The sequence below is a fragment of the Tiliqua scincoides genome, chromosome 12 (assembly GCF_035046505.1).
Source record: "Tiliqua scincoides isolate rTilSci1 chromosome 12, rTilSci1.hap2, whole genome shotgun sequence".
Classification (NCBI taxonomy): Eukaryota; Metazoa; Chordata; class Lepidosauria; order Squamata; family Scincidae; genus Tiliqua; species Tiliqua scincoides.
This window is the reverse complement of record NC_089832.1, coordinates 7,894,436-8,038,614: the sequence shown is the minus strand read 5'-3', so window position 1 is coordinate 8,038,614 and position 144,179 is coordinate 7,894,436. Positions and strand designations below refer to the sequence as shown.

The window sequence follows — 144,179 nt, the reverse complement described above, 5'->3', positions numbered from 1 at the left end:
CTGCACTTGCTCCTGGTGTAGAAGGGATTGTCACTCCCGGATTGGCCTTTTCAGCCACACTAGATGCTGTGCCAGAACCACCTTTCAGAGCGCGATACCATAGTCTTTGGAGACTGAAGGTTGCCAATACAATACCCTTAAAGGGGCCACTGCTGACACCACATCTAGCTCCTCACCAGATCTTCCAGGATTCCAGTACATATGGCGGTTATGACATCTGCTTATCTTACATGGATACTAAAGAACTCCCCCCACCTTCCAGAGGCACCCTGCTAGAAGGAAAAAAGGACACAGACTCCAGAGGTGGGGAAGAGAAGAGGGGGAGGGCAGCCACAGGCCAGCTTCTGCCCTGCCTGCCTGCCTGCCTGCCTGCCTTCCCTCACTCAGGTTGCAACCCTCTCCACACTATCCTGGGAGTAAGCCCCATTGGCTTAAAGGTCAAACAGACCTGCGCGGGCGGGCGGAGGGGGAAGGGGGGGAACCACAGGCCAGCTTCTGCCCTGCCTGCCTGCCTGCCTGCCCTCATTCAGGCTGCAACCTTCTCCACACTATCCTGGGAGTAAGCCCCATTGACTACAATGGGACTTCTGAGCAGACAAGTTGGTTGGAGCTCTCAGGCTGCAGTTCTCTCCACACTTTCCTGGGAGGAAGCCTCACTGACTACTTGTGAGTAGACCTGCACAGGAGGGGGCTGAGGCTACAGCCCTCCACACCTTCCTGGGAGTAGCCAGGGACTACAGCGGGGCTTGCTCTCGAACAGACCTGCCGGGCGCGGGCTCCCACTCACCCGTCCTTGTGCTTGGCCTTGAGCAGGCTCCAAGGCTGCAATCCCAGGCACCCTTTCCTGGGAGTAAGCTTCATCCACTGTAATGGGGCTTCTAACTGAGTAGACACGCATGAGAGCAGGCTTTAAGGGTGCAATCCCAGGCATCCTTTCCTGGGAGTAAGCTTCATCCGCTGTAATGGGGCTTACAGCCGAGTAGACACACATAGAAGCAGGCTCCAAGGCTGCCATCCCAGGCACCCTTTCCTGGGAGTAAGTTTCATCCGCTGTAATGGGGCTTACAACTGAGTAGACACGCATAGGAGCAGGCTCCAAGGCTGCAATCCCAGGCACCCTTTCCTGGGAGTAAGTTTCATCCGCTGTAATGGGGCTTACAACTGAGTAGACACGCATAGGAGCAGGCTCCAAGGCTGCAATCCCAGGCACCCTTTCCTGGGAGTAAGCTTCATCCGCTGTAATGGGGCTTACTACTGAGTAGACACACAGGATGTCTCCTCTGCTGTGGAGGAAAAGCCTCTCCTTGCACTGAGTGGGGACCTGCTCAGGGAAAGGCAGGCTGCAAGGGCTCAAAATGGCTGAGGAGGAGGGTGTCCTGCTGGAGAGTTGGGGAAGGGAAAGACAGGGAGCTTAACCCTGCAGAGCGGGCAAAATTAAAAAGGGAAACCAATGTGGAGCAGGTGGGGATGAAGGGAGAGGAGAGCAGTGAGCTCAGGGGGCGGAGGGAAGCAGCCTGCCCTCCCAACACAGGTGCCTCCTGTTAACCCCTTTGCCACTTTCACCCGGAGGAGCCGCAGCAGACAGCTGAAAGAGCCGCATGCGGCTCCAAAGCTGTGGGTTGCCGACCCCTGCCCCAACTGGTTTTGTTGATATCTAGCCCATCAGTGAGCTCAGTCACTGACTGAAGGCAGAATTTCTCAACCAGTGGTATTTCTAGGACCCCCTGACCCCTGGCAGCGAGACCAGCAAATATATTTCTATAAGAAGAGTGAAATTTCTCAGGGAGTTTCTTTCAGCAAATCCCATGGGCCGGTCCCAGATGTGCTGAGGGAGACTGTCCCCACACTTTGACACATACATCTCTATTGGGCAAAGATTACGATGTGTTTTGAGAGCTGAATTAAGTTTCAGCAACGGAATGTAAATTCCAGTACTTTTTTTTTAATCACAAAATCTCATTACAAGAGATAAACAGTGGGTATTAATAGCAAGCCCACTGATTTCATTGCCAATGTATTATTCCATACATAGCTGAGTGTTTTCATTTCCAGATTCTAGGAGAAGTAATTAAAATTCAGAAAATAATTACCCTTCTGTAACGCATATTTTGATAGCACATGGTAGGATTGGAGTGGAGGGGGCTCACCTCTTCAAACCCAGGGCACAATCCTATGCATGTCTACTCAGAAGAAAGTTCCATTGTGTTCAATAAGTCTTACTCCCCAGGGTTTATGGCAATCTAATGTAATCTTTAGAGCCAAACCAAATTGTTCTAGCAGTTTAGGTTGTCGTCCCACTATACTCTGCAGCCTTGGATAAGATGGCCTGTTCAGGGTAAGTTGTGAACAGATAATCATAATTTCAGCAGTAAGGTCTCTGGGGAGGTGTAATGGCCACATATCTAACAGTAGGACAACTTTCTTCCAATGATCTGGTTTGAGAAACTTGTTCTTCTAGCTGAAAGCAAAAACTAGATGTTAACCGGGCTGATGCTGTGCTCTTAAGACATGGGAAACATGTCCATGTGGGGGAAATGGACTAGTGTGGTATAGTGTAGTTGTGGCTTATGGCAAACTTGATTCACTGACATGAAATGAAAAGAGAAGCAAAGATACTGGTGCAACCTTTCTTGTGGAGATAACAATGATAGGAACGGGAATCAAAAAGAGAATGCAATGCAGTATTCACACACACACACACACACACACACACACACACACACACACACACACACACACACACTCATTACTACAACTAAGCCCTATGGTTCAGCAGTTTCTAGGCAGGTGAAAAGAAAGAAATAACGTATTTCAAAAACCCCATTGAATTTCAAAAACCCATTAGACTAGCCTGCCCATGTAAACCTTGAATGCTGTCTAAACAATGGAGAAAGGTGGTATATAAATACTAAAATAAAATTAATGGGGGGACTCTTTGGTCCAGAGAGTGAGAATAGTGCCAAAACATTAGGACACAGAACAGGCATCACATTGCCATCCAAATGACAGACAGAACAGAAATTTATTATTACATCAAATAATTATTATTATTCTTTTCAGTGTGATATATTTAAAAGAACCTAGATTTGTGACAGCATATGAATAATAAAAAAATAGCTCCGCTTAATTCATTTTTTGGCTCCAGACCGGCTCTATCAATCCTCATTTTTCATTTTTCTGCCTGGCCTATAGCAAAGTAATAAGTGAAGGCTGAGCACTGTTTCATGAATTGCAAATTTGCTATATCAGAACATTGCTTGCATTTTTCCCATTGTCAATTGTATGAGGATTCCCACTATTGAAGGTAAATTGCTCAGACAAAGTAATTATGCATTGTGAGGGTCGGGGATGGGGGTGGTGGTGATTTTTTCTGAATACTTCTCCCCCTCCCCCCCCCAAAAAAAAATTAGAGTGGAAGGAAATGGCAGTTAGCACCATTTTTTAAAAAAAATTTAAACCTCTTTTTTGACTCCATTATTCTCAACATTGTTTGAAATGGAGGCACTTCCATTTCCTTCCTTCCTCTTCACCTGTAATTTGGTGACCCTCTGTGATCTCCACAAATCGCTGCAGCAGTGGGAAGAGGCAGTCGATGAGGAAGAGGCTTGAAAAATAATCCAAAAAAGAGCTGCAAGAAAAGGGGTTGGCTCATTAGTATATTGACCTCCTTTTTCTAATTCCATTCTTGCTGTTGTGGTGTGCGCTGGAGGTAATGCACAGGCATTGAAATCTTATTTCAAGACAGTGATGGCTTTCTTTGTTCCAGGAACCCTCAGAAAAATGCCATCCGTGAGCCCCCTCCAACTCTGTTCCACCACTGTTCCACCAGCATCACAGAAATGCCCTGGCACACAGATGCCGTTACATGGATCATCAGTGAGCTCTTCTGGGAGCTCTGGGAAGCTGCCCAAGGATGCCAACCCCTCCTATCTGCTTACCTGGGTTGAAATTCAACATTTTTACAATCAGCCAGCCCAAGTCCATCCTGCAGTTAATTCTGCTCCATCCATCTAAAGCAGGGGTGTCCAAAGATTTTGGCTGGAGGGCCACATCATCTCTCTGACACTGTGTTGGGGGCTGGGGGAAAAAAGAATTAATTTACATTTAAAATTTGAATAAATTTGCATAAGCTTACATAAATGAATATATTAAAGATTAACTTATATGAGTGAATGAAGGTCTTGCAATAGCTCAAGGTCTATAAAAGGCCTTGCACAAAGCAAGGCTGGCCTTTCCTTTGCTGCCTCTGCTGCATCACAGACGTGAAACAGCAAGCATTGGAGGAAGCCCTCATCCCACAGTTCACACAAGAGGTCAAACAGTCGCTCTCACGCTGAGAGCAGTCATGTTGGGCTAGTGCGGGCTCCAACAAATCTCCAGAGGGCCAGAGGCTCATTGGAGACTGGGGGCTCCCTGAGGGCCACATTGAGAAGCCTCGAGGGCCACATGTGGCCCCAGGGCCGGGGTTTGGGCACCCCTGATCTAAAGCAACAGTCTCAAAACCGTGGACTGCTACATCACAAATGCCATCTGGGCGTGGCACTTTCCGTACCGAACTGCAGCCACCTTTCTTCGAACACAACCATCTCCCAAACTCATACCAGGCAGCAACTTCATATGCCTGTTGCCACAGATGCCTCCCGGCCCCAATTTCTCGTTGAGGCAGCAGCCAACAGGCACAAGGCTGGGAGATGATTAGGTGCAAAGAAAGGTGGGAGAGACATGGAATGGAAAGCGCAATGTCCAGATGACTTTCTTGTGACACCAGATTTGGCTCACGGGCTACAGTTTGGAGGTCCCTGCTCTAAAGCACGCAAGGGCAAACCACAGCTCGTGAGCCACATGTGCCTATTTGACATATAATGTGCAGCTTCTGGAAATATGTTGGCTGCACTCCTTTTTGCATCACAATTAATATAAAAGGTAAATAAGAAATTTTCAAGCTTTGTAATTATTTACCAAGTACACATTGAGAGTCCACCAGATTCAAACCTAAGTTTAATGTTCATGGTGAGTAAATATATTTAAGAATCTAGATGCTTCTTAAATATTGTGGCTCTTGCTCTCTCTTGTGGCTCTAAAACATCTGAAGTTTATTATATGTGGATCATGATAAGCAAGGAAATTCCTCTTATATAAGGATTACAAAGGTATGGAGGCAAGGAAAACCTGGAATGAATTGCAAGTTTCCAAGGGCTGAAGACACTTCCCACCTGCCCACGCATCCCCAAGATATTGCTTGTTATATTTTGCCTGATTGTGGATTATACCTGTAAGCCACTTAGGCAGTCAATCTTGCCTGAAAAAAAAAGAGTTTTAATATGATATAATTAAATATGAATGTCTTTGAGATAGGGGATATATGAATATTGTAATAAATCACAAGCCTGCGATTATCACAGGCCTGAAAAACTGAGCAAAAGAAAAGGTGTTTTTCAAAATTTATGATGGTTTTATATGAATTTGGGGTGCCGATTCCAAAAATGGCATCGGTTTGGCCCAATCACTTCTAGTTCCAAAGATTCGGCATAGCCTTCTTAGTGAATGGTTCAAGCTTCTTTCTCATGAGGAAGTCGGGTGTAGGCTCCCTCACAAGGGAGCTACTTGAGCGCCCAATCCTGGGCTCAGCGCCGCAACTTCATGCCTCACCGCCAGGCTACCACCTGTGCTAGCCCACGCTGGCCGGTGCTGGGCTAGCACAAGGCTAGTACAGGGCAGGCACCCAGCCTCCGCTGCTTGGCGGTCTCAAGCAGGGGCAGGGATGGGGCGGGGAGGAGGCATTCCAGGGAGGGGGGAGACTAGGGGGTGGAGAGAGTGTGGGGGAGGCGTGATGGGGAGACAGGGAGGGCAGAGGGCGGGAGGTGTGCCGGGGGGAGGGAGGGAGGGGGGTCTGTAGAGCTCTGCTCCACCAGATTCAAGGCGTTTGTGTGGGGATCGAAGCCCTACACGAACGCCTTTACTTTAATGTAAAGTGAGTAGCCCCATTGCAGGGCTGCTTCCCTTACCCGGGAGAAGGGAATGAAAGTCCCCTTCTCCCAAGGTGCTGCTTGCGGGAGCCGAAGGCATGCAGGATCTGGCGGCAGCTGTTCTCTGTGCCACCGAGACTGGGCGCCCTGGGCAGCTCAGGACTGGGCTGTCAACCATTCACCAATGAGGCCAGGCCACAGCTCTGAAACCAGACATGATAGGGCAAAACTGGTGCCATTTTCTGAACCAGCACCCCAAATATAACCAGGAATCTTAATTTTTACGAGAGTAAAATGTGTGCTGGTCTGAGATATAACTAAGATGACGTAGTTACATTTTAAATTACTAGTTGAACATAGTTTATATAGTATTTTGTGCGTATTCAAATTTCAAATAACAAAATCATATTTTAGAAACATGGAGAGCTGCCTTCAACAGAGTGAGGACATTTGTCCACCTAGCTCAGTATTGTCTACGCCAGTGCTTCTCAAACATTTTAGCACCAGGACCCACTTTTAAAAATGACATTCTGTTGGGGCCCACCTAGTTTATGAGACTTTTAAAAAAGGTGCTCCAGAAAGGAATAATACTTTTATGTATTTATGTACAAGTAATATTTTATTTATTTGCAAGAAACTCAATCTATTTCTCATAATGAGGCAGGCCTAATGAATAGCCTCAAGGCTTGAGGGGCGGACAGCCCAATCCTGAGCTGCCCAGAGCGCGCGGCTGCAGCGGGACCGAGAACGGCTGCCGCTGGATCCTATGCGCCTCAGCCTGCTGCGGGCGGCGCCTTGGGAGACTTTCATCCCCTTCTCCCACGTAAGGGAAGCAAACCCGCAATGGGGCTACTCACTTTGCCGCTGACCAAATGTTCGGCGGTAAGGTAAAGCCGTAGGGCGCTAAGCCCTACACGAACAGACAGGATCTGGTGGAGTGGAGCTCCACAGGACCCGCCTCTCTGCCTCCCCGTTCCCTCCCCCCAGGCATGCTTCCTGTCCGTCCGCTCTCCGCCCTCCGCCCGCCTCCCCCCTCCCCGGAATGCCTCTTCCCCGCCCTCGCTTACCTCGCTTACCTTTTGAGACCGCTGAGTAGCAGAGGCCAGGTGCCCACCCAGTGGGCCACCACTGGGTTAGCACAGGCAGTAGCGCGGCGGTAGGACTTGCAGATATGCCTCATGGCACATTTGCAAAAGTGCATGGTGGCACGAAGCCGCTGTGCCAAGCTCAGGATTGGGCTCTTAGTTGTTTGACCCAGCATTCACCTGCTCCCACTACCTGCCATTGACAGACTTGGGCGAAAAAAAACACCAGAAAAAAGACCTTCAAGCATTTATCTCCCTATATTTACACAAGCTTGCAAACTGCAGGAGCTCAGCTCTTGAGGCAATTAGTTATCTGATTTTTCCATCACCCATGTTTTCATTGGATACTCTGTGGGGACCCACCACAAATCGGGTCATAGCCTGCCAAGTGAGTCCCAACCCACAGTCTGAAAAAATGCTGGTCCATACTGACTAGCTGTGGCTGTCCAAGGTTTCAGAGAGAGGTCTTTTCCTATCCCAACCTGAAGATTTCACGGCCTGAACCCAGTGTAGTGGAAATGCAGATTTCCCTTGAGGAGACAGTGTGTGGTGTCAGCAGTGGCCCCTTGTGTGGACAGGTCTGGGAAGTATGGAGTTAACCCCAGAGCCTTTGGCTTGCAATGGGTGTGGCTCACAGCTGCAACTTAGTAGGGATCAGGAGGACCTTGGAGATAAAGGTGAGAGAATCACTGCCAGAGGGTGTAGGAGGAGAAAGGAAGCAGAAGGAAAGAGGGGCTGGCTGGAGACATGTGGTTGGCTGCTATGTCCAGGAGCTGCTGAGAGCCCAGGTGCTGCTGGCAGGAGTGGAGAGGAAGGGGGAGGACCTCTGCATTTTGACCCGGGAAGAGGGGGTCGGTCGGTTGGTCAGTGGTGCTCTGCATGTAACTAGGGTTGGCAATCTTTTGGATGTGGGAAACTAATTAGCCTACAGTGTGCATTTGGTTTCTCAAGATTGAAAAGCGGAATTTGATGGGGCACCCAGAACCTCCTACCTGCAAGGCAGGTACTCCATCACTGAGCTACAGTCCTTCTCAGTCGTATTCCAACCAAGTTCTGAAGCAAACACACTTCTCCAAACATCCTGTCCTTATGCATCCCTTGCTTAAAATAGATGTACCATGTCTGTTTAGAACAGTTAGTTCTCGTAGTTGAATAAGCTGCTGCTGAATGATTGAACTCAATGGCTAGATGATGAAACTGGGCAAGTACCCTTGCAATATTCAGAGCATGGCAGTGGTGACCCACGAGGTGATTTGCTACCTTAAATGGTTACCAGGAGCAGTACAATAGTTCAGTGGGAAAACGGATATCCAAAGCAACCTTTGGAGGCTTGGAGATGGTAGATTGGGAGTACTGCAGCCAGTTAGCACTGAGGGCGCATTTGTCCCAGCTGACACCATTGTCCTGCAGGGTGTCATCACTTCCAATGAAGTGACAACAAATGCAACTCTATGGGGCTGGCTCAAGCATGTTCAAAACACCTCTGCTCTCTCCCAGCTTTAAAAACTTGTGGGAAGAAAATATTGTAAATTGCTCTGAGTCCCGCAAAGAGAGAGGGATATGAATCAAACCAATAAATAACTGTAGAATAAAGCAGCATTTCTCAAACTGTGGGACAGGACTGCCTAGGTGGGTGATGAGCCAATTTGGGGTGGGACCCATTCATTTCAATGTGTATTTTATTTTTAAAATATTAGATTTGATGCCACCATGGTATGTGATTGCATTGGGGAAATGATACAGATCTGTACCTTTAACAGGCTACTGTGTATATACTTATAACAATGATGGTCAATGGGGCTTACTCCCAGGTAAGTGTGGATAGGATTGCAGCCTTCAGAACTTTATTTATGCCCTGCCTTTCTACCAGAAGGGACCCAAGGTGGCTTGGATTTTTTTTAAACAAATCAACTGCTTGGAAGGGTTCTTTATTTTAAATAATTTTTTTTAACTTTCAAATTTTCTTAATTTGCTTTGATTTTGTCATGGGAGTGTTAAAATTGTTCCTGCTTGATGATGTCACTTCTGGCCATGACATAACTTCCAGGTTAACTACATCACTTTTGGTGGATCCTGACAGATTGTCATGCTAAAAAGTGGGTCCTAGTGCTAAAAATTCTGGGAACCACTGGAATAAAGTGATGAACAGTTTGGATTTTTGGTGACCCAGATCTGCCATCAAACGCCCTCTTTGGTCATCTGATCCAGTCTTTGCGACTCGTTCTGAAAACCCAGCAACCGAAGCAAGATGCTTTGGTCTAAGCCTGGACTCAAACTTGGCTTCTTGTCGACCCAGCCTGCTTGCGGCCCCTAGAAAGCTGTTCCTGCTTCCTGCCAGCTTGTTTTTTCGGCACTTTTCCCCACTTCCTCTCCTTTCTTTCTCAGGACCTTGCTAGCACTATTGTGCATGGCAACACAATGAGATTTCACCCTACGGAGCACATTCATCGCACTTCCATTGTACAAATAAGCAGGTCTGAAATCAACAGGTACTTTGCTGACACATCTATAACCGAGCCAGGTTTTTTCTTTCTTTCTTCCCTTTTCAGCTAGTGGATGCTTCTTTTTTCCAAATGAAGAATAATAATAATTTGCTTGCTGAAATCTACTGCTGTGAGCAATTGTGATCCAAAATCCCATAGGTACAACACAACATTGTACACCTACCATTCTCATGTGCATAAGTGCGCTCAGTCGATTCTAGGCTTCTGATTTTCTTTCTTGCACAGCAGAGGTCTAGCATGTGTGTGGCAGCCGTCACAGAGTACACTATGAAAAATGACATCCAGAGCTATGGCTGTGTTGGACTGTTGCAGCAAAAAAAAAGAGCCTTGTCACATCTTAAAGATAGACCGATTCATTTTGGCATAAACTTTCAATGAAATTGTTGCATCCAACTTAAGTGGATTGCTGTCCATGGAAGTTTGTGCTTGAGACAAATGGATGTGACTTTATGGTGCTGCAAGGCTCTTTTTGAACAAAGTTAGCATTCTGCATTAATAAAACAGATTTGCATCCTGGCTCACCCACCCACTACCCACTCCCTTGGTTTTCTAGCCAGGCACCCAATGGGGAGGCTTCCTGAGAGGCAGTGGAGAGCAGATGGCAGCAGCAAGCCATCTCCTTCCTTCACCTGGTGCTATTGAACAATTCTCAGATGCCCTGGTCCCTGAAACAGTATTGGCAGATGGGGCACACAGGGATTGTTAAATAGTACTGGGGAAAGAAGATGGCCCATTTCTATGGTTGGTCCTCCACCTGTCACATGGTAAGAATCTTCATGGGGCCTGGGCTACCAGGTGACAATGGGTTGGGAGCGGCAGTTGACCCTCTCTGGCTTGGGCACCAGTGTGAAACTTTGCCTGGGCCCTTGATGTACCCCACAAGGCTCCCATCTGCACAACCCCTAAAGGGGTCCCAAAGTACCTTGTGACATTGAAGGGTGTTGCCGCACCAGCACTATGGACTCACTAATGCACCACTGAGCAGGCTATAAACCAACTGGCCAGTTTCCTGTATGCCATCCTAACTAGACGTAGATCCAGCTCTCTAACATATTCCAACAATTTTATTTTTTAGAAAATGAGTCTGTTTGCATTGTTTTTTGTGTGTGTATATACTTTCACTGCTGAAACAGAGACGCCTGCGTTGGCTTGGTCATGTCGTGAGAATGGATGATGGCCGGATCCCAAAGGATCTCCTCTATGGAGAACTCGTGCAAGGAAAGCGCCCTACAGGTAGACCACAGCTGCGATACAAGGACATCTGCAAGAGGGATCTGAAGGCCTTAGGGATGGACCTCAACAAGTGGGAAACCCCGGCCTCTGAGCGGCCCGCTTGGAGGCAGGCTGTGCAGCATGGCCTTTCCCAGTTTGAAGAGACACTTGGCCAACAGTCTGAGACAAAGAGGCAAAGAAGGAAGGCCCATAGCCAGGGAGACAGACCAGGGACAGACTGCACTTGCTCCCGGTGTGGAAGGGATTGTCACTCCCGGATTGGCCTTTTCAGCCACACTAGACGCTGTGCCAGAACCACCTTTCAGAGCGCGATACCATAGTCTTTCGAGACTGAAGGTTGCCAATACAAATATGCTCTTTGTCTGTATGCTTAATAATGCCTAATAAAGGTGTCTGAATCGGACTAATGCACCACTGATAACATATAGTTTTGCACTGATATAATGGTGTTGGTGCATGACTCTGTTTCTGGTTTCTTTGCAATAGACCAGTGATTTTTCAACCTCTTTAATCTCACAACACTGACTGATGCTAAAATTTTCAGGGCACACCATCAGTTTTTAAGACAGTTGACAAGACACACAGCACAGTGCTTGGGGCCAAATCCTATCCAACTTTCCAAGTTGGTGCAGCTGCAATGCAGCCTCAAGGTAAGGGAACAAACATTCCCTTACCTTGAGCAGACCTCTGTGACTGCCTCCCTCCTACAGATTGGAGCACATGCTCCATTGGTATGGCTGCATCAGTGCTGGGAAGTGGGATAGGATTGGTCCCTCGCATGCCCCAATGGCCCTGCTAATGAATGACCCTCCCCCAAAATCCTGCAGCACATCTGTGGACCATTTGTGGCACACCATTGTGCTGCAGCACACTGGCTGAAAATGGCTGCAATAGACCATAGAATTCTGTCATGAAGCCATGAATCAGGAACTTTAGTCCCACTGGTTTCAAGGTAGATTTAGGGGCAGGCCTGGATGTTTGTATTTGTATTCATTTTCATTTCCAGAATGAATGTGCCTGAAAATGTGCTGCCATTCTTTTTAGTTTTGTTTGTCAAACTAGGAGTACAAAGTGTGGTGTTTGCATTTGACAAGCAGTTCCTTGCATGAGCTCCACTGCACAGCCATTTCCTTGCAGTGTCCCTAAGGCTTTGGCCCATGTGCCATAAGAACATAAGAACAGCCCCACTGGATCAGGCCATAGGCCCATCTAGTCCAGCTTCCTGTATCTCACAGCAGCCCACCAAATGCCCCAGGGAGCACACCTGATAACAAGAGACCTGCAAGGCTTCCTGGGAATTGTAGTTAAGAACATAAGAACAGCCCCACTGGATCAGGCCATAGGCCCATCTAGCCCAGCTTCCTGTATCTCACAGCGGCCCACCAAATGCCCCAGGGAGCACACCAGAGAACAAGAGACCTGCATCCTGGTGCCCTCGCTTGCATCTGGACAATCTGAGGACCAGGAAAGGCGGTATAGAAATACCTGTATTATTATTATTATATTATCTGCCCCAATCTGCAATCTGCTGCAGCATTGTCAGGAGGCAGTGTGGGTAAAAAAAACACACCAAAATGTGGTTATAGAATGATGCTTCAGCCAGAAGCTGTGTGTTAAGACCAAGAAAGAAACATTGTCTATATCAGGGATGGCCAAACTTGCTTAAGGTATGAGCCACATTCAGATATTTGAGAGCTGCAATATTTAAGAAGCATTTAAATTCTTTACTTACCATGAGCATTAAATGTAAGTTTTAATCCAGTGGACTCTCAGTTTATACCTGGTAAATAATTATGCAGCTTGAAAATCTCTTATTTACCTGTTATTGTGATGGTTATTGTAATTGTGATGGTAAAAGGATCGTCACCAACATTTCCACAAGCCGTGCACTAGATGTCAAAGTGGCTCACCAGCCACAATTTGGCCACCCCTGGTTTGTATGTTTATTTTTAAAAGTAAAACAAACACACATCCCAGCAAAGTGTGGAAGGCAGCAGGGAAAAGACTGAGCATCCTCTTCCACCTGAAAGGCTACGGTGTTTAGGGCTCTTCAGTCTAGAAAAAGGGCACCTGAAGGGGGACAAGATTGAGACATACAAAATTATGCAGGGGACAGAGTGGATAGAGGGATGTTCTTTTCCCTCACACACAGCACCAGAACCAGGGGACACCCACTGAAACTGAGTCTCAGGAAAGAACAGGCAAAAGGAAATATTTCTTTACTCAGCACGTAATTACCCGTAGTTGGTGGAACTCCTTGCCACAGGAAGTGATGATGGGATCTAGCCTGGATGCCTTTAAAAGAGACCTGGACAGAATTCTGAAGGAAAAGTCTATCATGGGTTTCAAGCCATGATGTGTCTGTGCAACCTCCTGATTTTAGAAGTAGGCTACCTCAGAATGCCAGGTGCAAAGAAGGGGCACCAGGATGCAGGTCTCTTGTGCTCCTGGAGGCATCTGATGGGCCACTGTGAGATACAGGAAGCCAGGCAAGATCCAGCAGGGCTCTTCCTATGATATTTTGTTCAGTTTGTATTGAAAATTGCACCCTCCTCCTTGCTATATTTTTTTAACTAGTGATTCAACAGAGAACCAGGAACCCAGTCCTGGTTCTGCCACCAAATACACAGTTAGCTCTTAAGCAAGTCCATTTTTCTCCAACTGGCTGTATCAGAGAAACTGTCTTCTGCCCCAGTTGTTTCAAGTCAAGTCAACAGATGATTTCACTGCATGCGGCCTCAGGACAACACAGCAGTGTAAGGATTTTTTTTATGTTCTGGAAAATCTCACTCCACTGTTCTGTTTCCACTGTCAACAAAAGATTGCCAGCCCCCATTGTTTGCTGGTGTTGTTTCAGGGAGATGATCAACAAAGCACCACTCCCAAGCCCCTGTCCTCAGGGTCCTATTATGGCCAGTGACCCTTCAGGGCCTGGTTGTGGTGTTTGTAAATCATTCCACCCAGAGTGGTGGAGGATCTGGAGAGGGGCAGCTACTCACAGATGCAGGTTCCCCTCCATGCAAAATGGTGTAACTACCAATTTCTGCACAGAGGAGTGTTGGCTCAGTCAGAGAGCATGAGTTTTGTTTGCAGAAGACCTCAGGAATTCCCATGTATGGTGTTCTTGCCAGAACCCCAATCCAAGCTGTGCTTAGAGAATTATGCCCACTTTAAGCTAATTAGCTCTCCTTTCCCCAACAATGGCCCTATTTCTGCCCTACAGCACTGCTGGATGCCACCTCCAGGGTAGCTCACCTGTTCAACCTGCAGAGGTCCTCCTTCCTCCCTCTCCTGCCAGCAACTCCTCCCACCACTACAGCAGCACCTTGGTCCTCAGCAGGTCTTGGGCAAGGCAGCCACACGCCAATTTCAGCATCTCCAGCAGTCTCCAAAGTCCAGTTGTCCATCATCAAGTCTAGTACTCCATTAGTTCCTCAGTCCATTAATCTAGTCTCCAAACTTTCCTTCTACCCACACCAAATGCTCCCTTCATCAGGTACTTTTATGCTTGAGGGCCCGTTGCCTTCAAATGGCTGCAGCTGTGCAGCACACTCTCTGCTGAATGCCCAGGCCTTAACCCTTAAAGGGGCCACTGCTGACACCACATCCTACCTCCTTGCCAGATCTTCCGCAATTCCAATACACAAGGATGAAAAAATCCTCTGCTTTGCCCCGCTGGGAGCAAGCATAGACAATACTGAGCTAAATGGGAGTACAGTGACACCAACTGTATTGCTAGGGCGGTGTGGGTCTTACCGGATGATGCGTACAGGTGGGGGGGATGACACCACTATTGGGCAAATACCATCATGTTATATATCAGGGGTGCTCACACTTTTTTGGCTCGAGAGCTACTTTGAAATCCAGCAAGGCCCGGAGATCTACCAGAGGGGAAGGAAGCGTCTGACAGACACCCCCTTTAATGTATGGAGCCCCTGCTGGAGTCTAGTCAGTTTCGTCAGTTTTGTTGCTGCATGCCTGAAGAGCAGCTAAAGTGTCAGTTTCAGTGTCAGTTTAGCTAAATGTGTCAGTTTCGTCTCGTCACTAGACGAAACTGACATATTAACAGTTTGGAGAGACAGGGCTCCGCGATCTACTCATTTTGCCTCGCGATCTACCGGTAGATCACGATCCACCTATTGAGCACCCCTGTTATATATCATTCTATGTGTGATTTTATGCAGAAAGCAATGAAACAAACCACATTGAAATAGCTCTATTCTATCAAATATTATAACCAAAAAACCAGCCAAGGCAGAGTGATGGTACATCACCATGCCCACTGCCCAGGGCACTGCCTCGCTTGTGCATGGGAGGAGGTCCATCATAGGGGTGACACACGGGTATCCTGTACTGGTGGTGCAGACCCTAGTGATGCCACTGTAGCAATACAGTCGGCCCTTGATATCTGCAGGGGATCCATTCCCAGATACCAATTTCAGTGGATAATGATATTCGTGGAAAGCCCTCAAAGGACCTTGACTTGACTTTCATCCACTTGACTTTCATCGCTTTGTTCTTTCAGCCATTTTCAGTTATTACCACTTTTCATATTTTGTCCATGTGCTTTCCTCTTGCATCTGATTTCACTCAATCCCCCACGACATTTGTCAGCATTCTTATGCTTATTTTTCTTTTCTTTCTGACTTTCTTCCATGCTCTGGTCCCTAACTAGACAAAAGTGCAAAGTAGTGCTGTAAAGGAACATAGAAAATACCTTGCACCCTTCGTCCATCTATCTCAGTGATTTTCAACCTTTTTCATCTCATGGCACACTGGAACGGCACTGAAATGGTCAAGGCACACCATCAGCTTTTTGATATTTGACAAGGCACACTGTGCTGTCAATGGGGGCTCACATCCCCTAACGGTCCTATTGATAAATGACCCTCTCCTAAATTCCCACCGCACACCTGGGGACCATTTGCGGCACACAGTGGTTGAAAATGGCTGATCTATCTTAACATTGTCCAAAGCCTTGCACAGCTGCATTGAAGCAAAGGTCTTTCCCAGCCCTAACTAGAGACATCAGGGATTGAAGCCAGACCTTCTGCACAGAAAGCAGGGATTCTAGCACTGAGCTATGACTCCAGACTCCTGCTAAGGCAGCTTCACATCCTGACCTTTAGTCTCATCCATCAGGCTCTTCCGATGTTCTCATTCTACTGTTGGCTCCAGTTACCTTATCTCCTCCCCTAACTCAATGAATTCCATTTTCTTTTCTCCAGCTAGAGGCTCTTTCCCCCTCTTTAAAAGAGTTTTAGAAGTTGGACTCGCATAAAAACACATTACACAAAGCCACTGGCAGCATTTTTTAAATCAAAGTAATGTTTCCAGAGAGCAGAGAAAGGAAAAGTGAAATGATTTGAAAACCTTCAGGGGGTTGTCAGGTTATACTTACAACTCAACACTGAATATCAGGAACTACAAAGTCCATCTCTTCATGCTTTTGATGGAAGAGGTTGATCCTTTTAAAGTTGCAATATACGTATTTTATTGATCGTTTTAGCCCCATTTTTTTTCTACCTTCAGGAAAGGCTTTCAATGTTTGTCTTGCAAGGAAGCCCTGCTTGTGTGCCACAGAACAATGGCAGGTTGCAAAGGATTCTGGGACATGTTCTAAGGCACAGGGTTGGTTCATAATGATAGGCACTGATATTGATACACTCACATGAACTGAAATTGTGCCCTGCAACAGAAACAACATTGTAGTTAATGCCAATGCTGGGTTGTGGGAAGGGGGCATGGAGCAAATTTCTGAAATTCTGGGTCCCTGCACTTCCCCCCAAGCTTACCAGCAGGGCCGACAGGTGGCAAGTCCTCTCTCCCTCTTCACTGGCAATTGAGAACATTTTCTAAATACCTGCAATGATACTTGTTGGAGTTGATGCAACTCCATCTGCTGTCCAGAGGGGGCAGGATGCTGTCCAGAAGGGGTCAAGCTATGACCCAGTGACTCTGACCTTTCTACCTGTTCTCTCTGTGATCCTTGTGGGGTGTGGCCCTAACCCTTTATCCTTCCCTTCTCCTCTGAGCACTTTCTTTTGTCCTCTGACCACCGACCTGTTAAGATGTGCACACCTGGGCTCTGATGCCCAGCCCATCTTGAGCACAAGGCATGCAGGGTGAGGCAGCTCTAGGGCCTTGCTATCTCTAAGTGTTAGCTGAACCTCTGATCCTAATCAGATGCTGTAAATGGAACTGTAAGTAAATAACTTCTTTTTGCAACTTTAACAAGCCATTGCCTCTTTGTCTTTTTTTTAATTGATTAGCAGTCAGCCGGGTGAGGGAGGTTCCCTGGGGTGATACCCAAAGGGGAGGGGTCTGCTGCTTAAGCTACTCTGCTTCCCCCCAAAGAGGAAACTATTTTTAATTTCTTCCAACAATACTGGCATATGTGAGAGATGCTCACATTTGAAAGTGGGAATGTAGATTGCAGCAGTGGCATGAATGTCTCAGCTGACCCATGCAATGGCGTCACTAGGGTTCGCATCACCCGGTGTGGGATGCCAGTGTGTCACCTCACATGCAGTGGGGGGGGGCAACACCCCAGGTGGTGGGCATGGTAATGTACCATCACTCCGCCCCCACTGGTTTTTTGTCTTTACCTTTTGACAGAACAAAGATCAAACACATTATGCATGAAATTACACATTGATTGATATATAACATGCTGGTATTATTCCTCCAAACTGTGATTTTGGTTGCTAGTGGTATAACACACACACACCCCAGGATGTCAACTAACTAACACCTTATTGCAGCAGTTCTCAAACTTTTAGCACTGGGACCCACTTTTTAGAATGACAGTCTGTCCAAGACCCACCAGAAGTGATGTCATGGTGGAAGTGACATTGTCAGGCAAATTAAAATAAGTATAAATAATTAAAGTAAAACAAATAATTAAATAAGCAGAAGCCAACCCTGGTCCACCAAGTGAATTTCCTCCGTAGCCTGCCTGCAATAACACCCCCCCCCCTCCAAAATCAGTAAGGTTTTGAGCCCTACCCAGTGCCCAGTTCAATTTAAGAACTTCTGTTTAAACCAGATCACTGTCAGGATCCACCTGGCTTTGCAAGTCTCAAAAAGGTTCACCTTATCAGCTGAAGCCTCTGTTTTGATCCTTTTTAGTGGTGGTGGGGGGAGGCTGCCTTCTGGAGCATTTGTTGAGCTCCAGTTCCATCAGATCAGGACCATTCTGGTGGCTTCACATTCCCCTTTGCCTGGTCTGACCACCAGCCAAGGCACGTTTGTTTACTCATGAGTAAATGTGACCATAAGGCTTAGTTTCGCTTTCCATAGGGCTCAATACATTCGTCTGCTTGGAGGGAGGGACTTCCTTATCAGGTGTTTTTGGGGGCTGGATTCATTGGATCAGGACCATTCTGGTGTCGTTGGATTTCTCTCAGCCTGCCCTTTCTGACTGACTAAGGCAAGGTCACCTACTCGCAAGTAAATGTGCGAAAAAGCTCAGTTTCACTTTCCATAGGGCTCCATGCATTATTGTTCTCTGGTTTTTTGGCCATAACATTTGGTAGAAAGGGGATATTTCACTCTAGGTTTTTGCATTGCATTCTGCTGGAAATTCCACATCCAACGGTATATAACATGATGGTATTACTCCTAACCACCATAATTTTAGCACATCCCCCCGTGTGTGTCACCCGGTGTGTCCCGCACCCCCCTAGCGACGCCACTGGGCCCATGCCACTGCTACCACCAGTGCAAGCCAACCACCAGTTGGTTTGGCTGGGTGATTTTCTGATGGGTGTCAACACTTGGCCAGTGACCATCCCGGCCAACTCCTGATGTTGCCCCTGGCTATACCATGCAGGGTTAGAAGATCAGTGTGGGTTGGGTCACACCCAACCCACACACTTCAGTCAACCCCATACTGAATCTTACCATGAGAATCCTGTGATAACGTTGCGGTTCCTTGATCATACACACTGCTGGGAGGTTGCTGTTTTAGCTTATAAGGTGTGTCCCTTATACAAATGGACACAATCGTATTCAGATGGAGACAATCCACCAGCAGTTAGTTCCTTTTAAGCCCCCCTTTAAATACTCTGAAGGCATGTCATGCATAAGGTTGCCAGGTTGGGGGACAGCCTCATACCTGAAATCCAAGAGTATGGGAGAGATGGGAGTCAGAAGGTGAGGTCCAGTGATGTTCCATGGTTGCCAACTACAGCAACACCTTGCACTTTTGTCTGGTTAGGGGCCTGAGCATAGATGAATGTCAAAGCAGAGCCTTATTTGTCTTGAAAATTTATTTTGGCTGGTGAAAAACATAAATTACTAACTATAGAACATGTGAATTTATGCAAAACCTAAGCAATCAGAAATTAGGAAATAAACATAAGAGTTGAAAGTTGATGAATGTTGGATGAGAGAATAAAGCACTTGAACAAAGTTTGAAATGTGGTTATAATTTAAAATGACTGAAAGGCAATGAAAGTCAAGTGGATGGACATCAAGGTAATGCTGTATAACCAAGTAAAATTCACTGCCCTTTTGGGTCAATTGGAGGAAGCACAGTGGTGCTGTGAATGCAGAAGGGGGAAGGCCCCCTCCAGAATGGGAGATTGTGTACAGCTGGAGATGGGCTCTCGCACCAGGAGGGATGAAGACAATTAGATTCTTGGGCTGAAACCTTGAGATCTGGCTATGATTGAGGTATGTTGCTAAAGCTCAGGCGGTCTAGATCAGTGGTTTTCAACCAGTGTGCTACAAATGGTCTGCCATAGGACTTTGGGGGAAGGTCATATATTAGTAGGGCAACTGTGGATGTGAACCCCGGCAGTGTGTTGTGCCTTGACCATTGTTAAACAAAAAACTGATGATGTGCCTTGACAATTTTAGGACCTGGGCAGTGTGCTGTGGGATGAAAAAGGCTGAAAAATGCAGGTCTTAATCTTGTCAGTGCCTGGGCAGAAGATCTTTTGGAAAAACTACTTTTTCCACAGGATGTGGTGCTGGCGTCTAGCCTAGACGCCTTTAAAAGGGGATTGGACGAGTTTCTGGAGGAAAAATCCATTACGGGGTACAAGCCATGATGTGTCTGCACAACCTCCTGATTTTAGAAATGGGCTATGTCAGAATGCCAGATGCAAGGGAGGGCACCAGGATGCAGGTCTCTTGTTATCAGGTGTGCTCCCTGGGGCATTTGGTGGGCTGCTGTGAGATACAGGAAGCTGGACTAGATGGGCCTATGGCCTGATCCAGTGGGGCTGTTCTTATGTTCTTATGTACTTACAACCTCCTGAGCAAAATCCAGTCATTTGTATGGAAATCAAGGGAACAGATGCCCTTAGTGTAGGCTGGATTGCGCATAGCTCACAATAAGAAAAATATCATGACTGTCTCCCATGAGTGTTGGATGTGGGATTCTTTTTCTCCCGTTCACAAAATATGATGCTTTCCCATACGAGTCATGCTTTCTCATTCCTGTGGCACAAAGATGATCACAGTTCTTAAACGTTCTTATTTGCTGATAAGCAAATGTGTGTTCTCACACTCCTGCGTGACAGATTTCGTTGGAGCTTTCTCTAACCAGCTTCCTGTTTCCTTTCCCCTCTGTCTTCAGAGCAGTATTTGCATTTTTCCTTAAAACAACATATCTTCCACTCAGGGTGGAAATTCCTGTTGAACTTCCCTTCCAATCTACATTAAACAATCATTTCCTGAGGGGCTTTTTTTTCCTTCCTTTCTTTTGTTTTTAGTAACATACAGTATCATTAAAAGGCCATCATGCCTACTTAGTGCTATCATTCTGGTACTGTAAGTCTTTAAACCTTTATTCTGGTTATGCCATTAATTGCTAACCATATCAGGAGGTTCAGATAAATGGAATTTTTCAATGTTACCTACCTGAATAGCGCTATTTATTTTTGTACTTAGATTACAACAACATATACTAGAGCAGTGTTTCTCAGACTGTGGGTTGGGACCCACTAGTTGGGTCATGAGCCCATTTCAGGTGGGTTCCCATTCATTTCAATGTGTATTTTATTTTTCATATATTGATGCTACCATTTAGGGAAATGTTACAGATCTGTACTTTGAACAGGCTGGTATGCATATGCTTTTAACAGATATAGTCAATGGGACTTACTCCTGGGTAAGTGTGGATAGGATTGCAGCCTGTGGGATGTTTGGGGAATTTTTACAGCTCAGTAACTGCTTGGAAGGGTTAGGAGGGTTCCTTATTTTGAACTTATACTTAATGTAAACTTTTAATTAATTGATTTAATTTGATTTTGTCATATGGGTGTTAAAAAAGTTCCTACCTGATGATGTCACTTCTGGCCTTGACATCATTTCCAGGTTAATGACATCACTTCTGGTGGGTCCCAACAGATTGTCTTTCTAAAAAGTGGGTCCTGGTGCTAAAAAGTTTGAGAATCCCTGTACTAAAGGAAGATTCAAAAATGTTAGGGCTGCCATATTAGGGCAAAAAAGCCTAATTTCACATCTATTCTGATGAGGACTGAGCTGTCTTGTATCTAGCCTTGAAGGAGTCTTTTGGGTCATGGTAGATAATCAAAATGTCAACCAAATGTGAAGCTGTGTGAAGAAGGCAAACTCCATGCTAGGAGTCATAAGGAAAAAGAAAGAGACATCAGATTACACATGGTGTGTTGTGATATGCACCCTGAATCACCATGTGTGATCATGGGTATGCATGAAATTCTTGCACAATCAAGGACTGTCATGGTTATACTTTCTCCATCAAAATCTATGAAGAAAGTCTTTGGTAAGGAGCTGAAGAATGTGTGAGTGTATGTGTGAAATGTTTCATATTTGAGTGTAAATAGTGGAACTGGATGTGTGTTTTTTTCTCTCTTTTTTTGGTTGGAGATCTTTGGTGATAACAGAATGTATTTCATTAGCTCCAATTGTACACCCCCAAAAAATGTACAATAATTATGCAACATTAACCACTAACGAGGCTTGGAGGCAGAATGCCCATGAATATCCGATAAGGGATTATTTTTCAGGATGTCCTGGCAGTAGCTTTCCAAGATTTCAGACAAGAATTTTTCTGCCTTACCTGGAGATACCAGAGATTGAACCTGAGACTTTCTGCATACAAATCAGGTACTCTGGCACAGATCTATAGCTCATACTTGGCGTACTTACAAATATACAAGTGTGAGCATAAGCAGATAGGAGGCATTTCTACAAGACAGAGCTGCTATCCTGTATCAGAGCCCCAGAGAAAAAATATTTCTGCATTCTATGGTGGACTCAGCCAGCTCTTGATGCTTCTGTCTCAATTTCTTCTCTTAAACTGGCAAAATGCTCTTTTTCTCAAGCAAACACCTGCCCCCTCTCTTTTGCTGGAAGGGAAGAGGGATGTATCATTTGTCCTAAAATCTTGTGCCTTTCCTGTTCCGAACACTGTAGATCAACATTTCTCAATGTTTGTCCGCTGCCTTATCACTAGTCCCCCACCACATTGCACAGTCCACCTATTGGAAGTACCTGTTATCACCAGTTACTTCTGGCATGATTAGGATTGGCACTTTAGGCAACACTTCTGGCTTGGGAGACCAGGCATGATGCAACAAGCAATGGTAAGAGGCTGAAGGTGGATGGGAGTGCTTTTTGGGTGTGCGAAAAACACACACTGGAGCTCTGTCCACCGTGCCAAGCCTCCTACTGTTTGTCATATTGCACTGCTGGTCTTGCTGCCAGGCAGCAGGGGTCTGGGGGTCCCACACATACCACTGGGCACCAACTTGTACCACCAGTACCACTGGGCAAGAAACACTACTGTAGAAAGATGTGCATGTCATGAACTATCTCCCGACAATTAGCTTCCTTGAACTAGGGACCTCCAAACTTTCATCAGCTAGGGCAGAACTGAAGTACCCCCCCCCCCCATTTTCTTCAGCTCATTTCTCAAGCATCAAAAACGCAAAAGGAATTTTGGTGATTTGAGAGGTAGGCTGAGAAATTGAGAAATTTGTACCGTCAGCTGCCATTTCCCCTCACAAACCACCTTGGAATGATACCATATCATGATATCCTGTCATTTACTAGGTATTGGGGTTGGGGCAAGGAACTCATGTCAGTCAATGGGAGTTATCTGCCAAGAAGACCTCCATCCTGCCCTACCCTGTCCCTACCACTACAGAAGGAAAAATTGGGTAGCTAGTCCCAAAACTTCCACTGAATTTTGCCCACCTCCCCAAAGTTGAGCTCAACATTCTTCAGTGAGAACTTTGCACGCCATACCATTGTCGCCAAACGGTCCATGGAAATTAATAAATTATCTCCCTTCCAAAGAAATGACTGGCCAGAGTAATATCTTCATTTATCTAATATCTTTTGGGATTGTGGCAGCATGATACTTTTGAGCTCAGATTTACCAAGCAATGCTTGTAACAATCAATAGAGCGCTGTAGATCTCCTAAATTGTCAGTCTGCCAGCTATTCAAAAGGATTGTTTTGTCAATAGTATGTTGGAGTGTGAGGCTGAAGCAGCTTTAATTGCCTTCTTTATTCCACTCTGGAAAGATATTGATTTCTGTGCATCATTTTCCAGTGTGATGCAAGAATGCCAAATATAAACACAAAGATTACGTGCTTGTTTTATTGACTTATAAATCAATTTCTGGGTACATAGTGTAACACTGAGATGGCTGGGTTGAAAGTAATGGATGTCCCTAATAAATATTGTTCTTAAACAGGGAAATTTTTGAACCTGTTGAATTGGACAGGGGTGTGTAAATCAGCTGTCAGTCCTGAGCTCAGGGCTAAACTAGACTAACAGCCCAATCCTAACTAACTTTCCACACTGCAGTGCAGTGGCACAGAAACAGACTCCACTTCATCCAGGGATGGAGTCTGCTGGAGATAAGGGTATATTTGTCCCCTTCCCCTGGGGTAAGCTCTGCAGCTGTTATGGAGTATCATTGCAGGTAAAACTGAGCTAGATGATTAATCTCACCCTCCTCCAGATTTCTCAGGGTGGCACATGGGAATATGCTTCAGGGAAGTTTTTCCCCTGCTGCAGTATTGTAATCTGGATCTTGCCCCCCCCCATGTGCTATTTTAATGAAGGAAAGAGAAAGCTTCTGTCAGCTTTCAGTGGTAACTTTGTTTTCATTAAAAATAGCACAGGGGTGATGGAGAAGAGGCTGTGATTGGGATCCGACCACAGAAGGGGGGAACTACCTAAGCCCACTGCCCTGTCACAATTTGGAGCTGTTCAATCAATCCTCCTGCACTGTGTTTAAAATACACACACACACACACACACACACACACACACACACACCACACACACACACACACACACCATGAAGTAACAAGGCTCAGTTGCATCTAATTTGACCTTAGTCATTACACTGTCAAACAAATATAAAAAAGTTCTAGCCAATCCCTTTGTCTGCTCTGTTGGCTTTCTGTTTTCTTTCCTTTCAAATGCGATTTCTTCCACTTGTAGTTGTGGTTCCCCTCTGCTCCATAAGTCAAGTGAAATCTGCACACACGCTTGAACTTCAGGGTAAGAACACAAAACAGCAACGCCAGATGCAGGCATCCGGTGTGCACTAAGGGTTCTACAGTCAGTCTCCACACCAGGAAACAAAGAGGATCGCGACAGAGCCCACGCAACAGCCCCACAAGGTTTCGCAGACCCCATTACATGACGCTTTCTGAACTATACAAGAGAGCACACACTGATTTCTCTTGTGGGCTCCCCCTTCTTTCAAATAGCAGCCATGGAGAGGGTAAGCCAGATTGGGGGTGGTTGTGTCCATAACCATTTATCTAACACAATTTTTGACAGGAAGTCCCCACCCAAAATGGCTTTTTGTGTCAAAGGTGCCATTCAGAGTTAACTCGGAAAAGTTACAGCATTTGGTAATGCTCTCATTTTCACTTATTCACAGCCTTGCCCACAGCTTTTCTAGGACTAGTTTCTTGGACCCTTGGAGGTCACATTCCATGCCTGCTTCAGCATGCAGATACACCCCATTATCTTAACAGTTTCTGTTGTGTTACACATTCATTTTCCTTTGACTGAATCAATAGTAACTGTATAAGTGTAGTTTTCTCCTACACCGAACCCTAAATGCTTAGACTAGTGTTTCTCAAACTGTGGTTCAGGACCCACTAGGTGGGTGACAAACCAATTTCAGGTGGGTCCCCTTTCATTTCAGTATTTTATTTTTAATATATTAGACTTGATGCTACCCTGGTAAGTGATTGCATTTGGGGAATCACTATGTCACAATCAGTATGTTTAACAGGTTACTGTGAAGATGCTTTAACAATGATAGTCAATGGGACTTCCTCCTGGGTAAGTGCGGGTAGGATTGCAGCCTAGGATTGTTAAAAATTTTTCCTGCTTGATGATGTTACTTCTGGTCATGACATCACTTCTGGTGGATCCTGACAGATCCTCATTCTAAAAAGTAGGTCCTGGTGCTAAAGGAATGAGAACCGCTGGCTTAGACAAATAACTAAAGCCTAGATCAGTGGTTCTCAAACTTTTTTTATCAGCAGGACCCACTTTTTAGAGGACTCACTTTTTAGAATGAGAATCTGTCAGGATAAACCAGAAGTAATGTCATTAAACTGGAAGTGATGTCATGGCCAGAAGTGACATCATCAATTTAGACTTCAAACCTAAGCCACAATCAGCCAGAGGTCCCATTACACCTCACACCCGTGCTTTTGCCTAGCTCAGAATTCAAACATTCCAGCTTGGAAGTCAAAACAGAATGCAGACTTGGATCCTTCTCCAACCACACAGCCCAACCCCCTTTCCAGTGTCCCATTTTCCCACCACTTCAGGGCAAAGCACAAGGGCTCTCTTCCACCAGAAGTCCATCCTGCCCAGCAGCTCTGTATCCTGTATTTTTAGCTCTGTTATTGAGCTAGGCAACTGAGCTAGGTGCTATGCAGCCCACCAGAAATTGGCTTGTGACCCACCTAGTGGGTTCCAACCCACAGTTTGAGAAATGCTGGTCTGCTAGATGAATGCACACATGAACAAACTCTTCTCTATGTTTGTGCCAGTAGGACTGCCCCCACCACCCTGGGCATGGGGGGGAGAGAGAGAAAATCAAATTTTGTGTGTGACTTCGACTGGGCAAAGACTTAAATACCCTCTTCCCTTGCCATGGCCCTAATCTGGATCAGGGCTCCTGAGTATTGCATTGAAACAATACTATAATGGTTTCTCCTGGATGGTGACATGTTTTGGCCTTGCATTTGATGAGTCGATTAAAATTCCTGTATCATATTTACTGTAACAATTCTGTATAATATACAGTGTATATTATTCTACTGGTTCTTGAAGGGGTTTTTCCTCTTTGCAGTTCCTGGCTGGTCTGAGAGCCCGCCTTTTGGCCTCTCAGCAGAAACTGTGACGGTGTATAAATGCTGTCCTTGTCTTCATTGAGGTGCCTTCTCCACACCTTGAACTGCAGAAAAACAGGTTTGTTCCAGGTGCTGCATTGAAAAGTGGCCCATATCCTTGGCTCAAGGCTGCCCTCTGGCGGTTGCATTGCATAAAGAGTCCCCTTGTATTTATTCTTATTTTTTCTTTCCATTTGTACTAATGACGCTTCCTCAGGAACAGACAAGTCAAAATATTAGATACCCAGGAAATGGGAGGTGTGCTGGTTGTTGTTTTGCTTTAGATATTCCATGGGAAAGGCATTATTTATTGTATTTTAAAAATAATTATGTTCTGCTTGTCTGTTTCAAAAGGAGACACAGAAACCTTTCAGAACTTGGAGATCAACCTACTTACATCCTACAGAATGCCATGGTACTTGATGACAGAAGTTCCCTGACCCCAGGAAGCTGCAATCTAAGAGCAGATAGAAAGAAGACAACAGATACAACAGGCATTGGGGCAAATGGCGAAGATGTGGTTTCTTCTAAAGCACACATTCAGTTGCAGTGTAGCAGGGGTGTAGTATTGCATTTGCTCGGTTCTCTATATACGTGAATTCATGATCCACAAGGGACAGAGTTGTGACCTACTTCTCGTTATCCATGACTCTGTCCTCATTATCCATGAATACCGTGGCTGGGGCAAGCCCATGAAGGGGCCAAGAGACAAGGGGCGGAGGAGAGCGTATGAAGCACTGCTGAATTCTGAGGCCTTACTAAGCAACCTTCAACAAGTTGAGTTCAGCACAGAGGAGGAAGCATCAGATGTAGGAGATGGTGATGAGCCCTCGCTGTCACCAAAGCAAAGATTCAGGTCTCCAAAGCAAGATTCAGGTCCATAAAGTTCATAGAGTGTATGTTAAAGAGGGTCCCCTGAACCTAACCCATTTCCCCATAGACTCAATTATTCAATATCCCCTAATTTGGTATCCACTAGGTTTTCCAGGAACCTAACCGTAGTGCATAACGAGAACTGACTGTACTTAGGGATTTTGACAGAATGTCTAGGTATTCTATAGTATACACAGTGTTTTGGGGCATGGTACAAAATAAGCTTATCTGAACTGACCTTGTATACTTTACCTGAGTACTCTATAGAATGTCTACCATGTTTTTGGCAAAGTATTCCACACAATACCTTAGTTTCACACTAAGGTAACCTATACAATGCCTGAGAAATGTGTGCAGATGGTTTTATTTTATACAATGTCTTGAAGTTTTAGGTATGCTATATGTTAATTTCACACAATGGCACTAGCGTGGAGAAGCACACATTAAACCCTCCAGTATGCCCCCTACAGATGAAAATGCGGGTATGCTTCTAACACCCCAAATCCCTATGCCAAGGATCATTTTGTGAGCCCAATTCCATCCATTATTAATTTTTATTCTGAATTTTTAACCCCACGTTTCCCTGTTAAACCAAAAACACAAAGCAGTTTACACTAGTCAAACAGGCAAAGAATAAAATGTATAACATACAGTAAAAACTAAGTCCCAGAAAGCTGGACTAGATGGGCCTTTGGCCAGATCCTGCAGGGCTCTTCTTATGCTCGTCACTTCCTGATTTGTCCTTTGGCCAAGCCAGTTGCCCTCTGCCATTTTTAAGACAAGAGGACACTTGGTGAGAGTTGGGCTTGAGAAGTTATAAATCTGTTCTATGATTTTCCAGAGGGAATTTAAGGTGCCACAAGTCTGTTGATCAGCACAATTGATACTCTCCATTATCGGTTCTTCCAAATCTAGGTTTGTATCTGCAGAGGGTAAAACAGCAAGTGTTGGGCACTACATAATTGGTGGGCATTAGAGGCAGCACATTGATGGATGCTTAGTGTGCCTGGGAAGGGAGCTGTAGCCTGATGATTGCAGGTGTATTGGCCTTCTTGCCTGCTGCCTGCATGAGGCAAGAGACACAAGGCCTCAGTAATGGGGAGGGAGACATCCCTCCCTCAGCACTTTCCCTCACATCTTTATGCTGAGTTGGCCAGTCAGAGCTCAGGCAACTTTGCAGGGTGATCTTTGGTACACTGACTCCAGGTTCAGCTTACCTCTGCCTTGTGTGCCCTCCATCATCCATTACATATATTCAGAGCTGTTGGAACTCAGGCACCTTCTTCCACCCTAGCTATGTTGATGGGGCTAGCAGCTTTTCTTGCTTATCATTAAAGCTGCTCCTCCTGGGACTGCCTCATAGTAACTGTAAAGTACCACCCAAAGTTATTGTTTTGTGGTGAGATTTAGTGACTTAATTAGGAAATTTAGGACCAAATCCTATCCAACGTTCCAGCGCTGATGCAGCCACAATGAAGCCCCCAAATAAGAGAACATTCCACTACCTTGAGGAGGCCTCCCATGAGTGCTCTCCCCCACACAGGATACTGCACAACAGGTACACCCTGTTGGCACAACTGCATCAGCACATCAGCGCTCAGTGGAACTTCATTCTACCTCTGCATGGCTCCTCTCCTGGGTAAATCTGGGCTCTGGGATGCCCTGGGCAGTTGCATCTGGGAGGCCGGGCAGCAGCTGCAACTGCCCAGAATGTTCTAGAGACCAGATCTAGCCAGGAGAGGAGCCAGTCATGACTTTAGGTGCTGCTGGACTAAACAAAAGCAGGCTCAGCACCTTTCAACTAATGAAGCTTTAAGAATGTGTGTTGTGGGTGGAGGGGGTGTAAGCAAGAAAGAAAATTGATGCATTGTTTCATTTAAAAGTTAAGGACTTCCATTGTTACAGCTTCGAGCATCAACCTTCACTACTGCTGTATTTTAGCTTCCCGTGAACATCATGAAGTTCTGATTTGTCTATTATCGTTTTTATTAAGGCTGAGGCCAAGATGGAGCCCCAAAGGCAGAATTTTTAAAAAATCTAAATGATTAATTATGCCAAAATATCAACTCTGCCTTCTGGAAGTGTTTGTGCTCTTGCTTATACGAAGCTTTGGGAACAATTCAGCGCCTGCTCTAATGGCTGTAAGCTGGTGGTCCTTCCTTCCTTTTAGATTGTGACTGCTTTTTGGACAGGGAACAAATTTAGCTATGCAAACTACTTTGAACTTGAGGATTGCAAAGCAGTATATAAATAGTCTTAATACTACTACTGTACAGCAATAATGTAGTCAGTCCATTTTAAAACCAGACCCTGCACAGCACAATTGCTGTATATGGATATTCTGAAGTAAACCGCACTATGTTCCAGGGGCTTGTTCCCAGGAAAGTGTACAAAACATATTTCTGCTCAAGCAGACTTATGGAAACAGCAGCCAAACTTGGACCCTTCATTTGCCACAAGCTCAACATCCACAAGTGCACTATAGATTTAGTCATACCTTAGATAACGACACTTCCTTTGGTGTTGAATTGTTCCAGTGCTCTGTGTCCCAGGATGATTTGCAACCATTCTAGTGAATGGGAGCAGTGCAGTTATCTGATTCCTTTAGATTTCCAGACACACTCTTAATAAGCTTGCATTTTCCCTCTATAAATACATTTGCCCGTCTTTCTCCAGCTGAAGAAATATTTAGACCAATCATGACTGCATAACATCTCTACTTTAAATTATTAACCCAATTAGTGCTTTATTCACATTTTAAAAACTTGTACAATTTATTACAAATATAAAACAGTGCAGTTTTCCATACATTATCCCAATTCTGAGACAAACACTTAAAAGACATGGAAAAAGCTTTTAATTTTTCTTATAAACGTAACATTTGCACCTTTCACGCTCTTTATTCTTCCTCTACCCTTGATTCAAAAAGATCAAACTTACAACATACTGCAGGTTTATTTTTATTCAAAAAGTTACTTGTCTCAAGACATAAATACAAATCAGAAAACAGTACAATTAGGACAATAGAATGTGGAGGACAACAGGTTAAGGTAAATATATAAAACATTTTTTTTAGTTGTTTGAAAACAAAGCTGTAAGAACTGCTTTCACAAAGAAACACTCCTTGGAGAGTAAGGAAAAAAATCAACTTAAGTTTAAAATCATATATACAGTCCTCTCAGCAGTTCTATTTAAATGCAGTGGTAAGAAGTAGAAGAAATAAAAGATAATATAGGCAGGTACTTTGTAGACATGAAAAATGAAGCTAGGCAGACCTGGTCTGGTCGTGTTAACCCATGACAACAACTCAAAGTAATTATGTGAGCCTGACCTCATGGCTTTTGGCTATCACAGCCCAACATCTGATTTGTTTTTTTTTCCTGAATGAATAATGAAAGCCTGTTTATATTTGATCATCTGGGGAAAGTTATTGTATTGCAAGCGTTATTAAGGCGCATGGAATGATTAGAAATAATATACCTCAAGAACTGAGAGACAACTGACAAAAAATATACATATGTAATATAAGTTAACATTTCCTTTAAATGATGTCTAGCTGCCTAAGCCTTGCAGGGTGAGTCAATGTCAAAATGGCGTAGATCCAGGTGTGGTTCGTTTTAAAATGGTTTAATTTAAAATGGTGACAAGTAGGTGGCAAACAAAGTTTTAAAGCTTAGCTTTCAAAGGATATTATGGGGGTATTTATGAATTTCTATTATTCAATTTAATTTACATACAGAGCAAATGTACTGTAACCTGTTAGAAGTATCATTAACCTGAAGACTGCTTGCAAAGACAGATAGATAAAACAATATAAAATACAAATTTAAAAATCATTTTTAAAGCATGAATTCTCATGCTCATCTATTTTTAAACATTGTTAAACTTTCAATATATTTCTGAAACCTCATAATTTTTAAGTTGGAATTTAAAAGTAAGAAAAAACTAAACAAACTGCGCAATTATAAAATCAGCACCAATTTATATATATATATATTTTATTTAAAATTTAGACCCCTATTCCCACACTCTAATAAGCTGTATATTTTTTGTTTAGAATTTTTCTGCAAACATACTACAATAAGCTTCTTTATTTGGAGACAAAATACAGTGGCACTACTGGAAGGAATTTCACAACATTACATTTTTTCTTAAAGGACAAGCAAACTCTCAGGGTCATTAATGGGTAAGCAGGATTGATCTCAGTGCTTTCTGGCAGTCCGTGGTTCCTGGATAGTTCATGATTATGCAATATAAGGAAGTGTTGGGATGTTTCTTTTTTTAAAAAAATCTAAGAGAGCTTTTGGGTAAAATAATCAGTGTGCATCTAAATTCTTTTTCTATGATTATCCTAACTGTTTACCAGAATGGAAGCATTTTGCTGAAATGCTTCTGCTTTCTCTTCTGGTTCTACAAATGCCAGTGATTGAAATCAAGCCAGCTATCATTTCAGCTAATGGATTTCAACACCGATGTAGCAGAATTATTTCAATGCATCCAACAGATTCTAACAAGGAGGGAACTTTAAAAAAAAATGTACCAAGCACCTCCCCAACAGCTAGGAATTTCAAAAAGGGGATGTTTAACTATGATTTGAAAGTAAAGTAATAGTACATAAATAAAATACTGGTTTTTCCAACAGAAACTGTAGCTTATCCTCAAGTTGTTTACTTGTCCTTTATGTTTCAGGCAAACAAAACTGCCCCTTCAATGCACTTGATCTTGTAAGCACATCATTCTCCTTAGAGAAAAAACTTGTTCAGAATATCACTGTATCTACCACAATTTTATAAATCTCCTCTTCCACATTAGAAAATGACTTCACCACGGAGTTATTTGCTGTAATGTTAATTAAAACATTGATACTCCAAGAACCTAGAAGAGAGAAAAGTTGCATAAATTTAGAAGATGCAATATGTTTTTCATCAATGTCTAAACTAAAAGAGTATATTCTTACCATATATACACACTATACAGAAATGTATCCATTTTCAATGCCCAGAAGCTATAACAAAATCCAAATTCTTTTCTTTAACACAAAGTGGGCAAAAAGTGCAGCTGTAAGGAGCTGTAAATGTATACACTTCTTCAACTTGATGCTACAACAGGTTGCAGCTACGTGTGAAGCAAATTAGTAATGTGAATAATCTTGGTCCGTTGACACAGAACTAAAACTCTAGGACAAACTCATGGACAGGGTCACTAGAAAATAAGGTTTCTCTATAATCACAGCTGCATTAGACATTAGTGATGCAATTTTCTCTAAACAATGTCCTGTGAAATCAGACACCAAGAACAACCTGGGAACTTACAGTTCAGTGAGTTATGTTACAAAACAATGTACAGTTTGTTTTTCTGCAGCAGCCAAAGTCAATACATTTCTAACAAGCATGTATTTACAGCAACTACTGTAAAAGGTCACTGAATGTAGAATGTGCTGCCCTCTTGTGCTGCCACTTGCCAACTGCATCCACCTTTCCAATTAAAACAAAAATGATTTGGAATGAGTTTCTGTGGGTAATAGTTTGTCAAGATACAGGAAAGCACAGTGCAAGAGAAAGAAAAGGGGATTATGGTTAAGATTGTACTGGAAGTGCATGGTAATGTATTGTGTTCATCAGAAATATTTGATCCAAAATCTTTCAGCAACAAACAACTAGTAAGAGCTAAAAATGATGGGGAAACTGTAAACGTTCAAGGAGTATTAAGTGTATTACAAATTACTTGTAAGTAAACCGAACACACACACTCCACTGAATTTTTAAATAAATAGCAATGAAGCTATAAAAATTTGTCTTTTCACCCTGAAAAAAAAAGTCTGGTAGAAGACTATTTCAGAGGTCTCAAATCTTATTTCATAAACTGTAAGGTCAGGTTGCTTACCAGGAACTAAAGTTCTTGGAGTGGTAATCTGGGCAGGCACACCTAGTGGGTACAAAGCCGACCTCCGAAAGTGCCAGAGCTCTGTCAAGTGTCTGTCTCTGCTCTTAGATGAGAGAAACCCCCTGAGCACCTTGTGCCTTGAAGGCAGAAAGAAAGCACAATCTCCCCATTACTTTGAGAACCGCTCCCTGGTTCAAATTACACAGGCCTACAAAACTGAGGGTCAGAAAAGTTTTCCCCAAACTTTATGGTGGTTTGATATGAATTTGGGGTGCCGATTCCAAAAATGGCATCTGTTTTGCCCTATCGCGTCTAGTTTTGGACACAGAGCATAGCCTCTTTAGTGAATGGTTCAAGCAGCTTTCTCATGAGGAAGCCATGGTGTAGGCTTCCTCATGAGGAACCTGCTTGAACCATTCACTAAAGAGGCTATGCCGGGTCTCCAAAACTAGATGCGATGGGGCAAATCGGATGCCATTTTTGGAATCGGCACCCCAAAAATACCCAGGAATTGGTGTAACGTTTAAGGAAGCAAAATGTGTGCTGGTCTGTGTTGTCTAAAGAGAGCGCCATTCTTGGAGTCAGGCATTAGAAAAAAAGACCTGCAGAGGGGGACAGCGGGATGGGGGGTTGTATATCTACACAGAAGACCACTTAAAGAACTATAGTTGCATGTAAGCAACCTGCTGCCCTTCACGGTTTCTGTACAGTCACACATAGTTAGCTTACCAAGAGGCAAGTCAAGGTTGATCACATGGTGATGCTCTATACAAAACAAATAGGGCATCTGCTCCTGGTCTCATGTCCGGGATGCAATGTATGATGAAGTTTGGAAAGTGCCAATCGTGGCTGCCTTGCAGAGTTTTGGGGCCTGAATACCTCTCAAATTGGCAGCAGTGGAGGAAACTGCTCCAGTGGATTGTGATCACTTGTGGCTCCTTTGTAGCCAACCAAAAAACCTTGGAAATAAATTGGTCACCCACAAAATCAGGCATTGGGTGGAAACAAACAACAGGTAGGAAGAGGAAGAAATAAGCACGCTGCCCTGAGCATCTTTGGAGGAAGGATCTCTCTTTTTAAGACCAATGCTTATTCAAGACCCTTAAACAACCTTCAAACCAGCTGCGGAGAGAAAATAACAGCACTATCTATTCCTGGATGGAAGGAAAATATGGCTGAAGAATGAAACCCAAGGGAAGAGTTTGTCAGGCCTGAGATGAATGCCATGTTGTAGGATGGAGGCATCCCTTGGCTGAAAATAGTTTAGTTCAGTGTAATTTCCACTTTGCTGCATCAAGGATTTCCTGGAAAAAGCCAAGATGTTCTTCAGCTCCTCCTCACTGCAGAATTGGCAGAAAGGACCCTCCATACCATCAGTGTCAGGATCTTGAGGTTGTAGAATAGTAATTTGATTTCAGTTCTGAGACTGGAGGTTTGGTCGCTGAGTAGGTGGAAGTAACTGACCTCTTGCCAACCCAAGCAGGGATGCAAACCAGAACTGCCTTGACCATCACAAGGTCAGGTTGTATTAAGGTGCAGGTTGTATTGAAGGCGAGTTATGTTGTTGTTAATCATTGTTGCATTCCACAATGTTATGGGTATTAGAAGAGGCATAAACATCACAAACAGGGATGAAAGGAGAGCGGCATAGTCAAAGCTTGGCTTACAGCTTCTGTGCTTTTCTGGTTTTGCTTCCATTGTCAATGTTCTGGTTTTTATCCTATTGTCCCAAGAACCATTTGCAACACGATCTTTCTGAACATGGTCTTGTATAGCTGAAATCTCTGGTATCGGCAGTACACTACTTTTCAGTTCATCAGGTGGGGTGAAGATTAGCTCAAATGTCTTTCACATCACATAGCTGGTCACTCCGTGTTGTCCTTCCTCAGTCAAATGGTAAATCCTCAATTTGGGACAAAGGAGGCCACTCTTAGCCAGGCATGCTTTCTTAATGCGACAAAGTCTGCCATTCTCTTAAAGAAGAACTGTACTAAGGCTTCCACAGAGTTGATCTGTTGCTTTGCTATCTTAGAAGCTTCAGATTGGCACGTAGCAATGATTTTTGGGTTGTCTTCTAAAAGTTGCTCCATAATATTATTATTAATTATTATTAACAGTATTTATATACCGCTTTTCAACAAAAAGTTCACAAAGCGGTTTACAGAGAAAAATCAAACAACTAATGGCTCCCTGTCCCAATAGGGCTCACGATCTAAAAAGATGCAAAAGAACACCAGCAGGCAGCCACTAGAAAAAACACTGCTGGGGTGAGGAGGGCCAGTTACTCTCCCCCTGCTAAAAAAAAAAAAGGAGCACCCACTTGAAAAAGTGCCTCTTACTCAGTTAGCAGAGTGCTTTTCCCAAAGCACATGTGGCCATGCAGGACAGGAAATAGCTATCCTCACGTTCATGGTGGAGATGGCACACAATTTTCTTGCTATATTGTCCAGTGTCTTGCTTTCAAAGTCAGCTGAATTTTCTTTTTGCAAGGAGACACCTGCTTTTCAGTAGTTTGGTGTATGTAAATAAAAATGAATTTCTCTCACCTTATACTTTGGTATACAAATTTGGTTCCAACCTGCAAGATGCTGATGGCACCAAAAATGGTTTCTCTTAAGCTTCCTTGGCTGCTTTTAGGAGAACAAGCAAAACATATAAGGTTACTGGTGTATGTGCATCCTCTGCACAAAATTATATACACAATCAGTCTCCATCTGGTGGACTTAGGAGGGCTCCTCAGAGAGCTGTTTCTGACACCAAGTTTGGTTGTGCCACTGACATTAAAGACAAGAAAACTAGGGAGTTGTCACTGTCAGCAGAAGCAAAGGCTGAGTTGATATGAACTGACCGACTTTGCTGCTTGAGTTTGAAACAACGTCAAATTGAATTACGAATGTTCTTGTTTTCACAGGTGGCACTGACATCATGGTCAAGAGATGCTCCCTTGATCCCCAGGGTGTTGAGTGAGGATGATGGTTGGTTTGGCAACAGGGTTGGCCTCTTTCCCCATCTTGAGCACAGCTAGTTCATGGCATCCATAACTGGAATAGAGCTAGAGAGTGTATGTACTCCAAACATCTTCACGGCAGAAGACCTCGGGCAGATACCGCTGCCCGAACGGCCCCTCCTAACCGAGGAGTTAAGTCAGATAGAGGTTAAAAGAGAAGATGTTTCAGACCTCATTGATAAATTAAAGATCAATAAGTCACCGGGCCCTGATGGCATCCACCCAAGGGTTATTAAGGAATTGAAGAATGAAGTTGCAGATCTCTTGACTAAGGTATACAACTTGTCCCTCAAAATGGCCACGGTGCCAGAAGATTGGAGGATAACAAATGTCACGCCTATTTTTAAAAAGGGAAAGAGGGGGGACCCGGGAAACTATAGGCCGGTCAGCCTAACATCCGTACCGGGTAAGATGGTGGAATGCCTCATCAAAGATAGGATCTCAAAACACATAGAGGAACAGGCCTTGCTGAGGGAGAGTCAGCATGGCTTCTGTAAGGGTAAGTCTTGCCTCACAAACCTTATAGAATTCTTTGAAAAGGTCAACAGGCACGTGGATGCGGGAGAACCTGTGGACATTATATATCTGGACTTTCAGAAGGCATTTGACACGGTCCCTCACCAAAGGCTACTGAAAAAACTCCACAATCAGGGAATTAGAGGACAGGTCCTCTCGTGGATTGAGAACTGGTTGGAGGCCAGGAAGCAGAGAGTGGGTGTCAATGGGCAATTTTCACAATGGAGAGAGGTGAAAAGCGGTGTGCCCCAAGGATCTGTCCTGGGACCGGTGCTTTTCAACCTCTTCATAAATGACCTGGAGACAGGGTTGAGCAGTGAAGTGGCTAAGTTTGCAGACGACACCAAACTTTTCCGAGTGGTAAAGACCAGAAGTGATTGTGAGGAGCTCCAGAAGGATCTCTCCAGACTGGCAGAATGGGCAGCAAAATGGCAGATGCGCTTCAATGTCAGTAAGTGTAAAGTCATGCACATTGGGGCAAAAAATCAAAACTTTAGATATAGGCTGATGGGTTCTGAGCTGTCTGTGACAGATCAGGAGAGAGATCTTGGGGTGGTGGTGGACAGGTCGATGAAAGTGTCGACCCAATGTGCAGCGGCAGTGAAGAAGGCCAATTCTATGCTTGGGATCATTAGGAAGGGTATTGAGAACAAAACGGCTAGTATTATAATGCCGTTGTACAAATCTATGGTAAGGCCACACCTGGAGTATTGTGTCCAGTTCTGGTCGCCGCATCTCAAAAAAGTCATAGTGGAAATGGAAAAGGTGCAAAAGAGAGCGACTAAGATGATTACGGGGCTGGGGCACCTTCCTTATGAGGAAAGGCTACGGCGTTTGGCCTCTTCAGCCTAGAAAAGAGACGCTTGAGGGGGGACATGATTGAGACATACAAAATTATGCAGGGAATGGACAGAGTGGATAGGGAGATGCTCTTTACACTCTCACATAATACCAGAACCAGGTATCTAAAATTGAGTCCACTAAAATTGACATCCACTAAAATTGAGTGTTGGGCGGGTTAGGACAGACAAAAGAAAATATTTCTTTACTCAGCGTGTGGTCGGTCTGTGGAACTCCTTGCCACAGGATGTGGTGCTGGCGTCTAGCCTAGATGCCTTTAAAAGGGGATTGGACAAGTTTCTGGAGGAAAAATCCATTAGGGGGTACAAGCCATGATGTGTATGTGCAACCTCCTGATTTTAGAAATGGGTTAAGTCAGAATGCCAGATGCAGGGGAGGGCACCAGGATGAGGTCTCTTGTTATCTGGTGTGCTCCCTGGGGCGTTTGGTGGGCCGCTGTGAGATACAGGAAGCTGGACTAGATGGGCCTATGGCCTGATCCAGTGGGGCTGTTCTTATGTTCTTATGTTAACATTTGGAGCTTATCTCCCAGTCCAAGAAACATGGTAGCCTATGACGGATACAGTCATCTGTGTGATGATGCACATGGTCAGTGGTGGTGCACTGGGCTTTGGCTCCAAGATCTCTTGATCCCTTTGTTGTCATCTGTTGGGGTCTGTAGCATGACAGGACGGGAGATTGTCTCAATGTTTCCACATTCTCAGAAATGGAACTGACTTTGGCCACTGAGATCTTTCCCGAGCCTGTTCACTGGTCGCAACCGACCCAGAGAAAACACTGGTGTTAACTGCCTTGTCTCCGAGGTTGGTCTGTGTCAACATTAGTGCCCCAGATGGTCTGTCCTGTGTCTTACACATCATCTTCTCTTTAATGGTATTCCCAGTCCTGGCATGACAACTACAGAGTTTGCTACATGCCTTGTTAACCATCCTTCGGTCTCAACAGTCCCGCCAATGAGGATTTTTATACTGTCTTGCCTACTTCAAGAAAGTTGCTTATAGTGGCAGAGTATGTGTGATGACAGATTGCTTCCACACAGCCTTTGCACAAGTAAGGAGCGAATCCCACAAGGTGGACTTCAAATGCAGGTCTTGATTCTTCCTCATCTGCCTACAAAACCTTTGACAGGAGGCACAGACGTCCACAAGATTACTCTCTCCAGAGAGGACCACTGCCATGGCCAGCAACGGAGGGGTGTTTTGCTTACCCTAGCACCACTTTTAAAGTGACCCTGATCACCATAATACAAGTCAGCATTAACTGTCCTCTGCATATAATTTTATATGCATATGCATATACTACTCTGCATATAATTCTATTTGTTAAATATTTTTCACAGTAACAAACTACTAACACTATTACTCGTATAACAAACAAACTTAAAAATTTGAGTTATCTTTCTATGGGTACAATCCTAACTGCTAATCTGAATCCTAACTATGGGCACAATCCCCTCCTCAGGAGGAAGCCAGGCCGGCACTCCAAGAAACACCAGCCTGCGGAGGCTGACGGAAGCCTCCACGCCGGCTTCTTCCCAGCTCCTTGCATCGGCTCATCTGAGCCGACGCAAGGATGAAAGGTAGGTAGGTCTGGAGGGGCGGGGAGGAGGAAAGGCGGTGGAGGGCCCCGGGGGCAGTCGGAGTGGGAGGCGGGGCTGGGATCCAGCAGTTATGCCAGATCCCAACCCACATTCCCTGGGAGAACAGTGTGGCTTGAAGGCGCTTGAAGCTCCAGAGGTGGTATGAGGAGATCCAGCAGCCCTTTCCAGGGGTAAGAAGAAATGTTTCCCCTTACCTCTTGCTGAGCTGCTTATGGCCACAATCCTACACTGGATGCAGTGCAAGCCTCCTGACATACCTGTTCCAGTGCAGGATAGGATTGTGCCCTACATTGCTAAAGCTTTACTAAACAATTCAGAAGGTTTCCCAATTCAAACATGGGCAAGACACTCAGCAATGCTCTGGAACCTTCCAAGGTTGGCTCTGCACATAACTCCACTATGTGTGACTATACAAAGACAACAGTGAAAAGACTTTGCTGCTTCAGTGTTATCCTGGGTTCACAAATTTTAGCTGGAGTATTCCTCAACATTCGGATACCATGAAAAGCAAAGTTTTGTGCCCAAGGTCGCTCTATCAATTTGAGAGGCACTGCGACAAAGATGATCCCAGTTCACCAAACTCAAGGAAGAAGGCAAAGGCTCATCTTCCTAAAGTTCACAATGACCATGCACAGTCAATACCTCACCCTCCTTCCTGGCTTCAACCTCAGAAAAAATAGGGTCTTGTCAAGCCGCCAGACTGGGGTGGAATGAATGAATGACTGGGGTGGAACTCACCAGCCCTGGTGAGTGAATCTGCGCAAACTGATTATCATATAATTAAAATACTTTATTCCAGTGGTTCCCAAAGTGGTGGGTCACGACCCACCAGTTCGTATAACGCTTCCACCGTTCCCTTTCAGGGGTGGGGGGAGGGTAGGGGCGAGGGGGGTGCTTTGCACATACTTTCAGAAAGCAGGGCTGCAGGAGGCTGCAGGAGCCCTGCACAGCACTCCCGGAGGCTTGGAACTTTCACTAAAAGCAGGCACAAACCACTTCTGTTTTGCAGCAGGTGCTTTGCGCCTGCTTTTAGTGAAAGTTCCAAGCCTCGGGGAGCGCTGTGCAGGGCTACCTGCACCTCCTGTAGCCTGCTGCAGCCCTGCCTTCTGAAAGTAAGTGCAAAGCACCCCCTCGCCCTCCTTAGCGACATGATCCTGGGGATCACATCGCTGCCCTAGCCCCTCCCCCACAAGACCTTACTGACGGAGTAAGGCTCCCTCAAAGTTTGAGAACCACTGCTTTATTCAATTATCTCATATTGCACTTACAGATTCATCCATGATTGAAGCAGGATCGAAGAAATCTGGTTTTAGCTCTGTTCTTTCTCTTCTGTTCTTCGACGGTGGCTAAATTAAGCAAACCAGATATCATCATTTTGGAAATGACAGAACATAACAGTATCCAGAGCCTTAACAACATTCTTTGCCACTCTTGTTTTAAAAACTAAACCAGTGACCACTTGCTCATATTCATTTTCTTGGGACAGATGACCCCAAGAGCTAATTAAGGGAATTAGAGCTAATTAACTTTAGCTAGTATACAATCAAGGTTTATAGCTGAAACCAAAACCTGCAATGGCAGAATTATGCTACTACAGTCATCTTACACCAGTAGATAAAATATCTGAGCTGGTGTCAGATTAGCGCAGAAAAGCAGGGATGTGCTGGAGTCATAGCACCAAGTCACAAGTCTCCGCCCCCTTTGGACTTGACTCACTCACAACAGTGGTGGTTGCAACTTGTCCTGAGCATTTTTAGAGTCATTCTGACTTGAATCTGAGTCTTTGAAAAGCGAATCAAGTCATGAATCAGGCGCAGCTCTGCAGAAAACATCGGAGGTGCAAGTGGGGGTGCTGGAATTCTCATTTAACAGTGCTTTGATGCTCCCATCCCTTCTGCCGTCAACTATGTGTTGGTCCTTCACTTCAAATGACCCATGAGTTTGGAAAGAACAAACTCAAGGAAATGCCTCTCCTCTGCTTTGCTCACCTCCTTAGCCCTACCCCTGGATTATCTAGCATCTTCCTATCACAAGAACCCCCTCCACAGGGGGTCATCACAATCAGGTCATCATCTGGTCAACTGATTGTCCATTTCTTCTGAAATGGATGAGAGAGCCCAGTCCTCCACTGGTGTCCTGGCTGTTCCTGTCATTTTGGGTTCCTTCCCACAGTCTCATGCAGCCACTCTCCTCCCCTCCAGCCCCTGCCTCCCAGAGCCAACCTATCCTTCTCCCTCCAAGTCTGCTGCTCACACTGGTTTGAATGCCAGCTTCCAGATCGCCCACAAGATCTTTCAGGGCAACGTGGAAGTGACGAAAAAATATTAAGTGCACGCATGCACAAAGCTGAGTTGCCAACACAAAACGACAAGTCTTCGTGACTCATGTTTATGAGTCATGACTTTTTTCGGATCAGAGCCAGGCAGTCAGTGGAGCTCATGACTGAAGTTCCTAGGAGTCTTGGAAAACGCATGTTTTCACAACTCAAGTTGAGTCTGCTAGTCACGAGTGCCCATCCCTGCAGAAGTTACTAATTTTTCTTACTAGATCAATGTCCATGGTATCAAAGTCCATGCCTTCGTTGAGATCCTCAATGCGCCCTTCTGATGACATCATCACGTCTTCAACAATTGGCTCTTCATCATCCTCCATTAGGCTTGTGCCACGCCGACTGGAGGAAGATTTAAAAAATAGAGATGTTCACTTTGGCTGGAATCCACTAAACTCGTTTATGTCTGAATATACACTATGTAGACATGTCAGGCCGGAAAACCTCTGGCATATGCAATCAAACTAGATTCAATTCTAGTAATAAAAACTTACACTCAACAAGAGGATGTTGCGCTTGGTAAGTGTATCTCAGAATAAATGTGAACACTTTTAAGGCCTGACTTAATATGAACGTTTGCAACAAAACAATCTCATTCAGGGATGAGAGCCAGTGGCTTCCCCTAGCTCCACTCTAGCTTCCAGATCAATTCAGCATCCAAGTCATCCAGAGATTACACAGTAGTATTTTCAAGAAACTGCAAGGAGGAATGTTTCAGGGCACCTGTTGCATGCACATAAAGGTGCAACAATTATGCTCAACAGAGGGGATTGCAAGCATGTGTGTGCATGTTTTGCTTTGAACAATCAACTTATGCCACTGGATTAGACATGACCAAATGATACTCCAACCGAAGGCAGATGTGCTTGAACACTGTTTATGCATCCAGGCTGCTTTGGAGCTGGAACTGTAACAACTGACCTTTCTGCATGCCTCCCTACACCACTAGCAAAAGTTAAGCCATTTCTGCCTGCCAATGCATATGTACAACAGGGATCAAATGTGTGCACTTGTGGGCTGGGCAAAAATGGTTTCAATAGCATTTTTTATTATGAAGTTGTGCCCAGTGTTGCAGAGTTGCACAAGTTGCTCATTCTCTTCCAAAATCTCAAGCTGAAAAGCACTTTGCCACATGGCTCTGGGGGTAAGTAAAAGGGATCCAACTGTATTTGAGAAAGGGGGGGGGGGAGCTCTCAGGAACCAGTTTCACGTTTTTGCCTCTTGGTCTGTGTATCCAGATACCCGGTACTTAGAAGCAGTGCAAATGCAAATACTGTATAAAGAAGGTCAAAAATGTCAATGGAGAAGGAGCAGCACTGATCTCCTTTCTGGCAATCTCCACTCCTTCCACTTACATGGCATGCTGCAGGTTAGTTCTCAGCTTCACATAGTTCATCGCCGCTCTCTCCTGCTGCTGCCTGGCTGCTTCTTCTTGCTGCCTTTGAGCCAACATCCATGTTACCTGCGTACTTGAAAGGAAAAAATATATATATTTTGTTTTCCCTTTAACACACAGACTGAACAAACATCCGAGTGGTGGCAGCACAGCACAGATTAAAAACAAATATATACATACTTATAGTCAATGGGAGGTTGATGGTGTTCAGCCTGCATTGGATATACACCCATATAACTCTCCTCAGGCCGCAATCTTTTGGGCTCCCTCATGATGGTGGAGGTGAGCTGTGGCGTCTGCATCATGACCGGCGTGTGCATTGTCTGCTCCCTGTTCATCCACATGCTGTCACTACTGCTGCTTTCCTCAGCTAGAGAGAAAAATACAACTGCTTCAGAACAACTCAGAACCCAAGTGCTTTGACAGCACTTGAGAAAATGGCAGCAACAGTTTGTTATTTAATATCTGTAAAAATGCAGTGCACTAAGATGACGCAGCTGGCAGTTATATTCTTTTATATAACTAAGTAAGAGCTTCATCGCCAGGCACATTAAAATCTTATTTTAATATATTTTTTATGCTCCTGCAATCTTGAGGGCTGTTGCCCATTTTTTTGAAATCAAGTCCTATTCTGACAAAGGCTGTATCCTACTCTTCTGAGTAGCACTGCTCTATTGCTAAAAGCTCCATCTTTCCAGACACAGAGGGAAGCTGTGCTCACACAAGGGAACCTTGCATGAGTGCGACACTCCTTTCATTTCCAGATGGAGACACCCTCTACAAAAGGTTAGGATACAACCCAAAGTAAGCAATGTACAGGCTCAATTCAGGGGTTAGGTTTCCCAATCTCAAAACCATGATTTGGAACATGCTGTAAGCATGTAAACTTCCAGTCCTCTCCCATTCCTGGTTTGCAGTAAGCACAGGCTAAGAGCTCCACCAGACTTAAGGCAAAATATGGTTAGGATAATCAGCACTGCCTTTTAAAACCATATTTTCAAAACAGGGCCTCGTGTAGTGCAGAATGGTAGGTCACAGTATTGCAAACAGTAACTCTCCCCGCAACCTGAGATCAATTCCAGTGGAAGCTGGGATCTTGGGTAGATGGCTTAAGGTCAACTCAGCCTCCCATCCTTCCAAGGTCAGTAAAATGAATACCCAGTTTGCTAGGGGAAACATGACTGGGGAAGGAAATGGCAAACCACCCCGCTTATAGTCTGCCATGAAAGCATTACAGAAGTGGCAACATCCCAAAAGTCAGTAATGACTTGGTGCTTGCAGAGGGGACCTTTCTTCTTCTTCTTCTTCTTTCAAAATACAGTTTGGAAGCAAATCTAGGACAGTGCCAATAAACTTTTGCCTAAAGTTAGTCAGGTGTCATAGTAAATTAAGGTTTCTAAGAAAACAAAGGAGGGGAATTTACACATGAGAGGGGGCAGGAAGGAGCATTATGGTTTGCAGTCTGGAGAATGGGAAACATGTCAACCTAGCTACAGCAGAACTGAATGCTTTGATGTTTTATGTACTGCTGGGACAATCATTGGAACGTGAAAGATATGAACTGACAGAACAGTCATGAGAAGGAGGCCTTTATATAAAGTGAGGCACAGTTTACTCTGATGTCCCCAACACAAAACATTTATGCTTCCCAGTAAGAAAGAGTCAAACCTTCAGGTAGTTTCCGTTTCCCTGTGGCTGGTTTTGTTTTCTTGTTCCTTACTGTAGACCCTCGACTACTGATTCCACTAATGACTGACATAGTATCATCATCACCCCCAGCTAGCAAAGAGTTCCTGTAAGACATGAGCGGAAGCCACACGTCTTCTCTTCGCAGAGACATCTGAAAGGTCATGAACTTCTCCAGGTAGGCATATCTTTAAAAAGAGACAAGCAAGTATTAAAACACTTTGTTGATGTTTTCAAAGCACACAAAGAAAACACTAATAGGCATTACATCTGGAAGCTTTTTGTTTCAATACTCTAAAAGACAGAAATGATAATTAACTAGCACTTGGGTGGCTTTTCTTCTTCAGTCACTGCTGTCAGTCATAGTTCTTTCTTCAGAACCACATATATATATAGGCAAAGTCAAAGCTGCTCATATGGAGCATGACATATACTGTATGAAATTAACCATTGCAGTTCTATGTATATTTGCTCAGAAACAAGTTTCACTGTGTTCCATGGGAGCTTACTCCTAAGTAAGCGAGCACAAGACCGCAGCCCCAGCTTTCCAACATCCTCTTAGGTATTCTTACATATGTCTTTGTCCACCTCACTGGCAAAACTGCACAAAACTAGATAGCCAAATAGCTCCAAAGCAGAAATGCAATAGGAACAGAAGACACCAATGGACTCTAAGGCTAGAACATGAGGGTGCTTCTAGAATCAGCTCCCAAGTTCTACAGAGCTCAGGAGAAGGGACTATTCATGTTCCATCTCTGAGTCATGACCAACCCACTTGCCCATCCATATTCTAAAATAATCTTGACTCTCAGTGCTAAAGTCTATTTCACCACAACTCTGTGAAAGAATTCTCCAAAAATGTTCTGCGCATTGTGATAGTATTTATATTTTTAAGACCATTGCTTATTCAAGTGCCTAGTGCAGAAGATAGATACGAAGCAATTAGTTACTAAGTAAACACAAGATATTCAAGATCTTCTGAAGCAAGTTTACTCAAGTTGCTTCCACATTAGGCAATAATGGATTCTTGATAATCTAAAAGAACATGATATTTAAACAAGGAATTCCAAATACCAAGAAATCTGCACAAAATACTTACACTGTTTTTTTGTCTTGCCTGAGAAGCTTAGAAGAGAACTCGCTCAATATATCAAGAAATGCCAAATTTAAAGGTGGATGGCTTTCACCTTGCGGATTAGGCTCTTTGAAAGCAAACTCTATGCCGTCTCTGAAAAACAATCAGGAAACAGAGTGAGCCTTTCTAAATGAAAGTCTTTAGCAAGACTAAAACAAAAAACAGGTAACAGACTTTATTTTTCTGACATGAATTGTGTGCACAATTCTACAGATACAGTGACTTACAATATGCTAAGTATAAAAAAAAAAAAAAACACTGAAGAAATGCAATACTGTTTTCCTTTGTGAAGTACCCACTTCACAGAAGCTGATGCATGGAGTTAATTCTCCAATTCAACTGAAAAACTTTAAATGTACCTAGTATCATCTGAAGGGTTTTCTCCCCATCCCCAATATCTGAATTCTCATATTAGTATCCTTCTAGTATGACACATCCATTTTTGGTTCTGTGTGATTGCACCATTAGAGATATAAACTTCAGACTAGATCAGTTCATGCCAACCTGACCTACCTAGAATGGCCATCTACTCTGTACTAATTTAGAAAACCATGTGCCTATAATCATTAACACTTGCACTTAGCAGTCATTTAAATCAGTAACAGGTACTTGAATACCAGAAGTGTGGCTACAATGCCACAGCTGAACTAATTATTTCAAGTTACTTGTCAATCTAGCTGCTCATTTTGAATCTCCTTTCTCTAGCTGCAAATTGTAAAAGTGGGGAATTGCTGATTATATCAATTAAGTTCACAAAAAGCTACAGAATCAATGGAGGATGAACTTCTGTTGGATCAAGTAAAGAACACTTAAGTAGTTACTTGTGCAACATAGCAATGGCTTCTCTTGTTTTCAGCTGATCAAGTCCAAATGTTAAAGCAAAGCGTCGAGCTAACTCTTTAATGCCGCTGAACGTAGGCGATGATCTGTCAAAATTATAACCATTTTCTTGGATCATCTCGTTGAAAAGCTGCATGAAGAAAAGATTTTTCAGTCTTAATACAAACACTTTTGATTTTATATTTTCCAGAAAATGTTCATTCACATTCTATTAGTTGTCAAATGTCATGAGGCAACTGACTTCTGAAAACTTTAATCAAAACAGTCTAAATAAGAGCTTGTCAAAATAACTGGTTTATAAATTCTGAAGTTCAGTACACATACATTATAAAACTTAATTAGGACTTGCCATTTTCAGTCACTCAACAAATTCAGAACTAGAATACTGTTTCAATTCATGAAGGTAAGACTCAATTTTTAAAAGTTCTATCACAAAAATTATGTACTTGTATACGTCTGTAAATATCCTATACATCAGTTATTTCAATACCAGCATCATAAGGCTATAACTAGAGGTGGGTGAAAACTGTTTTATTTTTCATGTATTTTGGTATTTTCCAAAATACCAAGCGCAGAAAGCGGTTATGTGTTTTTATTCCAAGGGCTCACTTATGTAAACTATAAATAATAATCACTTTAAAAAGTGTACTAGGTAGGTGATACAGTCACATGAATGCAGAGGTATTAGAAAATGGTTTTATTTTTTTACAGATTTTGGTTTTTTAGTTTTGTTTTTATAAAAATGTTCATTGCAGAAAGCTGTGTTATGTGTTTTCATTTTGTCATCACCAAAAAAAACCTCCCTCTTCCTATTATACCATATTTTTCGCTCCATAAGATGCACTTCCCCCCCCCCCCCAAAAGTGGGGGGAAAAGTGTGTGCGTCTTATGGAGCGAATACTGCAAAAAAAAAAAAAAAGCTGTCCCCGGCCCCGCCCCCTGCCCGCTCTGCTCTGCTCGCCTTCCCAGGAAAGCGTGGGTGGGATGGCAGTCTTGCTGAGCAAGCCCTCCTGTCTACTCAGAAGTAAGTCTCAGCGTCACTGGGGCTCACTCCCAGGAAAGCGTGGGTGGGGTGGCAGTCTTGCTGAGCAAGCCCCTAGAGCGGCGGTGCTCATTATGTCGATTGAGAGCTACCAGTCGATCTCCAGGCGAAATGAGTCAATCGCAGGCTTCTCTCCCGTCCAAGCATCCCTAGGAGTGAGCCCCTGGCAGGCTTGTGAGCCCAGGGAGGGAGCCTAGGGAGTGAGTCCAGGGAGCCCAGGGAGTGAGCACCTGATGGTTCTGTGTGGTTCTGTGTGCAAGGGGTTTTGCACTGGTCTTGCTGTGATGTCTATACAGAGATCTTCCCTCCCCCACACCTTTCCCCTGTTTTTGCACTGGTCTGTATAGAGATCTGCTTCCCCCCCCCCCCGTATTGGAATCCAGGAAGATCTGGTGAGGAGGTAGATGTGGTGTCAGCAGTGGCCCCTTTAAGGGTAAGGCCTGGGCATCCAGCAGAGAGTGCTGCACAGCTGCAGCCACTGGAAGGCAATAGGGCCCTCAGGGATATAAGGAGTACCAGAGGCAAAAAGGGTTTGTGGGTTTTGAAGGAGTGCAGGTTGGAGGTAGGAGAGGAGACTGACTGGGTTTATTGAATTTGGAATCTGACTGTGGATTGTGACTGGACTTGGATACCCTGATGGATTTGACTGACCTACCTGGAACCCTACCTTGGACTGTAATTTGGCTTATTGGCTCTGGACTCTGATTTGGTAACTCTGATTGATGGGACTGATTTACTTGGCATCTGTGGACTGGAACTGGACTCACTTTTGCTTGCTGCACTGGTGAGTTGCACAAGGGGGACTGATCAGCCTTAAGCGGGCACGAGGCCCAGTGGTTTGGAATTTGGCAGAACATCATTGTAGCAGAAAGATAATGTGATCCCCTATTTGTGTGCACCTGCTTTTGTGAGCTTCATAAATTCTGACTCTAGCGATGATGAGTTCTTGGGATTTCCAGAAAACTAGAGTACTCAAACCTTTAAGTCTCTCCATTTGTTAATGACAGTGATAATGGTTCTTAATGCCACTGACTGCTGTTCACTTTACATGGTTCAAATGTTATTCTGTTATAGTTTATTAAATATTTTATTACACTATTTGGTTCAGAATATTTTTCCTTGTTTTCCTCCTCTAAAAACTAGGTGCGTCTTATGGTCAGGTGCGTCTTATGGAGCGAAAAATACGGTAGGTATTGGGCGCTCTTTGTATTAAATGGCAGTTTTTTTCAGATCCTTTTGTTCCCAGATGATCTTTACAAATCATATTAATTCTTTATTTGTGTATGAAGCATGATCAAGGAAATTTCTCAAATTACTTCTCAAACACACACTACTTAATTTCTTTTTGAAAAGAAAACCCAATTTAAAAAACAAACAATTTATCATGCATAGTGAGACTGACCTAAACTGCCTATGCTGAAGTTAAGACTGAATGTCACATAAGTATAAAGATAAGCTCAGATAATAGTGGAATGATAACGTATCCCACAGCTTCAGAGCTACATTAAATTTGAAGATTTTTTTTTTAGCCACAGTTCTTATCTTTATCCAGCATCAGAGCAGGTAACTGAGAAAACACTTACCTGTTGTAAACTGAGAATGAGAGTCTTTGCACATTGGATCTTGTCTATTTGCCTTGTTTTACTCATTGTCTCTTTGATAATATCCCCGTAGTCGTTGTAATACTAAACAGGAACAAAACACAAAACAATTAGCATTCAATTTACAGAAGTACATTCATTTGCTAAGAAACACACTTTTAATTAATTAATTAACCCGCCCCCTTTCGAGTTGAGGGTTCCCAAACTGGTATACATATAATTAAATGCAACAAACTAATCAGAGTTTCTCCTGTATTAGACCACAGATCTTGATGTGGACTGGGCTGGAGCCTCCTCTTCCTTGCAACAGCTCTAAGTAGAAGAACTCACGGCCGGGGGAACGGGGGACAACACAGCACCAGACCTTGCCCTAACCCTGGTGTTCTGGTAGCTGCAGTCTTGGTGCAAGAAGGTGAAAGAAACATTTTAAAAATGGAGGGGGATGCAAGGGGATGCTCATACTTCAAGCACACTGTCACTTAAGCAGCACTCAGGGGCTCTCAATCCAGCCCACGGGGAGTCTCCAGTCTCCAATGAGCCTCTGGCCCTCCGGAGACTTGCTGGAGCCCATGCTGGCCTGACGCAACTGCTCTCAGCATGATGGTGACTGTTCGACCTCTCACCTGAGCTGTGGGATGAGTGCTTCCTCCACTGCTTGCTGTTTCACATCTGTGATGCAGCAGCGGCAGCAAAGGAAAGGCTGGCTTTATTCAAATTTTAAATGTAAGTTAATTCTTTTTTCCCAGCTCCCAACAAAGAGAAAAATGCGGTCCTCCTGCCAAAATGTTTGGACACCCCTGCACTAAGGGAATGACAAGAGACACATGTGGCCCATATGTGTCCTGTATTAAGTCCTCGACAGATTACTGTAAACTGCATAGTTAAGCAAAACAACTTATAATGAAACCAATCTTACTGTAGGCAGGCTCAATAACGCTCCCTCAAGAGGCAGGCTCACTGAAAGCTTTCCTATTGTGCCACAAAGCATTGTTGAGCCCCAGAATGCCTTGCGGAGGCATTCCGGGGAGCGGCAAGGCCAAGGAAGTAGGTTGTGGGCCTGGAGTGACCCAGAAGTAGCTTCCAATAGTGCAAAGTGCAGTCGTGGAGGATGCAGGTCAGAAGATTGAGAACCACTAACCAAAATTAAAACGAAACCATGTTGAATGAAAACTTTAAGCGAGGACCTGCTGTACTGCTGATGGAAGTGAGAAGGAAATCTACTTGATTTGATACAACTGTCACTCAAAAATTTTACATGGAAAAAATAGGAAACAACCTAATTGACTGCCAAGAGTTTATATAAAAAAGGTAGATATTTCTTCTTCACATGTATTCAGAAAATCTGGGAGCCTGATGATCACCTTCATATATTGCTTGAAAATATCTGCAGCAGTATTCATTTCCACCACAGTATATACAATAAGTTTACAAAAAGCTGCGAGTAAATTTCTTCTTTTGTGCAAAGCCTCAATCTTACTGGCTTCATCATCTTGCTGTCCATCTGAAAAACAGAAGAGGGTGCATGGCATTTAAGAATTGGTATGTATACATGGTTTCTTTAATCCTCAGGCTCTCTTATTACTTCTTTTGGCCCTGCAGAGCTATTTAAAGTAACACACTGTAGCAAAAAAACTAGAGTAAGAATCAGGTGTCCTGCTATTTATTCACTTATTTCATTGAACACTTTATGCCACAATTCTCCTTGGTAAAATATCTGACTATTTACAACCATGTTGTTCAGATCCTATATCTTAAACTCACAGTTGAGCTTAAGCACTAAATGGTCTGAAACAAAAGCCAAGACTTGCATACATAAACATGGCATACAATCTCAGCTCTGGTACCAGCATAACTGGTCCCTTTCCATAATTATTTATGGCTACAACTCTGTTTAAAAAGCTTGCTTTGGAGATTCTTTTAAAGGAGACAACAGTAGTTTGTGCCAGAAAATTATACATGTTACACAGGACACCCTCAAAACAAAACTTGTAACCTGATAAAGGTGAAAAGTAGAGCCTGTTGTACTGAAATGGTCACAACATCAGTCTGGACAGGACCACTCTGGACTGCAGCCCAAAGTTCATATAATGGAATGCTCCCTCATTTAAAATATAGGAGAGGGAAGATGTCAAGGAACAGGAAACTGGTTTTCTTAACAGCAATTGTTCTACTGGAGGAATGTGGCATCTTGAAGACTAGCAAATTTATTTCAGATTAAGCTTATGTGGAGTAAAGCCCACTTCATCAGATATACTGAATGAAATCTTGACAGAAAAGGCATATATGCATCAAGAAAGAGAAAAATAAGTTGTAAAAGATGAGATCAGAGGGCTATGAGATAGGTGCAATCAGTGACCAAGGAAATACAATACTTTGACCACAGTACAAACTCTCATTATGGTAGTGCCAAGTACTGAAACAAGAACAATGCTTTGTACTAGCTGCTGGTCCAAATGAACACCATGCCCGGTTAATGCATTTCTCACATTCCACAGTGGGCTTTAGGTCCTTTTGTTCACAGGTAGGAAGCCATGTTCCCTGCCTTAATACTTCACTAAGTCAGGACAACCAGGGAGGTTGTTTAAACTGTTACTAAACAAATGAGTTAAGACTTTAAGATTCTATAAGACTCTGCTGCAACATATGCACATTACACACATGGCTACCCCATTTTTTTTTTTTAAAGGGGGGCACTCTGAGGAAGGAATCAAAGTTGAGAGTAGAGCAGATATTCATACCACTCGAAGAAGATTGACAGCAAGCCCCACTGATGCAAACACAACTCCTTTTTGGTGGAGACCTCTCCGGATTTGAACCCAAGATCTCTAGCTACAGATCCCCATCCTAAAGGTCTATGAAAGTGGATACTGTCTTTGTTTTGCCACAGCACCACTGTCACTAGCATTCAAAGGGAGAACTCAAGCAGAGAACAGTGTTGTGGTCACCAAGGGGACCAGAGGATGGGTTTGTTTTTCACATATTCCCATACCTGCACTGTTGTTGTCATCATCCTGGTCAATGAAGACATGATCAAGAATAAAGCTGAGCAGCTCAGACTGCAAAGAAGAGTCAGGAGTGTAAACTAGTGGCTCTAACATGTCACGTCCTCCTGACATAATCTGATGGCTGAAGATCATTAATACGTCACACAAAATAGTGAAGGCCTGCAAAAAGGACAAGTATTTTCAAAATGAAATGCAAAGCTTAACACAAATCAAATGTAATTGCAAAAAAAATCAAACACAATGACTTTCGAAATGGTCTATTCCAGAAGTTTATGGAGTGTTGCTGTATAGGTAAAAATAAAGGTCCCCCCCCCCCCCGGCATTAAGCCTAGTCGTGTCCAATTCTAGGTGCAGTACTCATCTCCGTTTCTAAGCCGAAGAGCCGGTGTTCGTAGACGCTTTCCATGGTCAAGTGGCCAGCATGACTAGATGTCTAAGCCAGCCATTTTCAACCATTTTCAGCTTAAGGCACTAAAATTGTCAAGGCACACTCCCAGTTTTTTACTTACATTAAATTACTATATTACAATTAATTTTTAATATAATTAATACAATTAAATCATTACATGACAAAGGGCACAATCCTAACCAGGTCTACTCAGAATTAAGTCTATGGGGCTTACTCTCAGGAAAGTGTGGTTAGGATTGCAGCCAAAGACTGGGGGGGGGGGGATGTGCCTGTGGGACTTGTATACTCAGTATACATGCCTAGGACTGGGCTTTTGGTTGCACTCTTTTTTTCTCAAATACACGAGCAGGCAATTGGCACTTCTCTCTCCTCCTCTCCCCCACCCACCCCCTCCCACAGGGACATTCCCCCCATATCTCATAATTGCAGTTAGCACCTCTCCTACTGTCCCTCCCCTCACTGGTCCACACCTTCCAAAGGTCCAGAATCACTTGCCTCACATTGCCCCCCACCCAATTGCCTGCTCCTGTATTTCAGAAAAAAGTGTGTCCAAAAGCCCAATCCTAGGCATGTCTACTCAGAAATAAATCCCATTATAGTCAATGGGGCTTACTCCCAGGAAAGTGGGGTTGGATAGGAACCTGAGAGCCCAGCCCAGCTCAGGCAAGTCTACTCAGAAGTACGTCCCATTATAGTCAATGGGGCTTACTCCCAGGAAAGTGTGGATAGGATTGTGGCCCAACACCCCTCCTCTGAAAGGCAAAGGCAAGGCAGGGAGGGTCGCTCTGGGGAGCTGCAGGCAACTGTGCCAAGGAAAAGGGGCTTTCATGGACCCTCAGCCAGCCCATTCTTAGGCTGGTGGCCTCAGCAAACTTGCTGGCTTCCTACCTGCTTGCCTGCCCCCAGCCCCCTCACTCTGCCCAGACCTCCTCCAGGCTTTTCTGGTTGCCCAATCAGTAAGCAGGACAGACAAGAGACTTGATACCCAATCCTAGGCATGACTACTCAGAAGTAAGCCCCATAAAAGTCAATGGGGCTTACTCTCAGGTAAAGGAGAATTGGGTTGCAGCCTTCCTCTTGCTCACAGCAGGAGATGCAAAGCAGCTGCTCCTTTTTCACCATGGCTGCACACTAGGGGGTGCGGGCCACACCGGGCGACACGCGCTGGGGTGTACGTGTGTAACATGCCCTGGGGAGGACGTGCTAACATCGCGGCTTCAGGAGCTATCCCATCATGCCATACACTATTGGATGCAGAATGCCCAGCGGAGTGCAATGCAAAACACAGAATTGAAATAGCTCCATTCCTTCAAAAGTTATGGCCAAAAAAACGGAAAGAAAAAATGAATGGATCCCCATGAAAAGTGAAAGTGAGCCGTATCACACGTTTACCCGTGAGTAGGCGAACTTGCCATAGTCCATCAGAAAGGGCAGGCTGAGAGGAATTCAAAGACACCAGAACGGTCCCGATCCAATGAATGCAGCCCCCCAGAAACACCCGATAAGGTCCCTCCCTCCCAGCTGCGAGTCTGAGTCGGAAACAAAGCCACTTGGTTGCGTTTACTCATGAGTAAACACAAAACTATTTTGTGGTCCCTCCCTCGCAGCTGCAGTCTATTGAGCCCTATGGAAAGCAAAGCAGCCTCATGTCATGTTTACTCGCAAGTAGGCTGGTGGTCAGGCCAGGCAAAGGGGAATGTGAGGACACCAGAATGGTCCCAATCCGATGGAGCTGGAGTGCAACAAATGCTCCAGAAGGCAGCCCTCTCCCCCCCCCCACTAAAAAGGACAAAAAAGAGGCTTCAACTGGTAAGGGGAAGTTTTCTATTTTACACTTGCAAAGCCAGGAGGGTCTTTATCTTGATATTCCTGAAATAGAAGCACTTTAAACTGGGCACTGGGGAGGGCTGGAAATATCACTGATTCTTTTTTTTTGGGGGGGGGCTATTGCAGGCAGCCTACAGAGTAAGCTCCATTGACCACCATGGGACTTACTTCTGAGTAGACATGCATAGGCTTGGGCTCACATGCTGCAATCCTGCCCACACTTTCCTGAGAGTGAGCCCCATTGACCACAATAGGACTTACTTCAGAGTAGATTCACTTGGTGGAACAGGACTGACTCCCCCTTATTTAACTAACTTTGGCAAACACTAGAACACCGATCTTTCCCCTCTTTTTATTTCCAATTTTTAAGATGAGTATTCAACCAACATATCTCCTAATCCATCAGGAGATACATTCTATTAGCAAAGTAAGGATATAATAATGTTTCTCATTTCACCACATAGGAATGTTTCAAGTCAGCAAATAAATGACAGCTAAAAGAAAACCTAGGCTTGCTCCAATCCAGCTGTGCAATCCAGGTCTTAAATGCTTGTGCTCCCTCTTATTACGGGTAGAGACTATTGAATGCAGCAAAGCCTATTTAAAAAGTAATAACAGAAGGCTTATTCTGAGGAAAGGTGAACAGAAATACCCCTTCCCCCCTTCCATCTTTTGCCTGAGGAGCCATCAGCTATAAAGCCCTGTCTGTTTTTCAAATTCATTTCATATATTGAGATTTTCAGGATGCACTGCTTTCCCCTATATTCTAATAAACATGCTCTCAGACCTCCATACACAAATGTTGAAAATGAAGAGTTGTTTCTTGCTTCAGATGATTAAAGTTATGATGCTCCAATAACTTGCATACAAAACAAAGCCACAAATGGCAAGCAGCAACTAACCTGTTCTTTAACAGCAGTATTTACATTGGTAAGGTAGTGCTGGCAGATTTGACAGAACACCCTCATCTGCTTCTTTAAGCGTAGAAGGTCCTCCTTTAAAAGAAAAAACAAGCAAGTTGTTTTTAAATTGTGCTCCTTATAGAAGCATATGCTTTCTAAAGAGGTGGACAACTTGCCATAAAAGACAAAGTATTTTTCAAAGAAAATTCTGCTCAAATTGTCTCATTACACCAGCCTATTTCCTGCCAAGTGGGCAAAGAAGCCCCTTTCAAAGTTATGCCTCATATTTAGCAAAGTAACAAACGCATTCCTATTCACCCCAACAGACATGTCCCTCCAAGTGGCTGTCTGCCAGTGCTTCTTCTGCAGCTGTTTTAGACTGTGAGTCCCTTTGGGAACAGGAAACCATTTTCTTAGCTATGCAATCCACTTTGTGAACTTGTTTTGTTGAAAAAAGGATATAAATATGTACTCATTATTTGACCCCTGGAATTGTTCTTGATGAGCCTTAGAAGGAAGCCAGATGGCTTGAGTTTTAGAAGGAAGCCAGGGTATTCCCTCCTTTGTTCTCCGTGTAAAGAGATGTTAAAAACTGTTCAGAGATTCCTACTTATCTGATCTGAATGTGGGATTTCCTGATCCAGTGTAACAGATTCTCCCCTCCTTCAGAGGTCTGGAGGGCTACAAGCCCTTCCTCACCCATCACATGCATGGTGGCACACATTTTTCTAATGTGAAACTATAAAATTACCAGTAATATCTCACAAGGCTTACCTTTGTAGAGCTGCTTTCAGTGATCTTTGCTAGCTGCCAAAGGATTACATAGTGAGTACACTGCAGTGCATGAATAACAATCTGTGTATTAAAAAACAAACGAGAAAAATGGTTAACACTAAAAAGTGTAGTAGACGCTTTATGTCAATATACGTTAAAAACCACACACAAACCTGTTCAGGCATGTCTCCATTTTCAATGCCTGTTTTTAATAACTTGTAGTTGCAACTAAACAAGTCCCATCTTGACAGATCATGAGCACTGAAAAAAGAGAAATTATGACATCATTAATCATCATCATCATCATTTATAACCCGCCCTTCTCCCTAAAGGGACCCAGGGCAGCTTTATAGGCCCATCAACACAACAGTTTTACCCCACTTTAAAATTTATTCATCACTGTAGCTCTTTAACACAGTGCAAACAACAACTTAGGCCGGGTGACACCCGGGTGATCACTCCCTACAGCAGAGGGATGCCACCTGCCTCCATAGCTCTTCACTGTGCTTAGCTTAGCACAGCACTGGCTACAAAAACTGCAATGTGTCTGACTGACTTTTCCTCTTTATAATCACCCCAGATTAATTTTTTAAAAAGGACAGAGGAACAGACACATATCAGGTACAGCTTCCTTGGATAAACTAGAATTGAGGTTGCCTGGGTGACAGGCAAGCTCTCCCTTTCCAACATTTAAGAGCCAGCAGACCCTTAATTCAAAATGTGACGGAATTCATGATGGGGGACAGGAGTAATAGTAGCTGGATGGGTAGTGCAGAGAGTAGGTAAATACGCCTTCTGTACTAATGTTGCTGCTGACTTGAATTGCTACAGCTCAAAGATTCAATGTTGCTTATAACTAAAACAGCAGCTTGCACATTTTAATTACAGTTGTCCTAGTAGTAATTTCACATGTATACTATGTAAATTTACCAAAAAAAAATACACAGATAAAAGTTGTAGTTGTAGGCAGGTGGTTCTTCTACTTACTTGTGAAAAGCAGTGATTCGCTTCAGTGTTGATAAGACCTGATATGCATCATCTTCATCCGGTTCTTCACCCTGTGTTTAAAAAATAATAATTATACCACTGCAATAAAACAAAGTATTTCCTAGCAGGAAGCCAAGCCATCAAAGGTCTCCTAGCCAAATGTGAAATTTTCTGCCTATATGGCATACATGAGACTGGAACTGCTCTGTTACAAGAAACAATTGCATGAAGGGGGGGGGGGAGAAAAATTCCAATATCAGAGATGTACAATTTTCTTTTTGCACTTTACAAGAAGGTTTTGTTGGCATGTGGTGGTAAATGGAACTATCCTCCAACTTGGTACTTGGTACTAACAATAATCTAAGGCTGGAACAAGGCAAACATGTGCATACCTCTTGAAGAAAATCTTCAAGAAGCCTGTTAAATTTGTCTGCTAATTCATCTATCAGCTGACTTCTTGCAATGTCAACTCTATTGAAGATTGTGAATTCTTCATTACAGAGCGCATGGTAGGTTTTAGAGCAAGCTTCTAAAACATCTGTATCCGTGTGCTTTTCTACAATATCCCGGATCTGTCGCAATAAGGCATCCAAATGCTGCAAAAGGGAGAACACAAAGATGTTAATAAAACAAGATGAAGCAATGGTTTTCAGGAACATTTGATCAAGTTGCCAAAACAGAAAAAGGCAATAAATTAAGACTCTTCCAAAGACGAAGCTTTAAAATGATATGATGTTAATGGAGCCTCATTACTGTAGTGGTTGTACACTCCTGTGAAACCATTTCATAGTTGAGCCTATATGAGCGCCCTACAGTGGAACAGGAACCTGCTGGGGGACACAATTAGAAGTGTAGGAGAATTCATTTGCTTACATTTCATGATGTCCAATTCAACTGTGCCTGTTAAGTTTGCTTACCTTTTCTAATCTCCCTGTTGTGTAGATTTCCAGATCAAAATATTGTGGCAACTGTAACAAGTTGGTGACTTTCTCTGCATCTATAGAATACTGTGGAAAATTAAAATACAGACTAATTTTTTTTCCAGTAAAAATCAAAACATGTCCCGTAATTCACAATTTCAAAATAAGAGTTTGATTAAAAGACCAGGAATGTCAAGCATTCAACAGACTGTAACAAACTACCTCCCCGCAATCTTTTTTTTTTTTTTTTTTTAAGATTTTAAACTTTGCTGCTTCAAATGAAGAGAACAGTGGAGACCTGGGACCTAAAAATGCTAACTGTAAATATGTATGCAATCATACGTACTTTTGCTAATAGCTGAGGAAGTGCCACAGCAAAAAGTTCTGTGATCCTTGTCCTGTCGTCCAACTGTGTTTTCTTCTCTTTTGCAGTAAGCACCTAAGTAACAGCATAGCAATCATTTGTCACAACTACAATACAGCAACACATTTAGGAACAAAAAGCTGTATGACTTATAGCACTCAGATTAGTGCAAGCAAAATAACTGAACATTTTTCAAAAGCAAGGATCTCTTGAAAATAAAGAATCTGGGCAGGTTCAGACATGCTACTTTGGTTTCCAATTGCCTTCATGAGATTGTCCTCCATCTCGCACAAGCCTGGCAACCCTACAGGAGGTATTCTATTGAGATGGTGCATGTCTGAACCAACTCAGGCACAAAAGGGGCAGCAAGCTTACTTTAATAAAAGTCCAACATTTAGCACTAAGAGTTGCATCAAGTTTTCAACCCTTGTAGAATTTACACCACATAAAGTTCTTGCCTAAAACAATGGTGATTGTTCTGGACTGAAAAACATCTCAGAAAGATGATAGTGTATCTTAAGCATATATGCTGCTTATACACGTGCAGTACATACATTAGCTTCATAAATTAGAATTACATATGTTATTCTATGTTAGAATTTCGTTACATACATTAGAATTATACAACAGTAAATAAAAAGTTAAGAATGCAAAGTTAGCTGTGCAAGTACTGTTTTGTATTATGGAGCTCTCCGGTATGTATCTGAGCAAAGTAACAATACTAGCATTGTGATACTCCTTTAAGTAACTGACCCAAGTATGCTGAAGAAAAAACACCATTAGGGACCCTTGCGCCACCCCCCCCCCCAATAAAATACTCATTAAAGTTTTAGAGAAAAAATATTAACTCTACTGTCCACAATGCAGACTGCCAAAGAAACCGTACCCGTTTTCCTGTGCCTCGTCCTACTGGAGGATGACATTCAGCTGCTTGTCTAATTGTACACAGCATTATTTCAATTAGTGCACTTTCCTGTTTGTCTGTTAAAGCTGAAATTATAACAAAAGAAAAAATCCAAATTATTTTCAACTCATTTCTTCCTAACACTGCACCTACATAAGAAGGCTCAAGTCAAAAGATACTCCCACTATGATAATAGCACAATAAGATACTAAGCTTGCAACAAGCACCTCAACCTTCATCACTCACATTACAACAGGATGAAGCAGGATGAAATGGGCAGGAGGGGAAGCAGTCTTAAATGCAGGCTTGGAAGTTCCTTTAATTCAAGTTTTCTGAGTTTTGTACATAACAAAAGTGGTATCACTTTAAACAATTTGGTTGGTTGGCTGGCAACCTTCAGTCTTGAAAGACTATGGTATAAGTCTACAGTACCCGGTATTGCCAGGCGGTCTCCCATCCAAGTACTAACCAGGCCTGACCCTGCTTAGCTTCCGAGATCAGACGAGATCCAGCATGCGCAGGGTAACAGTTGCTGCAATTTATTTTGAAAAAAACTGAGACTACATAAAGCTTTATACAGGATCAGATATATTTGGCAGTAAGGGTGTTCTTCAGAATTAAACACAAACATCTACTAATTCTATTACATACTCATGAATTCTCAATTTACGGACTAACAAGGAATGTCTCTTCAAGCCAAAAGTTCACTGAATTTGAATGGCATTTAAGTCAATGGAGACATATGTGAAAAAAGTATACAGCTAGTTTTTACTGATGCAGAAAATAGTCACTATTTTCAAAGTCTGTTAAATCAAGATCCATTAAAACTAGGGCTCACTGTGCTGCTTTAGCATGAAAATTATTGCAGATATTTTAGGAAAACTCCAGAAAGCACATTTCATTACATCCGTACAAGACAATACAATCCTGAAAACTGTAATACCAGTACAGGAAAATGGATCTAAAGACGAAAACAAAGAAATTGAACAGACGTAAGGTGCAAACCTATGCATGGAAGCAAGCCCCATTCAAACATAGTGGAACTTACATTCAAGTAAATATGCAATGAATCAGACTGTTGTAGATACAATGTATGTCACAATGTAGACACACCCTATGGCTGTGATCAGAGCAGTGTCCACAGAAGGGATACTCCATTGTCTCCCATGAGAAAAACATCCCTTCTCTGATAATCCATACAACTTTCATACTTAAAAAATCTTGTGCTAAAAAATACAGTGAAATCTTACGCTCTTCTCCATTGAGTGGTTCCTCCAACAGAAGACTATTCATACATTCCCAGTCCTTCAAGAGGTCAGTTGCACAATCCCACATGCTGTCTACCAAGTAAGCAGCATGCTCATGTAACTAAAAAAAGAAAAAATGGCTGTATTTAAACATTTAGTTCCATGAAAACTAATTTCTGAAGCCTGTTAGCTTAGAAACGATTTAACACTGTAGATGCTGTGACACAGGCAAACCACACCCACTTCTACAATTTATAATTTTAAAAAAGAAAAAATGTATCAGGAAGTCCAGTCCATCATTTTATTACATGTCTCCCTTCAGTTACTAAGTATTACCATTTTAAATAGTGTATGAAAGAACCCTGAACTTCTGGTTTTCCTACCAGTGTGTTTTCTGCTAGTCATTTGCTAGTGCGCTGTCCCAAATAAATTCATTCACTCAGCACTGCAAGCCAAATAAGTATCTGACTGCTGCCTACATCGTTCATCTTTCCTTCCTGCATGCTGCTTATATCAAAATCATCACTGTAGGGAATAACCATCAGGAGAGACTTGGGGGCCCCTATGAATAGGACCTTATTCTGGTTTCTTAATTATGATTTGTACAAATCATAGATTCCCAAAGTTGGTCTTAACATGAATATGTTACAAACCATGAATGGAAGTTCCTAACTGTGGAAGACAGAAGGGGAAGAACACAAGAACGCGAGGCTTGAGGTAACTCATACAAACAACCCATGGTGTGCCATTATGTCTGAACCTAGCCTAAACCTTTATAGACTTTGCTTAAAAGTTTGAAGTGTCTTTCATAAACTAGAAGTAGTATGCAAAAATCCATACCAAATATGGATGCAGTTTTTTCACTATCTGGGTAGATGTAATCACATCAACATAATAGAGAGGTTCAATAGAGAGGTTTTCCCTTTAAAAGTGTGTGATTGAAAATGTGCATTATCATGGGTTTACTTGTCATTAGTAAGACATTTCTTACTGAATGCAAACCACAGATACTTGAGAATAATTATCACAGGTAAATCAAGGGTAAAACTAGGCATGTATGAAATTATTTGAAAACAACTTACCAGGAATTGTTCTGAGGTTGCAGCAAAAAAGAAAAAAAGGAGCCATTTTAGCTTCTTCTTCAAACAGGGAGGGAGATGAAGGTGCTTGCGCAAGTTGTAGGTTTTGTGAATATAGTGCTGTACTTCCATAGCAGCAGACCTCATACAGAACACAATTCCTGCAAGCACCTTCACTTCTCTTTTTGTTTGGAGGAAGAAGTTAAAATGGCTGGTGGTGGTGGTGGTGGTGGTTTTGTTGCTGCTGCTGCTGCTTTCTGTTGCTGCCTCAGAACAATTACTGGTAAGTAAAATTGCTCCTTTTCCCCAAACCCTCCTGCACCTTGCTTTTCAACCCAGCCTCAACCCCACTTCACCAGGCTGCTGCTCTCAGAAATTTTATTTACCATATTGACCCATGTATAAGTCAACCCATGTTTTCAGGACAATTTTAAAGCATAAATTTTTGACGTATGTATGAATATATATGGTGATATTTTGTGAAAATGTAACAAAGCAGATAGCTGAAGCATCAAGTCAAAAGGGTGTTTCTGTTCACGAGAAACACTTGTCAGGATGTACTATATGTGTAAGGAAAAAACCTCATGCAAAAAACTGGTGCCATTTGCACTATTAAGCAGATTTGTATACATTGAGCATTCTATGCAAGGAAAATGAAACTTAAGTAAATTCTTTTGCTATCACTTAAATAAGTCACAACCAACTTATCTCACTGAATTCAGTGCTGCTTAAGTCACGATTCATGCTTTTTAGATACAACCTATGGACAGTCCTTCGCAAGCAGAGTCTAGAATTTGCCTGGGTATCCATTTGGGAAAGCAAGCATCATAAAAAAAAATTCTGTTTTTATTATAGCAATATAAAATGAATAAGATACTAAAAACAACTCAAGGCCTTATAAGGGCTGTTTTATAAATTAATGTTTTTACTGCGTGTTTTTTATCGCTGATTGCTCTGTATTCTTTAATCTTGTTTTTAACTGTCTTTATTTTTAATGTTTATTTGTTTTTATTCTGTATTTTAATGTATTTTAATCTTTTTATTGTTAGCCACCTTGGGTGCCCTTCGGGGAGAAAGGCGGAATACAAATCAAATAAATAAATAACTTACCTCACTTTCCAAAAAGAAAAATACTAATGTCTTGACAAGGTTAGCATTCGGGCCTTGCCTCCCTCTTCTTTTAAGAATTCCATCTTCTTCAGGATCTTTGCGACTGAAAAGCCTTTCAAAGCAAAAAGCACACATGAATTCAGTCAAGCCTTAGACAACAACTGACAGTTAAAGGAAACTGCATTATTTTTAATTATCCAGTTATCAACATGGAATCTCCAACCATGAGCCCAGAACGTATGTTGTAAATGCCTCAGTATCAACATTAGGGAAGGGCATTAGTGGCAGTGCACCTGACCTGCAAGCAGAAGGTCCCAGGTTCAATCTCTGTCAGCATCTCCAGGCATGGCAGAGAAAATTTCCAGGCTGAAACCCTAGAGAGCCACTCTCAGTATCAGTAATACTGAGAGAGATATTCTGAGTCAGTATTAGGCTGCTTTCTATGTTCCCATCTTAATATTATCCTTGATCAAATGTTTAAGTCTTCATAACTCCCTTGTCTACAGGAAGCACCATTTATTCAAGACACAGAGCCCGATTCTACAATCGGGCAGTGTTGGTGCTGAGGTTCAACTACTGGCACAGGTTGTCATAAAAGCACCATACTTTCCAACACCTGGTGAATAAGTGGCACCCATGGGAAGGCCTGCACCATGCCATGGGCATTGCATCCTACTCAATAGCTGCCAGGGCAGATAAGTATTGCACTAGGCAATGGAGGGGCAGTTGGTTGGTGTTCCAGAGGTAGCAAGGGGTGTTTTGGGGCAGGGGAGGGGACAGAAAAGGCACATCAGGCCTCCACCGCATCTTAAATCCCATTCTGGGTCTGAAAGCCTTACACAGGGTTACTAGGTTCTATGCCAGCTAAACAGCTGGTGCAGATCCGAGAAGCCACACTGAGTAGGCTGGGGTGCATTTGTCCCCTTACCTAAAGAGACCTCCTGCCTGCTCAACTCCAATACTGGATATGGGCCTAGTGACCTTGCTGTACCTGCCTTGGATAGGATTGGGCTAACAAATGGCTTTCAATCATTATGGCTTGGACCCCACGCCAGAAATATAAACCATAGTTTAGGACTGTTTATCTTCTTCTGTCTGATCAGCCTTCCATTCTTTAGGTACTGTGGTCTCCAAAGGCTAACCAATGACCATAATTGTTTGTTAATTCAAACATCACACTAAACCATAGTAGTGCAAATTGTGATATACAAACCCAATTTAAAACCGAGTTTCCAATTCCAGTTTGCTATTCGACTGCAAACCATTTTGTAAAATGACCACTGGAAGCTTCTGTGAGTGGTGAGACCCAGAGAACTGACAAGTCGAGCTGAGTCCTATTGGGTGAGAACTCTTTCTGTGAGTGGGAAAGAGAGCTATCTGTTGGCATGGGAGGCAGCATGCAGCCAGATTGTTTACCAGACCATGATGAGATCCATCCGGAATGTAGTATTATTATTAACAGTATTTATATACCGCTTTTCAACAAAAAGTTCACAAAGCGGTTTACAGAGAAAAATCAAGAATGTATATCGTTCTTGAAAGACAGAACTTATTTGTCATTGTAAAAAAAACCCTCAGGAGTTTAGAAAAAGCCTGCCTGTGTAAACCGCCTTGAATAAAGCCAAAGGACTAATCCAATGGCAAGAAAGGTGGTATATAAAAACCAGTTATTAAATTGAGAATTTATAGTGAAACAATGTTAAATTCCTGGCGTAATTATCGTGGTGTACTGGTTCAAGAACTGGACTTACATCCAGGGTCAAATTCCCCCTCAACAATGAAACTTCCTGGATGACCTTGGGGCAATCATTATCTCTCAACTTCACCTACCTCACAGGGTTGTTTTGAGGACAAAGAGAGAAGAGGAATCATACATAGCACCCCCAAGCTCTTTGGAAGAAGGGGGGTATAAAAATGTGGAAAATGTTATCTGCATAATCTTTGAACTGAGCTACAGAGAAGAAGGTACATCTAGGATGTGCCCATTCCTCTCATGCTAGGGCTATAAGAAATTGAAAACAGGACGCAATTGCCATCTACTTCCATGCTAGAAGGAACAAGAATTGGAGAAGATAAGGAAGTAGTATTGTCAAAGCACTGCTTGTGGGGCAGCTAAAGTCCCTTTAAGGCAGCATTCACCAAACTATGGCCCGTGGACTAGACCTGGTGCAACACTGCAGCCCTCCCTACTGTGGGCAGTCATTCCGCCACGCTGCTCACAAGCTGCCCAGCCAATCTGCAGAATGACCCTTTGAGCAGTCATGTCTTCCCAGAAATCTGGGTGTAAAGCCTGCTGGGGCAAAGGGCTACAGGTGCAACTGCCCAGAGCATTACTCTATAGAGATCAGGTGGGCTGCTTGTGAGCAGTGCAGCACAACATTAAATGCTGCTCCAAACGGGACAGCTTTTTCTGGACGCAATGGTTGCAGATTTGGCAACCACTGCTTTAAGTTATTAAAGCCCAATCCTGTTAGAGCTTACACAGACCTGAGCCTCCCTGTACAGGTGTGACTGGTAGGAACAGCACAAAGAAATAAAGGGGGAGGGAGAGAAGGGAAGAAAATTGACATCGCAATCGCCTGACCTGCTGTTACCATTTCAGATGGTAGACAACACTAAGACCCTGTATTTATTGGTTTTCCAATTACAAGTCTTAGGCATTTTAAAAAGTTTTGTTACAAAATCTTATTCCTTCTTACTTTTTGTAAAGAAATTCTCCTGCTGCTACAGCTACTGGTCGATGAGCTGAGTAAACCAGATGATAGACATTTTCACAGTCTTCTGCAGTCAGAACTTCTTCACTACTCCTACAAACAGAAGCAGAATTGTATCCAGAATACCCCAACAATGCACTTCCGTTAGCAGACTCATGGATGCTAAAAAACAGAACTGCACGGAACAACTAAAAAAGAAATATGATTCTCAAATACATGAAAATTGAGTAAACACATGTCATAATAATCAGAAATGGACTAACTGGTATCCCTCAATCAAGGATAGCCATTCAAAAGTAAACAGTGCTGGTGGTAAGTGGAGAGCCTGCTTCCTTGGACCCTTCTTCTGCTGATAGCTGATTTTTGCCACAGTTGGCATCAGCGATGGGCAAATGGAGGACTGGCCGAGTATTTTAAGGGGTGACACTACTTATACTTTGGAAGGTGGGCCAAGTCCACGCAGTTATGGATTTGTTTTTAAATAAAAATGTCATAGTGAAATATTTGCAGCAAAAGTCACCTTTGAGGGACAGCTGACGTGCAAGAATGAGATTACTGTGAACTAATGCATTTAGTTGTTGCAGTGGCTCAGAAATAGGGTCAGCAGTAAACTTGACACAACTAGAGAGTACAGATGACCGAAGTTAATGGTCATCTGAGGGAACCATTCTGAAAGGCTTCATGACCTCATTATGGAAATATGTCTAGCAGGCAGTGGAAGCGGGATCTGAGACAGAACTTCAACAGTCATTTTGGAAAAAAAGATTCCTGGACTTTGTGGCTGTGAAGAAGATACTTCAAAACCTACTCAAGCAGTCAGGCATCTCAGAAGTCCCTTACTGCAACTAGGAAAAAGTTAGGGTAACTGAAATAAGAGCATATTCCATTATGTATAAAGTGAAGGGCTGGGAGCTGCCCTTTTTTACTTTGTAGTGGCACAAATATCAACTGTAGAATGTTAGTAAAATAAGGGTGCAATCGCTGCGATCTTTAACTTACTTAAATAAATGACAATTCAGCAATATATGAAGTGTAAAATCTCACTCAATTTACATTTCAATCTACTTTACTATATCAAAATATAGTTGAGACTTAACACCACGAGACAAAATCATCACGTCCAAGGTGTTGTAAAAATTATGCGTAAATAAGATGAAATACTTACTGTAAAACAAGAGTAAGTAGTTTTATTGCTTGCACTGCAACATCGTATTCTTTGTCAAGAGTCATAGACACAATTCGATCCTAATGGGAGTAAAAAGGTAGTTTGTAACACAATAATTGTCTGGAATGCTGAATTTGAGGGGAGGCACTTAGAAGATACCAAACAGTACTAACCTTGAACCGACTGGTGAAGAGTTCCAATTTGGAATTAAGCTCTTTGTTATAGTAAAGCCCTTGCAGAGCTGTAAGACATTTGAGTCTTACCTCCCCTTGCTAGAACAGAAGAAAACAAAATCAAACATTAAGTACAAACTTTGAAAGGTATCATTTTAATTATCATTCATGAATTAAATTAGACCAAGCAGCTCAAGGTAACCAATATTCCAGAGTAAGGGAGATTAACCTGGTTCAATCTAAAAGTTGCTGGGATTAAACGAGCTACTTTGAAAATGTTCCATTGGATTTTCCACTTTTGTCTTTTGAACATGCCATACTGCAAATTGATTTCACAAGTCCTCTTTGTGTTTCAAAAACAACAGGAGTCTTGCAGCACTTTAAAGCATAAGATTTCATTAATTAGAGTTTACTTCATCAGTTATCTTCAGTTGGCAGGTATAGCTATCAAAAGTTGACAAGGTACAAGTTGCTAAAATTGACAAGGTACACCATCAGGTTTAAGTACACCCGAGGCCCACAGGTAGGTTCCAACCCACAGTCTGGGACCTACTGAAATGTAAAACCAGATATCTAACTCATTATTTCCCAAAGAGTTCAAATACAGGATATTTAAACAGATATTAATTGTAATTGGTTTTGTTTTCTCTACTCAATAATTAAATTATTATTATTAACAGTATTTATATACTGCTTTTCAACAAAAAGTTCACAAAGCTGTTTACAGAGAAAAATCAAATAACGTAAAACAAATCCTATTCACTTCTAAATGGGCAATGTAAAATCAATTCAGATATTTATGGAAGAATAAGAATTACTTTTTTGAGAGCTAGGAAAGCACTCAACAATAAGGCGCACCACTGTACTGACCTAGCCTTCAGTTCTAGTCATACTCACATGGTAGTAAATTTCACTGAAAACCGCAGAGCTTACTTTTGAGTCAACGTGCAACAGAATGCACTTAGTTTTGTACAACATCCAATTAGAATTTGGATGTATATGTCCTGTGAGGACAATGCTATTACCTTTATCTTTGAGTTTCAATTCTACAGGACACATTAAATGAAGATAAACACCAAATCTGCTCTGAATGATTTGGGCAATAAAAAATGTTATGCCCAAACACAGGTGAAACTGTGGCATGCCCAACACCTTACCTTGTCATGCATTGTCCACCCAACGTATTTTAAATAGCTGTCATTGAGAAAGGCATCACTATACATTTTCATCCAAATCCCTATTTCTTCAATACAGATTGCTCTTATTTCAGCTATTGCATCTCTGGAAGGGAGTGAAAAATAGATGAAATCAACAGCATGGCAAATAAAATACAAACTATTCACAAGCATAGTTTAGACCAGGGGTGTCAAATTCATTTCATAAGTTTGCATTCGTGGTGTGTGCTGCGGGCCGGATGTGAGATCATTAAGCAGATGATGGCCAGAAATCAGCACTTTGATCTCACATAGAAACTCATTAGCTGCAAATGTCAGAAGAGCAAATGCGTAAATCTTGAGATAGCCTAATTATCATGCTGGGAAAGCCCAATTATAACAGGGCCAGATAAATTGTTTCAGAATTCGACCCATGGGCCTTATCTTTGACACTCCTGGTTTAGACAGTTATAGCGTACAAAACAATTACACTTACCGGTATCTATGAACAAATACACCTTTAAAAATAGCATTCATCATATTTTCGATTTCATCTTGATTTTCTTGAAGCTGAAAAATAGATCAAGTGGTTAATGAACCAGAAGCAGTTTTTCAAATAGAAGTTAAGTAATTAACCTATATAAAATGGATGATTCTGAAAAAACTTTCAGAAATGGTCAGTATACAGATCCATTAAACATTTGACAGTTGACCATTTTCTTCACACTGAAATGCATTAACAGTCTTACAGTGCAAGCCTATGCATGTCTACTCAGAGGAAAGCCCAACTGAGTTCAGGTGCCAGGTAAGTGTGTATAGGATTATAGCCCAAGTCTTCAATAAATCATATTAAGCAACACTGCTTTCCATATAGCATAAAGCAGACATGAGTCAAGCATCAAGACCTGTGTCCTAAACATACATAAATATGATTGGGAATAGCTGCTTAAATATTTAAAGTAGCTACAAAAATACTTGCAAACAATTAATGTTCACAATTGCAATGATTAATACAGAAAAACTAGTGTGCACATTTACAAGGGTGTACTTATTGGACAGTATATGTCATCAAGACAATCCTCAAAACTTGTACTCAGTATGCTCAATTTTTGCATATATACTGGGGTCTATTCTTTATAATCCAGATATATGCAAGTGCAATAGAAAATTAGCAAGTAGAAGAGAAAGCCTTAATTGTAGATGCCATACTATCCAGGGAAGGAAGGGCTTCTCCACAATGCAACTGAAAGTAATGGGCAGCCCAAACTTATCAAAAGCAGCACCCAAGAGGAATAACAACACCAAAATGGTGACCACTGTATCCTGTGTGACAAACTGACAAATATTCTAACCTCCTTCCTTTTCTGTAGCAACAGTTCCAGTCTATCATTGGCTCGTTTTCCAATTATTTTATTTCGTTCTGCTTCATACTGTCGTTGTGTATTGTCCATGTTAATGCTCAGGTTTAATGCCACATTCACTAATGCAGTCATCAGTTTCATAGCTTAAAAAGACAGAGACAGTTAAATTGGGAGATTAAAATATATTGCAATGAAGTTGGCAAATGATAGGGAGGTTAAATACTATAACACATTGGAGCCATTGGAACACATTGGAACTCTCTGCAGAAGTGCGCGTGGCCTCTGGGACACCCAGTGCCTCTGGGAACAAAGTGCCAGGTAAGGCACCACAAGTTTAGCATCTGGGTGAGGAGAAGGCAAGTGGACCTCTGAGTTTTGGAGAAGGAGAGGAGGACGACGAGAAGGAGAAGGTAAGTATACTCTTTCTAACTCTTTGTCTTTCTAACTCCGTGTCTTCTAACTTTAACTTTAAATCAACACTGACATTTAGGTCTACCCTGAGCAGGAGCAGAGTCCTACTCGTGAGTAAGAGCCCAAGGGTCGGGTACTTGGGAAAATAAATAAAACAGAGGAGGATAAAGTGGAAAGCAAGCCCCATTAGGCTAATCCAAGCAACCCATTCAGGGGCCTGCAGAGTGGATTAAGCCCATCAACACCCTTTTGTCTTCCTGAGCTTTTGTAATCTCACCTGGGAAGACCAGCCCCCCTTTCAATCAGCAAGGAGGGAGGGAGGAGGAGCTAGCTAGGGATATAAAGCTAGGGCCTGCCACCCTGTGAGCCTCTCTGCAGAAGCTCGTGTGGCCTCTGGGACGCCAAGTGCCTCTGGGAACAAAGTGCCACACAAGGCACCGCGAGTTTAGCATCTGGGCGAGGAAGCCAGGGCCCCAGATACCACCCTTTCTCTTCCCTTGAGAAGAAGGCTGCTAACCAGTGTAGGGCTTTTAAGTAGCCCTAAACAAAAACAAACAAAAAAGCTATGCAGTCAGACAGCCAGCAGCAGGGTGGGGGGTATCCAGTGTTTTGCGTCAAGTGCCACATGTATTATATGCCTCTGAGGCATAAGTCATGGGTGTGTCCTCGGTGCAAGGAGCTCCAGGGCCTCAGAGAATGCGTCCGCTCCCTTGAAGCCTTGGTGGCCGACCTGGAGAAGCAGAGGAAGGTAGAGAAGGACCGTGGGGAGACTTCTGGGGACGATCAAGCTTCGTCCCAACCTCAGGCGTGCAGCTTCTCAGCTGCCCAGGTGGGAAGTCTCAGAGCTAGAGGACGTCATCCTGGAGAGGGGGAAAACAATCCCCTAGGGGGGACCCCTTCTCCAGGGGATGGGCCTGTATCTGAACACACTCAGGATACTCCTCAGCGGGAGGGGGGTCGGGGGCTTCCTGTAGGGGGGGATTCGATTATAAGAAACATAGGGCAGGTTTGTGACGGATGTGAGGACCGCCTGGCGACTTGCCTGCCTGGTGCGAAGGTTGCGGACATCACTTCTCGTCTAGACAGGCTGGTAGACAGTGCTGGGGAGGAGGTAGCGGTTGTGGTGCATGTCGGCACCAACGACGTGGGCAAGTGTAGCCGGGAGGTCCTGGAGGCCAAATTTAGGCTTTTAGGTAGGAAGCTGAAAGCCAGGACCTCAAAGGTAGCATTCTCTGAAGTGCTACCTGTTCCACGCGCAGGGCCAGCTAGGCAGGCAGAGATCAGGGGTCTCAATGCATGGATGAGACGGTGGTGTAGGGAGGAGGGGTTTAGATTCGTTAGGCACTGGGGAACGTTTTGGGACAAGCGGAACCTGTACAAGAGGGAAAGGCTTCACTTGAACCAGAATGGAACCAGACTGCTGGTGCATAACATTAAAAAGGTGGCAGAGCAGCTTTTAAACTGATTCCTGGGGGAAGGCCAACAGGAGATGAGGGGCATCCGGTTCGGGACTCCTCATCCCTATGGGACGAGGATGGGGAGGTTAGAGAACAACAAGACAAAGGCAGAGTAGGAGAAGACATTGGGAATGGTAGCGTGATGGGATGTGATAGACGGTTTGGCACAGTGAGAGGATGCGGAGACAAAGGAACTAATAAGTAGCCCATCCTGGGGCATTCCATGTACAAATTCTTTTATGCGAATGCCTGAAGTCTCCAAGCAAATATGGGAGAACTGGAATGTCTGGTGACAAGGGAAAACATTGACATAGTGGGCATAACGGAAACCTGGTGGAATGTGGAGAATCAGTGGGATACTGCAACCCCGGGCTATAAACTCTACAGGAGGGACAGGGAGGGGCGTGTTGGAGATGGGGTGACCGTTTATGTTAAGGAAGGGATAGAATCCAGCAAAGTAGAGATTGAAGGTGGGTCCGACTCCACCGTAGAATCTCTGTGGGTTAAATTACCAGGCCTGTGGAGCGATGTAATACTGGGGGCGTACTATCGTCCTCCAGACCAGAAATCAGAAGGGGACCTTGAAATGAAGAAACAGATGAGGGAGCTGACAAGGAGGGACAGGGTTGTAATCATGGGGGACTTCAATTATCCTCATATAGGCTGGGTCAATTTGTGTTCTGGTCACGAAAAGGAGACCGGATTCCTTGACATGCTAAACGACTTAGAGCTAAATGACTTAGAGCAGCTAGTCATGGAGCCCACCAGACGACAGATGACTCTGGATTTAATATTGTGCGGTACTCAGGGCCTGGTTAGAGATGACAATGTTACTGAGCCATTGGGGAACAGTGATCATACTGTGATCCGTTTCGACATGCATATCGAGGGAAGAATACGTCGAGATTTGTCAGGGGCAAATCTCTCACAAAAACCCTTGACTTCCGACGGGTGGACTTCCCTCAAATGAGGAGGCTGGTTAGAAGGAGGTTGAAAGGGAAGGTAAAAAGAGTCCAATCTCTCCAGAGTGCATGGACGCTGCTTAAAACAACAGTAATAGAGGCCCAGCAGAGGTGTATACCACAAAGAAAGAAAGGTTCCACTAAATCCAGGAAAGTGCCCGCATGGCTAACCAGCCAAGTTAGAGAGGCTGTAAAGGGCAAGGAAGCTTCCTTCCGTAAATGGAAGTCTTACCCTAATGAGGAGAATAAAAAGGAACATAAACTGTGGCAAAAGAAATGTAAGAAGGTGATACGGGAGGCCAAGAGAGACTATGAGGAACGCATGGCCAGCAGCATTAAGGGAAATAATAAAAGCTTCTTCAAATATGTTAGAAGCAGGAAACCTGCCAGAGAAGCAGTTGGCCCTCTGGATTGTGAGGGAGGGAAAGGGGAAATAAAAGGAGACTTAGAGATGGCAGAAAAATTAAATGAGTTCTTTGCATCTGTCTTCACGGCAGAAGACCTCGGGCAGATACTGCTGCCCAGACGGCCCCTCCTAACCAAGGAATTAAGTCAGATAGAGGTTAAAAGAGAAGATGTTTCAGACCTCATTGATAAATTAAAGATCAATAAGTCACCGGGCCCTGATGGCATCCACCCAAGAGTTATTAAGGAATTGAAGAATGAAGTTGCTGATCTCTTGACTAAAATATGCAACTTGTCCCTCAAAACGGTCACGGTGCCAGAAGACTGGAGGATAGCAAATGTCACGCCTATCTTTAATAAGGGAAAGAGGGGGGACCCGGGAATCTATAGGCTGGTCAGTCTAACATCTATACCGGGTAAGATGGTGGAATGCCTCATCAAAGATAGAATCTCAAAACACATAAACGAAGAAGCCTTGCTGAGGGAGAATCAGCATGGCTTCTGTAAGGGTACGTCTTGCCTCACAAACCTTATAGAATTCTTTGAAAAGGTCAACAGGCATGTGGATGCGGGAGAACCTGTAGGCATTATGTATCTGGACTTTCAGAAGAAAGAAGTGAAAAGCGGTGTGCCCCAAGGATCTGTCTTGGGACCGGTGCTCTTCAACCTCTTCATAAATGACCTGGAGACAGGGATGAGCAGTGAGGTGGCTAAGTTTGCAGATGACACCAAACATTTCTGAGTGGTGAAGACCAGAAGTGATTGTGAGGAGCTCCAGAAGGATCTCTCCAGACTGGCAGAAAGGGCAGCAAAATGGCAGATGTGCTTCAATGTCAGTAAGTGTAAGGTCATGCACATTGGGGTAAAAAATCAAAACTTCACATATAGGCTGATGGGTTCTGAGCTGTCTGCAACAGATCAGGAGAGAGATCTTGGGGGGGTGGTGGACAAGTCGATGAAAGTGTTGACCCAATGTGCAGCGGCAGTGAAGAAGGCCAATTCTATGCTTGGGATCATTAGAAAAGGTATTGAGAACAAAACAGCTAATATTATAATTCCATTGTACAAATCGATGGTAAGGCCACACCTGGAGTACTGTGTCCAGTTCTGGTTGCCGCATCTCAAAAAAGACACAGCGGAAAAGGAAAAGGTGCAAAAGAGAGCGACTAAGACGATACTGGGCTGGGGCACCTTCCTTATGAGGAAAGGCTACGGCGTTTGGCCTCTTCAGCCTAGAAAAGAGGCGCCTGAGGGGAGACATGATTGAGGCAAACAAAATTATGCAGGGGATGGACAGAGTGGATAGAGAGATGCTCTTTACACTCTCACATAACACCAGAACCAGGGGACATCCACTAAAATTGAGTGTTGGGAGAGTTAGGACAGACAAAAGAAAATATTTCTTTACTCAGTGTGTGGTTGGTCTGTGAAACTCCTTGCCACAGGATGTGGTGATGGCGTCTGGCCTGGACGCATTTAAAAGGGGATTGGACAAGTTTCCGGAGGAAAAATCCATTACAGGTTACAAGCCATGATGTGTATGTGCAACCTCCTGATTTTAGAAATGGGCTATGTTAGAATGCCAGATGCAAGGGAGGGCACCAGGATGAGGTCTCTTGTTATCAGGTGTGCTCCCTGGGGCATTTGGTGGGCCGCTGTGAGATACAGGAAGCTGGACTAGATGGGCCTATGGCCTGATCCAGTGGGGCTGTTTTTATGTTCTTAAACTACAATTCCCAGGAGGCCTTGCAGGTCTCTTGTTATCTGGTGTGCTCCCTGGGGCATTTGGTGGGCCACTGTGAGATACAGGAAGCTGGACTAGATGGGCCTATGGCCTGCTCCAGTGGGGCTGTTCTTATGTTCTTAACTACAATTCCCAGGAAGCCTTGCAGGTCTCTTGTTATCTGGTGTGCTCCCTGGGGCATTTGGTGGGCCGCTGTGAGATACAGGAAGCTGGAATAGATGGGCCTATGGCCTGATCCAGTGGGGCTGTTCTTATGTTAACCAGCTGCTCCATGTGAAGAAAACTTCTGAGTGCCAATTCAAAAATGGTCAAAAGATTCCTGGTTCAACTTCTAGCACCTCCTGTTAAGGAATTCCAAGTAGCAAGACTCACAAACAGTCCTACTAAGACCCTGAAGGGCTGCTTCCACTCAGCACAGGCAACACTGAGCAAATGGAACACTGGCTTGACTTGGCTCTGTATATATAAGCTTATCAGAGACAAATACATTCAAAGTAAATCAATCAATAAGAATGGAGAATAAACTAATGGATAATTTACACAGCACTTTTAACGTGCTACTATAGTAAAATCATCGACTTAGATCCAAATAAATCACTAGACTGTTGTTTCTAATTGGCTTTAATATTATTCTATGGAATGCTGTAAGCTGCCTTGATCACCTCTGAAAGGCAACTTGGATACAGTCTAAATCAGCCATTTTTACCACTGTGCCATGGCACACTGGTGTGCCGCGAGTGGTTCACAGGTGCGCCACAGGACTTTGAGGGAAGGTCATTTACTAGTAAGGCCAATGGGGAATGTGAGCTCCCACTGGCAGCATGGTGTGCCTTGTGAATTGTCAAAAACCTGATGGTGTGCCTTGACAATTTTATTGCCTTGTCAATGTGCCGCGAGATGAAAAAGGTTGAAAATCACTGGTCTAAATAAATTCCGCAAATGGACAAAGTCTTCTGCTCACCGAAAAGATGTTTTAAACTTCATGTTATAGCCTTGTGCAACGAAAGTGAAACTGAATCCTACTACATTCTTCCACATGCACAAGAGAAATGTAAAAGCAGAAACACAAAAACTACTACAGCACTGTATAAACTCTTAAGTAAGCTCTGCCGCATGTAGTGGACCAGCAGTAATAGCTTTTTTCCCTTCCAACTATGGTTCATTAGATTCAGTCTGATATCATTTCCACTTTATGGAAGGGGACCTGATGTGAAGATGTTTAATTCATACTACATACTGTTGTTTAAACACACAAACAATGTTTAAACTTTAGCTAGTCTCCAAGGCTCCTAAATCAGAATACTTTCAAAAAAGAAAGCCCCAAACATCCAATCAACTAAGATGCCAAAGAAGTCAGTGTTTAGAATGTCTTGGAAAATTACAAACAGAATGAGTAAAACTCATGTAAATAAATAAATCTTTACCTGCCAGTGTGCTGGTATGTCGAAATGCCCTGACTTGAGAGTCTGATAGTCCTGTAAGTAGCGAAATGACTGTATCCATCATATATTCATCATATATGATACTATACTGACACTGCCGGACCAATACACCAATGAACTCACAAAAGCTTGACTTAAATTTCTTCCACTGAGGACCAGCCATGGTAAGTGGATAATCTCCGCTATCCTACAACACAAAGCATGTGTGTGTTAGTAATAATAGAAGTACTTGATGAAACGATTAAAGTATGTAAAAAATTCAGGTGACTACATGAATAATGTAGCAAAAACAATATTGTAGATTATGGCATACAACCAATCCAGATTGGTTTTTTCACAATGGAAGAACATGGATTGTTTTATCATTATTTCAAGTAAACAGGTTCAGAGTTACATTTGTTCCACAATGGAGCCAAGAATTTGCTTGCCCTCACATAAACACAAAATATTGCTGCAGAATAGAAATTCACAGGGCACCAGGTGCATACACCCATGCAAAGATTACAATAATTACTCTGGAATTGTCCTGGGGAAAGGAGTTATTTTAAGAACACCATATAATCCTGGTGATATTTATAACTAGTTTTCAAAAGAAAACAGGATATTCCCCCAAAAGCCAACTCTTACAAAGGCATAAAGAAATCAGTGGGACTTCCTGGTTGTGTATAAGTAAGCTCTGTGAATTTGTCTACTAACCCTCAAATGCAGAGGTTCCCAAATTTTTTGAACTGGCCCCTTTTACAAACTTTATTTACTGGGCCATTGACTGTGGCTTCTCATTAGGGCTACAATCCTACACATTGTATAGAGCAGTGGGTTTTTCACGAGGTTTCTGGGGATCCCCTGACTGGTTTCCATGACTCCCCGAGGAGCCATAGCTCAGTTGGGGAACCACTGTCTGAGGGTATCAACTTGCAGTACATCATTGAGAACAGCTTTTCCTCCAAAACATAAACTGGTAACTTTTTCAGAGCAGATTATGGACATATGCATCAGTCTTTATACTGCTGTTCTTGGAAATACTGATTCTTCAGGATTAGTAGCTGGAAATGGTCTAGAAAAAACACAGTTTAGCAACATTTTTTAGACCTAAACATCAGTGACATATACCAAGTTAGGAATATGAAATGCTATTCTATGATTAATGATTCCACATCGTAACATGCATTTTATTTCTCAAGTAGTAAATAAACTAGATTAGATTAGGTGGTCCTTTAATTGAACAGTGGGTCAAAAATCTTCATTTACACCAACAAATAATTCACAAGATCCCCATTGGCATATTAACAGGATAAATAGTCAATTAGTAACTAATTTTAAGTTAGAAGTTTAACTCAAAGTCAGGATGAGGACTGACTGTTGGTGCTTATAATTATGCTTGATATTTCTTGGAAATATCATTGCACCCCTTAAAACATAGCCACCAATAACCCTAAGGAGATATCACAAGTCTATTTACACTGCTCTGACTTCTCAAATTATTGAATCAATTACAAACCTGAAACATTGTACAATGAAAATTTATAACTAGTAAAACTTGGTATATCTCATTAATGCATGCAGTTTTCAAAATATATGTACAGGTGTGCATCACATAACAACGGGGATACATTCTCTGATCCCCACTGTTAATGGGATTAGGTCATTAAGTGAACGGTCAGCCCAATCCAGTGCCTTTGTGGTGTAAACAGACATTCCCTGACATACACTAGCTGGTTGCACAAGCTACTAGAGATGGATTGCTTCTTCTTTACAATAAGAGCCTCTTTGTTGGGTAGACATTCTGCTGCAGGCTATATGAGTCCTGACTGCCTCATTAATAGCCTCTATGTTGTGCTTTGACCACCATTGTATATGTGGTCTGACGTTAAGTGGAAGGTTGTAAAGCGATGCATGCCGGTATAGGAATTACCTCATCAAATTCTTCAGTCATTTTTCGAATTATTTCAGAATTTTGCATATGTCGAAACATCTCTGCTGTTACAACCCCTACAAGTAACAAACAGTAAATTTAATACCACATGTAGAACTGGGGCAAAATAAAACCCCAGATCAGTTATCTAGAAACACTCAAAACAGAAATCTGTCATTTAATATTTGAAGTGTTGATTTAAATTTATTCGATTTCCACCCTTCCTTTCTCCCCAAAGGGCACACAAGGTGGCTAACAAACAACAAAAATGCATAAAAGGTAAAATATATAATGTATTAAAAGTATAAAATACAAACAAAACTTATTGTTTAAAATGTTGTATGCACATGTGTACACTGAGTACATCTATAATTCAGATCATCATTTCCAGTTTTACAAAAAAAGGAAGTTATGGTTATTTTACTGTAAGGCTCAGTCTGAGTTTGAAAGAGGCTGTGGACAGTCATGTGCGGCCTCTGCTGTGCTCAGAGGACCTTCCAGAGGTGAGGGGAGCAGAACTCCACTTGCCTGCATACTGGTGGGGGCATTCCCTGGTATTCGCAGTTTCAGTTAATTGTGGGGGGTTCCGGAACGGAACCTGTACCAACATCCAGAACTACTGTCACTATTTACTTTTCTAATACCAACAACGACAAAGGAAGACACTTAGAGCCCAATCCTGTGCTCGGCGGCATGGCTCCGTGCTGTCGAGTACTGTTGCAAACATGCCATAAGGCACATTTGCGAGGCTCACCGCTGGGCTCCCGCCTATGCTAACCCAGCGCCGGCCAGTGCTGGGCTAGCACAGGGCTATTGCCCAGCTTCCACGGCTTGGCAGTCTCCTGGACTGCCAAGCTGCGGCACAGTAAGTGGGGACAGGGAGGAGGCATTCCGGGGAGGCAAGCGGGGGGGCAGAGAGAGGGCGGAGGGAGGCGTGCCGGGGGAGGGAGGAAGGGAGGCGGGTCCGCGGAGCTCTGCTCCACAGGATCCAAGGCACTCGTGTAGGACGCGGAGCCCTACACAAGTGCCTTTACCCATTGCAGGGCTGCTTACCTTACTCAGGGGAAGGGGACAGAAGTCCCCTTCTCCCGAGGCACCTCCCACAGCAGCCCTTCTTGGTGCCTGCAAGCCTGGGTGCCCCAGGCAGCTCAGGATTGGGCTGCCCAAAAGCTACGGATGTGCTGGAGACGAATGTGGTCTAAATGATATTAGCCCTAGCTAAAGAATTTGGTGAAACTCTGGCTCAACTCAGACACTATGCTAGACAAGGAGCGGTCAACCTTTCAACTTTAGGGCTCCTGGACCTTTAACCAATTGTGCAGACAAGAAAATTTTATCAGGTGCAGCTTGTCCTCTCACAGACTTTCACTGAAAGGTTGGTCACCCCTTTGCTAAACTTTAGTCTGTGCTCTTCACATAGGTCAAAACACAAATCATGGTTTGAGCTTCCACATGTGCAATCATGTTCCACATGTATGATGTTTAAAACCCCATATCTCAAGCACACACTGAGATGGGACCTCCTTAGAGGCTGAGTGGGCTTTCATTTTCTAGCCTCTTCATTCAACTTCCCAAGTTCATTATTAACTTATAGATGCAACGCCTTCAAGAGGTGGAACAATAGCTACCATTATGGTCTTGTCAATGCTGACATCACACCAGGTCATAGTTCAAACCCAGTCTGCAAGCCCACTTCAGCATTTCCAGTCAATCATAAACACCATGCCAAGCCATAATTAAACTTCCTTTAATCATGGTTTGGCAGTATGATTTAACTCTCTGAAGTAAGTTACACATAGAGTTATTCAACTAGTAGGAGAGTGTTTGCCAAACACTAGTTGGATAGACAGAAGTGGTGGTTAACCTGTCCAGCTGGTCCACATTTAAGTCAAACAGAGGAGAAGGGAGGAGCAAAAAGCAGGAGGTAACATGCAAATACCATGAGATACTGAAGCAGGGGAGTGGTCCAGCAAGGAAAGTCCATCTAGGGTAGGGTACAGAAACAAGCTATTTGAACTTCTTGTAAAGGGGCAGGAGTTTTTAAAGAAGAAGTGTAAGTAAATGCTATTTTCAAAACGCACATCTTACCTTTGCAGCCTGAACACTGAATAAAGAAGTTGATGAGATCAAGTAGTGCTATATCCCTGTCATGTTTGTAGGATTCTATCCAGTCATCCACTACAGACTAGGAAAAATAAATAAATAAAACCACCATTAAAACAGAACATAAAGTGAATAATGATACCAGCACCTATTTTGGATACAACAGAAAAACACAAAAATAAATTTTCATCTGCTTATCAAGTTCTGTAAACCACATTATTCTATCCTGTGAGGTGATGATTAAGTTCTACTTTCACCCAACTCAGGAAGAAATTACAATTATCCACAACAACAGCAAGCTTTGTAGGCAAATGTTTAGGAAAATCTGAACATTTCTAAATATATACAGAACTGAAGGCATACAAAATTCAAATGCAGCATTGCAAACTATTGTATTTCAAGGGAAAAAACCCTTGATGGCAATCCAGCTATACTGTCTACAAAACACAATAAGCTAAAATTATCATATTTTTTGCAAGTAGCTTTGCTAGGAATGGATCATCAAGTGTTTTTACTATTTAACTGATAGATAATATTTTACATTGTTTGCAAGCATCTTCAAGAACTGAAGGTAACAGAGAAGGTAAAAACAAGTTAAATTTTTTACATATAACCTGCTGTCATGCAAGCCAAAATTATCTGGATTCAAACAAACCTTCTATTACCGAAATAGAAGAGCTGACTCACCTGCATAGCACTCTTGCCCATTTTCACAACTTCAAACAGCATCATGTTTTCCACACCATTCTGCTGGTGATGCCCATTCATTCGATTCGGACCAGCAGGCTTCCCTCCACCGTTTCCAACTTTCCCCTTCTCTCCTGTACCTTTTTTCCCTTTTTTACAGGTCTTTTAAAGCAAAAGAAAAAGGCAGTAATTTAAGAAGTGTAGTTAGGAGTACATCTGAATATTTCTACAGTACAGTAACAAATGAATATTGTTTTGAAAGTACTAAAGTTTCATCAAAACTTTAGTGTTTTAAAAAGTTTGTTGTATTTTAACCCATTTTGAACTACTTCAGCACATGTGATACAACAGTTCACTGAAATAAATGTTTAAACAATGACTGGACTCAAAGGTCTGTGTAAGCATGGAGGGTTTTCTGTCTTCCATTTCACAATGGCATTCCACCGCTTCCAAAGACACCTCCTAAGCACATTCGGTAAGGTGCACAAAGCTTCAACGGGAAAGTTTAAAAAGATCAGCACATTACACCAGTTCTCTTGCATGTAGTCCTACAGCCCAATTCTAAGCTGCCCTGGTGCCCAGCAGTACAGCGGTGCCAAAATGGCCACCACTGTATCCCATGGGGCCAGGGAAGACACTGGAGTCTCCTCAAAGTAAGAGAACATTTGTTCCCTTACCCCAGGTACAGCTCTGACGTCCCAAATGGGTCTGTTCAGAGCTGGCGCAGAACTGAGGAGGCCCGTGTCTGGCTTCCAGGTTCGCAAGGGGGCAAAGGATTAAGCGGCAGAGTGGGCCGCCATCCCCACCCCCTCTCCCAGGCCCGATCTTCCCCTTGGGCTGCTCTCACTCTGCCCAGTTCTACCCTCCCCTGCCCCAAAAAGTCTCACTGGTGGCCAGCGGGGCAACTCACCACTGGCCACTTGGCGGTGGCATCTTCCTGGCACTGAGGCCCAGCGTCCTTACCACCGGCATGCCTAACTGCACTTTTTGCTATGGCAGTTGCCGGGGCATTGTGGCTGCCATTGGCACTGCCTTGGCATAGGACTGGGTCCTTAGTTACACAATAACATAAGAATAGTCACAGATTACAACATAAGCAACTTTTAAAAATATTGTTTACTCAAAGAATATACAGGTGATAAGGATATTTAAATTTATGCTACTGTTAGTCTGTATGAACAGAGATACATTCAGATGAATATACCTTTCCTTTTCCTGTTTTCTGATTTTTTCCTTCAATATCTTCAAAGTCTGTATCTGAAGAAAAATGTGTTTCAGACTCCCTGAAAAAAAAGCAAAGCCACAGGTTTATACTCTCAACCAGTATTTCTCTTTCAGAACTATTTTACTTACACAGCATCTATACTGCTGCTCTGGTGCATAAAAGGGTACAATGAGAAAAATAACACAGAGCACTGCTTCCCAAAACAAACACCCAGGAGTAAGATTAGTCTCAGGAAAATATGGCATACGCAAAGTGAAACTGGAGAAGTAGAAGAACAATGGCTGTATCCTGAAGGATACATAACTCATAACTCTCACTGAAAATAATGCTACTCCAGTATGACTTTCTTTAGATACAACCCAAGAACTTTCTGAATACGACTTTCAGAATACAACTGCACCCAAAATTAAGCTTGTTTTAAAAGAACAGGCTGCATTTTAAGAAAGCCAAGACTCAGAACCATGGAAGTCAATGAGACAATTTGATAAATTATTATTGCCTTATATTGATTCTTTAGTAATTTGCCTTGGGGGCCCTTCTGAGGAGTCAAAAGACAGCACAGAAATGCTCTAAGTAATAACTTAAGTTAGTCAAGATGATAAGTGGCCCAAACTTAGAGAGGGCCTCCGTCGGCAGAACACGTTCCACTGGTGCATACTGTCGCAAAAAAAAAAAAAACCTGTAAAGCACTTAGCAGCGGTGCAAGACCCAGGTATGCCAAAGGAGTGACAAAGGCCAACCAGAGCAAGTCCAGCCCAGGAAGGGGGTTGAACAAGGTGGGAGGAGGGTGGAATGGAGCAATGACGGGGAAGGGTGGATGGATTGGGCCTGGGAGGGGTATGATATTGGTGCATGCCACATCTTGAGTTATATTCTTCCCAGGCATGATCCACCTTCATGGATCAACAGATACTTGTGCCAGATATATCACTCACACAGGTCATTGTAGCTGTTGGGGCTTACACAGGGGCAAGGGGAGTCCCCTAGGAACAAAGATCCCTCACAAGTGCATAGCTTGCATTGATGCCATTGGATCTCCACATGGGGATTTAGGTAAAATTGGCCTATAATTTCATTAGGTCTTAGAATATAACTCAAATGTTTTATTGTGTTCAGCAAGCAACAATGTTCCTAAGCTTCTGAACACAATTCATCAAGCTAAATTGATTCAATAAGCTATTTTCTTGGTTACAACTTTTATTAAGAAACATTCCCTTTGATGTTGAACTCCCTATTCCCTGGATATATATTGGCCAAAACAAGTTTATAAATGAAAATATACTACAAAAGTGTTACCAAACGTGAAAAAGTCATAAATTTATAGCAACTATGCATCGGTCATGGCTAAATCACTCAAGTACAGTTTTAAATGCTTCATCAGAAGATTCCTCGAGGATGAAATTATGCTATGATTTTTCAGTCAGCATCAGCTTTGATGGCAGTTATATAATATTGTCTCAGCTATCACAGGCTGCAAAAAAGGAAGCTAATATTGTGATTTTATAATTTGACACAAATTTTTACTTACTGAAGCAGAGCAAAATTGGTTGTTGCTTCTTGAGCTGCTATCATTTCTTTATCATCTTCTGGATCACTACAGTATTAGAAATACATTCAAGAAGCAGGTGTAAATGGTAAACTCACTAGCCTGTTAGCGTTCTTCTCTTTTTGTAGCAATCTATTAAAAAGAAACCAAAAGGTCAGAATTATACTTTAAAATAAAGTATTTTTGTGCATATTAATGTATATAAATATCCAAGTATCTCTTGTGGTTGCTTTTGTTTTAGACTTATAAATCAGTTAACATTTTCGATGTATACCTTTTCCTCCCCCCACCCCTTTCATTGGCCTGACGGAGGGAAGCGGTTTGCTTTTGGGGTCAACATAAATGCACATACAAGAAAATTATCAATTCCAGAACACCTCTCTTGAAATCTTTAAGAAAAGGGCATTCCTGATCAGAACAACTCTTTGGTGGCAGATTTTCAAAAATCCAAATACAGAACATTTTCCAAAGTACCTCTGGTTACATATTTGTTAACACTCTCAGAATCCTCCAGAAGATTTCACTGAATCTCTTATTGCAGATGTCATGTTCAGAGCAAGACATTTTTCAAAATCTTTATCCTACATTTAAATAATGCTGTTCTCCAAGGTACCTTGGCCAAATGTTATTTTAACCAGCTAAAACTAACTGAAGTTTTCAATTTAAAATTCAACGTGGAGGAAACAAGAGAATGAGAGGAATAAGATGACGGTGAATTTTTAGAATGGAATATTTTCCATTATGGAAAATATTCAGCCTCGAACTGCTTTTTCCCCCCAAACTAAAATTCAAACCAAATCTGAACCAAAGAGAATGTTTGTTTAGTTCAATTGCACGTACTTAGTTCCAGAAGGAGGAATGAAGATTAACAGGCCAAACACTTCATGGAAGAGTTCGGTTTTTAAGAGAAATGCATCACCACAAAGAAGCTCTGGAAAAGTTTCTAGTACCTGGGGTAACAAGTGAAGAAACATGAGACCTCCAGATGGATGAGGTCACCTGGAAAAGTGACAGTCACAGGACGGACTATTGGGATACCAGGGCACAGATAAGGGATAAGGCAAAGGAGGAAAAGGAATCAAATCTACACCTAAAGCTTAATGCCTGATTAACAGGGCCAATGGCAATGGTGTCAACAGATTCACCAAATATCTGAGGAAAGTAACCCTCAAGTAGAAAGAAAGATACAATCCTGGATGTATCAAGCCCGGGATGGTGATAAAACATCCAACTAGCAATATCAGATAAGAAGTGGCAGTCAGTTGCGGATCTGCTACAGACTTAGATGGGGCAAAAGCCCCAGGTGCGAGCCTCTAGGACCACACAGAAGCCTCTCTGAGGCTCCCGACGGGGTCAGAAATGGGTTTTCCAGAAGTCCTGAGTCACACGAGGCTCCATGAGCTTGAGGTGAGTGGGGGGGGGTGGATTTTCGCATGGGGGGGGTTGCAACAGCCCCGGGTACATGGCTGCGGAGGTTCACTGCTAGTGGCAAGATTGGACAGAGGGTCCAATCCTGAGTTGCTTCTGAGGTAGAGGTAAGACAAGGGTACCAGTCACAGTATACAGAGAGAAAATAGCAGATCTCCAAGCAGAATAGTTCAGAGAATAGCAGAATAGTACAGATCTCCAAGGGACCTCCACAGAGAAGGGGAAGCGGAAGAAAGACTTCTCCCCATTGAAACACAAAGAGCTATTAGCAGGCAGGAAGAGAACCAGCTGAGAACAGAACCATCAAAGCCCTAAGGCACAAAAGGAATCAAACAGGAGAGGGCAATCAATAGTACCAAAGGCAAAAAGGAGGTCAAGGAGAACAGAGACTTCTGAATTTGGTAATCATTAGTTATTTTGGTGACAGCAATTTCAGTGATGTGCAAAGGTCTGTGTGGCCAGACTGTAACTGCATCAAGGAAGTCTGGATTCAGATCCAGCTCACTGGAGGGGAGGATGCTCTTTGGAAAGGTTCAGTTTTGACTAGTATTTTGTTTGGGAGGGGACAATCTGGGGTAGAAAATTTTCAATTGTGGAAAATACTGGATTCTCAACATGAATCATCTCATAAAATTAGTAACATAACAAATGGATACAACAGGGGACTGATTTTTATAGTCTGTCCCTGGGGCTTATGGATTGTAATACATTCCTGTGTCTTTCCTTTCCCTTTTCTTTATTATAAATAAATGGGGGAGGGGGAAAGGATCCTAATACATTTCTGGTGGCTGGGGGGGGGGTGTGCGGCTGGCAACTCATCTATAGCTCTGGGTGACTTCTGGAACGAGGAAATGGCCCTGGCCATGATCACTCAGCAATTTCTGCCCTATTGTAAAGCCAAGATGGCTCCCTGGTTTTCTGGGAAATTGTGGGCAGTGAAATTTGTAATAAATGCAACTGAATACAAGTTAGAGCTGGTTGGGGTTCACTGCAGCAGTAATGGGAGAGAAGAAAGTGTTTTTCTCTGCCACCTCAGTATCTATGGAGGATCCTAAAAATAAGGAGCATTCTGTGCTTACTCTACTTGAACCTCCATGGTAGAAAGAAGAACAGCTCGGTATCTGGTTATGACCAGTTTGCTACATGCTTTGCAGATAGAGTTGCTCACTACAGTCTCAACCTGGACTCCACTGTAACAATTCCAGTCAAATGACTCCTCTGTTTCTGATGGCCTCAGAGTTATTGATTCTTTTCACTTTGTGCAGTCTGAGGATGTGGACAGGTTCCTCTGGAATGCAAGGCCATCTGCTTGCTCAACTTCGTTTATCAGAACTACACATGGGCTATGGCTCAGTGGACATGTCTGAATCAATGAGATTTGACCACAACAATCTCCACAATGATGAGGGCATACTTTAATGCATTCTACATGAGGCTGCCATTGGCGACTGTTTGGAAACTGCAATTAATGCAGAAAACAGAGGATTATGTGGTTGAGAGGCTCTGGCAGTTTGATTCTGTCAGACAGCTGCGCCTGTGACTGCATTGGCTGCCAGTTTCCAAGCAAAGTTCAACATGCTGATTCTGACCTTTAAAGCTGCTTTGCAGCTTGGGGTGGGGTACCTGAAGGACCAACACCTCCCATCTGAGGTGGTCCGTCTCCTAAAGTCATCTGTGGAGGCCCTCCTGAGCCCAAGTTTTGGTTGGCGGCAACAAGTGGAAGGGCAAATCACGATTATGGAACTACGTCCCTGCTGAATTAAGAATGGAACACTCTCCATTGGCTTCCAGGCAGAAGTTAAAAAAAGAATTTGTTCCACACTGCTTACCCATCTATGATTTTTGGTTTTTCTGTTGTTACTTTTATTGTTGTGATTATTAATGCTTTATAATTCTGAGTTTTACATAATTTCATAATATTGTTAACTGTCTTGGATCTTTTATCAAAAGGGGGGAAAAGGGACATAAAATAGTCAAATTGGCAGTTTTCAAGTTGAACAATTTTTCAAGTGACTTTCCCTAGGAAGTATTTGTGAATAATAAATGGCCTTTTGAGCATACTGAAAATACGATTAGTGCCTGTTCTTTTTCTTAAAATTTGGTCTTGACTCGTCATGTCTTAGAACAGATATACTCCAATAAGTAAAACTTCCAATTTGTTTAAATACAATATTAAACCACATGGTTATGTTTCATTTATTTTTTTCCCCTCAAATATTTTGATACAAATAGTTTTGGCTATACGAAACACTTTTCGAAATGCTTATACAGTCAAATTAATACAGCATTTTTTTTCCTTTTGTTTTGTTTATTAAATATCAGTCAAACATGTTACTGAAATCCCAAACAAATGTATAGAATCTGAAAATTTTCCTGGAAAAGTTTCCACAGAAACCATCTCAGTGCTAAAAACAAGAATTTTCAAATTCATTCAATTCTGTGACATTTATAAGCCAATTTGCATAATTACTCACAGTAATTACCATATTACCTCATTTAGTACACTTTTTTGTGGAACAAAACTAATATTTGACAGTACAACTTGGGGCGTGTGGATTCTGAAGAATAACTGCCTTCTTGATTCAGTTCTTTCCCCAAGTAAGCACCACCCCCTGGCCCAGGACCACCTTCAGCTTCACAAATATTTTGGCCATAACTGTTCAAGTGGCTGCTGATATGACAACACTGTAGAATAAAGATATTTTAAAAATATCCATGCCCTAGTGACATTTAGATTAGATTATTGCAATGCGCCTTATGTGGGGCTGCCTTTGAAGACGGTCCGGAAATTACAACTAGTAGAGAACGTGGCTGCTCGTGTGGTTGCTGGGGCACATCGGTTTGACTCTGTCGAGCCGTTGCTCCGGCGGCTACACTGGTTGCCGGTTCTGTTCCGGGCCCAATTCAAGGTGCTAGTTTTGACTTTTAAAGCCCTTTAACGGCTTGGGTCCGGGATATTTGAGGGACCACCTCCTTCCTTACAATCCGGCCCGTGCTCTTAGATCTTCTGGGGGGGCCCTTTTGACTGTGCCGCCACTAAGAGATGTGAGGGGGTGGCGGCCAGGAAGAGGGCCTCCTCAGTGGTGGCCCCCGAACTGTGGAATTCCCTCCCCTTAGAACTGAGAACTGCTCCCTCGTTGCTAATGTTTCGGCGTGGACTGAAGACCTTTTTATTTCAAAAAGCTTTTAATTGTTGACAGGCTGGCTGGCGTTCTTGCTTTTTATATGAATCCACGGGGTTTGTTTTGTTTTTTAGCTTTTTAATCATTGTAAATTGTTTTTGACTGTTTTCATGTTGTATTTTTAATTGTTTGTTAGCCGCCTTGTGTGCCTGTTGGGTAAAAAGGCGGGGTACAAATTAATAATAATAATAATAATAATAATAATAATAATAAAAACTAGCCTACAATAATGGAAACTCCTGCACATAATACGCTATTTGCTTTGCATATTAAGAGAAAAGAAAGCGCCACTTGCGGCCCTCGAGGCCTCTCAATGCGGCCCTCAGGGAGCCCCCAGCCTCCAATGAGCCTCTGGCCCCCTGGAGATTTGCTGGAGCTCGCACTGGCCCGACGTATCGTGAGGGTGTTTGACCTCTCGCATGAGCTGTGGGACGAGGGCTCCCTCCACTGCTTGTTGTTTCATGCCTGTGATGCAGTAGCAGCAGCAAAGGAAAGGACAGCCTTGCTTCGTGCAAGGCCTTTTATAGGCCATGAGCTATTGCAAGACCTTCATTCATTCATATGTTCATCTTTAATATAATCATTAATGTAAACTTATGTAAATTTATTCAAATTTTAAATGTAAATTAATTCTTTTTTCCCAGGCCCCAACACAGTGTCAGAGACACAATGTGGCCCTCCTGCCAAAAACTTTGGACACCCCTGTGTTAGTAAAATGAAGGGCATAACACAATAAGTGCAACCATGACACAGCTGCCGTTAAACCACTCTCTTGCATCAACTGTTTTGTACACACATCTGTTGCCTATGCTATCATAGGTCTATCAGCCACATATGCATACTGTATTAGGTTGAAATAGTTTTCCTACAGCAGACATCTTAAGCCTGGCAGCATACAGCTTAAACCACCCCTTGCCTCTCAAAAAGAATTAGCTTGCCACAAACTGAGAAGTATTGCTTATTTAGCAGGACCACTACATGGCTTAACACTGCACCAAACAAGATGCCTCTTCTCTAATGACTCAGCAGTGCACACTGACTGGCACCAGATAACCTGCTCTCTGCTGCAAATAGTGATAATGTGCTTTTTGAAGTTATCCCCACTTTAATTTCCAGCATCTGCTTGAAATATTGCCGCAATGGTTATTCAGAAGGTCTTTAAAAGTTCATGCACCCCTGGAGTACCATTCATGAGGTTTCAAGAAGAAATGAAAACCTCCAGAAATGAAAACCTACACACAAATGTGCCTAAGCTTTAAACCAACAGCACTGATTTTAAGAACTGTTAAAACAGAAACCTAGATTTGTTTTAAAAATTTTAGAGTAAACTTCTAAAAATGCATTTTTATGTCATTCATGTTCCAGCCTGGAAAGAAAAAAAAAAGCTACAATGTTAGACTGCCACTAAGTGATGCTAGAACATAATCAGCTTACTTTTTAAAAAGAAAATGTATCATGCTGAAAGATCACTTGGTGGAGCTCTAGCCTAAAGCTAAATAAGACAGGTCACCCAAAGGTTGACCTAGTTATTCCTCCACAGAAAATTTTAAAATATATTGATAAGATGCCAAAAATACTATGATGCTAGTATTTTGCAATTCTCAAAATGAAGTTACCCAAGAACTCCCTCTCCTTAATCATGATACCTTACCAAGAGCATCATTATTTTGTCTCAAAAATTAGCCTAACAATAAGTGAAGATGAGAGCGTGGTTTGTTTTGGTTTGTTTTAAGAGATTTTCCACTAAATTGATTACTTACATTTGTACAGTTAAGCTGACCAGAACTTTTGTGATTTTTACAGGTAACCATGTTTCAGCTTACAGTTTCTCATCTCAGATGCACTGTAGGATTCTACAAGTTTTTCTATTTCTGAAAACAAGCTTATATCTCAATTTTTCATCAAAATCTCTGAAAACTAATGGCCTAACATGCACTGAAAAATCACAGCATTACAAATATGAAGCCCTACTATTCAGAGCCATGCTAAATACAAAAAAAGTCTTCAGCAGCATATAATTACCCTAGCAAATATAAGCAATTTGGAAGACTTAAAAAAAAATATTCTGTTTTAGTCTGAGCTGCTCTCCCAAAATGACACAAACTATCACACCATACTACTTGTCAAAACTTCTACAATCAAGAGCAACAAATTGTTTCAATGGTGAGCAGCACAGCATAGTAGTCTCTCTCCCCTTCCCCTCAACTACTTTCAGGTGACTCACCACCAGAGGCCTGAGCACATGTATGCACCTTGCCAACATTAAATGTAGCATCAAGGGGCAATCTGGACAAGCAATGGCATCACCATATATTTAACCTAATAGATAGAACCTTTCTATGATCTGTGGTACAATGTAGTATACATTAGGCAATGAGTCATCCAGCAATGAGAACTCAAGTGTTAACTACATCAGCTCCATATCTATAATCCTTAGGATGCCACAAAGAACTCAAGTGTATGATGCCAAGATACGCAAGTATGTTCTCAGTTTTGTTATCAAGCTAGTTCCTAGAAACCTGGTACTGACTCCTATTAAAATGCACTTCCCAGCTTTTTTACAAACCAAGTCTCGCTGCTTCCATAAACATTTTGGGTTTGAATTGATACTAGACAGTGAGTAATCCACAATGCCTCAATCATCTACAAGTCTGCTCACATGAACCAGTTCTTTCTTGATCTTAAAAAGAGTGGTTAAAGTGTAAATACACATTTCCCATGAAGCCTCTGTACTGAATCTACATGCACTGCCAACATTGCTGTGCCAAAAAACAAACTCTGTTCATTCAAGGTGAGGAAACACATCAACTATTTGACTTGACAGACAGAACAGTGCCAATCTCTTAACTAAACCTCAGGTAGGCTCCTTATAATTAACCACGGTACAATGCTCCATCACAGTTAACATCACTAGAATAATCTTTAAGACTTTCAAACCAGATTAAAACCTGATTGCCAGCCAGTCCTGTTTCATCACAAGGTTAGTGTGAGTACTGGTATAATACTACTACAATAACTGCTAACAAGGGAAGGATGAAAGTTCGCACAAAACAGGGAAGAAGAGCAAGAGAAGACATACAGAAGCTCAGAACCTGCTCCAATCTTTCAACCATGATTAAGACATCCACAGTGTTGTATCTGCATTATTAGCCATTGAGAACTCCACAAAACAGTTAAGACATGCATACAGGCCAGCTGAGCAGTTCAGAGGAATGATTCAGAGGAATACTAAATTAAGGTATGCAATTTGACTTTTCTGCTTACATACAAGCTGTCTAGATTATACCTCTAATCATATTTTTGTGAAGAACTGGATCAGAAATATCACAGGGATCATAAATATTGACCATCTCTCTTACTCTGCAATTTATACAATTGAGGACTATGAATAATAATGACTTCAACAGGTCCTTTCTGATATCAGAGTTTGCAGATAATCTTAAAATATGAATTAGCTTCTTGAGAATTGTCTTATCCAGCTTTATGCACCAGCTCTAATCAAGTTAAAATTGACTAAGGGCGAAATCCTACCTGGCAGCAGAGTTGGTCTTGCACGTGCTGCTACGGAGATGGCAATTGTGAAAGTGCCATAAAGCACTTTGCGGTGGCCAGATTAGAGGGAAGCACAGGTGCAGACGCCAGTATGGGTGGTGATGGGCCTCCATACCAGTCAGAAGAACCCCAGAAACCAATGGCTGCTGAGCAGCATGGGAGCATTTCCAAGGTGGGGGTGGGAAGAGAGCAAAACTGGGCAGGGGAGGAGGGTGGTTCAGGCCCAGGAGAGGGTGGTGATGATGGAAGTCTGCACTAGATCCTACTTCCCACCCCAGGGCCTGAAAGCCCTGCATGATGCTACTTGGTTCTGCAACAGCGATTGAGCTGGTCCAGATCCGGGTAGCCCCACTGGGCACAGTAGGACAACAAATGTTCCCTTATGTCAGGGTTTTTCAGACTGGAGTGTCGCGACGCCCCAGCCTCTGGGCCCTGGCCTGTTTCCCCTTAAGGGGCGGGGGCATCCAGGAGGAAGGGAGCAGGCAGCGGCGCAATCCCCAGGACTGCACCACTCCGGGGAGCTGCAGGGGCTTAGATACACTTACCAGAGCCTCCTGCAGCCTCCCAGGGGTGCAGGGAGCCCTGCGCGGCTGTCCGCAGGGCTCCGCAAAGCTTCTCAAGTGAAAGTGGAGCGATCACACTCCACTTCCGGTTTAGAGGAAGCAGAGAGCGATCGCTCCACTTTCACTTGTGAAGCTTCGGAGACAGCCCTGCAGACAGCCACACAGGGCTTTCCGCACCCCCAGGAGGTTGCAGGAGGCTCTGGTAAGTGTATCCAAGCCCCTGCAGCTCCCCTGAGTGATGTGATCCTGGAAGGCACTGCTGCCTTCCCCCGCCCCCGCAAGAACTTACTGCAAACTTCAAACTCTGGGAGTTTGAAAACTGTAGCCTGATGTGGAAGAGACCTCCAACTACCTCCCTGCCCAAGTAGAATACAGCGACAGTGTTTCAGTATCACTGTATTGTAGCATGGGCAGGCCCATTAGGATTGGGCTGCCCTCTAGTTACACCCAGGTTAACTCCTATTGCCTATAATAGAGCATGCAACAAGTTCCTAGCCAGATTTATACAGAAGCATGTCCCAATGTTTTCAACAGCACTTACTATGAAGTAAGCGTGCTTAATCATGACTAACTTTAACTAGACTGAGGATGCCAATCATTAGCATCAGTTAACTTAGAAATGACAGTTTGTTATCCTTATTACTCAGAATACAGCCTTAAGAGATCATATTCAAAATGCTGGGTGAGCATGATCATGAATGCCAGGATGAAACCTGGAATTCAGACACTCAATGCCCACTTAAGTTTAGATGCTGCAGATTTTTATATCTTTTTGTATGGTGTAAAAACACAACTAACTGATAAACTTAAGTGAAATCCATTAATTTTTTTTTTTTAAACAGCATTCCCTTACTTGAACAGAGACTAACACAGGCATCCTAAAATTATGCATCTTAGGTATTTAAAAAGGGGGAAATGTGTGGAAAGAAAACAGACCACTAATACATTTCACTTTGGGGGGGGGGGAGGCAATGCAAGCATGGGAGGACTAAGAAGATAAGCTGCAGTTAATGTGCAGACACCAGGTCATTACAATGAAGAAACACACCGGAATTCACAAGAGCAATCAGCTACATTCCTAGCTATTAAACTTTAAGACTCAGTTACATGGAATGCACTCCAGGTTTCTGCACCTGTGACAGTTGAACTACTACATACTTGGCAGTCCAGACATACAAATCTGTACACACTTGTGTACTAATGTTGTACACACTTGCGTCCAAATGTTATTTACACACACACAAACACACACACACACGTGTGCTGCACTAGCTACACTGTCTGCATTCTATTAAGCCCTATTCCTGCTTAATTCTATTGCACTACCTTCCATACTACCATTATCTCCAGATTGCATACATCACACAACTGCAATTGTATAGGTTTTTTATACCTTTAACCAAACAGACCCATTCACTCACATACCAAAGCAGCTTTATTTCATTTTGCTTTAGGGTAGCACTGTTCTCAAGCTGTCACATCAGAAATGTACCCTTTGACTGTTGCCCTCGGCAGCAATGGAAAGAAAGGCGGGAAATGAGAGAGGGGACTAGTGTGGAGAAAGCGCAATTCTTTCACCAGACCCATTTCCTTTTATTCAGTCAAGAGATCAGATTGCTCTGCCTACCCATTCAAAAGATAGATGACTGAGACTGGGTTACCTTGCCACAGACCAGAAGTTAGCAATCTTCAGAGCAGCACCAGATGAGCAGGTGAAAACTGACTTTACAGCAAGTTAGCCACTATCAGTTCTGTTAAATCATAGCATAGGACCAATTTAAGACTCAAGAGCTCTCCAGGGAGACAAGGGTCCCTCAAATATTCATTTTGCAGAAATAGTTGAACTGAACAGATTGTGTTTTTATTGCCACATGGAAAAGAATCTCATATGGGCAGGAAAAGAAGAACGCCTGTTCATACATACACAATTTACAGATGCCATGCCATTTACATTAGTAGTCAATTCTACATGAACTGCCTAGAAATGCCCAGTCAATAAGTTAGCAAGGCTCAGAGAAGCTGTTTTCTCTTCCAAGAAAAATACACCAAAAAGCAAGCACATATGTTAAAGGTTGAGAGATGAAAAACTGTTTACATCCAATCACCTGTTTTACACACGCACCTTCTGCCACCATGAAGTACATGCTTATTAAATATTAATTTTTATTGTTCTAATTAATTTATTCATAGTTTCTGACCTGCAATGTCTTATAATTACAGGCTGTCAATTACCTTAACTGACAGAGATGCAAGAGTACCTAAAAATCCAAGCACCTGAAAGCCAAAATGTCCTTAAATTCCTTTGACATTGTTCTGAATTATACGTCAAACAGGCAAGGTATGGAGAATGCAAATCTAAAACATGACTGAAAAAATACCAGGTGCCCATGCACCTATTTTGTTTTAAATGTTGGATTAATAATTCCAAATACTGTAATGGACAACGTTGATCAAGTACAGAAAACGTTGCAAAATAGCAAACTGTTTATTAGTCTACATGCCACATCCAACATCTTGTCTATGGCAAGACACAATTGCTTCAAAGTAAGTAGCAGCTCTCTCATCCTTTATTTGCTTCCTCCCTGAAGACCTGGTCCTGCTCAAAGCCCCTGGTTGGCTCTGTATCTGTCAGAGGCAGGACTCGCTTCTCCCATCTTCCTCAACAACCAATCACTCTGCCCTGTCTCCATCCCAAGCAACCAACTGCTGCAGGCAAGCACAATGTATACTGAGCAAGTAGGACAGAATGAACAACTAAAAGCTACTAGGACATACAAGAAACGATAAGACAGTGGTAAGTTACAGGCAGCTAGGCAAAGAGCGGCAGATCTTTCTCTGAAGACACAGAAGTGGCAGAAGGAAGAAAAAGAGGAATGAAGGAAAAGTAGTACACAAGTTAGCATGCAAGTTCATTTCGCTGGGTAGTGAAGCTATGCATATAAACCCTGTCCTCCCCTTCCCTTTTAAAAGGTCTCTGCAGCATTTCTTCAGGATGCATAGTAGTGATCAGACACTAATTTCATATTTTGTTTTCAGCATTTTTAGCTGTTTAAGATGCATCTGGATTCCTCTAAGTTTTACACCTTCCAGTCTGGTCACCCAATGCCTATTAAAAACAAAGGTTCTCATCTTTTACAACTATTTATGAACTCTTACAATTTAAACAGTGCAAGCGCTCTCAGTACAAGTTAAATTGATGATGCATATGCACTCCAGAGGGTGCCAATTCTTAAGAAACCTTAGTTTAAAAACTTCTTGGCAGCCAATTCCGACCCTGCAAGAACAACTCCGTTAGGTCAGATTTTAAGAGAGCACCTTTCTGTCTCCAGCAGTGACCAATCCAATGCATCTGAGAAGCCTGAATATAAGCAAAGCTGGATGCTCCTGGCTGTTGATCATTTGTTCCCTGGGCACTGCCTATAATCCAGGAGATTCCATTTAGCTGTCAAAAGCTTTCCAAAATCCCATGTATGCAGTGGCTGCTTTTAGAGAGAACACTGCTTTGGAGGATCATCTGAATGAGGGCAATGCTTACCAGACCATTGCCGTGTACATCTTCCTTGACATTCTCAAATGAATTTCTAAAAGGCGAGTGAGACAGGACTTTCCGTTACAGAAACCATACTGATCCCCCTTCAACAAGGCTTTTTCTTGTGTATGTTTTACTATTTTGGTTTTAATTCCCTGAAACAACTTCAGCTGGCTACTCTGTAATTTCCTAGATCTTTGAGGAATTTTTTAAAATTCATATTAAACCAACTACTATATCTTCCAGATGTCTGGTAAGGAGATTGATTTTGGTGAAAAACTGCATGTGTTACTTAAGATAAATGCTTCACATATGAATCCCATAGAAACTCTGATTAACCATATCCAACCTCATATTCCTCATTGTGTTCTGCACCGATTCTAACTCCAGTGTTTGAGACATACAGCACATAGCTTGCTGGGGCCAATTCCCCTCCCTTGGACAGCTACCTCTTTTCAAAACTACAGTGTGCAAAGTAGCAAGTTCTCATCTTCGGGCGCAATCCTATCCAGCACTGGAACAGGCAAACCACAAGGTTTGCACTGTACCCAACAAAGTATAGTGGCCATAAGTAGCTCAGCCAGAGGCAAGGGAAAACTTTTCCCCTTACCCTGGGTAAGAGCCGCTGGCCCCATGGGTCTCCTAGAGCAGAGCAGCTTGGAGCCGTTCCATTCTCCCCGGGAATGAGGGTTGGGATCTGGCATAACTGCCAAATTCCAGCCACGCCTCCCACTCCCCGCCCACCCACCCTTGGGGCCACCCACCATCTGCCCTCCCCCCACCCAGGAATGCCTCCCTGCCACCTCCTCCCCTCCACCACCTACCTTTTCTCCTTGCATCGGCCCAGCCAGGCCTATGCAAGATTCAAGGAGGAAGCCAGCGTGGAGGCTTCCGTCAGCCTCCACAGGTCGGCGCTTCTTGGAGCGCCGGCCCGGCTTCCTCTCGAGGAGGCGCAAACGTGCCTCCCGGACCGGCCCAAGGGTGCTTTTGGATTGCACTCTTCTCCTAATAAAAGATAAGCACTGAAGTACAAGAGATCTCAATTTCAATAACTACACAAGAAAAGACATAAGAACATAAGAACAGCCCCACTGGAACATAAGAACAGCCCCACTGGATCAGGCCATAGGCCCATCTAGTCCAGCTTCCTGTATCTCACAGCGGCCCACCAAATGCCCCAAGGAGCACACCAGATAACAAGAGACCTGCATCCTGGTGCGCTCCCTTGCATCTGGCATTCTGACATAACCATTTCTCAAATCAGGAGGTTGCGCATACGCATCATGGCTTGTACCCCGTAATGGATTTTTCCTCCAGAAACTTGTCCAATCCCCTTTTAAAGGCGTCCAGGCCAGTCACCATCACCACATCCTGTGGCAAAGAGTTCCAAAGACCAACCACACACTGAGTAAAGAAATATTTTCTTTTGTCTGTTCTAACTCTCCCAACACTCAATTTTACTGAATATCACTCCTTGATTTTACCTGACAAAATGTGAGGAATTCTAATATGAATTGGAAGATTAATCATTTGTATCATTAAATGGCCAAAAAAATGCAAGTACTGAGGAAAGAAAAGTAATAAGATTCAGTTGCCCTGCAAAATTGATCTGCCTTCCCATTTTCCCTGACCATCTTACACATTCACCTCAGAACACCACTTTGCATTGCTCTTATATCGCCATCTGAACGCTTCTAACATAGTCATCTGACTATAGATGAGCCCCAAGATCTCTACCACACACTGAACCTAGACAGTGCTGCTGCAGTAAGATACATACAAGGACCGAATTCCCTAAACTGCTGACTAAAAGGTCTTACAGCAGCACCGTTACTACATGTGGCAGTTATGCATTCGTGTTATTATATAACAATGAAATATAATTAAAGGAGGAATTCCAGAATTTTACTGAAGGTACTCTGAACTATTTCTAAATACCTCGCTACAAAATTCAGCATTATCGACAGCTGGCACTGTAACTTGTGAACCTGAAGATTTTCAATTCCATTGCCTATATATTATCTCTAGAAAGCAGACTACAGCAGTACCTTGCACTTTTGTCTGGTATGGGGCAAGAGCATGGATAGAAGTAAAAGTGGATGGATGACAAAGCATAGTCTTATTTAGCTTGCAAATTTATTATGCCCAGTATAAATAAATTATATAACACACTAATGCATGTTGAACCTAAATAAACAGAAATTAAAGAAAGATATACATAAGAATGTCAGCAAACATCATGGAATGTTGGATGAAAATGGACAAAATTCAGCTGAAAACAGCTGAGAGAAAGGCAATGAAAGTGAGTGTAAGTCAGGGCTGCATGAACCCAGGCCCAGGGGCCAGATCCAGCATTTGGGCGGATCTGTTTTCCTGGTGAGGAGACCTTTTTGTTCCACACCTGCACAGCTTCTCCTCCTGGTAGATATGCTCCAAGCAGTCACGTCTGCTGAAACATTCTGTAGGGCAGCCTTCTGAGACACCGGGCAACATACACAATGTCCCAGAGCATCCTGGTGTCCAGGTGTACCAGGAGGACAAGCTGCAAGGGAGCAGAACAAAAAACCTTCTGCCGGATGGGGAATGCATTTTCGGAGGACCAAGGTTGCAACTTTGGGTGCTGCTGCTGAAACCTGCTAAGTTCTGTAGAATCTCTACAGAATCTCTACCCCTGCTAACTAAGTAAGAGGCACTTTTTCAAGTGGGTGCTCCCCTTTTATTTAACAGGGGAAGAGTAACTGGCCCTCCTCACCCCAGCAGTGTCTTTTCTAGTGGTTGTCTGTTTTGTGTTCTTTTGTATCTTTTTAGATTGTGAGCCCTATTGGGACAGGGAGCCATTAGTTATTTGATTTTCTCTGTAAATAGCTTTGTGAACTTTTCATTGAAAAGCAGTATATAAATACTGTAATAAGAAGAAGCAGCAGCATTCCTGTGGACATTTGCATGCTTTTATGGTCTCTTTTCTTCCCAAGACTTTCCTTTCTTAGAACCATGGTCGCGCCAACACAGTTAGGATTACTATGCACACAATCAAGCTGCCACAGGCAAATTGCTAATTGGACAGGAAACTGCATGGGGCAAACAGTTTTAAATTCTGCCAATCAGCTCTTTGGAACAAGGAGTAGGGACGCACTCAGTTTCTTTCCCACTCCCCAGCACACAGCAGAGCAGCAGAATTTTAGCCATTTTGAAAAGGCTCTGCATGGCCAGTCCTAAATGTTCCACGCACACTCTATTGAATCAGAGCTTATATCTTTTGCCTTGCAATGCCTGAATTCTAGTACAGCGGGAAGCCATCTGTTCAACATACTTTTTTTTCCCCCAGCAGCTAAGATCATAAATTTGCTTGCTGTCCATTTGCTGAAAGAGGGAGGTGGGGAGGAGGAAGCTGTGCAAACTGGTTGCAACAAATCAACTATAGAAATCATGACACTAACAAGTCACAGCTTAATTTTTTCCTTCAAACTAAGCAAGCTCTGCTGTCAGAATATGCATATTTCTGAAAAGCTTGGGAGCAACAAGGATGGATTTTCAAGGCAAAGCCTCTGCTATGCATTCAACAGAAGTGTTCAGACTCTACAGTGGCACGCAGCTCTTCCTGCTACAAATTTTGAACCTTCAACAACCTTAAACAGTAACCAGTAAGTACTGAAAACTTTTTCCCCAGAAATGTCTGGGAAAGAAATGTTTCCAAAAATGACATTCTGGTTTTAAGAATCTTTGATGGAAGTGGAGTTTCGTGACTGTAGGGGAGCCACTAAGAAAACCTCTGTGGCATTCAATAGTGGTGGAGATAGAACAGACAAGTGGTAATTTTATTGACTACAGTGGGACTGTCCAATTTCAGAAAGCAAAGGGGCATTTCCCCACAGGTCAGTGGTCCAACCTGATCAAAGATGTAACTGAATGCGCATACCGTAGGTATAATTCAGGTAGCAAGCTGATCAAAAATCAAGGGATCATTTAAAAAGCAAAAACAGTTTCTCTTTTTGGTGCTACGCACTTTTTTTGGGTTTCAGAAACAAAATGCAACTGAAAAGCATACAAGAGCACAACTCAATTTTAACATGGGACAGCTTATTGCTTGTATGGTCAGTGAAATTGTATGTAGGAGGAGCCCTCCTGTTACTTGGCCTTTAAAAATGCCATCTGTGAAGCAGTGATAGTTCATCTGGAAAACAGACCAATCCCATCACCTATCAAGATCAAGTCTATACTGAGTCCTGAGACAGAAGACATATACAGTAAGTCTCACGGAGTTCTAACCAAATATCTACAAAATGCCCAACTGAATATCAATGGTCCAGAGCAGCATTTCTCAATGTTTGTCCTCCACTGCATTACTTTGTATGGTCCACTTACTGGAATCAGCATAGGAAGTAACTGTCATTGATGTCATCACCAGTTACCTCCAGATTGGGAGGCAGGATGCAACACGACAAATATTGGTAAGAAGCTCAGGGAGGACAAAAGGGCTTTTTGAACATGGGGAAAAAAACACAAGCTGAAGCTCTGCCCACCAAACCTCATACCACTGCTTGTTGTGCTGCAATATTGTTCTTGCTGCCTGGCAGCAGGGGTCTGGGGTCCCATGGGTGCCACCAGACACCATTTCAAGTACCATTGGTTGAGAAACACTAATCCAGAGCAATTAAGATGAGAAGGCCTAACCCAGTACAGGAATACCCTGACTTTCACCCTCTTGACTTTCATCACTTTGCTCTTTCGACCATTTCCAATTATAGCCAAATTTTATCCATGTGCTTTCCTCTTTTCTCTGATAAGGCAGTCTCTTACTGGTGCCCACCACTGTATGAGTCAGGTAGCACCCCAGCATTCCCTGCACCCCAATTTCATGCTGAGCAGTTTTGCACCTGAGCTGACTCAGGAGAGTACATACCATCAATCAAGGCAGAATCTGTAGTGCAGCAAAGGAAGCACTGGCAAGAGCAGGGCTGGGCCCTTCCCCTGCCATGCACTGCTGACCCCGCTCTCAGTTTGGCTGGAAGACACTCCAGGCTGGATGCAAAGGACAGCTCCAGCTTGCCCACCCCCTCCTTCCAATTAAACAGCAGCAGTTGGCCCAGCCTAGCAACGAAAAGTGGTGTTCTGGGTCACAAGATTCCCTCCAAATCACTTACATTCAAATATATCTTCATCCGCTTACACAAGAATAAAAAATACTTGAAGGTATTGTACATTATCATTCTGCTTATTCTTATGTTTATTTGTCTTATTTTAGTTTATTTAGGTTTAGCATACATTCACATATGTTATAGCTATTTATGTTTTTTGCTGGCCAAAATAAATTTGCAAGCTACATAAGGTTATGTTTTGACATTCATCCATTTTTCACTTTCATCCATGCTTTGGTTCCTAACCAGAACAAAAGTACAAGGTATTCCAGTATATATGTTCTGGTTTCTGAGTAACCAAGACGCTTGTTACAACCTGCAACTTCTTCCTACCACAGGTCTGCCTTCATCTCACCCAGTAGCAACTGGTACTGGACATGGACTTGCACACACGGAGTTGACCAGAGCCCGTTCAGATCATACTTCCAACAGAAACATACAATGTTCTTGTACTATTTAGCCATCTTCAAAAGGGCAGTCACAAAAAGAATGCAGGTGTTCCATGGCAAAATCACATTTCACTACAGCAGTGACAGACAAGTAATCTAGTTTAATACGATGCAAATTGCTCCTTTGTTGGCAAAGGATATGCATCCTTACAAACAGGACAAGAGACAGGGAAGGACCAGCTGAGTATTTCCATCTCAATCCAAAGACGTTGCATATGTATTTGTTATTAAGGCAAGATTAATTCTGAAAATATAAATTTCTTCAGCACTCCTCCCCAAACAAGAATCGTTAAAAGTCAAGGAGCCCTAAAGTTGAAAGTTTGGCAACCCCTGATCTAAATAAAACCCAGTACAGTGGTGCCTCGCATAACGAAATTAATCTGTTCCACGAATCCTTTCGTTATGCGAAATTTTCGTTGCGCGAATCACGTTTTCCCATAGGAATGCATTGAAATCTAATTAATGCGTTCCTATGGGCAAAAAAGGTCAAAACGAAGTCAAATTTGGTTTACAAAGTGTTTATTACGTGCTCTTTAAAGGCATACATACTGTACAGAGGATTTCTAAAATTTGAAGCATACACAAAATATTTTTAAAAAATTCGTTATGCGAAGCACGGACCTAAAAAGTTTTTGTTATGCGAAGCACGGACCTAAAAATTTTTTCGTTATGCGAAGCACAGCCAGAAATTTTCGTTATGCGAGTTACCAAACTCAATCGAAAAACTCTTTCGTTATGCAAGTTTTTTGCTGCGCAGGGCATTCGTTACGCGAGGCACCACTGTATATTACTGAAATAGACTAAAAAGAACAGTTAAGATTGGTTATGGTCAAACCGAGAGAAAGATTTACATGACAGAGCACATCTCAAAAATCTTTATTAGTCTTGAACTTTTTACAACCACCATTACTACAAAAGTTCCAGTCACAGGATGGTGTAACAAAAACAAAAGTGACACAAGTAATTCACTAAACTAAAAGTGATGTAAAACCTCTTGGCTGTAGTGCTTTAGAGCAGTGGATCTCACACATTTAACACAGGATTCACTTTTTAGAATGAGAATTTGTCAGGACCCACTGGAAGTGACATCATCAAGCAGGAAATTTTTTAATAATCTTAGACTGCAATCCTACCCAGGATTAAGTTCCATTTACTGTCATTATTAAAAGAATTTGTTAAAACTACAGGTCTGTAACATTTTCCCAAATGCAGTCACATACCATGCTAGCATCAAGTCTAACAGATTGAAAATAAAATATTGAAATGAATGGGACCCACCTGAAATTGGCTTGTGACCCACCTAGTGGGTCCCGACCCACAGTTTGAAAAACACTGCTTTAGAGGGAGCTTAAGAGACAGTATTTTTTTGCTTTCCCAGCTACAAGATGCACTTTCCTAAATGTAATCCAGACTTTCCCAAAATACTGGCTGCACTGAATGTTCCTGCTACCACAGGGCTGTTTGGGAAAAGAACAAAGAGATCTGCAATTCTGCATCTCCCCTTTATGACCTTCTCCAATAAGAAGAAGAAAGAAAGCACAGAGGAAAGCCCCTTGTATACCCAACAGTCTTTCATAAACTCCAGCTATGCTGCATCAACTATTGGTCCTCTCTGAGGCCCAAACTACTCTTGTGAATATTTAAACAAAAGCCATGATTTATGTAACAATGAAAGATAAAACTATAATGGAAACCTAATGAATTTTAGAAGCATTATTGCATGCTAAAAACAAATTTGTATGCATTACTGTGGGTTAAAATCTAGCAGTATTGTGAATTATCTTGTTCGCCCAATCATAAGACTTTCTCACAATTTCAGTTAGCTTGTAAAAAGATGCAAAATGTCATGTCAACTGAAAGACAAGGTGCAAAACATATCTTCCAATGCTTATTCTAAAAAGACATAACATTCTCTTAGTTTCATGATGCTGGGATACCTTTAGGAACTCTCAACTTTTGGTTGTGTGATTGTTAAAGTCATAAGATTATGTTCCGTAGATAGTAATAATGACTGGTTATTTTGCCCCTGAGACTCCCAAAACGTGGGCCATTATATCCATGCCAAGTTCAGTAACATTAGCTCAAAACAGGGTTATAATTACAGAAATGTCTGTGAATATGCAAAAATCACTGCAATGATTAGAAAAGATTTCCCACATAGTCATCTTGGAATTATTCCAACTGTAGTTTTTCAGACAGAACAGCAAACAGAATCAAGTTCATTTTGAATTATAACAATTCTGCTTCCAATGTTTACAAGGTATAGACAGCAGCAGTATACAGAAGCAGAAAATAAAGACATTTGTGTTTGTCACCATTGGTATTCAAATGATGGGAAAAAGCAACCTGCTAAATTCTTTTTACTCTCAGTGAGCTAACACAAGGTTTGTGAATAAGCAGTGGTCAACAGTTACCAGAAAGTAGTTCCCATCCCCTAAGTGGGAAGAACCAACAGGACTATCTGTCAAGTGTTGAGTTCCTCCTAGCCCCCATCTGCTCTACACATCCACACAAATACTGTAAAAAGAAGACCCAGCCTCTCTTTCTCTGCCAGAGGACTCGGGAGAAAAATGGTTGGGTGAAATAACAAATTATGGCTGAGTAAAAACTCTGTTGACCCAGGGACTAAACACATTACTTATTCCTCAAGAGCTTCCCTTCACACGTTTACAGATATACCCTGATCCCAAACTGCCTTTGTTCAGGAAAAATAAAACCATGAAAGTCAAACTCTGATCCTTCCTTTTAGTTATATCGTTAACAACCAAGCACCACATTACCTACATTCTCCAAGACTAACAAGTTAATGCTGAGCCACCAAATTCATAAAAGCACAGGAATTTCAATTCATGAAGCTCAGCTTTGTTTTCTGATAGCAACCACCCAGATACCACAGAGAAATTGAGGAGTGCTGTTGGCCTGTAGGATCTAGCAGTTAAAGTGATGATGCCTACATCTATCATTGCTAAAGGTCAAGCAATAAACACATCATTCATATATTTAATACTTTCAAAGCCACTTCAATATTATACAGCAACAAAATCTATGAATCGTACCTCAAATGAGACTCCTTTTTTCTCAACCCTGGCATCGACTAAATTGAGTAGATACCCTCAAGCTTTTGAATAAGAGTGGATAATTTTTTTCTCATGGTCTCAAAACTAATTTTGCCCTTTTCTGAACCCTCCTTTGCTCTGCTATGTCATCGATATTGCCTTTTGGTAGGAAGATGATCTAAAAATGTAAAATTCAAAAATAAAATCCTTTCAGAACAAAATTGCACAGAATATTCCAGATGTGAGTATAGCACAGACCTATAACAGCATTGTATTTTATTTTTTATCCCTTTCAAAATAGTTATTCATGTTCCTTTTCAACTCTGAAGTAAGCTTCCCACTGTGACCCTCAAGAATTGCTTTTGAAGTAGCCAGAGCCACTTAAGAACTAATATAATGTGGGGACAGGGAGTTAAGACTTTTTGTTTCCATGTGTTTTATGCACAAAACTACAAAAATAAAAGGTTCAAATATTTAGGAGCCAATGTAACAATTTGAAGCACTACATCTCAAATATGACCCATTCTACAACAAGTTAGACAAGATTTTCCATGCAAGAGTCACACACTGCCCCAGGTACCAGACTTTCGTGCTTCTATTTCCAATAAACTTGTTAGAAGAGCAACAATGGGACTATAGAGGAATAAGCCACAATACAGACATCATAAGGCTTTATTAGACTGGAGCCTAGACGAAGATGCACGAGCCTTAAATAACTTCTGTTTAACAGTCATTCAGGAGAAGCCCTAAGGACCCTAAAGGTTGGGATATGAAAGCAACATGTGGCAGTTGGGACTGAGTTTAATTTATTCATAAATGATCTGGAGCACAAATAAACTACAAAGTGGCAAGTTCACAGATGACACCAAACAATTCAAGGTGGTAAAAACCAATTTGTGAAGTATTCAAAACATCTATCCAAATTGGGTCAAGGGGCAACCAAATGGCAAAGGTACTTTAATGTCATTGTATTTTGTATTGGCAATCTTCAGTCTCGAAAGACTATGGTATCGCGCTCTGAATGGTGGTTCTGGAACAGCATCTAGTGTGGCTGAAAAGGCCAATCCGGGAAAACTCCACATTACATATACACTGGTAGGGTCTGAACTAACGGTGATGAAGCAGGTGAGTTATCTTGGGAGTTGTGGTGGATAGCGCAACAAAAATGCCAACCCAATGTATGAAAGTTCTAAAGAAAACAAATTCCATACTAGGGGGTCATCAGGAACAGGACTGTGAATAAGACTTAGGGAGCAATCCTAGCCTGCGCTGAAACAGGCAAGTCAGGAGGCTTGTGCTGTATCTAGCACAGGATTGTGGCAAGAAGTGGCTCTGCCAGAGGTAAGGGGAAACTTTTCCCCTTACCTCTGGGTAAGGGCTGCTGACCACAATGAATCTCCTCAGACTTGCGCCACCTCTAGAAGTGGCACAAGTCCAAGGAGAGCGGAGCGACTTGAAGTCGCTCCGTTCTCCCCGGGAACAGGGGTTGGGATTCGGCATAACTGCCGGATTCCAGCCCCGCCTCCCACCCCCAGGTCCGCCCATCACCCACCCTCCCCCCACCCAGGAAGGCCTCCCTCCCTCCTCCTCCCGCCTACCTTTTCTGCTTGTGTTGGCGCAGGCAGGCTGACACAAGCAGCTGAGGGGAAGCCAGCGCGGAGACTTATGTCAGCCTCCGCAGGCCAGCGCTTCTTGGAGTACTGACCTGGCTTCCCCTTGAGGATGCACAAATATGCTTTACGGCACATTCGCAAACCTCCTAGGCCAGCCCAAAGGACTTGGGCCGGCACACGGCACAGTTTGGATTGCACCCTAATAATAATATAATACCTCTATACCAGTGTTTCTCAAACTGTAGACTGGGACCCACTCGGTGGGTCACGAGCCAATTTCAGGTGGGTCCCCATTCATTTCAATATTTTATTTTTAATCTGTTAAACTTGATGCTACCATGGCACGTGACTGCATTTGGGAAAATGTTACAGACCTATACTTTTAACAGGCTACTATGTATATCAGGGCTTTTCAAACTGGGGTGTAGCAATGTCCCAGCCTGTGGGCACCAGCCTCTGCCCCCTTAAGGGGTAGGGGAAGCCAGAAGGCAGGGAGAAGGCAGCGGCATGATCCCCAGAATCGCGCCGCTCAGGGGGCTGCAGGGGCTTGGGTGCACTTACCAGAGCCTCCTGCAATCTCCAGGGTGTGCAGGGAGCCCTGCATGACTGTCTGCAGAGCTCCCGAAGCTTAAGAAGTGAAAGTGGAGCAATCATGCTCCACTTCCGCTAAACTGGAAGTAGAGCGCAATCACTCCACTTAAATTTTTGCAGCTTCAGGGAGCCCTGCAGGGCTCCCCGCGCACCCAGGAGGCTGCAGGAGGCTCTGGTAAGTGCATCCAAACCCTGCAGCCCCCTGAGCGGCACAATCCTGGGGATCGCACCACTGGCTTCCCCACTGCCTCCCCCCCCTGCAAGGACTTAGAGGTTTTCAAACTCCCTGAGAGTTTGTGCACCCAAGCCCCTGCAGTTCCCAACTCTCCAGCCCCTACAGCCTCCAAACTCTCCCTGAGAGTTTGAAAACTGCTGATGTATGCTTTTAACATACTGCTTTTAACAATGACAGTAAATGGGACTTACTCCTGGGTAAGTGTGGGTAGGATTACAGCCTAGAATTGTTAAAAATTTTCCTGCTTTGATGATATTGCTTCTGGTCATAACATCACTTCTGATGTGTCCTGACAGATTCTCATTCCAAAAAGTGGGTCCCGATGCTCAACGCTTGAGAACCACTGCCCTATACAAATCTATAGTGTGATCACATTTGGAAAACTATATAGTTCTGGTTGCCACACCTAAAGGAGGATACTGAAGACCTGGAAAAGATGCAAACACTAATATGATCAGAAGCTGGAGAACCTTCTTAAGAGGAAAGGCTTCAACATTTGAGGCTTTTTAACTTCTAAAAGTGTTGACTTTTAAAATTATACATGGTGTAGAGAGCCAACAGAGGTAAGTTTTTCTCCTCTCACAACACAGAGCCAGTGAGACTAATCCTATGAAACTGACTAGCAAACAAGTTGGGACAGATAAAAGGCGGCAATTCTTCACACAGCTCATAATTAGCTGGTACGATTTGCTGTCACAAGATGTGGTGACAGTTATTACTTTGGGTGGCTTTAAAGCAGGATTAGACAAATTCATGGAGAACAGGTCTATCAATGGTGACCAGGCATGACAGCTATGCACTACCACTAGGTTCAGTGCCAGTATACCAATTGCAGAGGAGCAATGGCAAGAGAGAAGTATCCACTTGTGGAATTCCAAGTATCAGCAAGTGAGCCAATATGTGAAACGGGATGCTGGACCAGATGAACCTGAGGCCCAGTCCACCAGGCTTTTCTTCTTAAGGAGGAAACAAAAAGGTGCATCCAAGGACAGCCACAGGTGTCCAACAAACAGGGAACTAATATTAATGGCAGACTTAGCAAAAACATTTGACCAACACCCTGCCCCACACTTCAACATTACTGAAACTAGAAGGCAGAATCACATCACCTTTCTACCTATAAGAAAAGCACATATCTGAACTAAGAACTATGAGCTAAGGGAGAGGACCTGAGTGTGGCCTGAGCCTCCCTACATCACCAGAGAACAGGACATTCAGTCATTCTCTCACATACTTTAAACCAGTGGTTCCCAAACTGGTGGGTCATGACCTGCCAGCCTGGGAAACGCTGGACAATGCCCCTTTAAGGGGTGGGGAGGGGGAAAGGCAGCAATGCCTTTCCCAGAACTATACCGCTGCCAGGGACAGGAAGGGTTCTCTACTTACCTGCAGCCAGCGCTGCAGTCTTGGGGAGTCCAGGGAACCCACCACAGGGCTCCTCATGCATGCAAAAGTGTAAAAAAAGGGCACTTTCAATGTTCATGACAAAACCGGATGTGCCCTTTCATTCTTTTTACACTTTTGCAGGCTCAGGGAACCCTGCAGAGGGCTCCCTGCAACCCCCAACCCCCCCCCCCCAAGACTGCAGCACTGGCTGCTGGAAAGTAAAAAAAACCTCCCATCCCCAGCAGCAACGCAATCCTGGGGACTGCACTGCTGCCTTCCCCCGTCCCCTGCAACAACTTACAGTGCTCCCAACTCCCTTGTAGGAGTTTGGGAAGCACTCCTTTAAACCATTAAACTAGGCAGTTGTATCCAGGAGAATCCGTATTCAGAAATCCACCAATCCAATATTTGGCAAACAGACATTCAAAGAAAAAAATTACCCTCACCTCATGTGGGCTGGATGCATAGATAAATCATATTGAAATTACAAAATGAGAAAACAACAGGTAGGAATAGAATTGAAAAGAACCTATAAGGTCATCTAGTCCAACCCCTTACCTGTAGCAGAAAATCCTTATAGAACAGTGGATCCCAACGTTTTTTCACTTGCGTACCCCTCATATTAGCAAAATGTTATTTCAGATTTATATGTTTTCAACTACTGATCCATATCTGATAATACGTGAATTGATGACCAGAAACTAGCAGTTGCTGGGGCTTTCACAGCCAGCTAGCTCCCTTCCTTCCTGCCTTGCCAGCCCTGCAAGGCATTCTAATACAGACCTGCCTTTTTCCACCATTTTTTTAATTTTTTTCAAGTACCCCTCAAGCTCCTTGCAAGTAGCCCTGGGGATACACAGACCCCAGGATGAGAACCACTGTCCTCGAGCAACTTCAGCAGGTGCTTGTCAAAGCTCTGATTGAAAATCTCCAGTGATGAAGACTCCACCACCTAAGAACATATCCTCAGCAATCTGTTCCACTACTGAACTGCCAATCGGAATCTCTTCTTTCGTAGTTTGTACCCACTGGACATGGTACTACTTTAGAGGCAGTTGAGAACAAATTTGTCCCTACAATCAGCAATCCCTACCGATTTACACTTAATTTCTGTAAGTAAACTGAAGACATTTGAAAGTTATGAAAATAATATAAATACCTGGTTGTCAAATTGACTTCAAGAATAACTATGAATGGGTTACCTATATCAAGAAATTACAACAATGGTATTCTGCAGGTGCTATTTCAGCTCAAGAATTTAATGAATCAGATAAAGAAGTAGACCGTTCACTTATCAATTTATGATGTGAAAAAACTTTGTGCACTTGAAAAAATGTTTAAGAAAGGGTGTATATAAATTAGATATAACAAATAATTAGTAATTATAACAGGTTTAAAATCAAGTGGGCAAGACTGGAGGCATGAGTTGTGGGCTGGACTGGAAAAATCCCAGGTGTCTTATCACAAAAGTGTCTAAAAAAAATGTGATGCTGGCACCTTGAAATTTTTTTTCCCCCAGCATAGGGAAGATTTGGGAAGAATGAGAAAGTGCAGGTCTGACAGAATAGTTCAGGTATCTTTAAACACTATCACCACTCCACCATGAAAGAGTAAAGCATTCCAAGAACAGGCAGTAACTAGTGGCAAGTATATTGCAATATTCATTTGTTTGTTTAAAATAAAAACTGAGCATCACAAGGATATTGCTTCAGACTTCATTTTGAACTATGTAAGATAAACTGTATACCACCCTAAAAACTTCTGCTGGTTCAGGCAGTGGCCTGGTTCAATTCTCCTGGGACACAGCAGCCCAGTCCAAACACAAGAAAGAAAACTAAGGTTTGTCATTACAAGAATGAACCACAGAGCCAGACGTTCATGAGCTGCCTCCTTCTCCTCTCCTTTCTTCTCTATCTTCATGCACAAGGAAAGACTAACAGAAACTTCTGCTTCTAGTAAGCATCAAATCAGTTTGCTATGGTGTCGAGTGGGGCAAACAGCATGTAAACTGTAGTTTTATTGTCAAACCAGGATCAAAATGAGGTTATAGATCCTGCTTTCAAACAAAACAGTTTGCACCAAGTAATAATCTGACATATTTGGATGCAATGGAGGTGTGAGCTGCTGCAACCTAGAACCCATAACTTCTAAACTTCTCTTGTGCACAAAATAAGGGGGAGGAGAGAGCATATAACTCAACGTTGTTCATTCTCATAACAAACCCCTGAACACCATCAAATTAGATACCTGAGAGAAGAACTCTGAGACAGAAGCAGCCAAATTCTGATTCCAAGAGTGTTTTCTGCCCCAGTCCTTTTCTGAGGAGCGGTTGCTCTTTGCCCCAAGGCTAACACAGCAGCAGCAACAACAACCATAGATATCAGCAAGAAAGAACATCAAACCCCCTCCAGTAGGAATGCTGATTGCCATCAAGTCAGCTGTCTGTAAGAAGGCTTGTGCAGCAAGAGCAACCCTGGCTGCCTGACCTGGACACTGCTACCTGCACTCCTTTCAGTGCATGGGGGAAGAGGGTCTCTCTTTTGACTGCTGCCAGCAGTGAGACATCAACAGACATCACCAAGAAACATTGGCCCAGCAAAGCCATCTAGAATAAATACGAAGCACAAGGTGAGCAAAAATGGTGGGATACACATCCGTTAAATAAATCGTCAGAGGTTCAGTTGGTGATTACCCAAAGAAGAGTGCTTTCTTGGTTGCAGACCCCACTCCGTGGAACTCTCTGCCCCAAGGTGGTACCCTCTTTGTCAGCTTTGTAAAAAAAAAAAAAAAAACCTGTATTTTTTTAAGTGCTGCTATTCATCTTTTTTTTACTTCATACTATTTTTTTAAAAAAGTTACCTAGTGTGGCAAATCATCCTGAAAGTCCCTTTAAAAATAATAAGCAAATACTAATGATGAGAAAAATATTCCTTCCATAACACTTAATAGCCTGGCAAGATATTTTGTAACACTAAGTCACAATGAACCATTCTACTCCAATGGGAATTACTGCTAGCTGCATCAACAACTCCAGGTCAGCTACAGACACAAGTCACAGGAAGAGTAAATGTGATGTAGTAGTTAGAGTGCTGTATTTAGGTCAGTGAGACCTCAGTTCAAATCCCTATTCAGTCACAATGCTAACTGGAAGACCTTGCTTCAGACACTTTCTCTGAGTCTAACTAGAGAAGACTAAACGGAAGCCAATATAACTAACTGCCCTACTAGTTTAAGATGAGGTAGTGCTTCTCCTAGTAGATGAACCCCACTCCAAACAGCACTTACCAACCTGCCAGCATCCAATTAGCATGCAATGTGACTGCAATTATTGCAGTTATAGCTCCCGCAGATGCCCCCATACACACTGGGGAAAGCAAAAAAAAAAAATTTATAAAGCTTTTAATAAAGCTTATTATAAAGCAGCAACTGAAATAAAATTACTGACCAGAATATGATATTAAACCAATACTTAAAAACAATTATAAACTTTTCAAACAGAATAAAAAGTTAGACCTGCTCTCTTACAAACTTTGATAAACTTGGAAATCACTGGACTAGTAAGGATGAGGTGAATAGGTTTATACACACTGATAGCATGTCTTTTGTGTCTTGAATCAGAAAAAATATCAGACCAGGTTTATTTATCAAATTCTGAATGTGCCTTGATCTGTACAATCCATAAAGAAGAGCACTGTAAGTTGCTCACAAACAAGCAACTGCCTTGAAAACAACCATTAACAAAAATATGTGTTTTCTATGATCCATAAAAACAGAGAAATACCACTTGCACCATCAGCAATGTTATTTCATGTAGAACAATAATAAAAGAGAAAGAGAGACAGACTTGTATAAGTATGCAACAGCAAAAAAACAAGAGTCTAGAGAAATTTTAAATATTAACCAATTTCTTGAGGTGTCTCTTGGTTGTTTTTACTCATATAATAGTAACTGAATACAAAAGTCTCAGAATGAAATGAACAGCATAACACTTTGTCACAAACATTCCAGTCATCACAGACAGAACCCTTTGTCACATGATGCAGAAAAATGGCCTTGTTCAAGGTTTTTTGGCACTGTTCTTCAACTTGGTTTGTGGCTCACAAGTGGGTCACATCCCAACCAAAGAGCAGCAACAATTTGTCTGAGTTTGTTTGAAGGAGGGGTAGCTTTTTGATTGGCATTTTGGTTGTTTTAAAGAGAAGGAAAAGGAGACACAAAGATGAAAGAACAAGTAGGAAAAAAGGAGTAGGGGGGGAAACTAGAGACAGTGAGAAAAGAGGACAAAAAGAGAAAGACAAACGAAGTGGGTGGGTGCTAAAAACACATCCTGGGTTTGAAGAACTAGAAGACTCCAACTCTCAGAGTTTAAGTCAAGACTTTGCCCATCACTTGCTAGTATTCTAAGAAACATCCAGCCATTTTGTAATCAATTTGGGTTATATAGATCAATACTCTCTCGTTCCACTATGAACAGTAGATACTAGGCAGCCTTGTGTATACCCAGAGATGAAAATCTCACATTGTGGAAACTGCCAAAATCCCCTTGCAACACACTCCAAATCTTTAACCATCAGATGCAGCAGACACAAGGTGTCATTTAAATGTTTGTGTCCTGTCCTGAAGCAGAGCTTTGCCATTAAGCCTGAGCATCAGAGTGAATGCTAGATCTACAAAGTCCCAACAAACAATTTGTTAGTGACCCGGAAGGTCTAGATAATACCTCTGCTTAACCAGGCACCCCCTGAAAAACTGCACCACTTTCGACTGAAAGGCGAGCTGGTTTCGCAGCAAGTGCCGCCTGTGTTGAGGAAGCCCAGGCCCCTTCCTCAAGTGCACTTAAATCAGCTGTGCTCCTGCCTAGAACCAGGCTGGCTGGATCCTTTTCACTACAGAGGCTGACCAATGCGAGAAAGCAGGAAGGCGGGCTATTTCTGCAGAAAAAATGGAAACACATAACAAGCTGCTGCTGAGTAGGCCCCATCGAGAACTGCCTGTGACGCACTTCGGTAACTCGACTCCCTGCCCGCCCCCACCCATCATCTTCCTCCTGAAGCCCTCCTTCCCTCCAGCGGAGGGCCCGGCAACAACAGAGAACTGGGCTCAGCAAATCACCTCAATGAAACCCGCCAAAGGCTGGAAGGGGAGCATAGCTGGCATCTCTAGGGTAAAGGGGCTGAGTCGAGCTTCCAAAGGAAACAAGCAGGGGTGTGGCAGCCAAGAGCGCCTCCTCCCCCATCCTCCTCCCCCCTTCGCAAAATGGGAATCGCCGGTGGTATATATAGAAAAACCAGGAAAACAACAGCGGGGAGGCCCACAGTGGCCAAGCACCTCTACCAACCTCGCACATACCACAACCCAACCCAGCTACCCCCTCATCATGGCAGCGAGTCACCCTTTATGTCAAACAATTGTGGTTGCGGAGCTGAGCCCCCAAGAGCCCCAGGAGGTATAAGCAACACACCAGACCCCGGAAAAGCAAGCCAGGGCGCAGCTTCTCCTCTCACTATTCCCACAACCCCCAGCCTCATAGTCGTGTGTGTGTGTGTGTGTGTGTGTGTGTGTGTGTGTCCTCAAACAGCAGGATTACTTCCTACCTGGGCAGGGATCGGTTCAGCGACTGGGAGCGCTGAGCAAAGAGGGCAAGGACAAGAAAGTGTCTAAAACAAAAGTGGCGCCAAAAGAACCCCATCAAACAGCCTCCTTCCGCCCCCTCGTCCCCTCCCACCCGGCCGCCACCCAGCAGGGTTCCCAGCAGCACGAGGACATCAAAAAGCCCGCTGGGGCCCAGCTTTCCCCCCCCCAAACTGGCCACCATCAACACACTGGAAGGCGGGGACAGACCAGGAAGAAGCAACGTGTCTAAAGCTACAGTCCCCATGTACACTTCCCTGGGAATAAGCCCCAGGCTGGAGCCAGTGCAACTTACTTCTAAACAGGAGGGCTGAAGCTGCCAGCCCTTCTCCATACTTAAGACCACAAGAAAAGAAGAGCACAAGGAACCAATCCAGTTTCCCAACAGCCCATGTTTGTTTATTTGTGTGATTAATCCTAGAGGAAGCTTGAGTAAAGTTCCTGCCATGGCCGGAGACCAGCAGCCATTCTTTCTTTCCCCCCTCCCCTTCCAAAGAGGACAAGGAGAGTTATGGGCACATTCAGTCCCAACCCAGCCATGCTGCCTCCCAAGTTAAGTCTCGCTGACCGAGGGGACTTTGCCAACGTGTGCCCATTTGCTTACGACCTTTTTTTTTTTTTTTTATGAGTCTTTGTGCAATTTCCTATCCCTTTCCAGGCCACTTTTATTTCTAAAACTGGCAGGAAACGAACTCAGCATGTACAGTACATCCATTTGCAGGCAGCAAGGAGGGGGAGGGAGGAAGGAAGGAAATAAATATCCAGCTTGAGGACCCCCACAACTTGTTGGCTTGAAATGGGGAAGGCTGTGCTTTATTACTAGAATGTCTGCAGTCCAAGTAGTTGAAAATGGTGTTCATCTTACTCAGAAGCAAGCCCATCCTGTTCAGTAACACAATGGATTTACTTCTCAGTAAAATAAACACTGTTTTCAAATCTTTCTCTATGCATGTGCATCTAAGCAAAACATATTTAAACCCATATCTCAAGAGTACTGCATAACGAGTCCCAAAATCCTTTGACATGCACAATATCACTTTCTTCTCCCCCCCCCCCAAAATGTACCAATCAAAACTGGCCTTCCCTCTTTGGACTAGGAAATGTCAGTCTGGGCAGAGAGGTGCGAGGAGGGTGGGATGTGTAAACTAATTGTAGGAGAGGTAAAGAAGAGGAAAAGTGCAGGGAGGTGCAGGAAGGAAGACAAATGAAAAGCAGCTCTAACATTTTAGTTCCCAATCCTCACAACCCACCACCGCCACTGGTATTTATATACTGCCTTTCTTGGTTATCAGGTTTTTCCTCAGACTTTAATTCAAGGTGGTTTGATACAGCCAGACTTTTCTAAACCCCCCCCCCGACTTTCATACCTTCCAACTCTCTATACTTCACCCCCACACACACACACAACTACTGGACACCTCCATCTTGCCAGCCACCCCCCCCCCCCCGCTACTGAGTGTGAGAACTGAGAGGAAGAGATGGAAGGGGGAAGAGGGAATGAAACAGAGCAGCTCTCTATTTTAGTTCCAAACCTCAAAAGCCCCCCAAATGCAAATAACCTTCCACCTCTCTACACTTCCCTCCCCCACACAAAACTACTGGATACCTCCATCTTGCCAGCCACACTTTCTTCCCCCCCCCCCATGTGAGAACTGAGTGGAAGAGGAGGAAAGGAGAGAGTAGCTCTCCAACATTTTCGTTCCAGTCCTCTCAACCCCCACCGCTGTCCTCCTCCAAATGGAAATAACTTTTCACCTCTCAGCACTTCACCCCCTAGAGACACACTGCTGGACACCTCCATCTTGCCAGCCACACTTTCTGTCCCCCCCTGCTGATCGATGCGAGAAGAGGAAGAGAGAAAGAGAGGAAAGGAAGGAGAGAGAAAGAAGGAGGAAGAGAGAGAGGAAGAAGGCGAAGAGGAGGAAGGGAGAGGGAAAGAGAGAGAGGAAGGAGAGGACGAGGGAGAGAGGAAAGGAAGGAGGAGGAAAAGGAAGGAGGGAGAAAGAAAGAGGGAGGGGAAGGGGAAGAAAGGAGGAGGGAGGGAAAGAGAGAGAGAGGGAATGAGAAGGAAATGGGGGAAGAGGAGGAGGGCGGCAGGGAGCGAGGGCTCCATTTTCTCCGCGGGCGGGGCGGCCTGGCCCCTTCTCCAGCTGAGGCGGCGGAGCGCAGAGCTGCCCCCTCGGAGCGCTCCCTCGGAGGCCTCCACGTCCCCTCCCTGGAGGGGGTCTGTGTGTGTGCTGGGGAGCGCGCGCATGCGCAGGCGCTCGGCCCCGCGCGTCCTCCATCTTGCGTGCGCTGCGAGTTCTCCCCCCAGGCCTGGGGAGGGGGAGGGGAGCGGGGCCCTCACGGACGAGCCCCCTAAAAATACACCCTCTGCTCACAAATAACATCTTCCCAAAGTTCAGCCGAGGAAGGGAAGGGCCTCGGACGCCCCGCTGGGAAACGGCCGTGGATCCCCGTCCCAACTTCCACAGCCTCGAGCCGCGGCGGACTCACCTCGGCGAGGGGGGCGGCGGGCCTGGCGGGGAGCGCGCCTTCCTCGGCCGACGCCGTAGGCGCCTCGGGCCGCTCGCCCTGCGCCCGCGGGAGAGGCCTGGGCCGCGACCGAGCCCAAGGGAGCGGCGGGAGCGCCTCGAGGCCGCCCGGGGGTCGCGGGGAGGCCTGCGGAGGGCCGCGGCGCACTGCTCGGTCGGGGCGGCCTTGGCGGCGTCGTCGGCGGCGCCGGGATTGTTTGGGGTGTTCGCGGCTCGGCGGCTGGCGAGCGAATGGAGGGCGCAGGCGCCACCTGGCGGCCACCGAGCGGGGCCCGCACCGCCGGGCCTAGAGCGGCACCTGCCGGGCGGACCCAGGAGCGCAGGCGGGAAGGAAGCGGGGAGGGAGGGGTGCTCTCCGCAAAACAGCCCCGAGTCTCTCCTCCTCCCTCAGCTTTCTGGACGGAGTAAACAAGGTGGCGCGCATGCGCGGAGCTCTCTAAAAGCTGGTGCGCATGCGCGGCGATCTCGTGAATGTGGTGCGCATGCGCGGCACGTTGAGACGGCGAGGTTGTGCGCATGCGCGGCACGCTGACACTGGATTGGTTGGTTGGGGAAAGGCGCGCGCTTGTGTGTGTGTTTCTCTTTCTGCCTACGTCATCGCCCCGCCCCGCCCCTGGCTGTTCCCCGCCGCGCGCGGAGGAGGTTTAGTTCTGCACGTATCGCTCTCAGGAGGAGGGGGGGCGGAGCCAAGCCAGCAGCTTGCAACTGGGCAAGAGTTTTGTTTGCAGAAGGTTTGCAGAAGTCGAACCACACTTTTCTGGGAGGAAGCCCCACTGACTACAATGGGACTTACTTCTGAGTAGACATGCATAGGATTGTACTTGAAATCAGCACAGGGGACCCAATTCAGCATGTGGTATTTGGTTTGGCATGTGGTAAGGCAGGAGTTGCCACTTCCCCTCAGCTGTTTTTGCACCTTAAATCCCCCCATATCCTCCGCCCTACTCCTGATCTAGTTCCACATTAAGCCCACCTTTAAATTTTGGTCTTTAGGAAAGTAGGTGAGTGTCAGGTCCTCTCGTGGACTGAGAACTGGTTGGAGGCCAGGAAGCAGAGAGTGGGTGTCAATGGGCAATTTTCACAACAGAGAGAGGTGAAAAGCGGTGTTCCCCAAGGATCTGTCCTGGGACCGGTGCTTTTCAACCTCTTCATAAATGACCTGGAGACAGGGTTGAGCAGTGAAGTAGCTAAGTTTGCAGACAACACCAAACTTTTCTGAGTGGTGAAGACCAGAAGTGATTGTGAGGAGCTCCAGAAGGATCTCTCCAGACTGGCAGAATGGGCAGCAAAATGGCAGATGCGCTTCAATGTCAGTAAGTGTAAAGTCATACACATTGGGGCAAAAAATCAAAACTTTAGATGTAGGCTGATGGGTTCTGAGCTGTCTGTGACAGATCAGGAGAGAGAGATCCTGGGGTGGTGGTGGACAGGTCGATGAAAGCGTCGACTCAATGTGCGGCGGTAGTAAAGAAGACCAATTCTATGCTTGGGATCATTAGAAAAGGTATTGAGAACAAAACGGCTAGTATTATAATGCCGTTGTACAAATCTATGGTAAGGCCACACCTGGAGTATTGTGTCCAGTTCTGGTCGCCGCATCTCAAAAAAGACATAGTGGAAATGGAAAAGGTGCAAAAGAGAGCGACTAAGATGATTACGGGGCTGGGGCACCTTCCTTATGAGGAAAGGCTAGGCGTTTGGCCTCTTCAGCCTAGAAAAGAGACGCCTGAGGGGGGACATGATTGAGACATACAAAATTATGCAGGGGATGGACAGTGTGGATAGGGGGATGCTCTTTACACTCTCACATAATACCAGAACCAGGGGACATCCACTAAAATTGAGTGTTGGGCGGGTTAGGACAGACAAAAGAAAATATTTCTTTACTCAGCGTGTGGTTGGTCTGTGGAACTCCTTGCCACAGGATGTGGTGCTGGCGTCTAGCCTGGACACCTTTAAAAGGGGATTGGACAAGTTTCTGGAGGAAAAATCCATTATGGGGTACAAGCCATGATGTGTATGTGCAACCTCCTGATTTTAGAAATGGGTTATGTCAGAATGCCAGATGCAAGGGAGGGCACCAGGATGAGGTCTCTTGTTATCAGGTGTGCTCCCTGGGGCATTTGGTGGGCCGCTGTGAGATACAGGAAGCTGGACTAGATGGGCCTATGGCCTGATCCAGTGGGGCTGTTCTTATGTTTGTGTTCATGTGAATATCCTGGGAGACGAAGGCTGTAATCCTCCTCACTTTCCTGGGAGTAAACCCCTTTGACTATTATGGGAATGACTTCTGAGGAGACATGCCCAGGATTTGGCACTAAATAGAGGGTGGCAGGTGCATGGAGGCTCAACTGCAGAAAAATGTTGGTAGGCTTCTCTCTCCCCTTTCTAGACCAAGCCAAAGTCAAGGGTTGTGTGCAGTTACAGCAAGTAACATTCCCTAGGGACAGAGAGAAGCCCTCAAGCAGGGCTGTGAGTGCAAGAGGTAAGGAGGGAAGCAGACTTGGAGATCATGCATCTAGGGTTCAAAGGCCAAAACCCCAACCCAGATTGCTTCACAGCCAGGGGTCTGCCCTTCTGCTTCTGTAAGGATCTGAGGGGGAAGGATTGGGCTCAGAAAGACCTGCATCCTCTGAGCCCAAGGCCCCTTAGACTACTAAAACAGCAGCATAACATTGACCATCTTAAAATAACAGAATTAAAAAGTTTTCCAGAAGAACTATCCAAAGCTTGGTAAAAGGGGTGTCTGACAGATCTCGCTGGGGAGAATTCCAAAGACGTGGCACCGCCCCTGAAAAGGCCCTGCCCTCTTGTGCTAGATGACACTTCATTTTTAAACCTTGCACCTTGTCTTTCTAATGATGTTGGCCAAAGGGTAGTTCAAGAGCCTTATAAGCAACATATAAGAAACATATTCTTTCCTTATAAGAAAGAATAAACAAACGAAGGTCACTGTTTGTACTGCTGTTACGGGAGGTGTATTCAGTGTCCCTGTTGCCTTGTGCCATTGAATTCCCACCACTGGGTGGCACAAGTGTCTGCCCCCACCATAGAGGATCAGCCTTCTTTAGGCAGCCAAGTGACTTCCTGACTGACGCATGTGGGCCTGGAGGAGGATTTCGCCAGCAGGAGCCCTTAGTCTACATTGTTTTCATCACATATGTCATGTCTTTGAGCAACATTCTAGTTCCCACATCCATCACGTCACACAATTTTTCTTCATTTATTTATTTTTCACTTTTTTATATGGCTCTTCCTCCAAAGAGCTCAGGGCAGTGCACATGGGTCCTTTCCTCCTCACAACAACCCTGTGAGGCAAGTGAGGCTGAGAGATAGTAAATGGCCCAAGGTCAACCAGGAAGCTTTGTGGCCAAGCAGGGATTTGAACCTGGTTCTTCCAGGTCTCAGCTCAACTCCAGCATCCTGACTCATTTGATTACTGTACACAATGACTGGCACTGAGTAATGAAGAACATAAGAAAAAGTCTGATGGTTGAGACCAAAGGGTCATCTAAATCCAGCATCCTGTTTCCCACAGTGGCCCACCAGCTGCCTTCTCTGAGAAGTCCACATGCATCCTTTTCTCCCACCACTACTACTCCACACCCTCCAGAGGTATACTGCTACTGAACCTAGAGGTGGTGCGAACTCAGCGTGAGTAACAGCCATTGCTAATCTTATCTTCCCTGCATTTATCCCAACCCTTTTTAAAACCATTCAAGCCCACATCCTGTAGCAATGAATATGCATGTTAGAGTTGGTGTGGTGTAATGGTAACCAAATTAAAACCAGGAAGACCTGAGTTCAAATCTCCACTCAGGCTTACCTTGAGCAAGTCACTCTCTCTCAATTTGTCCTACCTGGTTGTTGAGATTTAGGGCTGAATTCTATCCAACTTTCCAGCACTGATGCAACCAAACTAATGGGGTGTGCACTGCATCCTGCTGCTGGTGGCTAGTCACAGAGGCCTCCTCAAGGTGAGGGAATATTCGTTCCCTTACCTTTGGACTGCATTGAGGCTGCATCAACACTGAAAAGTTGGATAGGATTGGACCCTAAGGTAGGTGGAGATAGGACCATGTTTATTACATTGCAATCCATATTGAAAGAGAAAGATGAACATTACATAATAATAATAATAATCAGCCCTAACAGTCTGCCCAGACAAAGACAGAGGCAATGGCTTGTTAAATTTGCAAAGAGAAGTTGTTTACTCATGGTTCCATTGAATGTATGTTTACAGCATCTGATTAGGATTAGAGGTTCAGCTAACACTTAGAGATAGCAAGGCCCTGGAGCTGCCTCACCCTGCATGCCTTATGCTTAAGATGGCGTGAGCATCAGAGACCTGGTGTGCAGATCTTAACAGGTCAGTGATCAGAGGACAAGAGAGGTGTGCTCAGAGGAGAAGGGAAGGATAAAGGGTTAGGGCCACACCCCACAAGGATCACAGAGTGAACAGGTAGAAAGGTCAGGGTCAGTGGTCAATAGTTTAACCCCTTCTGGACAGCATCCTGCCCCCTCTGGACAGCAGACGGAGTTGCGCCAACTCCAGCAATCACAGTGTGTACCACAGCGATGGGGATACATTATCCAATCCCTGTTATGCGATTAAGGGTGCAATCGTAACCCCTTATGTCAGTGCTTTCCAGCACTGGCATAGCGGTGCCAATGGGATGTGTGCTGCATCTTGCAGTTGGGTGTCACTCACAGAGGCCTCCTCAAAGTAAGGGAATGTTTGTTCTCTTACCTCAGAGCTGCGCTGCCCTTATGTCAGTGCTGGAGAGCACTGACATAAGGGGTTAGAATTGTGCCCTTAGTCATTAAGTGAACACTCAGTCCAATCTATTGCCTTTGTTGTGTAAACAGACACTCCCTGCCAGACACTAGCTGGCTGCATAGGTTACTGGAGATAGATTGCTTCTTTTTTGCAGTAAGCCTCTCTGTTGTGTAAACCAGGGGTCTCCAAACCCTGGCCCAGGGACCAGATGTGCCCCGCGGCCAGCCTCTGATCCTTTGGCCTAGTTGACCAAACACAACTGGAGTTGTGCTTCTAGGGTGGGGGAATGGGGGCGATTTAAGTGTGTGCTTTATTTCTTGGGCTATGTTGGTGCTTGGAGAAATCCTGGGCATTTGAGCCCATTCATTTATTAATTCATCTAAGTTCCATCTCTAATGTATTTTTTTTAAATTTTAGTGTTATGCATGCCCCTTTCTGACAATCAATAAATTACTTCATATTTAAGCAGTGCAAGGCAGAGATCAAGATCAGCCAAGTATATAATTTCACAGAATTTGTATGCAATTTTGCCCTTGTCATTTTTCTCTTGTTTTTGCAAACTCTTGGGGGGAAAACTGTGAATGTTGATGGATTGAAAGATTGATTTGATATTTAATTGCATGAGGCACTGAGCTGAAATAAGATATTTAGCCTGCAGTCCCTATGAGAAGTCCCCTTGAAGAAAGTGACACTTAACTTTGGAGTAAGCATGACCTGGTGGTGCCTTCACAATGCAGTCCTTACTGGGACCATTTAAATTGATAGGACTTGCTTCCAAGTAAACACAATTAAGATTAGGGCTGTCACCTGAAGAAAGAGATCTTGGGTGATCAGTCAAATGAACTTTGATTGATTTCATTGATAAAATCAGCATAAGTGTGTATATCACTTGAACAATTTTTGAAGGAAATAAAGCATCTTTTGTTTTTAGATCAGAGCTTTTCAACCTGTTTTGTTTTGTTTGTGCAACTATCACAATTCCTCCTTTCAACACTTTTCAAATGCCAGCAGTGCCCACAGAGGAGGCAACTGAACACAGGAGTCGGGGGAAGGGCCAATGTGGCTGGAGTCAGTGACAGATGGGCAAAAGGGTGGTGAATTTGGGGTGCCCTTCACCTCAAGCCTGCTGCCACCCCTCCTTCCAGCCTACTGTCTGTGTGAGTCACATGGGATAATCACTTCCCTCTGCCCTCACATGGCATTTAACCCATTTTTGCCTGGCCCACAGTTGCATTTGGTCCTTGTTGCATATATACAGTGTTGGGCAGCAAAGGATGCGTTCCCTTTAAACCCCTTGCAAGGATATAGTGAGGGAAGGGGAGAGTAAAGCTCTCTGTCCTTGTAGGGCATGTAAAGGGAATGTGGATGGAGCTCAGTGAGAAGGTCAGGGGCTATTTCAGTTTGGTTGGGCCATCCCTGACTGGCGTGGATGACTTGCCCCCCAATTAAGGTTTCACTTAGCACCCTCTTTCCCCAAACAGTGCCTCTTTTGAAGGGCCAGGCCACCTGCGAGGCCACCTTGATGCCCCTCTACCCCAGCCATCTCCACTTCCAGCAGAGGGGAGACCAGTGTCACATGGTCCCCATAGTAGCAAGGCCAAGTTCTACCTCCCAGCCTATGAAAAACACTTAGTGGTTCTAGGACCACAATAATTGGACATTTGCTCTGGCGCAAAGATAGCGCTTACCCTCTCCAACTTTTTTACAGTATGGCACGAGTGTGGGCCACATTGGAAAGATTGCCAATGAGGATGGACCATCAATGTATGTATGTATGTATGTATTTCCCCTGAGGGCTGGGGATTAGAATAGGCCCTCAGTTTGGCTGTACTTGTCGTAAGAGGCGACTGAACAGCCACCGGGTAGATGGGACTCGTTAGTCTGGGAAGGCAGCTCATCTGAGAGAAGGAAAACTCTGATCCCAAACCTCCGCTGCCTTGTGGCTACATCCAGTTATGGAAAAGGCTTCAGGAGTCAACCTCGAGGCAAAATCCGAAGTCAGAGTCCCTGAGGCAGTTCATGGCTGAACACAATCACGTTCTGGCAACTCCTGCGACGCCGCTGGAACCAACCGTATTGGCCTCTGCCTTTCCATTGGACCATTTCAGTGACGTGGAGAGGGGGGATTTGCTGCATGGGTAACAGCCATACCTACCTTACCCAGGCTTCGCGCACTGGAGAGGACACTCTGTTCCAGAACACTATTCAGAGTGCGATACCATAGTCTTCCGAGACTGAAGGATGCCAACATTATTATGTATGTATATTACACAGAGTTAGGATCTTAAATCATCTGTGTGTTCACAGTTCCCATTCGTTGGGAAGGTTCACAGTTCCAGTTCATTGGGAAGAAGGGGGGAACACTTCTCTACCTCTCTTGCCAGGGAGCAAGCCATGCATGAAATGAGGAAAGTCACCAGTGCCGTTTTGTATACTGTACACATGCAGAATATCTATGCAGAATTTTTATTCTTGCCTTTTCTCCCCATTGCTGCATTTCACAAATGCAATTAATATTGAAAGAAACCTTATGGGAAGGGAATGCTCCATTAGACTGACATTAAGAAGCACTTGTCCTCTTTCTGTCCCCTGGAATTGCAGGCAGAGAACAAGACACCCACTTTACATAACACACACGCTTCAGACCTGTCAGAAGTGTTTCTGCAGCACAGAGATTCTGGGGCTGTATCACTGTGTCTGCAAAATAATAGGCCTTCGCTCTCATGAAAGCTGAAATCCCCACCTTTGAAGATTATATGGATCTGTTGCAAGAGCTGATGACAGCAGAACTACAAAGTGGAGTCAACTGTACATAAAGCCTAAATATTAATATTGACTCCACGTCTCAGTCCACTGGGGGCCTTGAGGGGGGTTAATGTTCTTTAACATTTAGAACAAGGGCATTTCAATATGCATATATTTGGAAGCAAAAAGAAATGTTAGTTGATGGGAACTTTTCTGGCTGATTGGCAAGGCTGGCAGGTTCAAGCCAATGCAGTTAAGAGAGGCTGTGGCTCATATGGTATTAGCATGGGAAAAAATGAAGCAGGTACAAAGTACAAGGGCAGGCAAGGAGGACTGCTAACTAGCAATAGCCAGGTCTTCAGTAAGAACCTACACCATTGGTTTCCAAACTTTTTAGAGGCCATAGAGGCTGCTGCCTGAATTCTAAATGCCAAGGGGTAAGGTCATATTGGTGTTTGGGCAGCAGTGCTCCCCCTCCAAGTAGCAGCTTGTTTAGCTCTTGATGCACATAACCTAATCTGCCCTGTCAGTTTCACGAACCACCAAAAATTGGATCATAACCCAGTTTCAGAACCACTGACCTTCACCATTCCATCAGCCCTGGGCTTTAACACCCCCCCCCCCCGGGACATTTTATCTTGTTGCCTGAACTGTTCCTAGGAAACCCTAAGTTTTGGAGAAGAGCTACTTCAACCATGGGGCAAACAGTAGCAGCAGAAACATGAAGAGGAAAGACTTTGATGTTTGTTAGACTAACACATTGAGACATATAATTATGCATGGTGTGGAGAAAGCAGATAGAGTAGCAAGGAGTTTTAGTGTAGGATAGTACCCATGAGACTGAATTCTGAATCAGGACTTCCCCCCACTAGTGGCAGGAGGGTGCGGGTTGCACCAGTGGTGCACGGGGGGGGGGGGGAATGTAAAACAACTACTGGCCAAAAAATTTTAAATCTTGGTATTTTTGAATAATATATCAATCATTGTGTAATTTCATGATCTCCTGCACCAGGTGACACAAGCCCTAGTGATGTGCCACTGCTTCCTCCGATTCAAATCTTGTCTCTGCACAAACACCATAGGTGGTCTTAAGCAAGTGATTCCCTCTCTGCCTCAGTCTTCTCACCTGCAATGCTGGCATACTTCCCTAACAAGGTTGTTGCAAGGACAAACATCAAGATGGTCCATGTGAAAGCACCTTGCACAGTCAGAAAGAGCTATACAAACATTAAAGTTCACATACCACTTTTCAACAAAAGTACAGGCGTCCTTGGGTATCAGTGGAGTCTGTATCTGTGGATTATCTATCCCACAGCCCATTGTCTTTGTTTGGGTTTCATTACATTCCTGCAAAGTTGTGTGTCTTGCTTGTACTAATGCTATAAGCATGCTAGAAAATTGTTAAGATTCTGAATACAAAGTAACTTTGTCCTCAGAAATACAAGGCAGAAAACCTATGCAAGGGGGGAGGTAAATGGTACATAAAGATCATGATCAACAAGAAGGACACTGTTGTGCCCCTCTTCACAAGCCTGTGGAAAATTCCTCTTAAGCAACAGGTTCTCTATTCAATGCAGCCTACGAGAGCACCTCTATAGACATGATGCTGCTCTGTCTTAGACTTTTAGATTACGTAGCAAGGTTACTACAAACCATTTCAGCAATGACTCTTGGTACTGATGCAATTTCAGAGCTGCCTCTCAGAAGGGAAGCAGAAGTCCTTTTGTCCCTGCCCCATCCTGAAACAACCAGATTTGCAAGAGGCAACATTGCTGCCCTACAACAGCCACACATAATACATGAATGCATTGCCAACATTCTTGTTGAGGTTGATATAGGGAACCAGACTATAATAGTAGTCCCATTGTTAGTATTCATTTCATTAAAAAAAATCATATGCATCCTTGCTATTGCCTGTGCTGGCACCTTTCAAGCTGACTGTTCCCCTCTGCACTCAGTGGCCACAGAACTGCCCGTGAGGAAGGAAAAGGGAAAAGCCCGTGTGGCCTGACAGCACACTCCTCCCCGCCCTGCCATTGTCATGACTTTTACATTGATTTCCTGTAAACCGCTCCGAAACCCTTGTCAGCTGAAGAACAAATGCTTTAAACCAGCATGCACTACTAAGCTGTATAAGCAAGTTTTCCTTTGTGAGAATCCCCTTTCTACCTATTAACCACTTTATCTTAATGCACTCGTTTCCCAAATATTTTCACTGCTGCACCTTGAGAATGGAAGGGTATGAGGAGACAGAAGGACAGTGAGAATAAGAACTCAGGCTTATTTGTGGTGGTCCATATGACTGTTTTGCTGTTGTTCAAGAAACAAGCTTCCACCCATAAGAAAAAAAGATCACTTTATTAAAAATGGTCACCAAAGCAGAACTGCAAAACAGCCTGAAGCTTATATTATATGATTACAATACTTAAAAAAAATAAATCTTCTCAGTACATTGGAATAGGTTTGCTCAAAGTTCTAAACTAGGAGGAAAAAATATTTCTCTGTTAAGCATCAATTAATATTGCCAACCAAACTTTACATTATATAACCTTGATTCCACATCTAATTTTCTATACAAATGTTCCAATACTGCCTGCTGATTAGTAGACATGCATAGTTCAGAGATCTATCAATGTTAACAATTTTTTAAATGAAAAGAAAAAACTGATCATTGTTTTTCTACAGAAAGGTGAACTAAAACAATGAACAATGTGAGAATTTGGAATCGCATCTTATGATTCCCAATATAAAAAGTATTTTCTTGCCAAGGGCACCAAATAGATTAGAATGAAAGCTGCAAAGATACAACAAATGGGTTGGATGATTGATGAACTACCAAGTAAGGACAGAAGCCATCTAGCACTATTGCTCTAAGTTTTAAACCTCATTCAAATTGAATAGGAGCAGCAACAGGAAAATCATCAATAAAAGGGACTTCCAGACAACAACAGTCGGAAATTAAATATGATATTCAAGTGCATGTAATGACTATGCATTAAATTATATGTGATAAACATCTGGTTTAACAAAGCAGCTAATACATTTAAAGACTGATGCACAATGTTGCCATGCAGGGCAGCTCCTCAGGGCAGTGTGCAGATGTTCCCTTCCTGCCTTAGCCCTGGCAAAGCTCAGCTGTATCTGGGACCAAGAGGTAGATGAACCCACTCAGCAGCTCCTTCCAACCTTGGTTTGAATAGCTTCTGCAGCAGCCTGAACCAAGGTCACAGGCTGCAACCTGAAACATAAGTTCCTCCTGAATGATTCTCATATAAACATGTAACTTATGGTCACATGTACTGTACACCTGTGGAGTTCTAGCACTGAATGCAGAAATCTTGTGCACATTAGTGTTTCTAGGATGCCACATACCCCTTCAGTTACTGCACATGTGGCTCTGCAGAAATAGTAAGCCGCTTGACTATGGACATGCAGCATAGTTAAGCTTTTAAAAAATATAAGGAGTGAAATAAGTGAGCTGGAAAAAAAATATTACATTATTCAATCACACACCCACACACTCCCTGTGGTCTATAACCAGCAGCTGAAAAAAACCTGGGGAACAATTGTATCTGCAAAGCAATATAAAAGGGATTAATTTACAGTAAGGATGTTCAAACCATCTACTTTGGTGTCTACCAACTGAAGTCAACGAAAGGACTTCAAACTACAAAATTCACAATTCAGCCCTGACTGATAGGAGCCTAATGAGTCATTTAGACAGACTTAAAAAAAAAAAAGTTAGAAAATCCATCATTCTGGAATTCATAAAACATGTCACTAAGCTCTTGCTTGTCTTTGACAAGGTCACCTAGACTATTATTCCCCCTAGCTCACTGGAGTCCGGTCACATGATTAGACTCTCAGTTTCTATCCCAGCCTCCATGCTTACATTAGGCAGCAGACCAAGTGCTTAGGCATTTTAGATACTCGTATAGTTTTTCCACTTAGTTATCCAGAAGGTCACACATACAGAACCTGAGACCCACTGACCTTCTACTGCTGCTCATCCTCTGTTTAAAAGCCTTATTTTTGTGGAGCATGTGGATCCCCAGGATCGTGTCACTAACGAAACTGTAGGGACTGGGATGTACTCACCAGTCCTGCAGCAGCATCCTGGGGGTGCGGGGAGCCCTGTGCAAGTGTCTGCAGGGCACCCCAGCATGCAGAAAGTGAAAGTGGAGTGATCACGCCCCACTTCTGGTTTTGTGGAAATGGAGCACAATCGCTCCACTTTCACTTTCTGCAGGCTGAGGAGCCCACCCAGGGCTCACCCACTCACGCAGCGCTCACGCAGGGCTCCCCGCGCCCACAGGACACTGCTGCAGGGAGTGGTGGGTACATCCCAGTCCCTGCAGCTCCCCTGAGCGATGTGATCCTGGAGATCGCGTCGCTGCCTCCCCCTCACCCCCGCTGCCTCCCTCCCCTGCAAGCACTTACTGTGGCTTTCAAACTCCCAGAGACTTCCTGACAGACATGCTTCAAATCCTCAACTAATGGGTGAGCACAATTTTGAGCAGAGCAGACCACCAGGGCAACTATGGCCTCGTCCTTAGCAAGGAGTTAAATTTGTCTGTGCTGTCACCACTTCAAATTCCATTTGTGGGTTGACATGACTAAATGCTCTTCCATACCATGCAAGCCAGGCCCACCTACCAGGCACAAAAGTCCTCCTTTAGGGGAACCTCTGCTTCTAACAGCCTTCACTGGGTCATGCAATGAAGGGGTTGGGAAAGACGGTTGGAGCAACCAACTAGGTGGCTTATCTAAGGCAAGTGATAAGGCAGGAGTCAGATCCAAAGCATTATACACTAGGACAGATTTCCAAAGCCTAACACAGGTGGCTCTCAGGCTCATTAATGGCTATTCAGGCCAGCAGGGCTAAATGTCAAACGACGAGAGCCCAATTTAGCAGCTACTTAATTGACACAATATCAGTGCACTAAATTAGTCCTGCTCCCTTCAGATCCATTTTGGCATTAATATTGCACACATGGCCAACCTACCCTTGTCACCAAAGGACAGTTTTGTACTTGCATAGTATGATACTCCTGACTAGGATGTATATACTGCCTGCCTTTTTGAGATAACTGTACAACATAAAGGGCATTTGTCAACAGCTTCAGCACAGGCCCTACAAGCGACAAGATGTCCGCAAGGAATGAGGACGACTGAGATGGTTTTGTCCATACAGATTTTACAAAGCTTTTCCTCCTGCAAACATCTTAATTTCTCTTCAGTGCTGAGATCTGAAATAAATCGAACACACAATATTATTTATTTTTTCACATTTTTCAACCGTACATAAGAAACCACAACCTTGATTTGCTTAAAGGACAACTGAGAAAGACTGAGAGAGGATGGCTTTACCAAGCCCCTCCAAGTAACACAGTAGAAGTGGCAAGACAGAAATTTATTTGCAGCTCAGTGTCCTAGTCAAAGAAAATTGGGTTGGTTCAGATGACTGTGAGCGAGTTTGTCCTCCCTGGGGGCCTCGCATGCTCTCCCTTTTTTCTTTCACATGCCTGAGGATGAGCTAGAAAAGGTCCACTTTTGAACTCGTTTCCCATGATGTCCAAACCCTTGGAAATGTAGGTAGAACTGTAGTTTGATATCATGGTTTTTCTAACAAACCAAACCACCGTTACTATTAGGTAATCACGGTCCCCTGAGCCTGGATGCAACGGGGAATTACTTGAGTTACTTGAGTTACTTGAGTTACTTGAAGTTTCAATTGCCTTCCTTCACATGCAGCGAAGGAGAGGGGAATACAGAAGTCTGTAGGGAAGATGGGCTCATTCATGATAATATAAACCACAACTGTAACATACATGTCTGAAGTGGGCCACTGTCTATATAAACACAGTTACAACAAAAGGCAATGGATCAAACTAGCAAGCAGTTCAAAGATTCACTAAACTCATTTTAAAAAGGTTTTCTATTGCAATCTGAACAAGCATGAGTCCTTCAAGCAAGGAAATCTCACACAGAGAATAGTAGGCAGAGTCCACTCCACAAGGTGCTAAGCCAGCCATTTTCAACCTTTTTCAGCTCACGGCACACCGACAAGGCACTAAAATTGTCAAGGCACACTACCAGTTTTTTACTTACATTAAATCACTACATTACAATTAATTGTTAATATAATTACTACAATTATATTATTACATGACAAAGAAACTCACAAGAAGCTTGGAGAGGAAAGGATATGTGATTTTGAAAAGGATGAAAAATGTTCGTAAAGTGTTATGCGAGAAAGTGCTGGCAAAGAGCTCAGATTGAGCACATAGGAGAGCTGTGGGGTGAGGGGCAATGAAGAGACATGAGTGAAACAACTACAGGATTCAGTTGGAGTGCGGGGAACTTGAAGCAAGTGATTCTGAACCTTTGGAAGGTGTGGAGGAGTGAAGGGAAGGACAGTAAGAGAGGTGCTCGCTGCAATTACGAGATTTGGGGGGCAAGTGCCTGTGGGAGGGAGTGGGGTGGGGAGAAGTGCCAATTGCCTGCTCCTGTATTTAAGAAAAAAAAAGTGTGACCAAAAGCCCAATCCTAGCCATGTCTACTCAGAAGTAAGCCCCATTATAGTCAATGGGGCTTACTCCGAGGTAAGTAGGGAAAGGATTGGGGCCCAATGCCCTTCCCCTAAAAGACAAAAGGCAATGCAGGGAGGGTCACTTTGGGGAGTTGCAGGCAAACTGTGGCAAGGAAATGGGACTATCCAGGACCCTTTCAGTTCTTAGGCTGGTGGCCTTAGCAGACTCACTCACTTCATACCTGCTTGCCTGTTCCTGACTCCCTCGTTTCTCACTCACTCACTCCCTCACTCCACCCGCCTGGGACCTCCTCGAAGCTTCTCTGGTCGCCCAGGAGGCAAGGACTTAATGCCCAATCCTAGGCATGTCTACTCAGTAGTAAACCCCATAATAGTCAATGGGCCTTACTCCCAGTTAAATCAGGATTGGGTTGCAGCCTTCATCTTGCTCAGGAGCAAGAGCAAAGCAGCCACGACCAGCCCCTTTGCTGGCTGGCTGCCAGCTCCTTTTCCTTCTGCTGCGCGTAAGGCTCAAAGCAGTCGCTTCCCCCACGTGTGTGGCTGCTGCCTGTCTGCTCTGATCTCACGGCACACCTGAGGCAGCCTTGCGGCACACTAGTGTGATGCAGCACAGTGGTTGAAAAACGCTGTGCTAAGCCAAAGGAATAACATGGAGCAAAAATACTGGAAGAATGCTGCACCATTCCAGGCTACAGAAACTCCACTCCATGAAGAGTAAAGATCACACGCTTATTAGAAAAAATATTACTGCCCCCAGCACTACATGTTTACTCAAATTATCAGTGGTGCATCTTTTTGTTACATTTCTGCTTTGATATTTACAGTGCTTACCTTTCTGCAGTGTGCTTTCGGAGGCTACATGGTGCACATTGTCACTTTGTGCATTTATTAAATCTGTGACCAGAGTCTCCACAGGTATGTAGTGTCCAGTGGTCCGGTGCTGCCTCCTTTCTAGAGTCCTCCTAATTTCCTCTAGGCTGAAACCCATGCGCATTGCATCCTGAACTGAATGGTTCTGTAAAAGTTCCTCATCTGCAACATCAGTAGGAGATAAAAAGATATATAGATCAGTTGTTGTTGATCTCACTGAGCAATTCTAAATACTTAAGCAAAATGCTGAAGTCAGATAGCCATCCTGTTAACAATTTTATCACCAAACCCTTCATGACTGGAAGAAAGCTGAAGAAAGTAGATCACAAAAATCGTACTACTTGCCTGGTGCTGGACTATTATTTTGCTTTGAAGAAAAAACATGGCTTGCACCACAACTTGTTGCCTGAACAGATGCTTGTAAAGGTGAAACTAGACACACCCTCTAATTGCACAAGTTGGTCAGATGATGTGGAGGGGAACAGTTGACAAAACACGTACCAAGAACAGTGCACAAAATATGATGAAACTAGAGTGAGGCAGAGGAGCTTTTGTACTTATCCACCAATCATGTTCCACTCCCTGGTTTTGACTCCAGTCATGTCCCTGGCATGCTATTTTTAGTGGAGGGAGGGAACTTACACTGAAAATCAGTGAAGGTTCCCCTGCGCCCAGTTAAAAACGATGCATATAAGGAGAAGGGGTACCATGACTGGAAATAAAACCATGGTGCAGACCAAGTACTAAAGCTTTTCTATCTCTCTGCCATGATTTCACCATGTTTTGTGCAGCCCCCATGCACTGCCTATCAACACTAACACACACCTTTATGCAATTGAAGAGCATGTCTCGTTTGACCCTGCAAAGTTTTACATTATAAGGCTTTCTTTCAAAGCAGGCTTGCACAGCCCATGACTTACCAAGTCAACACAGACCATCAATCATGTGTTGTGACCTTACCAGGTATTCAACAGCCCTCCCACCCCCTTTTTTGTGGCTCTATTAGATGGGAGGGTGGTGGTCACAAATTCAACTGGCAGTTATATGAGACTGCATGCGTACCTGTAAGAAGCAATGACTTCTCAGCAGCCTTTATCTAGGAAGAAAAACCAAGATGAGATTCCTGCATTCTGAGATGAGGTATAAAAGCACAAAAGACCATCTGTCACTTGATAAGTTACATTTGGACTGGAAGCCTGCAAGTAGGGCCTTTGGTATTTTACACAAAATCTGTAAGGCACCCAACAGTTTTAGACACTTTGATAATCCCTAATAATTGAGCAAAGTAGCAGCTTTCAAAGGGGTCACTCTTCCAATTTGTAGGGAGAGAGCAACTGCCCCTGTTCATCCCCGCATAGAATTCTCCAGTGGATGTTGCAGGTGTCTCCCTTGTGGTTCTTTCTAGATTGCAAACCTCCTTGGGACAGAGAACAATCTGTTCTCTCCTTTTGCTACAAAAACCACTTGGATAACTTTACTGTTGAAAAGCAGTATTTAAGTAATAAATGACAAAAATTGATGGAAGTTCTATATTATACATACCACAATTTGCACATTTGGTAACAGCAGTCTTATGCAGTAGGTCCCACTGAGTTCAGTGGAGCTTTACATAGTGGTAACTATGTTTAGGATTGCTGACTATGTCACTTAAACCATCAAGCTACACTGCCAGTATCAGCAACATGCACCTTCATCCCTTCTTGGACAAAGATTTGCAAAAGGGGTCTCTTATGCTTAAGCTCATTTGCTGTCCATAAGCTTTCTTTATCAAAAGGACGATAAACAAGATTAAGTAACTTGAATACAGTGCCTTTATTGTAGCAATTAACCTTTTCAGTCACATATGGGAACACCATCTGTTTGCTGTAAGAGACAGGCAGGCAGCTGGATTAAGGCTTGAAAGTCAGCAATGAAAGCCCTTCTATTAATTTAACTGGATCAATGACTTTAAGATCAATGAATTCACAGTGCAAAATTGCATTTATCTCAAAGTAGACTCTCTGGGGAGCAATTCATAACGCATAGTTACTGGAGGTGACACACATATACACTTACTGCAGAATCCTGTGGTGAATGTGTTAAGTGAATGCTGTTCACAAAGTCTTTTCCTTTCTCTTCTACCAGGTACTTGCATCTAGAGCAAATATATCAGAATTAAGAAAATGTGGAAAGATCTTAAAAACAGATAACACAACCAGTGCCAAAATATACACCTAATGCCATTTGAAAGGATGTTCAATGAGCAGGCTTCCTAAGACAGACAAACAGACAGACAGAAAGAGACAGAAAGAAAGAAGCTGCTTTAAAACTTTAGCAAAGTAAAAACCAACAACAAAACAGACCATTTCTTTGTGCAAATTTGACAGCTCTCCTCATCTCTACAGGTTCCTCCCCCTACTTTCCAACATGCAGGCGCCATACTGAGTGGCAAGAGTTCACAATCCCTGGCAACATCTCCAGGAAGGGCTGGAACAGACTCCTGTCTGAAAACCTGAAGGGCCACTGCCAGTCAGCGTTGACAACACTGAATTAGATGGACCAATGGGCAGATTCGGCAGATGACTGATTCTGATATACTGGGATCTGTCATCACTGGTATTTAGCAAAGTTAACAGTGGCACATTTGCAGTCAATGAGCCCTGCAAGGCAGGGGATGACACAGGGAGAAGATGCCAATGCTGCTCCAATCTGCTACTTACATACAATCCTGCCTACAAGAACCTTCTCTGGGATAGCCACTCTTCTTCAACTGAAGGATAAATGCTGCTGCCTAGAATGTGGCATCCCACAAACAGGTTAAGAAAAATTTAAAGGGCAGGTCAGAGAGGGCTTTGCAAGAGAGATCGCAGAGGGCTTAGATTCTGAGCCTGGAGTGGTGAGCAGGGTAACTCTGCAGAAACCATTTGTTTGCCCAAACACTGAGAACACAGGAAAAGGGCATGTGACTATGCAAAAAGCAGGTACAGAATTAAGCACAGAATAAAGGATCTTACCCAGGAAACCACTTGGCATGCTGCTCCCAAGGATCTTCACCCACCTCCCATTTTTGCAGGCCACCACCACAGTGAAAGCACACAACATTGTCACCATCCCCTACAAAAAAAAAAAAAAAAAAAGAGGAATAAGGGTCAGGGCACTAGAATGAACAAGAAAAACTGTGCCAGCCAATCGTCCTTTTACAGCTGGCCAATAAAACTCCAGTTCACAATAGACTTCCTTCCAGCTTTGCACTGTAAAAATATCAACTGCACAACAATTGAGCAATTGTTACAACAAGTACATTTATACGCTCAGGATAATTCAAGGATTCGACCACGGGTTCTCTGAACTTTCTACCTTTTCCTCATTACTTTGGCTGCCAAGAAACTTCTCACAGACAATTCTGGGGGACGTTATAGCATGCACACTTCATGTGTGATGCTGGTCAGGTTTATTGGGCCTTACCACTCCCCTCCCCCCCCCCCATGAACTGAGAACCCTGGAACATGTGCAATACTTTCCACTGAGGCTGTACGTTGTGATGGACAGAAGTGGTGGATAAGCTACCAGTGATCTTTTCATTTAGGAATCAATAAAGCGGGGCGGGGGGGGGGGGGTCTGATGAATTGCAGACTTTCCTGGAACACAGTATAGATAATTGATCACAGAGAAGTACAGCCTTCAGCTACATTCTGTTTCACAAACACCACTTTCATTAACTTTCACTTTCTTTTCTAACCCAGTGTGTTAAAAATTGAGCTTGCATGTGTTACTTGGTCATTTGGCATTTAACAATTTGCCACTTAACAAATTTAGCAGCTCCAAAACACCATTTTAAACTTCCTGGGGGTGGGTGGGGGAAACCCTCACATTTAATTATGCAAAAACAGAACTGACATCCTTGCACTGTGTTTTGTGGTTTAAATTGTTGCTCCCCATCATGAGAATCGCTGGAAATTCAAGGTAGGTCATGAATTTTACAAATACATACAACCAATTCATTAGCACTTCTTAGTCTAACTGAGAGGCCGGGGAGAACAGCCACTGAACCATGATCACAGACTGCATCAGAGAAGCAGACTTACTTATGCCCAGTGGACACTACTTGTAAGAAGAACGTTGATAAGCTGGAGTGGGTTCAGAGGTTGGCAACTAAGATGGTGAGGGGTCTGGAGATCAGGTCCTATGAGGAACAGTTATAAGAGTCTTGTATGTGTAGCCTGGAGAAGAGAGGACTAAGGGGAGCCATCTCCAGGTATTTGAAGAGTTGCCACACAGAAGGAGGGGAGGTCTTGTTCTCTGAATCTTCTGAAAGCAGAACTAGAATCAATTAAAACTACAAGTATATTTCAGCTAGACATGAGGAAGACTTTCCTAACTGTTTTAGCTGTTTGGCACTAAAACAAACTGCCTTGTGCAGTAGTGTGCTCTCCCTCAGTGGAGGTTTACAATAGAAGCTGGATGACCACCAGTCAGGGATGTTCTAGCAGTTACCTGCACTAAGCAGGGGGCTGGACTAGACGACCTCTACGATTATTTCTAACATTCTACAACACTTCGGAACAATGCGTGGGTCACGCACAAGGATCCAAATATATTTTGGAATAAACTAGATGTCATCATTAGGCAATATTCCTTCTGTCTTCCTCACCATGCCATGAGGACCATTCGGACACCAGAAAGAAAAAATAACCCAAGGGATTAAGCCACATAATGCAGCTTCTGATAATCAAGAGATGCAAAATCCTACAGTTGCAAGAATGCTAAAGGTCACCCTTGGTTATAAAAGTCTGTCTTTGAATTTGTGGCTTGTTGAACAAGGTGGCAGGATCCATCAGGAACAGGAGCTCAACCTGGAAGCACACTGGCTGGATATAACTGGACAGCATGTAAACTCCCCCCTCCCCCCCAAGAATCAGAGATACTGGTCAAAGGTGGAATTAACAGTGGCAGGTGAGGAGGCAGTTTGCTGGCACAAATGTCAGCCACTGTACTGAGCAAAGGATGCTCTTAACACTGACTGCTGTGGGGAGAAGGGCACCTCAGCACTTGCTGACTAGTTAACAGCTCTTGCTGATTTCAGCAGCCTGCTCTTGTGTTGGTTGCTGCTTTCAACAGTCAGCAACCATGAGTTTGCGCAGTGCTAAAATGCTCTCTGCCTTCACCACCCCCATATGCAGATAGAAGCATGCTTTTTTCACCCCTTCTGGATCCCTCTGCAGCAATGTGGGTGGTTCCAGCCCCACCACTATCAGGCAAAACAACAGGCGTTTAAGAACAGCTAAAAATGTGGGCTATTAAAAACGTGAGCAGAGTCTTGCATGTGAAAAGTTATGCTTCTTCACCTTCATTTCTCCTTACTTATTTTTAAAGGGAATGAAACATCTTAACAAAATCAGCGGCAGGTGAAGGAAGGTAAGACAAACTATGAAACTCTCCATCCAGCTTACCCATGCTATAAAACCCTGCTTGGGCAAGCTGCTCCTTGCTAACCGGATACCTCCATGTCACAAATGTCTTAATGCGGGCTTCATAATTTGCCATAGACAGATTGTGGGGAAGGGTTGTGTTACGTATATCATTTCTTTCCAGCTCGGCATCAGCAGAGTGAGTTGGAAGGTTTCCAACATCGTGGCCAAGGACAAAGAAACACCTTGGGAAATGGCGACTGTGTTCCGACCACGCTTGATCACAAGGTTCCCAGTTTCTCAGCTTGCCTCCACAGCAGAAGCAGGCCACTTGGTCATCTATGCCGGTGTAATAGAGTCCAGCATGGGCCAGCTCCTTTGGAGAGACAGGGGCATAGGATGGCCAATTGCTGAAAGACCTCAGTCTCATATCTTCACTACACATGGCAGGATTTCTAGGATACGCAGTATCCGAGAGGTCCACAACTTGCCCGCTTCTTAGCAGATAATCCGCACTGTTATCAGAAGAGAGTTCATCAGCAGCATTTTGGAGAGAGGGGTCAGCTGAGCCATTTTCAATTCTGGGGTGACAGTTTGAGAGAATCGGACACGTGTCGTTCCTCCTAAAGTTAAAGCTGCTAACAAACTTGCAGCCTGGAGAAACGGTTTTGTGTCGCCCCATTGCCGAGTCACTGGGCTGCCACCCTCCTACAGTTACATGACAACTGAAGCACTTCACCGTGTCTCCCTCTCCAGTGTAGAAGAAGCCAGCTTGGGCTAGAGCCAAGGTGGAAACAGGACTTTGGCTGGGAAAATTGGTATATGTCTGCAGTCGGTGCTGCTCTTTAGCCAGGTCCTGGTCTGGATTATCTTCTGGTGTGGCACAAGATTCAGAAGTAACTGGTCTATTACATGACATCCCTTCTCCAGGAGAAAGGCTCCCACCAGTTCCTAAATGAGAACATAGGTAAGGTTAGAAACCTAAAGACACTGAATTCATTAAAAGCATCAAAAAGAACAGATATTAGCACACAATGGGAAACCCAAGCATCCACTTCCTCTTCAGAAATGGAAGAACAATTGATAGCTTGTAACTAAATCAATGAAACACATTTACTTGATTCAACAGATAGAGAAATACATTATTAACACGATATACAACGGACAGAAATTTGTACATTACTGGAAGAACCATGGCATGTTATTATGGATAAACATAATTTAAACTGCATACCCATTTACATGCTTACTGTCTTAATGTCTCTAAGCATTTTGTATTTGGTTGTATTGGTGGAGAGATGTACTATGCATCTACGCACATGTATTTTAATGTGTTTGCCATATTTTAATATCCAACAGGTGCACTTATGGTTGGCAAACTTGTCTTTTTAATCTGGTAAAAGAAACTCAGCATGAGGTCAGGGAGCGCCCTTGCCCTTCTCCAGGTCTAAGAGAAAGGTGGGGACCTACAATGACCTCTGGGGTGCTTAGAATGTAGCAAGACATCTTGCTGGCTTCCAAGATCCTCAGCACCTCACCAGCTATGAGACCTCCGCCTCTTCCAGAATTAAAAAAAAGACCACTGGAAAGAACACATTCTGGCTGGCTCCCAAGGCCAGCACAAACGACAGAATACTGTTCTTTTCTTGAAAATTGTGACTTTTGCTCCTACGCAAACGTAACAGCCCTCAAACCTTTTGTGCACAACCAAATAATAATATAGGAAAGCAAAATGATGTCATCAAAATACTGCAAAACAACATTTACCAGGAACTCAATGAAACTGTGATTTACCAAATCACAGTTAAAAGATGAAGTAAGAGAACTGCAGGAGAACAGAAGCTAAGATTAGACTAAGCAAGGGTCCCATGTGGCCTTTGCATTAGGCTTGTTCGCAGGCTCTTTCGGCCATAGCAATGGGGTTCTCAGCTTCTACCTAGAGAAAGATCTTTTACACCGGTGGTCTTCAATCCTTTTTGTGCCACGACCCCAATAAATAAAGTATGAGACTAGGGACCCACCATAGGCCCTGGGATGAGGACAGAATCGATCTGCCCAACCCACCCCCGTCTCTGCCCACTCCCTGCCCCTGTTTCACCCTTCCAGCACTGTTCGCTGTAACCAAATATTATTATTAGATAATATTATCCTATTATCTTATCCTTGCGATACAAGGACATCTGCAAGAGGGATCTGAAGGCCTTAGAAGTGGACCTTAACAGGTGGGAAACCCTGGCCTCTGAGCGGCCCGCTTGGAGGCAGGCTGTGCAGCATGGCCTTTCCCAGTTTGAAGAGACACTTGGCCAACAGACTGAGGCAAAGAGGCAAAGAAGGAAGGCCCATAGCCAGGGAGACAGACCAGGGACAGACTGCACTTGCTCCCAGCGTGGAAGGGACTGTCACTCCCGAATCAGCCTTTTCAGCCACACTAGACGCTGTGCCAGAACCACCTTTCAGAGCGTGATACCATAGTCTTTCGAGACTGAAGGTTGCCAACATGATCTTATTTATTAATAATTATTATTAATATTATAATATTAAGATAACATTAACAAGATATTATCTTATTATTTTCTTAGATAATCTCTCTTATTAGAGATAACAGAAAAAGTTGGTCATGAAGCCTGGCACTAGTAAAAGCTATTTTTGCACAATTGCTAAGAACCTGAGCTGCAATAGGACACAAGTTCCTGATAAGTAAAGGGGTGCACCAGATGTCTCCCCTTTAACCTGGTGGTGCTCTAGTTCACTAGTCTTCAACCTTTTCTGTTCCTGTGTGACCCCACAACTGAGGCTTTGCCCCAAGGTTGAATAACACTGTTTTACACAAAAGGAGAGCAAGATCACCTCCTGGTATCCCAAGATGCCGAACACAGTCCTTCTTGCAGCAGTTTTGCCTATACTATCTCCTAGTTGAAAAGCTGAGAACTGGCCCCCCTATACATACAGACCAATTAATACTCTTCCGAGAGCACACCCATAGGATTGCACTGGATGTTGTTTTCAGAAGAGTTTGTATATCTGTTAAGATATACATACAGGAACCCCTTCCTCCATTTCTCATCAGCCACTGGAACTCCACAAGGCCCCCTGTTCTCCTCAGATGGGCATGTTTGAACTGAAAGGGATTTCAGCTGTGGATGAGATCTTTCTTCCAGACTCACATGCAGGAGGTCCACCGATGCTCAGTTTTAAGACTCTTGGCCAATTATAGTCACAACTGCTCACCCAAATACACACACATAACATCAGCAACAGAAACGTAGAAACAGAAACTTTGTCCATGATGTATGTCTCGGCAGATGATTAAAGCCATGAAGAAACACCAAACAGGCTGCAATTCTTTCCAAGGGTGTACCCTTGGCAAACCTGAGCCACAACAATTGCCTGCCAAATCTATTTCCATCCTAACAGGAAGGAGGATTATCGCTGCTTCGTGCATCAGGTAAGTACCTAAAAGCATGCTTGCCACTGTGGCGCACATGTTCCTACACCCACTAGGTGGCCATGGCCACCTCGCAGGGCACGTTGCTTTGCACATGACACACCTCTGAAAGCTACTAACATTTTTGGCATTTTGTAAAGATATAGAGATAGCCACAGCAGCACACGGATGCATCTGATAACAAACCAACCTGTACCGTGCACCCTGAAAATACCACACCATGCGAAGCAGAGAGCAGTGAAACCATGATCAGAGGTGGTACAACAAAAGCATGTATTCGTTCAATACATATATTAATACATGTGCAATACATGCACACAAGCACACCCATTCCTTGCAATCCTCCTTTCCATGCAAAGAGAGGAGGAAATTAGAGCCCAATCCTATTCATGTCTACTCATTATAGCCAGTGGGTCTTACTCCCTGGAAAGTGTGGATAGGATTGTAGTTTACTCTGCTGATTCCTTCTCCCCAGAGCTCCCTTTCTGCAGGGAAAGAATCAAGGGGGGGGGGGGCTGCAAGTGGGAGGCCACCCCCTTCCCTTCTCAATTCACCCCAAAGTCTTATAAGGCATGAGGGATTTTGGAAAGGGCACGTCCCCACCTCTTCTTCAGCACCGCAGCCCCATCTGGGGACTGGAATGGGGAAGAGGATAATCAGCCCCCCTTTTGCCCCTCTCGACTCAGAGCCACAGCACTGAGCCCCCACCCCAAGACCTGCTGAGAGATTAGAGCGAAGGGGGCGTCATCCCTTTTGCAGTGCCTTAGCCAGGCAGCCAGCTGCATCCCTCCCCAGACCTTGGATGCTCACCCCTGGGTCCCACACTCACCTGGCATCGCTGCCTGCCTCCCCTCCTCGCAAAGAGACCCAGCTGCGACCACTCACACCAGCTGGGGAAGCGAGAAAATGGCGGTTTCCCTTCGCCCTGTCTCCTGGGTGGAAGAGGAAGAGGAACGGAGGAAGCGCCTCCCAGTGGCCTTGCGAAGCAGCCACAAGCCAAGCGGACGCTGAGGCTGGAGTGACCCCTGGGGGCTGGGCTGGGAGAGCCGTGGTGAGGCTGCGATCCTGTCCCAGTCCAATGATTGCACTGTGCAATCCAATTACTGGTCCTTGTGGCTCTTGCACCCTTGCTGGGAAGCAAGTCCCGCTGTGTTCAATGGGGCTGACTCCCAGGAAAGCGCGCAGAGGGGATTGTACAGTCTCTCTGAATGACCCGCCAGCCCTGTTCCCGTTCCCAGAGAATTTTGCAGCGCAGCCTCTGCAAAAATGGCATGCCCAGCCAGGTGGTTGCAATGCTGTACAAACTTACCTGGGAGTAAGTCTTATTGAACTCAATGGAACTAACTTCTGAAAAGACATGCATAGATTTGGAACATCTCCCTTTGCGCACATGCATAGGCTGGCTTGGAACATCTCGCACTGTGCACAACAGTGCGAGCTTAGGCATGTCTACTCAAAAGTAAGTTCCACTGTGTTCAATGGGACTTGCTCCCAAGTAAGTGTCTTGAAAGACTGCAGCCTTCCTCTCTAGTAAGAGTAAATTTGCTGCATGCAGCTTTTTCTCATTTTGTTTGGTTCCCCAAGACTGGCAACTGACACTGCCTGTCAAGTGCCATCCCTTCTTTACCCAGTGATGTGCCAGCCTCCTTAAAGGATGGCCATAGTGCAGCAATAGAGCATATGCTTTGTATGCAGAAGGTCCCAGGTTCAACCCCCAGCCTCTCCAGGTAGTACCTCTTATCTGGTGGGCCACTGTGAGATACAGAAGGTTGGACTAGATGGGTTTTTGGCCTGATCCCTCCTGGCTTTTCTTATGTAACCTCTGCTCTTCTGGCTCCCTGGCCTAGAAAAGGAAGGAGAGGAAGAGTGATACTTTAGCTTGTCACTCTCCTGCACACTTCCACTTTGTTTTCCAGTTAAGGAGGACAGAAGTGGCAGAGACAAACAAGGGCATGGAAGTTGGCATCCCCTCACCTATCTGATGGGTTGGCCCTGCACTCCAACTAGCAGGTATATTACTAGACTATGGCTTTAGGATTTTATTCTGGTAAGTGTTCATCCACTCTTTCCCATTTGCTTTGTGCACAGGATGGTGCTGTTAGTGCATGAATCTGGACAAGACCAGAGGTCCTCCTGGTCAGAATTGCAGTGTGATTTTCAAGCTTTGCTGGAGAGGGTGGCAGACCTGAAGGGTCAGTTGCACAGCCTGAACATACTTCTGGACCCAGTGGCATAGCTGGCCACTGTGGCACCCAGGACCATGACTTGAGACATTACCCCCAGAGCCTGACCTGGAAGTAATGGCAGTAACATGATGACATCGCTGTCAATTACTTCCAGGTTGCAGCACATAATGGAGGAAAAAGATACCATGTCAGCTTGTCACTCCCTCAAGGTGTGGAACTCAGGGCAATTGATCCTCAGCCCCCCTCTAGCTATGACCTGATCTTGCTCCTGGATGCTCAAGCAGCAGCCTTAGATTGGGGTGTTTTTGCCCAGCTTTGGCTGCTGTGCCAATGGCACCTGTTTCTGTTTCACTCAGACCTGTACACATAAGAATTACTGTCATGTTCTCTGTGTGGGGCTGCCCATGAAGACCCTCTAGAAACTTTACAACTGGAGCAAGTGCGGCTGCTGAGGTGCCTGACAAGCAACTTCACTGCTGATGCTGCAGTGTGGGTTACCAGTATAGGCACAGTTTGAGGTGCAGGCTATGATTTGTAAAGCCTTACGTGGCTTAGAACCAAAATATCTCAAAACCTATATTGGAATTCAGGCCGTCCAAGGTGTTAAGGCCTAGGGGGAAAAGGTATTTTCTCTCGTTTTCTTCCAGGTCTTCTTAGTTCCATCTCAAATATCAGTTTCTGAAAGGGGTGATGCTGGGATGGAGAGGAGCCACATGTGAGTCTTATGATTTGACACAAGCAAGCAGCAACTCACCTGGGAAGAAACCCATGTGAACTGTGCTCTACAACAGCAACACTGTCAGGGGTCAGCACTGTTGGGTTGCTGATGAGGGCCCAGTGCTGATTTAAAGATACTCTTTGACTTTTGTATAGATCAGGGGTGTCATTTCATTTCATGAAAACTCATTTCATACAGAGGGCCGAAGTTAGCATTCAGGGCTCCAGCTGAGGGCCGGAAGTGATGTCATTAAGCAGAAAGTGACGTCATTAAGCAGCTAATGGTCAGAAATCAGACTCTGTTCTCATATAAAAACTCATTAACTGCAAACGACAGAAGAGAAAGTCAGCTGTAACACCTCAGCAACTGAGAGCCTGAGGGCCAGATAAAAAGCTTCTGGGGGCCGCATCCAGCCCCCGGGCCTTATGTTTGACACCCCTGGTATAGATGGTCATGGAGTCACTCTGTGGGGTAAGTAAGTAAGTAAGAGGGGGCCCATGGCAGTTTGCTGAGGGTCCCCTGAAATCTGGAGCCAGCCTTGCCCTATAGCATACCCTATGCTCTCCTGTAGGTGCCCTCAGCAGGAGGCAATGAGTCATAGTGGACAAGCTGTCTTTCTGGGAAGTTTGTATTCTCTTATTTGGCCTTCTCACTGAGAAATCCTGGATATGTTTCCCAGGTTCCTTTAGCATTCCCTGAGACACAGAGGTGTTGAATTTGAAAACATTTGGACCACTACAACATAAACCACATGGTTAGTGAAATAATTCCTGGCATTAGAAAGCAATACTGCTCACAGTGCAGTTACACAAACTTTTGAATTACCCAAGAACTCTTCCTCCAGGCCAGATATTTCAGGAAAAAATACATTTGAAAGGTGGGAAAGGTAAAAAAAAAAAAAAAATGCCATTAGCAAGGACACTGGGTTCGCTTGTATTTCAAAATAAGTTTGAACACGGTGAAGGGTGGGGCAAATGGCCACGTGAGCTGATAAATACTTGTAAATAAATAACATGAAATTGAGAACATAAGAAGAGACTGGCTGGATTGTGCCCAAAGGCCCATCTAGTCCAGCATCCTGTTTCTCATAATGGCCAGCCAGCTGCCTCTAGAAAGCCAACTTGGAAGGCATACCTTTATCTTGCCATTCTTTCTCTGCAACTGGTATTCACTGCTGCTGAACCTGGAGGTAGCACATACTCATCATGGCTAGCAGCCACTGATAAAGTTGCCATTGTCTCCACCTCAAATTTGTTTAATTCCCTTTTAAAGTCATCCAAAAGGTGATCATCACCATATCTTGTGGCAATGAATTCCCCAGGTTAATTATTCATTCATTCATTCATTCATTCATTCATTCCACCTTTATTGGCATAAACAATCCAACAAGAAAACAAAATTAAAATATTCAGGGTAGCCACCAATCATTGATCAGGCAAAGAAATACAGAGGAATTTACGCCTTGACAGTGCCTTAAATATATATTTTGCTACATTTGATGAGCGGCATTCATTTCTCCCGTCTAACAAGTACCGGACGAAGTCTGTATCTGAACCATGAAAGCTTTCCAGGAATGGATTTAGAAATCGATGGCGTAAATCAATATAGTGGGTACAATACAAAAGTACATGCGCCAAGGAGTCTTTTGAGGTCAGGTTGAAAGAATATGACTGGGGACTTTCCA

The 144,179-nt window shown here is 43.7% G+C and overlaps 2 protein-coding genes across 5 annotated transcripts; both read right to left on the bottom strand.

Moving 5' to 3' along the window:
• Positions 1–29,778: 29,778 nt before the first annotated feature.
• STAG2 (STAG2 cohesin complex component) lies at positions 29,779–116,044 on the bottom strand. Of its 4 annotated transcripts, none has more exons than XM_066639895.1 (34): positions 115,774–116,044; positions 82,910–83,059; positions 81,361–81,439; positions 80,157–80,318; positions 79,455–79,551; positions 77,367–77,443; positions 75,437–75,641; positions 69,025–69,176; positions 68,169–68,242; positions 67,676–67,799; positions 66,519–66,617; positions 66,346–66,425; positions 65,166–65,273; positions 62,467–62,578; positions 60,281–60,398; positions 59,013–59,116; positions 58,109–58,201; positions 57,760–57,849; positions 57,235–57,438; positions 56,843–56,913; positions 56,029–56,116; positions 55,856–55,936; positions 55,082–55,174; positions 51,928–52,102; positions 50,300–50,439; positions 48,921–49,022; positions 46,277–46,425; positions 45,420–45,548; positions 44,303–44,508; positions 42,815–43,004; positions 42,594–42,707; positions 41,454–41,580; positions 40,178–40,255; positions 29,779–31,917 (listed from the first exon to the last, which is right to left on the bottom strand). In XM_066639895.1, the coding sequence occupies exons 2-34, from the start codon at positions 82,951–82,953 to the stop codon at positions 31,894–31,896; spliced, it is 3,789 nt and encodes a 1,262-aa protein (XP_066495992.1). In that variant the 5' UTR covers positions 82,954–83,059; positions 115,774–116,044; the 3' UTR covers positions 29,779–31,893. The 4 variants fall into 4 exon arrangements, with proteins under 4 accessions (XP_066495992.1, XP_066495995.1, XP_066495993.1 ...); XM_066639898.1 differs by lacking the exon at positions 115,774–116,044 and adding an exon at positions 112,759–112,872; XM_066639896.1 differs by lacking the exon at positions 115,774–116,044 and adding an exon at positions 112,367–112,442.
• Positions 116,045–125,694: 9,650 nt separating this feature from the next.
• Positions 125,695–140,515, bottom strand: XIAP (X-linked inhibitor of apoptosis). Its single transcript, XM_066640155.1, has 7 exons — positions 140,421–140,515; positions 136,189–137,097; positions 133,753–133,852; positions 132,815–132,893; positions 131,822–131,855; positions 130,721–130,921; positions 125,695–128,585 (listed from the first exon to the last, which is right to left on the bottom strand). The coding sequence occupies exons 1-7, from the start codon at positions 140,425–140,427 to the stop codon at positions 128,392–128,394; spliced, it is 1,524 nt and encodes a 507-aa protein (XP_066496252.1). The 5' UTR covers positions 140,428–140,515; the 3' UTR covers positions 125,695–128,391.
• Positions 140,516–144,179: the final 3,664 nt, after the last annotated feature.

Excerpts from the sequence above, each read along its gene's own strand:
- STAG2 (XM_066639895.1), bottom strand. The coding sequence starts at position 82,953 with ATGATAGCAGCTCAAGAAGCAACAACCAATTTTGCTCTGCTTCA. Across the intron at positions 44,509-45,419 it reads AGGCAAGACAAAAAAACAGT|ATATGCCTACCTGGAGAAGT; the intron begins GTAAGTATTTTG and ends CTCTTTTTAAAG. Across the intron at positions 31,918-40,177 it reads CTTCAATCATGGATGAATCT|GTTCTTGGAGTATCAATGTT; the intron begins GTAAGTGCAATA and ends TCTCTCTTCTAG.
- XIAP (XM_066640155.1), bottom strand. Across the intron at positions 133,853-136,188 it reads AGCAGGGTTTTATAGCATGG|GGGATGGTGACAATGTTGTG; the intron begins GTAAGCTGGATG and ends TTTTTTTTGTAG. Across the intron at positions 128,586-130,720 it reads CGAAAGCACACTGCAGAAAG|ATCTCAGCACTGAAGAGAAA; the intron begins GTAAGCACTGTA and ends GATTTATTTCAG.